Genomic DNA, 144,179 nt, shown 5'->3' with positions numbered 1-144,179 from the left:
GGAGGAAAGCTTAACTTGCCAACCGTTGACATTTCACTCCCAAAAGGAAAAGTTGAGGGTGACCTAAATGTTGAAGTTCCTAACATAAAAGGAGGCAAATTCAAAATGCCAAAATTTGATGTGTCATTGCCAAAAGTGAATCTCCCAGAGGGTGATGTCAAAATAAAAGGCCCAGACATCAAGGGAGGAAAGATTGAAATGCCAGACATTGACATTTCACTTCCCAAAGGAAAAGCAGGAGGAGAAATTGAAATTGAAGGACATGCTGGCAAAGGAGGCAAGTTCCATATGCCCTCGCTTGATATCTCTCTTCCTAAAATGAAAGCTAAGGGACCAGAGATAAATATTGATGGCCCTGAAGTTAAAGGTGGAAAGCTAAACATGCCATCACTTGATGTTTCTCTACCCAAAATAAAATCTCCTGATGTAGATATCAGCCTTGAGGGTCCTGATGTTAAAGGAGGAAAGGTCAACATCCCGACTGTTGACGTTTCACTTCCCAAAGGAAAAGTCGAGGGTGACATAAACGTTGAAGGAGGGAAATTCAAAATGCCAACATTTAATGTTTCTTTACCAAAAGTGAGTCTCCCTAAGGTTGATGCCAATGTGGAAGGACCAGATATGAAAGGAAAAATAGAAATGCCAACTGTTGATATTTCACTTCCAAAAGGAAAGGCAGACATGGATATTGACATTGATGGGCATGGTGGAAAAGGAGGCAGGTTTCACATGCCCTCACTTGATATCTCTCTTCCTAAAATCAAAGCAAAGGGAGTTGATGTAGATATTGAAGGACCTGAAGGTGATATGTCGCTCCCTAACATTAAGTCTCCAGAGGTAGATGTCACTCTCAAGGGTCCTGAAGTCCAAGGGGGAAAGTTTAACTTGCCAGCTGTTGACATTTCACTCCCAAAAGGAAAGGTTGACGCTGACCTCAGTGTTGAGGGTCCTGAGGTAAAAGGAGGCAAATTCAAAATGCCCAAATTTGATGTTTCACTTCCAAAGATAAATCTGCCAGAGGGCAATGTGGAAATGCCAACAGTTGATTTATCGCTTCCAAAAGGAAAGGTAACGGGCGATGTTGACATTGAGGGACATGTAGGTAAAGGAGGCAAGTTTCACATGCCATCGGTTGATATCTCTCTTCCTAAAATAAAAGCAAAAGGAGTTGATGTTGATATTGAAGGACCTGAACTTAAAGGCGACATTTTGCTTCCAGAAGGAAAAGTTGAGGGTGACCTTAATGTTGAAGGCCCTGGCATAAAAGGAGGCAAATTCAAAATGCCAAAATTGGATGTGTCATTGCCAAAAGTGAATCTCCCAGAGGGCAATGTCAAAATAAAAGGCCCAGACACCAAGGGAGGAAAGATTGAAATGCCAGACATTGATATTTCACTTCCCAAAGGAAAAGCAGGAGGAGAAATTGAAATTGAAGGACATGCTGGCAAAGGCAACAAGTTCCATATGCCCTCGCTTGATATCTCTCTTCCTAAAATTAAAGCTAAAGAACCAGAGATAAATATTGATGGCCCTGAAGTTAAGGGCGGAAAGCTAAACATGCCATCACTTGATGTTTCTCTGCCCAAAATAAAATCTCCCGACATAGATATCAACCTTGTGGGTCCTGATGTTAAAGGAGGAAAGGTCAACATCCCAACCTTTGACATTTCACTTCCCAAAGGAAAAGTCGAGGGTGATATAAATGTAGAAGGCCCTGAGAGGAAAGGAGGGAAATTCAAAATGCCGACATTTGATGTTTCTTTACCAAAAGTGAGTCTCCCTATGGTGGATGCCAATGTGGAAGGACCAGATATGAAAGGAAAAATAGAAATGCCAACTGTTGATATTTCACTTCCAAAGGGAAAGGCAGACATGGATATTGACATAGATGGGCATGGTGGTAAAGGAGGCAGGTTTCACATGCCCTCCCTTGATATCTCTCTTCCTAAAATCAAAGCAAAGGGAGTTGATGTAGATATTGAAGGACCTGAAGTCAAAGGTGACATGTCACTCCCTAAAATTAAGTCTCCAGAGGTAGATGTCAGCCTCAAGGGTCCTGAAGTTAAAGGGGGAAAGTTTAACTTGCCAGCTGTTAACATTTCACTCCCCAAAGGAAAAGCTGATGCTGACCTCAGTATTGAGGGTCCTGAGGTAAAAGGAGGCAAATTCAAAATGCCCAAATTTGATGTTTCACTTCCAAAGATGAACCTGCCAGAGGGAAATGTGGAAATGTCAACAGTTGATATTTCACTCCCAAGAGGAAAGACAGACGTGGATATTGACATTGATGGGCATGGTGATAAAGGAGGCAAGTTTCACATGCCCTCACTTGATATCTCTCTTCCTAAAATCAAAGGACCTGAAGTCAAAGGTGACATGTCATTCCCCAAAATTAAATCTCCAGAGGTAGATATCAGCCTTGAGGGTCCTGATGTTAAAGGAGGAAAGTTTAACTTGCCAACTGTTAACATTTCACTCCCCAAAGGAAGGGTAGAGGGTGACCTTGATGTCAAGGGCTCTGAGATGAAGGGAGGTAAATTTAAAATGCCAAAATTTGATGTGTCTTTACCGAAAGTGAGTCCCCCACAGGGTGATGTCAAAATAAAAGGCCCGGAAATCAAGGGAGGGAACATTGAGATGCCAGACGTTGACATTTCACTTCCCAAAGGAAAGGCAGGAGGAGAAATGGAAATTGAAGGACATGTTGGAAAAGGAAGCAAGTTCCATATGCCCTCGCTTGATATCTCTCTTCCTAAGATTAAAGCAAAGGGACCACAGGTCAACATAGAAGGTCCTAAACTTAAAGGCAGAAAAATCAACATGCCAAGTGCTGATATTTCACTACCTGAAGAAAAGGCTGAAGCTGACCTCAATATTGAGGGTCCTGAGGTAAAAGGAGGCAATTTCAGAATGCCCAAAATGGACGTTTCACTTCCAAAGATGAACCTGCCAGAGGGCAATGTCAAAGTGGAAGGACCAGAAATGAAGGGAAGAAAGATCGCAATGCCAGCTTTTGACATTTCAGTTCCGGTGGGAAAAGTGGAGGGAGATATCAACATTGAAGGACCATCTGGAGAGGGAAAGTTTGAAGTACCAAAAGTTGACCTATCTGGTAAAAAAGGTGGTGGACTCCACATGCCAACTCTTGACATAAATCTCCCCAAATTTGATCTTGACCTCAGCCTTCCATCTGGTCTGAAAGACAAAAGCCTCAAAGTGGACACCAGTGGTCCTGACGCACCTGGAGATTTGGAGATGTCTGGTCTCAAAGGAGATATTAATCCAGCCAAGTTGAAAGTTAAGGGTGCGAACATCGAGACAGGTAGTGTAGAAGGTCCAGGTGCTTCCCTCAAACTTCCCACTGTCAAGCTACCGACAGTTGACATCTCAGCTCCAAAAGTGGATCTAGACTTTGGCCTCACCAAACCTAAAGGTGACGATGTGGAAGTGGAGCTTCTGAAAGCAGAAGGAGGCAGGCCTTCTTCAGGGGGCAGCTTTGATCTACCTGATGTCTCCCTCAAAGTCCCCAGTTTCTCTCTTCCCAGGTTTGGTGGAAAGTCCAAGAGTGGTGATTTGCATATATCAGGAAAGGGCCCCAAAGGGGACATTTCTCTCAGCCCACCACATGTGGAAGGGGAGATTAGGGCACCATCAGTAGAGTTTGATGGGGATGGAAAAGTCAAGGTGAAAAAACCTAAAATCAAAATGCCCTCATTTGGGATATCCAAAAAGGATGCAGACATATCCGTGTCTTGTCCTGATGTGGATGTTAAAGGAAAAAAGGGGAAAATTGACATTTCTAAACCAGAAATCAACATTGAAAGCCCAGATGATAAATCAAAATACAAAGTGAAATTCCCCAAGTTTAAAATATCATCACCAAAAGGTCATCTCCCAGAGGGAGAAGTTAATGCTAAACTCGAAGCAGATATGGAAGGGAAAGGTGGCTTCCATGCACCTGACGTGACTTTCAAGCTACCAAAGTTCTCCATGCCAGGATTTGGCTCTAAAGAAAAAGATTTAGGTAAGCCAAGTGGTTACCTTGACGCAAAGGCCAAGGTCAAGGTGCCTTCTGTCGAGCTGTCACTACCAGCAGCTAAAACACCAGAGACTGAGGTTCTTCTCCCCAAAGCAGAAGTTGACGTCTCAGAGGCTGACATCAGAGGTTATGAGGGAAGCCTAAAAATTCCCAAAATGCCAATGATTGACGTTTCTATCCCCAATATAGACCTGGATGTGTCCCTGCCAAAAGTAAAACATGATGCAAAGATTGATGGAGAAGGACGCAAATTCAGGATTCCAAACATCAAGATGCCTGATATTGACTTGTCCCTCCCAAAAGGAAAAACAGGCATTGAAGGAAGTCACATTGGAGTTGATGCAGAGGTAGGGAAATTCAAAATGCCTCACATCAGTATGCCTGACGTGGATATATCCCTGCCAAAAGGAAAGTCCCCAAAGATTGAAGGACCATCAATAGATGTGTCCCTTCCCAAAGGGAAATCTGTGGATCTTGATGCACCAGACATTGAAATAGGTGGTGATGGAGTCGGCAAATTTAAGTTGCCTCATGTCAAAATGCCTAATGTTGACATTACCTTGCCAAAAGCAAAAATTGGAAAAATTGATACTCCAGACATTGATGTAGAAGGAGAGGGGGGAAAATTCAGAATGCCGGGTATCAGAATGCCAAACATTGACATATCTCTCCCCAAAGGAAAGACCGGTAAATTAGAGGGATCAGATGTTGAAATCGAGGGAGGAGGAAAGTTGAAGATGCCACATGTCAAAATGCCACATGTTGACATTAACCTGCCAAAAAGGAAAACTGCAGAGATTGATACACCAGATGTGGAGGCAAAGGTTGAGGGAGGAGGAGCGAAATTCACTATGCCCCATTTTAATATTCCTTCAATTGATATTTCACTGCCAAAAGCAAAGATTGAAGGCCCAGAAGTTGAAATGGAGGGAGGTACAGAGGGAAAGTTCAAAATGCCTCACACGAAAATGCCCAACATTGACATCTCTCTTCCTAAAGGAAAACTCAAGGGCATTGAGACCCCTGTTTTAGAAATGGAGGGACAAGGAGGAGGAAAATTCAAAATGCCTCACATGAAAATGCCAGATTTTAATATCTCTCTGCCCCAACGAAAGATTGGTGATCCAGACGTTGAAATAGAGGGAGATACCGGAGGAAAGTTCAAAATGCCTCATGTGAAAATGCCAGATGTTGACATTTCACTGCCCAAAGGAAAGATTGAAGGTCCAGAGGTGGAGCTCAAAGGGGAAGGTGGAAAATTCAAGATGCCACATCTCAGCATGCCTTCTGTTGATATCTCACAGCCCAAAGGAAAGATAGAGGGTCCAGAAGTTGAAATAGAGGGCGGTACAGGAGGAAAGTTCAAATTGCCTCACATGAAAATGCCCAATGTTGACATCTCTCTTCCGAAAGGAAAACTCAAAGGCACTGAGACACCTGGAATAGAAATGGAAGGACAAGGAGGAGGAAAATTCAAAATGCCTCACATGAAAATGCCAGATGTTGACATCTCTCTATCCAAAGGAAAGATTGAAGGTCCAGATGTTGAAAGAGAGGGAGACACCAGAGGAAAGTTCAAAATGCCTCACATGAAAATGCCAGATGTTGACATCTCTCTGCCCAAAGGAAAGATTGAAGGTCCAGAGGTGGCGCTCGAAGGGGAAGGTGGAAAATTCAAGATACCACATCTTAGCATGCCTTCTGTTGATATTTCACTGCCCAAAGGAAAGATCGAGGGTCCAGAAGTTGAAATAGAGGGAGGTACCGGAGGAAAGTTCAAATTGCCTCACATGAAAATGCCCAACATTGACATCTCTCTTCCTAAAGGAAAGATTGAAGGTCCAGAGATGGAGCTCAAAGGGGAAGGTGGAAAATACAAAATGCCACATCTCGGCATGCCCTCTGTTGATTTTTCACTGCCCAAAGGAAAGACCAAGGGTCCGGAAGTTGAAATAGAGGGAGATGGAGGAGGGAAGTTCAAAACACCTCAAGTGAAAATGCCAGATGTTGATATTTCACTGCCCAAAGGAAAGATCGAAGGTCCAGAAGTTGAAATAGAGGGAGGTACCGGAGGAAAGTTCAAATTGCCTCACATGAAAATGCCCAACATTGACATCTCTCTTCCTAAAGGAAAGATTGAAGGTCCAGAGATGGAGCTCAAAGGGGAAGGTGGAAAATACAAAATGCCACATCTCGGCATGCCCTCTGTTGATTTTTCACTGCCCAAAGGAAAGACCAAGGGTCCGGAAGTTGAAATAGAGGGAGATGGAGGAGGGAAGTTCAAAACACCTCAAGTGAAAATGCCAGATGTTGATATTTCACTGCCCAAAGGAAAGATCGAAGGTCCAGAAGTTGAAATAGAGGGAGGTACCGGAGGAGGAAAGTTCAAATTGCCTCACATGAAAATGCCCAACATCGACATCTCTCTTCCTAAAGGAAAGATTGAAGGTCCAGAGATGGAGCTCAAAGGGGAAGGCAGAAAATACAAGATGCCACATCTCAGCATGCCCTCTGTTGATATTTCACTGCCCAAAAGAAACACAGAGGGTCCGGAAGTTGAAACAGAGGGAGATAGAGGAGGGAAGTTCAAAGCACCTCAAGTGAAAATGCCAGATGTTGGCATCTCTCTGCCCAAAGGGAAGATTGGTGGTCCAGATGTTGAAATAGGGGGAGGTTCAGGAGGACAGTTCAAAATGCCTCACACGACAATGCCCTCAGTAGACATTTCACTACCAAAAGGAAAAACTGAAGGTCCCAAAGTTGAAATTAAGGGTGAGGGAGGAAGGTTTAAGATGCCAAAAGTTGACATATCTCTTCCTAAAGGAAAACCTTCAATCGAAGGTGCAGACATAGAGATTAAGGGAGATGGGGGACAGTTCAAGATGCCTGATGTGGACATAAATATCCCTAAAGGAAAAGAAAATATTGACACACCAGAGGTGAAAGTGGAAGCAGAGGGAGGAACCATCAAGCTGCCTCATATCAAGATGCCAAAAGTTGATATTTCACTCTCTAAAGGTAAAAGTAAAGATATTGAAGCACCTGCTATAGAGATGGAAGTCACAGGAGGAAAGTTCAAAGGTCCAGAAGTTAAACTTCCAAAGGGGGGCATATCAGTGCCAAAAGATAAATTTGGTGAAGTGGAGATCAATATACCAACCGTTGAGGCTGGAGGGAAAATTAAATTGCCACAAGTCACATCACCAGATCTGGACATCGATGTAACATGTAGTAAACCTGAACAAGACAGAGAGGCTCAGGGGGGAGCTGATTTGCATGTTGAGGGAGAGCACAAAGGTCTGAAACTCAAGATGCCAACAATAGATATCAAGGGTCCAAAAGGAGACCTGGAGCTTGATATAGGACTTCATAGAGGAGAGGGCAAGAAGGACAGGAAAAAAGTTGAACTCCCTGACTTGGATCTCAACACAGCAGGAACCAGCAGCAAAGTAAAGGGGGCTAAAGTAAAAGGAACAAAATTCAAGATTGGAATGCCAAAAAAGAAAACTAGCAAAAATTTAACAGCAGAATTGAAAACGTGTAAAAACTGTGGCAATGAGGAGTTCGATGGTCAAGTCAAACACAGATGCAAGGTTAAAGAAAGGTTTGAGTATGAAGTTGAAGTTGAAACCCACAACGGACATAAAGAGGACAAAGATCATATTAACATCCCAGTGCCAGAGGTTACATTACCAAGTGTACAAGGATCAGCCAACTTAGGAACAGGGGGAGAGGGTGGACTCTTATCATCCAGAGCAGAAATCAAAGTCCCCAGGATTCCAGACATAGAGTTTGATATTGGGACGTCACAGGATGAAGATGATGACAAAACAGAAAAAGGCAAGAAAATCAAAATCCCTAAGTTTGGTGTCCCATTACCATCCATCTCCTCTCCTGAGGGAAGAATGAATATGTATGGGCCAGAAATTCGGTATGAAGGCCCTAAAATGCCCAAAGTAAAGAAAGCTGTTTTTGTCTTGGTAAATCCTCCTCAAACAGATGTGCCCGCTGCATGCACAGGCCTCCTAGAGGGGGAGACAACATCTGAGGCTGAAACAGAGGATGTCAAAGTGAAGATGCCCAAAATTAAAATGAAGCCAAGCTTTGGGAAGTCCAAAGACAAATCAGCCGCTGTGAGCACAGATATAGAGTGGGAGGGAGAGGAAAATTCAAAGGGCGGGAAGATCAAAATGCCTAAAGGGTCATTTTCTCCTGTCAAATCAGGGTTGTTTGATGTCACTCTTAAGGACAAAGGTTCAAGTTCAAGTCTCAATGGTGAACAAGATGCAAGTTCTCACAAGGACTCCAAGGACGATAAAGGGACATTCACTGGTAAAATCAAACTTCCGAAGGTGGAGTTCACCTCTCCATATGGCAAGATGGCTGCAGGGGAGGAGGACACAGAAATGAGTGTGAAACTGGGAAAGGATTCATCACCAGTAGAAGTAGGAGGAGACACTAAAGGGCTTCAAGTAAAATCAGGCAAGCTGGCCTTCGCAGGTTTTAGTGAGGAGTTCTCGAAGGATGTGGTGTCATCTCATGCCAGAACAGATATGCTGGACAGGGACAGCTCAGAGTCCCCCACTGGTTTTACCATGGAGTTCGGCTCAACAAAGGTCCAGGCTTGGAGTGAGGTTGAGAGCAAAAGCAGGGAGTCTGAGGAAAGAGAGTCTTCCCCCTGGTTCAAGGTGCCTAAATTCACCCTGAAGCCACACTCCACAGGTAAGGATTAAGGAAACTGCAAACTGAGATAACAATTTTTATCAATTTTAATGATTTTTGAAAAAGAGGAGTAAATTACTTGATTCCTTGTTCATATTTGTGTACAGTTATATTGAGTTATACTGTATTTGTTATAGTTATATTGAACTCTCATTATTTCCAGAATTGGTATACAGTATAGACTATCCTTTGTATATGGTTTACTCAGGAACTCTGGACTAAAAGACAGTGAATAATTGCACAAATCTTCCAAAATGTTCATATTATGTATAAGCTTTGTATGTGTTTTATATTTTATACCTGCATTCTATCATTATTTAATTATACACATAGAATACAACATTAATACAACAATTTATTACCATATGCACTACATTTTACATAACTTATCCTTGCTTTTACCTTTGATGTGTTTTGTTTTTATTCTATAAATTATTAACATCATCTCTTGTTTTGTCTCTGCTACATAAGACTAAGTTTCTTTTCCCTCTTCATTTCTTCACCTATCCTCCTCTCCTGTCCTTGTTTCCTTTCCTCTACTTGCCTCTGCACGTTTCCTCTCCTCCTCCCCCAGGCTTTCTCCAGATAACCCCAGAGGGTTCTCCTCAGGCCCAGCGGAAGGGGGAGGTGGGAGGTGATGCTGATGTCTCGGGGTCTTTCTGCCTCCACACCTCAGGGCTCGACTTCACCACCCAGGAATTATCCGAAGAGCACCAAGTCTCCTCCGCCGAGGAGGGAACTGTCACCATGGTGACCAAGACCACCAGAATAACCCGGCAAATGGTTGCCACTGAAACCCGAACAGGTGAATGTTCGACAACCTTGACAACAACTCACCAGATGTCGGACCTCAACTACTGAGGATGCTGTAATGATATCTTAAATGTCTTTTAATTTTTTTGTTTTTCTTTGGTGAGGTTGCAGTGTTCTTGTAAGCTAAGCCTGCAACGTGGCAAACCTCGATTAAGTAAAAGTCTTTATATTATAATAGGGTATGAGGTATGAATGTGATGAAAAGCAATGACATTTCATCAGTCAGCATTATTGTCATTATTACAGCAACAGAGTAATATATGCTTCTTTATTTTCATTTTAAATGTGACTATTTTTTGTTACTTTCCTTCGAGTTTTGTTAGTTTAGTCGAAATTATTTATCAGATTTTGTTTGGTTTTAAAGGTTTCACTCTGAATGTAAACATGTCAGATTGCTTCATTATTTATTGTTGTTTGTGTGTTCACAATGGGCTGTAATGAGTTATTTACTGACATCAGCATCAAGGATTTAACCATGATTTGACAATTAGTTCAAAATAATACATTTTGAACCACTACAGTACAAGCCAGAGTAATATTTATGTAAATACAACTATATAATCGCTTTTTTGAAGCAGTATCCCTTCAATACGAAATGTAATTGTTTTCATATTCACCAGAATCAGGAGTAGAAATGATATTTTTTGAACTGATAATCTATTTTGTTTGTCTTGAATGAAAAGTGTGAGCTTTTTGAAATTATAGGCTATTCTCATTTTCTGCCACAGTTTTATATTTTAAGCATTTAACTGGTGCTGTTACCCAGAGATAGTCACAGTGAGTGAGCAGGACACTCTGGACTCTTTTTCTGCTGTGGGGATCAAATCTGTGACCTTCTGGTTACAGCTTGCTCTCGAACATTTAGGCCACCCTGCTGCTAATGTATTTTATATTTATGTTTTTACTGTACACTGCCAGAAAAAGACACTGCTGTATATTTTGTGATTGAGGCTTTAGCTTTGAGATGCACATCCTTTGAAACTCAGCTGTGAACTGTATTGAGTTTCAAGGAATTTGGGGGATAAAGGGGCTCTTTAACAAAATCAGTGAGATGAGATTTAAAGGTAAAACTGTAAACCTTTTTCTCTTGACACTTACAAAAATTGCCCTCTAAAAATGATGTTAGTATAAGGCTGCTACAATGACAAACTGGCTGAGGAGTGGCAAGCCTTGATCTTGTACAAAAGCCATCACGTAACAAAGTATGTCCTCTAAAGACAGAAGAGAGGGGATCAAGAACAAGGCACGTTTGTTTTTTTAATATCTTTAATAATCTGACATTATTCTGTTTATTGCATTAATTTTTTTTTATATATTACAGAATAACTTTGGATTTTAAAATGATTAATGTCAGATTAATAAAAGTATTTTTATTAAGTGCCTTTACCCCATATTTTTCAGTGTGTCCTCCTTTTAAAGTGAAGAGAAAAGCCTTGTGTTGTCTTTAAAATATTTATTTTATTGTCTCTTCATTGGGACAAATTAAGTTTAATTCCCAAATGCAGAGCCTTCCATTTGAGAAAAAACAACTACTGTATTGTTTCTGGCATTAAAGGAAAACCTACTTTTGAAAACTACTGATTTTACAAACTACTCATAGCCATTTACCTACAAGATAACAGTTTTACAGGATACAACCATTTGATTTTTCAAAATAATGAGCTATTTTTCAAGTGGATGTAAAGCATTTAAGGATGAATACTTTTTACTTTACTTAGTTTGCTTTACTTGTTTGGTAGATGGAATGAAATCGTGTGATAAAATGCATGAGGAAATCCTGACAAATCCACTCCCACATTCTTTTCATTAACAAATTTTAACACTGAGCCTGTTTTACAGGTGAGAAATAGATTTTTAAAAAGCTGGGATGAGAGTAGTGACACGTCAAGGTAACACGCACTGAGTAGTATTTATGTGTATAGAGATTTTTACCTTTCTGGTTTAATCAAGTCCTCGAATTTCTTTTAGATTATAAGGGTTTCAGTGCCAAGCTGCAATGGAGAGGATGTTGGATAAGATGTTACATCAATAAAATAATATTCACACAAAAAATGATTTAAATTATTCCTGATGTCTTGACCTTCACAATGGCTGACTTAGTTCTAAAAGTTGTGTACATATTGGGCAAGAGGCAAAGTATACCCCCTGACAAATTCAAATTCCTTTGGTAGAAGCTATGGAAGCTCCTTAACTGCAGGAAAAGAAGAAAATGTGTGATTTAATAGAAATACTCATGGTCAACTCAAAGGAGATGAGTCAGAATTTGGACTCACTATCATTATTTTGATGTAGTATCTCAAAATTTGTTTTTTTTTTTACTTATATCTCATTACTTCAACTTACTATCTTGTAATTTTGACTATCTCACAATATTTAAATTATATGTCGTAATTTCGACTTGGTGACTCAAACGTTTGACTTAGTAAATAAAAGTTTTAACTGACTTGCTAGCGCTTCATTTTGACTTTTTACTTAGTATCTCATTATTTTAACTTACTATCTAATAGTTTTTAACCTATGTCATAATTATAACTTTGTAAATAAAATGTTTGACTTTGAAATGGGCTTCCATACAGTGACGCCACTGGATGGGGCCCATGTTAAAGGCCTGCTTCTATACGTTTTATCGTCTTCTTTGAGCAGACAACATCCTCATGTCCACTGTGCAAATCAAACATTTATTTTATCATTAGATGTAACTTCAGTGGGTAGAGAGAGACACATTTCCCGAGAGAAATTTAACGAAATTAAAGAAAACAAATTTCTGGCCAAAGATTACACAAATCATGAGAACTGCTTTTTGTCATTAACTGATTATCTTAAAAGGTCAACAGGCATGTTATGGCTTAAATAGAGCTTTATGTTAGCTTGAAACAAATCAGGGTCATATTAGTTTAATTACTTTACACGTACACAATGCAACAAAAAAAAAGGCTTTAAGTGTGTGTAGCATTTTAAGATTTGTGATGTTGGTGCCCCCCAGTGGTGGTATCAAAAAAGGCACAGAGATGGACAGCAACACCAAGAGTCATTGTTATTCTCATGTTCAGAGCAGCTTTAACATCTCAGTTACTGGAATACAATGCTGGGTCTAGTCAGTATTGTACATTGCGCAGATAAAGAATAGCAGATACAGGAGCACATGGATGTTCATCACATAGAACATACTGCAGGACTATTCACTGTTATGTCAAATTATTCCTTTGATTAAAGCACAGGCACAGCACAGCAAAAAATATTTTGAGGAACATATTATTCTCACCTTTAAAATAAGCTTAAATCAGTCACCAAAAAAAGGAGAGAGAGAAAACAGTTTTCTGTGTGGATTAGAGACACCAAAGCACATGGATTAGTTTTATAGAAAAATTGAGGAAAAATGGAGGAGAAAGTGATCAACTATGCACACCGGTGCATGACGTCTGTGTGTGTGTGTGTGTGTGTGTGTGTGTGTGTGTGTGTTCTCAATCTACTTATCTACTGCTGTGATGATGCTGTGCGACGTAAGCTACAAGGGTGAGTGTATGTGAGGGGACATTAATGCTGTATGAGGAGCGAATAATGCCACAGAGAGGAGTGAAATGAGCAGCAAGCGACTGCAGCATCATCAGCTACACGTTTACTGTTTTCAGTTGATTTAACAGACAAAGAACATTATATCTCACTATTGATGGAGCAGACTTTCCTTACAGAGAGCATAAGATGAGACATTTTTAAGCAGCAGTGTCTTATTTCATCATTTTCATCATCTCATATCCCTTAAGTTAAAATATTAGTGTACACACTATGTCACTGTTTAGGGCAGCACGCACCTGCATGTCAAAACACCCACAGCCATTGTTTAGTATTTAAGCCCACACATAGATGCGCATCACCTCGTCAGCATACGTCCATGTCCTGTTTCCCAGCATTGATGGTTGTTTTTTATCACATTTACTCCCCAGATCAACACACCTCAGCCACCTAGACTCTACTTCTGTCTGCATGACCTGTATGGTGTGTGCTAAGGGTGTCAAATGACACACATCAAATGACAACAAGAAGCTCCACAATGTGGCCAGTGTTGTTAGTGTCCCATGTCTCCCTACTTCCCATGGCTATGGCAACATAGGTGTAATTTCTTTTGTTTTAATTATCGTGAGCAGAGCAAGCTTTCCAGATGGTTTCCTATAATGTTTTGAATAGTTTCTATAATATTATGTCTGCACTGATCTGTTGCAACAGGAGGGTTTGGACTGGATTCAGAGAGCATGATAATCAACAGCAGCGCTTAGAAAGTGTGGTGATGTCATAAGTGACATGAGTGTTTTCGTGCTAACTAAAGTACATGTCTTCACTATACCATTATCATATTGTAATATTGTTTGGCTGATATAACATCACTTGGTGCTATTGGTATTAAATTAAGTTGTTCTTTCACTCTCCTTCTGGATTTAAACACAAGCCAGTATCAATTCCAGTATCAAGTGGTTGGCTAACCATCTTCTAGCCTACAATAATGTCATCCATCTTCAGTTAGTTGTTTGGTCCTCAGGTAGATGTAGTTGCTGCTGATTGGCTTTTAATATCTTTAACATTATTCTAGTGGTGCACTGAGTGATGTCCCAGAGGTCTCTGGTGTTAATAAAATAAAATAGATAAAGGTTTTACTGCAAAGTGCTTTAGGTTTGACAGTCACTACATCGCATTTTCTGCTTCTATCTTCTACACAGAGATTATCATTGTCTGATTATACCAAATGAAACAATAACATAATAAGCACATTGCATATCCTCTCAGACTCACTGGGGGGTAATATGTCTTTAATATCTCAATAGTTGGCTAACTTACTAACATGGCAGATGCAGCAGCTAACAAAATACATTGTCCTAGTGTAGTTGACCTAACAATAAAACATAATGCTTTAGGTTGACAATGCTACACAGCCTTTTCTGCTTCCACCTTGTATGCAGAGATTATCATTGTCTGATTAATCCATGGGAGACGTCCCTGTGACTATCTCCTCACGTTTCCTGTCAGCCTAGCAACACTGACACCTGCTGGCAATTTACTGGTACTGCTATCTAACAATAACACTGGCAATGAATCAAATTGTTCCCTAGAACGTTAACAGTAAATGAACTCTTTCCATAAACATATAGAAAACTCTCCGGACTTACATTACATTCATGAAACCACTGAGCAAATATGCTATATTATCATGTGCTTTTCATATGTGACCTTGGGGAGCATAAGTGTATCTGATGCCCAGTCAGATGGGTCAAAAATCTTTTTAATTGTGCAGCAGACAGAATATTTTCACCCAGATGAAAATTTTGAACATTGCCAGGTAATTATTTTTCACCACTGTGAGAAGCACAAACTGGGGCTATGCATTATGGCTGGAGTATTTTATTCTGTGTTTTGTTGCTTTCTGTGACGATGCCTTTTTTCACTTTTCTTTTTTTGCCCCCCCCCCCCCCCCACTGTGGCATCAACAACCCCGCATACACTTCCGCTCGCCTCACCTCCTCCTGCCTCTGCGTGGCACGAATCACCCCTCCTATCGGTGAGTGGGCTGCAAGTCAAATTAGCTCTCCGTCATCCTGCTCGCTGAGCGCACCCGAGGCTACTGCGGTAAGATGCGGCGACGCACGATGCCGAGCCGCGGTGGATGAGGTGATGCGCAATGGCCGAACGAGTCTGGACAGAGACAGAAAAAAAAGATTGACTGTGATGTTCGGCTCTAATTTAGACGATGGGACACAAGTGACTGCATGTTTGATTTGTAGCGCTGTACCTCCAGTGGTACAGGCCGACTGGAATGATGTGGTTGCGCTGATCCCACTAAAGGATGCTCCAGAGCCCGAGGAGGGTTGAATAAACAACAAGGAAGCAGAGAGACATTAAGTGAAGGACACTTCATTTTAAAGCGTGGACCGGAGACACTGAGGCATCGAATGAGGTGAGAAACAATAAAACCTTTCTTTGGGCATCCCTTTCAGGACGTGTTGGCTGGGGATACTGGTTTTGCTGGTACAGTGTGTGTTTGACGTGGTTCATCTTCATCATAGTGGTACACAGCCTGCTAGTATGAGTAAGGTAAGTGTGAAATGTGTGGCCCAAATCTATTTTTGCCGCTTATGTGGTGCTTTATTGACTCTCTTTGGGTAAATCCTTTAAGCTGTGTAGGCATGGGGAGTGAATTTATGGGTTTATGGCCACCTGTGTTTCATTTTTTCATTTTTTAGTCCATTTCATGATTCTGTGTGGCTGATGCAACAACTAATCTAATTGGCACCACAATGGACATGGTGTGAATGCACATTTCTATATAAAAATAAGGCCTGTTTTGTGTAGGAGTAGTATGAAAAGAAGCCACTTGGATTCAAATGTATGACCTTTGACAGACTCACACCCCCACAAACAGGATAGCTGTAATCCAGTGAGCCTAACCAAAGTGAAACACAATATAAATATTGGAAATGAAACATTTCTCATTTATGTTGTAATTTACATTTTCATTGGCTTTGCCTTGCATCGGCTTTAATTGCTTTTTTACTAATCAGACAAACAAAATAAAGGATTGAACTGTCTCTCCTCCTGGCTTGATTCTTACTATTTTAATATCAAACAACTACCTGTTTCTTCATCACATTTTTTCAACCATGAGTCTTTAATTTCCTTGTTTTGTCCCACTCCCCTGCAGGTTGTTTTGTGACAGCTGAGTCAGTCCTCACTGACAAGAGAGCAGCCAACAGGGAGGGCGGTGAAGCTCTGACGACGGCATCGCTGAGCATCAGTCTGGAGGAAAACAAACTTCTCATTATCTTCTCTATCATCAGCTCTGACAGCTGGACGTCTGACCTGGGCGTTTGTTTTCTTCGTCAGGAGAGCAATAGAGGGAAACAGAAGTACAACTCCAGCTCGCTTTCAGGAAAACAACTGATTCTGTTTTTTGTCCAAAAACTCAGATGCTGTCAGAATGAACTCTTAACACATGAGATTAGCAAGAGAGTCAGCTCTCTCTTGCAGGATCCTCTGTCAGGATGAATCAGTAAGAAATTCTTGAGATTGTTTCAGCTATTTCATAATGCTTTTAGTATTTTTTCCAAACTATGACCTTTTCACCTTTGAGCTGTCATGTTCTGAATCAAGAATAGACTCTTGATAGTGACAGGCTGCATTTTAATAAAGGATAAGCAAGGACAAACCAATAAAACATAGATGAGGCCAACAACAAGCACCATGCTCCAGCAGAATAACAACAACAACTACCCCTGCCTGAACGTGTCAGGCTCCACCCGGGAGATGCTCCAGAAGTGCTCCAGAGCCTCTCTGCCCTTCCCCAGCCGACTGGAGCTTGGCCTGGGTGACCTGCCGCTGATACGGGGTCTCCGCGCCTGGGCCCTGTGCTCCAAGAACCGCCGGAAGGCAGGTGGTCTGCTTGGAGGAGGACAATCCCCCACAGCTCCTCCCACAGGCCGTGGGGGTCCGACTTCCTGCCCCAGGCCTGCAGATGTGTACTTGAGCGGGGAGTGGGGTCGCATGGGATACGGGCTTCCCTTGGGGCTGGATGCCGGGCAGGCTGGGATCGGAGCTTTGGTCACGGTTGCCACTCTGAAGACCTCAGAGGGCAGCGGGAAGACACAGACTCAATGCCTTTTTCTCCGGACTGAGAAAGGGAGCTGTTTGTACTCAACAGCTAAGCCTGGTTCTGGCGTGACTACCAGTGCAGCCTCCAGTGTGGTTGGGGGATGGCTGAGGGGGAAGACAGGAGGAGGAGGAAGCAGAGACACCCCAGCTGGGAGGAGGGACCATGGGCCAATTCCGCCAGCACAGACCGGAGCAAACCGGGTTAGAGTACGATCAGGCCGGAGGTGGAGGAAGTCCTGTAATGCAGCCAGCCGGGAGAAAACAGGCGTGAGCAGAGAGAGGCAGCAGAGTAGCAGGGAGGATCCTGCTGGAGAAATTACGCTGGAAGAAAGGCAGGAAGAGCAAGACAAAGGAGGCCTGGACAGTAAACAATTTCTCAGCCCTCAGCAGGATACCAGGAGAGCCAGACAGGAGAAAGAGGGAGCATTCAGAAGTCCCAGATGCTGCCACAATGCTTCTCCCAAAACCTGTACTCAGTGTGGAAGAAGAGCACAGAGGAGGGAAAGCCAGGATGAACACGAGGGAGGTGAAAGTCCAAGAAGAGGTGTCCCAAACAGGCTGAACAGTGAGGTGAAGGGAATGAGGAGGGAAAGGCAAAAGAATGAGGAGGAGGAGAAGGGAGGCGTCAGCAGGTTAGAGCTGTCTAACTCTGTTTTGGATGTACCAAACTCTGACCTAGAATCCAACCACTTTCACCCAGAATCCCACAGCGTCGAAGCCGAGAACAACAAGGAGCTGAAGACACAAACCTCTCACAGCAAGGACTGTTCAGAGAAAGAGGAGGATACAAACTCTGAAGTTGTGAAAATACACACTGGAAACAATGAATTCACTCATGGCCATTCTGGTCAAGTGAGTGATGACTTTACATCAAGACAAAACAGAGATTTTGATGACAGAAAACCGAGTGAAAACCCCTGTGGAGAAATAGCAGCTAATGTAAATGGATTTAATGATCAGGTGGAGACACATCAAGAATCAGAGAAAGAGAAAACAGAGTGTGTGGATGTCAAAGAGGAGGAAGGGAGCGTCAACCAGACTTCTGCTGAATTCTCAGCTGTATCTAACTGCTTTGAGGATGTCTCTGTATCTTCTTGCTCTGCCTCCATCAGCACTGCAGTCTCACCTGAGCCCTCCTCTCCTGTAGAGGGCAGCACCTGTAATGCTGACCATGAAACTTGTAACTTGAAACTTGGTGTTTGGGGAGAGCAAGAGAACAGCAAAGAAGATCACCTCAAGGGGTATCAACAAGGGGAAGAAGACAGTGGGATCATTGGTAAAGAAGAACTGGATGTTAGCAGATTTGAGCAGCAAGACCTGAACTGTGTGGCTGAGCACGTGAAGGAGGAGTTAAACAAAAACAGAAAAACTCAGTTGTTCTTTAAAAATGTGGATAACACCAGCCAGCTGGAGGAGAGAGAAGCTTCATCTTCTCCTCTCAGACACGGCGACCCAGACATCTTTGAGACAGACAGGACGATCGTAACAGAAAACAGTTGCAACTCAAGTACAACTGAGATTGACAGAGCAGAGTGGGGAGATGAGCTGGTGTGGGAAAATCAAGAAGAGGAGTCACAGGAAGAAAATGTAGAGGAGAGAGTAAATCCTGAGGAAGGGGGTGAAGCTGGGGAGATTTTAAGGAGGGAGCCTATCTGCAACAAGCTGGGCCACGACAATGGTAAAGGTGATGACGACAAAGAGCGACACACTGAAGATGACATAAATGACAGCACCATACAGGTGGATGACAATAAAGAAGTAACGAGGAACTGTGCACTAAAAGACAACTGGAGGTTACAGGAATCTGCAGACAGACGCAGGGGAAGCCAGAAAGAGGTTGGAGACACCTGTGGACAAACAAGCATCACCCGTGTTGAAGCAACTGCTGAGTCCAGCACTAACGTCACTAATGTTGCCTGTGCCGATCCCTCCACCTCTCTCACACTTTCCCTGGCTAATCCTGCCCCCTCTTTGCCCCCCCTGGGATCCATGGCAACTGGCCTGCCCTGTCTGGAGGTGGAGGAGGAGGAGGAGGAGGAGGAGAAGGAAGGGTTCAGAGTGATGCTAGGAGACGGAGAAGGAGGTGAGGAAGGCAAGAGGAGGCACGGGGGAGAGCTGGAGGAGCAGGGTGAGGAGGAGAGGGGCTCCACTGTGGCCACTGAGGAGGGGAGGAAAGAGGAGGAGGAGGAAGATGAGTTTGGAGTATTCATGCAGGCGGAGGGAGAGCCGGCCTGGAGTGAGGGATCCACCATGTGTGCCTCAGTGCCTTGTAGGAGCAGAGAGAGTGTTGGTGAGTCTCATGGCTGTGCTGGCTGGCCTTCCCATCCTTCTCTGTCTTTCTCTCTCTTTCTCTTTTAGTTTCTCTCTCGTACCTTTAGGAGCTTTGTAAGTTTTCTGTTTGCCATAGACATGGGACAAAGGGTCTTTTGGTTTTAAGTTGGTATGGCTGACATTAAAAGGCTTCAGAAGTAGAGCAGAGTCTTTTAAAGATGCCAGAAATGTACAGATTTAGACACATAAAAATAACAGCACTTTCTGTGTCGTTGCTGGAGAGTATTAGTGCAGTTTTAACCTTTTGTACAGTTTCAGGAATGCATATACACACACACTCTGGTTTAAAGGGCCATACCAGTGATTTTCAGTGTTTTAGCCCATTTGCTACAAATCACATTGACTCTATGTCACAGTTAATCATCTCATCATCATAATATCATCTCACAATCATAATCTGCAAACCCTGCTGTGTTAGACATTTTAATGTATTTTTCTTGTTGTTATAGTTTGAATTAGCTGCTACAGTATCATTATGAGGTAATCAATCTACACGTAAACTGCTTTACATGCAATTATGATGTAACACTGACAAACAATACTGCAGATATGATGTGATGGATTACACATCCCGAGCAAGTTTCAAGAGCCTGTGGAGAAGTTAACTATGACTCCCAAGGTGCATTTCAGCGAGCTAATGGCGGGTGAAGGCTAAAGATCACGATGTTGAGAAAACTGAAACAATCTGCAGTTTACAGAAATTCACTTTTGCATTCTGGGTCAATTTGTATTGGATCACAAATTCGAAAGACAAAGCGTTTTGAATTTGCTCTGATTCGCACCTCTGACTGGCTTCTTTTTATTTTAAGAAAAATTCATCCAAAAATCTAAAACTGCTGTAAAGCAGATGGTCAGGAAAGTAAAGTGTACATGATTTGTTGTGACTGAGCTAAAACTCACAAACACACTGGTATGGTCCTTTAAAGCAAAAAATACTAAATAGAAAATATAGTGATAAATAATGATGTCAGACTCAATGACTAAAATAATAATCTGACAAAATAAAACCGCTCTTATGTAGTCAACATACTCATGACACATCTTTGAGTTTTTGTGCCTTTTTGTTTTTCTCTAACAGTCAGTGTTAATATGTCCTTATGTTCCCTCATTATGCTCCCTTTAGCTAATCACCTAAGCCCAGTTTCCACTGCAGGGCCAAACAAGGCTAAGCTGGGGTTTACTCATTTATTTCTTCTCACTTCATCCACCTAAACACATTTCTGCCATTATTTTAACATGTTGCTGAAGAATTACTTAGCAGAAGGTGCCCTTTGTGAGAGGGTTAAAGGAGCATTCCAGTGTTTTTGCAAGTTTTAACTCTTAAACTCCTAAAGGGTGGCTTCAACCAAATAACAAAAATATATTTTCGTACCTTTAGTGGCCATGCAGATGGTTTTGGTTTCATTTGCTCGGGTTTTCAGATATGCTGATCACTCTGGATACACAGAACACAATATGAAACGCTTTCATAGGGACTATTTCTTAGGTTGAAAGTAGCTCCAATGAAAACTGTCAGGCACATGTCAAACAAAATGTTATCTCCACTGTATTGAGGTGGAGGCACAAATATGTTTTTGTAATTCAGGTGAACCAACCCTTTATACTAACACTAATTTAACACTAATGTAACTTAATGCAGACTTGATATTCACTGTGATGGTTTACACGTTTAAGCAAGTTTGAAGCATCTGCTAAATAATTTTCATACCATACAGATATGAAGAGAAATGGACACAAAACATAATAGCGTAGTTTGCAAAATGTTTAGCTGAGAATATATATATCAAGTATATGTGATTTGCATTAAGCTGTCTGAGACATGTAAAACTACAGGTATGGTCCATAAAAAGTTGTGTCTCTAAGTAAGGTACTGAGCCATGAGCACTTACTGACTGTGGAACTGAAGAACATAATTTAATTGCATGAAACATAAATGAGTTGACCAATAACAGTTTTAATCTTGTGATAAACACGGAGAGACGTTTCTTGCCCTGGTAAGCACCACTTGGCCCTGAAGTGGAAATGAGACTCTAGTCTGTCCTGACCTGAATTCCTAACCAATCTCTCTTTTTCGCTACATTATTAATCATTCAGAGTTGGGTTAAGGGAGGGAGGAGGAGGAGGAGGCAAACGGGGCCTGGGACTCTAAGCTCCTTTTAGCCTCAGGTTATGGGGCAACGGGTGAAAGAGAAAGTCACACAAAGACGACTGAAGTGTCTTTATAGACACATCATGCAACGTCTGAGCAATGGAAGGTAACGTATGAAAGCGTGACGGCAGCAGGCATCACCAAAGTGAGACAAATATTCAGTGTGATTAAGTCAAACACAGACTTCTGATACAGCAGGAAACATTCACAGCAACAGACGACACATTGAGACACAAATAATCACTTACTTTCATTGCAAGGTGATTAACGTAATAATTAAGGCAACTCATCATACACTGCTGCCGGAAAAGAAAGCCCAGGTTTTAGGGACGCTATGAAACTTTTTCTCTTCAAATACCAAATCGGTTTTGGCCGATACAGATCCAATACCAGTTTAAAACCTGTGTTCCTGTGTGGAACTGATCTCTCAGGTGTAGGATAACATCAGACTGTAGCTAACCAGCACTTCTGAAGTGTTGGTGGAGGTGTTCATATTCCATTCGTCTTGGGCAAATTGTAATTATATTCTTCTAAAAGGTTTATCAAAGTATGCTATTAATATGAAATAACATTGCAGCTGGGATGTTGCTGGGTCGGGGTGGCATATATCCCGGGGGTGAGTGTCATTTGGGTAAATTGACCATTTATGTGGTAATCCTAATAATTAATCTCATCTTCTTTGGCATGGACACAGTTAATTGTGTGTGATAATAAATGCCAGATGTTGCTCGTTGTTAGCCATCTGTTTTTCTAGCTATTACACAAATCTACCCCTTCAATGCAACGTAGGTTTGGTTGGTTGTCCATCCAGGTCATTTGAATTAGGGCAAAGTCGGCTGGAAACATGACAGCTTCACTGCACACAGCACAACACCACAGGAACATCTACAACAGAAACTGTACGCTGTACTTTTAACCGTGTGTGTGTGTGTGTGTGTGTGTGTGTCTGAAAACAGCACTTGAAAACCACGCCATCGCCGGGGAGTCGTCCCACTGGATACCAGGCTGGACGGACAGCTCGTTCCACCAATCAGACGACACCTGGACAGCTTTTCCTCAGGATTCATCAGATGAGCATCAAGACGTTATGGAACAGTGGTGGCCGACAGGCGCTGCGGAGGAGAGCAGACACAGACTCTTGACCAATCAGAATCTGGTATAGTTGTACTTCTGTGCTCAAAAAAAATATTGATGCAGCAGAACCTGAGATGTTGTCTTTTTATGCCTCCCCGCCGGTGATGTCAACTTTTTGGGCCGTTATTCATCACCATACCTCAGGAACAGAAGGGGAGATTGTGACCGTATTTCACAGTTGGTCAGACACAAAATAGGTTTTTAGCCATAATTTAAGAATGAATTGGGCAATTCCAGATTTCAATTCTAGTTTAAAATCCTAGTGCTTGCCCAGATCTGTGTCAGCCTTTGGTTCAAACATGATCTGACATACCGATATCAACCTTTTTTTTTTTTGGTAGCAAATGGCTCATAATTTTGGGCTTTAGCTGGCCATCTGTTCAGAAAAAGCCTCCCCCCTCAAGCTCAGTTTGAATCAGACTGATATTTAGAGTCAGACAGAAAATCGAAGATCCCAAAGTGCCACTGCAGATCCCCAGGGCAGCTAATGTTGGAGGCAGATTGCTCCTAAACCTAGTCAAAGTGAAAAGTGCTGAAAGATATTGCTTTAATAAAACAGGTATGCCTCAGACGCAGCAGTGGTGCCAGTCCACTGTATTTAATATGGTCACGTCCACACCCACGAACAACAACTGTTTTTTCCCACCAGGTCAATTTAAATCTTAAACCCTTACAGTCATGGTACTGTAAGAATATTTGAATTGAAGCATCCACTAAGAGGTATTTGAGGTTGATTTACTGCGGTCGCTTTAAAATCTTTGTGCCACTAATTTGGGCTCCTGTGACAACACTGTCCTCTCCTCACTTAACTTCCAGCTGAGGGCTGAATGTGTTGACAGGCTGGCTGCTGGCTGCAAAGCCCCTGACGCTTCCAAAGTAAATCAATAACAGCAATATACATAAAGTATATGGAATATTTTTCTGTTTATGAATCTAGGCCACATTCATCAAGGCAGTTGTAACCCAAAGGACCACTATGTATTATCCTAGATGTGTCTAAAATAAACTGGTCATAAATAATTTCAGTTGATAATTATTTAGTCAGATGCACCATTTAATCTGTGTGTCCACTTGAAGCCTCTTCGTTTTATTAGTGTTAAACAAAGCCACACAGAAAGCAAAAGTCGTCCTGCTGGTGAAAATAGATTTTGCTAAACCATTAATTGTCCTAAGCTCTATACAGAGACTCACTGTAAGACTTTAGAAAGACATCTAAAGATCCATTTATTTATTTCTCTTATTTCTCTAGGGGAGGTGATTTCAATATTACCTGCCTTGGTGAGTTATTTTGATCCGTCTAGACTGCATATGCCAGTGATTTTTCTCCCCTCTCCCATCCCAGTAATAATTACAACCCCAATTACCTCCCTTAATTTAAGTCCAGTCTGGAGTGAAACTGCAGTGTATCTTAGTTTTTATACACAGAGCTGGTAGAGAAAGTATTTTGCTGTCCTGAAAGATCACTTGTTAACATCAGTCGGCTCATACGATGAAGGAAAGATGAAGACCCAACAACTTTGCTTGTATAGCTGGTTGGTCCACCACTTTAGTCCAGATTAAATATCTCCACATCTATCAGACGGATTGGCACAAAATACTGTGCAGACATTCGTGGTTTTCAGATGATGTATCCTGACTTTTCCTCTGGCACCACCAAGTGGTTACCATTGTGGTTTTGATCAAAATGCCCATCAGCTTCAGCTGTACTTTTAATCAATCAATTAAATCAAAAATTTGATTAAATCAACTTTTGTTTTTTGGCTCATGGTCTAACTTTCTATTAATTATTTAATTTTATATTCAAATCAAATAAGCAAAACCCCAAACTATAACCTCCTTGGTCGACGTAATTATGAGCCATGTTGTACCTTTTTACTTTTCAGTTTCCTGCAGTATTACCATGGAAACACAGCTTGTTCTGACATAACCCTGGGGGTTAGGTGACTACATTTTTATACTTGAAATCAGTGAGTATTTTGTAACTCACATTAAACCTCTAAGCTCTCAGTGCTCTTCTCTTAAAAAATAGAAAAAAGAAGCCGTCACTGCAAGACGAGTCTCCCAGTGGACATTAACTGCAGTGAAAAGATGCAGATGAGAAGTGAGCTCTGCCCAAAGCTGCAGTGAAGCAGAGTGTTGGGAGAAAAAATGTCAAATGAGTTGCTTTATATGCTTACAGTGCCATGAAGAGGGCATTACGAAAATCAAGTATTATATATGTTCATCATATGTGATGAACTGAAGAGGATTTCTGGATTATGGATCATGTCATGAGACTGTTTACTATATATCTATACATATGTATATATAGTCTTCTGTTTAAATGCTCAGGAGGAAAAAACACCAGTCTTGCATTCTTGACTCCCTGATATTGTAGTAACTGATGAGGTCTCTTTGTTTCCTGTAGGCGGCTGTCTTTGCTGAAGCCTTCCCCTCGCTGCCTGGTTCGTCCTCAAGTGACTCCTGTGACCTCGATACTGTTCCCACACTGACCCAGCTCCTCAGGGGCAGAGCCTGCCAGGACCAGGGGTAGGTAAACCGTCTCGACTGAGCCCACTGTATGTCCGTTAACATAACTGAATCATTGTTATTTACTGTATATACATTGATCTGCTGCAGTGTTTACTGGCTGTGTTGACACATTCCTCCGATCTGTAACAGTAACGGCTGTAATCAGCTAACAGAAAAGTCCTACATGACGCATTTGTAATCAGCTGTAGGAAACTGACTGAGCTCATGTTTGCATTTTCTAATGTGTCATATTTTACCTTTATTAATCAAGAACAACCTCTGGTTTCAAGATAACATAAAAGTGAGATGTCACAGTATCTGTCACTCCAATGAACAGGGGACTGTTGTTTACAAGTGGGTATTTTCTCCACTCGCAATAAATTAAAAATGAAATTGAAATGTATTTTGGTCTGTCAATACTTTTTGGACACTTTTTTTAAATTTTGGAACAAAATAAACAGACAACAAAAAAAAACAAATACTACACGTGCATATACACAATCATTTTGGCTTACTCTCATTTTAGTAACTTTTGGTCCCTTTCAGGTATTACTTGGTTTTTGAATTTATATTCATTATTTTTCCAGTTTTAAAGTCTCTGAATTTCATAGCATTTAATTTGATAAACCACAAAATAGATTTTTGTGTAGCGTAATGAGATAATAATCACTTTTGAATGGAGCGTTATTAGAGAGCAGTTGTTTTGCGGTATTGTCAATATGCAACATGTCCCAGTGATTACTACCTACGTAGAGATTACCTGTGTATCTGACTCTCAAGTTTTGTTATATGAGTTTTCTGCGTCTTAGAGATGCCAGTCCTCAGAGTCACACCAAATTAACTATTTTTCATTACTTCATCAAGTATTGAACATTTCTGCATGAGCATCAGCACAGTTTGTTTCTATGTTTCATTTAAGTGTGCAGAGTCGTGCAGTGGAAACAGAAGTTTATGGAAAGAAGAACATTTTAACCAAAGACCTCATTTGATTATCACATGGCAGAGTGTGTGAGCCGTAATGTCTTTGATGCACATTTAAGTTTAACCAATATGGGTTTTTGAAATACTGATATTTGTGTGTTGGAGCAGCCAGTTGCCATTATTCAGTATCATCAGTTTCATAAATAAATTCATTAATAAACATACAGAATTTACGGCATCAAGTGACAAAAAAATCCCTAATAACGTGGACGATGCACTGTGGGTGTTTATCTGATGCTCAAGTTCCATTGAAGAGTTTGTATATAAATTAAGTATTTGAAGTCCTGCACAGTGTCCTCACTCACTGACCATTTAAGTTTCAGTTATCCAGCTTTAAAACATTTGTCTGTAAATTAAGTCAGTCTGTCTTTGACCTTTTTATACACCCGTCACTATGTGAAGTTGAAGTTGAAAATATTGTGGTATGTTTTACGCGAAGTCTATAACTAATATTGAGTTTAAAAGAAAGCAGTCATTTCACACAAACTGACATCTGTCACTCTTCATTGACCCGTTGCTTCCTCTGTGTGTTTGACCCTGCAGGCTTTTGGACAGTTTCCATGACTTGAACAAAATGATTTGCCAGAGATACAAGAGAGCTAATGGCGTGTCTCGTGACCTGCTGCTGAAGACTTTACACCTGGAGCAGCCACATGCTGTGAGTAAAGACTGGTATCATTCACACTGACAAACATGGGCAGCAGTTTTGAGAAAACAAAGTCTGTCTCGATCACTTGATTCCCATCATGCTGACATGTTTCAGCGTTCAGTATTCCGTTAGAAAACACAAATGCTCTTTCTCCACACAGACTCACGATTTCTACACATGATTTCATGCAGAGGAATTAGCACAGAGCGCTTAGTGTTCGGTTTCAACTTGTGAAGCTTTAGTGTTGTTAAATTGAATTTGTCGAGGCAGCCTTAACTGCATGTAAAATGAACTGATACTGCTGTTTGACTGATGGCCTTTAAACTGCAGCTTCATTCCAATGAAGTGACTGCTGTTACATGAAAAACATTCGTCACACTTCACAGTCGTAGATAAATGAACAGACCAGGCTGGCTGCTCTCACATTTCACCTGAAACTACAGAGCACCTGCAATATATGCAAATGTGTGGTTTACTCCTCCACAATCTTTTCTGCAGGGTAGCAGAGCAGGAAATACCATACTGTGTAAAAGGTTCCTTTTTCATTGTTTTATCTGTTAATCTTATCAAATTCTCACACTAATAAATTAACATATGTTAACAAATATATGTTAATGCCCAGTTACAATGACAAGTAATATTAGGGTAAATTATGAGTTAATTAACCTTCTACATGTTGTCATCTACATGTTGGCATCTACTCTAGCAAATCAAGTCACACCTAATAAAACACTCACTCATTTACAATGATGGCAGAAAATATAAAGCATACTAACGTATTAATTGACACAAATGAACTGCTATGCAGCCAGAAAGACAACTTTTATCCCAAACATATTCATCGAACTCTCAGGAGTGAACTAGCAGACAGTAAACGAGCAGAAGGAGCTGATTGGCTCCTGAAAGGCTCCTGTACATGCTGTCCAGTGAACTAAAGGACACTTGAGGGGGAGCTGCTGTGCCTGAAATCTGTTGACTGCAAGCCTTCTTAACAGTAAATAAAAAGTCATTTCAAGGCAATCATTTGCATTAGCAAGTAAAAGGCTGTAACTAACAAATATTTTCATTATTGATTCATCTGTTGATTATTTTTGGATTAATGGATTATTTGATCAATAAATTGTGAGAAATTGATGAAGAGCGAAGAATGCCCATCAAAGTTTCTCAAGGTGACGTCTTTAAATAGTTGTTCAACCAACAGTCCAAAGCACAAAAATCTTCCATTTACAATCATATAGAAAAGAAATCCTCACATGAAACCAGAGGATTTTTTTGCTTGATGAATAATCAATTATCATATTTGTTATTGATACATTTTCGGACATCGATCAATCAACTCATCACTTCAGCATCACTGTTCAGAAGTCTAATATCACATCATTGTGTTTCTGATCTCTGCAGGAAAGCAGACCTGCCCCCCGGACAGCCAATCGCCGTCTCTCCCCTGGCCTCCCCTCGGCCAATCAGCACGCTCAGAACGCTGCCGCTAAGCGGCGGCTGTCATATGACTACAACAGAAACATCATGGAGTAATTTTTGAGGGTTGAACTCTGGTTGGACTGTGATTCATCAACGTTTACCTGAAGAACTGCAGGTTTTAATCCCAGCAGGGCCGAACAGACCATTCTCAAGACCCTGGATTCACAACCTGTGTACTATCTGCTAGTCAAACACTGATTGACCTTTTGACCCTTTGCACAGTCCCTGGTTATTTAAGCCTGAGCCAGTGAGAAGACGTAACCTGAATGAAAACGGTGCGACTCACTTCAGCTGTGTTTCAGAAGTTGTCTCCTCCAGCTCCCGTTGATGTGTACTGGTGGAGTGTTTTCATTACACATGTGCCACCTTGTTCACCACCACCACCCTCCCATTTTAATTTTCCTTTTCGACAGCAGGTTGTCAAAGATTGTTTGGTGGGTGATGACCTGGAGTTACAAGGTACTTGTCACCACATTGGAGTCAAGAATATTATAATTTCCCCACGTCAAATTTTCCTACCTGTTATTTTTATTATCTGAGGAGATTTAAATTATACCTAAATAGAAATATTTCTCTGTGTCACAGCTGCTGTTTTGGCAGAAATTGTCTCGTTGTTTGAATTGATTCTCAATAGGTTAAGCCAAACAAAAACATTGACTTGCAAGGAATTAATTTATTTCTTTTTTAATCACAATTTCTGCTTTAATTCATGACCATTGCCTTCATGAAAGCCAAGCATGCTTGCTAACTGGTACTGATATAGGCAATTATGGCTAATTTGAACAGGCAAAGTCAGCTAGGCTCCTATAACTAGCAAACCTTGGTCATTTTTTGTGGATGCATTTTTCCCCACTTCTCCTTCTCTTATCTTTTGCAAAATATGAGATCCTTATTCAGAATATTGTCGATAATATTATAAAGAGTTGTCTAACTCAACCAGTGTTGAGAAGAAGATTTTTCTTCTTCTAGAGCAGCTCTGCCAGAAAGGTTTATAGAACTAATGTTCATGTCATGTGGAAATGAAGAGAGCAATAAGAGCAACGGATTTCTGTTTACAATCATTCAAATTATCAGACAGATCAAGATGGCAATTGCCAATGTTACTGATGCAGTTCATGATACCCTTTAGGTGTAAAAAAACACACATTCACATTGAATTATTCTCTGTGAAGGAGACATTCATGTTTGCTTTTTAAGCGGTTCTGTATTATTCAGTGAATTGGAGCTTTCAGAAAAACAATGTTTTGATTTCTATTTACAAATACAGTTACATCCATATGATATGAATATGACATAAAGCTTCAGCCTGCCTCCCAGAAACTGTTTTTGTTTTGTCAGAGAAAAGAACAGGCAATGACACCATGCTCCTTTTTTACTGTCACTCCATTAACATGGTGGCTTGACCTTGAAACCATTGGAAATCTTTATCCAAACATGCTGTAACATCTCCCCCCTCTTCAGTTTTCCTCCCTACAACAGAAACATGCAGTGTAAAAGGCCGTATGGACGCCAACGTATCTCTCCAGTCTCTCAGTGTCAGCTGGATTCATGCAAATGTCAAAGCTCATTTCTCTCCCTTTCTTGTTTCTGAACAATAGAAGTAACAGAAAATCATGTGATCACACTGGAGAGCAAAGCTGGGTCCAGATGTGATGAAAGGTTTTCGTTTACATTTTGCAAAGCGATGCATGTGCTTTCATTGTGTATTTGCTACAGAAAAGCCAATGACTGAAGGAATGAATCTTAATAATCTCAATTTTGGTTCCTCAGAAACAAGTTTGTCTTCCAGTTAGTGCCAACAGGAACACCAATGAAAGTGCCAATAATCACAAGGTTATAGAAGTGAAGCAAACACATTCAGGAGGACACGTCGCCTCTTGACACACTGAAGTGGACTCAAACTAAAATGTTGGCATGTGACGTTTCTCTCTTTTTTCTTTGTCTTTCTGTCTGGCTTCCTGTCTGCTTCTCTCTCTTTTGGTACACTCACAGTTGAGTCCACTTCACAGGCAAAACTTGAATCTAGCTGCCAATCAAAACAATATTTTTATGACAATATTGTTCACATTATGACCATGTCAATGATGCATTGTACATTTTTAATTTAGACATACTATTACGTATTATCACCTCAAAAGGTTTATTTCGCTCTACGTTGTATATTTCACTTGTCAACTCAATCGTTTGTGATGATATTCAGAAACAATCATGTGTTTGCGTGTCTGCCGTTTGTGCAAACTACAAATTCGTGAAAAAAAGAAAAAGATGAATATTTTCTGATCTGTTGAAATGGGGAAGAAGGAGTTGTCGCCTTGTTAACTGATGTAATAAAATGATACTGTGTGATGGCTGAGTGCTTCCTCATGACGAAATGAATATCTACTTCCGAAATGGTTCTCGTTTTCTTTTATGAAACAATATAGATATAGAAGGACCTGGCTGGCTCAGCTGAGGTGGTATGGATTCACTTCACAGCCAGATGAGGAATGATTTCAGCGATCAATAACTCTTTCAATGTGCATGAGAGTATTGTATTAAATTTGACTTGTTTTTGTAGACTACAACGTGAACATAGCATTATCCAAAGTTGTTTTTATATTCTAAAATAAAAGTCAGCCAACCTTTTCATGTGCCAAATCTGAAAATGGAGCAGCACATTTATATACATTTGTTGATTTAGATCTTGATTATTTGTTGGCTTTTAAAGTTTTTAATCTGTGTAAATCCTGTCCAGGAGTATTCGGACTCTTTAAAATTCATCATACTGCTGTAGCACCACCTATATGTGAAATGCCATCTTTTACTTTACAGGATTACTCACACTTGATGCTGTTACTACAAAATGCATCTATGAGGCACCTATTGTAGACGATTTGGGGAAACAATCATAAGTAGTATGGGACGTCCAAATACATGCTATGCACCAAATTGCATGGATTTTGGAAGAGGAGTGGCTCGAAAAAATTATTTTGTAGTTCAAAATAGCTGCTGAGCTGGTAGAAACCTGCTGGTCACAAGCCTAAACACCACCATCACCCCCTGACTATCAACATACAGAGACAAACAAACAGATCAAACAGCACATTGTGACATCTTTAACTGGGGCTTGTTTATCAAAACAATATGTATGTAACATGTTAAGATGTGGATTTATTACTTCACACATGTTTGTGCAGACAATGAGAAGGTATATACTGAACATGGCTGAAGTTTAGCTCAGCTAATATGAGTGATATTGACACCAATATGTTTATGATATCTTTCACATCATTGGATAAAGCTGGCTATATATACATACAGTAGCCAAGCTTAGGATTTCTTTAAATAAATAAAAAATGATAATCAATTTCAGGTTAGGCTGTTTGTCTGCAGTATTGCTCAGGAAATTCCACTTTTTCAAAAGCTGAAGACATCGACTGGTTCACATTTTAATAAAAAGCCAACATCTCTCCCCAAGGAGATCTGTGAAGCAGTGCTGTGGTCCAGAGAGAGTTAAGCACTTTATTTGCTGAGTCAGAGCAGCTACCGGCCTGCTGCACCGTGATAACAGAGCTTTGTACTGCGTGGTAGAAAACAGGCCTATGGGCAGCAGACCACCCAGACCTCAACGTTTACACCGCATGAATCAGCCAGCCTGTACATAAACACCACAAACAAGACAGCGATTACTTCCAGGAGAAACTAACAGAGCGTGTTGAGGGTGTGTTATTGTGCTATAGCAACCTCTGTCTGTGACAACAAGTGCATGGTTACAGCCCGATGGCTCAGGGATTCAGATTTGAGCTTCCTATGAACTGGAATTTAAGTTTCATTAAGCTTGACTTAAAGGAGGGAGTCAGATGAGACGATCGATACCACTCTAATGTCTGCCGCTTAGGGTTCGGTCTGGAGTTTCCACTGATTGCCTGGCAAACGTCACATGACAACAAGATTTCATTGAGTTACTGCTCCCAACCTAGAAATAGTCCGGCACATAACCCCCCCGGCACATAACCACAACATGTCACTCTAACACTTCTGTTTTTGTACGGTTTAAACAAATGACATGTAAAGTTTTAATCAGTGAGCTTTAGAGGTGCTGGTAGGTGGATCTTGTTACCTTCGGACAGAGTCAGGCCAGCTGTTTCCCTGTTTCCAGTCTTTGTGCTAGGCTAAGGTAAGCTATCGGAGTTTTCTCATCAAACTCTTGGCAAGAACGCAAATAAGCATGTCTAAAAATTAGCTGTAAGCGATCCTCGTGAAAATACGCTCACTTCACTTGTAGCACATCTAAAATATTCAGGAGCAGTGTGCAGCCACAGCACAGCACCCAGGAACCGACTCCAGCTCTGAGGATAGTGCCTTGCTCAAGATGAATGGCAGGGGTATACGATATCATACATTATACTATATGCTTGATTTTCATATTTGGAGGAAAACCATGCAAAAACACATAACATGCAAATTCCACACTGAAAGGAGCAGGACGGAGATGCAAACTTTCCTCTAACAACCCAAACTGATGCTGCTAAGTGGATAAAATGATGACGCAGTTTCACAGTCGATGTGAAAGCCTGGCCCACACAAGAATATTTATACTGGAGCTGCTCATACTTAATACATTGTACTTAACATCCATAAATTTTGCCATTTTCATACCACATTTTGAACAGCTCTGTGTTTGTGCTATAGACTTTCATTCGTATCAGTGGCATAAAAGGCCATGGAAAGCATTTAGGCCATCGTGGATATCAATGGATCTCTCCACTGAGTTGTTTAAGGTCAATTTGAGGCTCAGTGATAAAACACAGACTCTAGGACTTGACTTACAAAAACATACATACACATGTACCAATCTGCAATTCTGAGAGGTTGAATCCAAACAAAGATGGTAGCCGGAAGGGACACATTCCTTGTTTTGGCCAAGTAAATAAGAGTTTAATTGAAATATGAAATAATGTAAAATAAGAATAACATAGAGATGAATGAGCCTGATAATAAACATTTAATTTTGCTAATGGCTCTTACAAAACAAGCAAGTAGATATGTCACTTCCTGGTTATCTTCACAAAAAAACAAGAACGTCATAATTTGGGGAAATTAGTAAAAAAAAAAAAAAAAAATTCATTTCAGTGGGATAGAAAAGTTTTTGATGAATCTGAATTAAATTTAATTTTGTCAAACAACTTACAACTTTGGGTTTATAATTGAGGAATAGCAGCAACAGTAACTACCAGCGCAATAACCCGAAACTGTAACAAACGATGTGTTCTTGAGTGACAGAAGCCGGTGATAACTGTATACATGCACTGTGGGGCTTTTCCAGGATCCAGGATGCACCTCCAGGACTCTCAACTGAACACACCCTCTTGCTTCTGCTGTGGGAGGAGGATGCGATGACAAGGAGGGGTTCAAGTTCAATTAGGACAGCCCCCCAAAAGAAGTTCCCACACAGAGAGGAAAAGAAAAGAAAGCAGTAGTAACAGAGACATCAGCTCCACTGATGTTAATCCAGGAGTAACACAAGACATGCATTCTGTAGGCAGGTCGTGGCTGCTGCTTACAGGCTTCATACTGTTTTATATCATCTACCTGCTTTTCGGGGCTCTGGTTTTCTCCAGCATCGAGCGGCCGGTGGAGGACAAGCTGCGACATGACATGGAAGCCCTGAAGCAGGAGTTTCTGAACCAGAGCTGCGTCAACGCCGCGTCCCTCGAACTCTTTCTGGTCAAAGTGCTGATAGCCAACAAGTACGGCGTCTCCGTCCTCAGAAACTCCTCCGTGACTTCAAACTGGGACCTGGCATCCTCCATGTTCTTCGCCAACACACTGGTCACCACAGTCGGTGAGCTCAAACAAAACTACAAAAGAAGTTTTTAGCGAGACAAGTCACCTGGTGGCGTTTTTGCGCAGGACGCAAAACTCGCGTCCACTAACAAGACAAAATCACCACCAGTCCAATATAGGGACGTTATTGTTTGACTTTTAAAACACAACAAAAGTCAGATTCTGGTAATCCTTTTATGGCGTTATTTTGCCACGTGTCATGGATGTTACAGACAAGTTGCAGCTGTGCACTTTAAGTAAGATTAAAACACAAACGGCAGCTCAGAAGACCCACAGCTCGCGGAAAAATAGGTTTCCTTAATACTTAGGAATGAACAGATCATTTCCTGTTATTTTTTCTAATAAGTGTGTATACACAGTCAAATATGGAAGACCCTTTAGAATATGACGTATTTCTCTAGACCAGATGGGGGTTCGTGGTACTTTTATTGTGGAATTATAAAGAAAAGATTGTTAATGAGGGCAGAGAAGGAGGATGATTGTAAGTTCACTGATTCAGTTATCTTTTATGTGATTTGGTCTGAACAGCCACTGTACAGTGTTACATGTAGACACCTGACCTGCATGTTACAGGAAGTGAAGGGTGCAGCTGGGTGACATCACAGAGGTTTTTGTGGGACCAGCCAGGTCATCTATAGTTGTCTCAGCAGTAATGTTTGGGTGTCCCTGAACTAGCCACTCACACTTCACCCACATCATCACAGTCAGTGGAGGAAGCCGCTGTTTGTTTGTCATTGAGCTTGTTAGCTGAGCTTTAGATTTGAGAAATAACGACATGCTGCACAAGATCAAATCGAAGCATCAGTCATCTTCAGAGAGTTTAATCAGGTACGGTATTCAAGCGTGGTCCGGTGACCTGTCAGCACATATAAAGTCAGAGCTCATTCGCCTTGTGCAGACTACTATGAAGGTTGTAGAGAGGAAAGAACAGGATTCTCTTCAGTTTATATATGAAAAGTCTGTGCTTAGAGAGGCACAGAAAATAGTGAGTGATCCAACTCGTATCCATCGCTCTGAATTTGAGCTCTTGCATTACATTGGCTTTTTAAAATGTATTTTAATGAATGAATGAATGTAAGGATGCTGCTAAGTGTGCCTGGAGATGAGTGTTCTGTAATGCAGTAATGCAATGTAATGTAATGATGCTGAGCCAAAGAAAAGCATATCTTATCTTCTCTTTCAACATGTAAAACAGAGGAATGACCGCCTCTGATTATAAAGGGGCACTCCACCGATTTTGCTCATGAAGTTCATGTTTCTCTCAAGGCCCCCTACGTTATGAAAGTGCAATACAAAGAGTACCCTTTTAAGTTGCAATGCAGTTGATTTCATTAGTATTGTGCGTAGTACCACAGGCCAGTGTTTAAAAACAAACCCCCCATGGGATCTGTTGTCATTGATATTAGATGTGTTTTCAACGAGACGTGTTCGATTATCTTGACAACTCGGATGGCCAAACCTTACACACATCAATAATGCTGACCTGAGACGATCACTGTCAGCAGACTAAAGGCCTGAGGGTCAGCGGATTGGTCATAAGATGTTATGCTTATTATTTTAGAAAGAACTGTGTGTTTCTGTCTGTTGTCTTTCATCTTCTCTCACATTATAGTGCAAGTTTATTTTTCCAGATATTATCCATACCTAATTGGCAACATAACTCTGATATTTTGTAATCCTAAAACAACACCCTGCTTCACATGTAATTACACACATTAATTTGTTGGAACCACCAAGTGCAACAACAGTGTGACCACAGAGCAGTTGGAGGTTGAGTGGTACTAATTCATATTCTCTTTGCTCCATTTATTCAGTTGATGTTATGACAAAAATTGCATCTAATGCTACATTTCTTATCTTAAAAGTCATAATGAACCGATAATGTTTGAAGGGTGAACTTCTTTCTGGAAGGAAAAGTAGTAGTTTAGAATCCATCTTAGTTCTAACAGTACAGCACTGCTTTGTCAAGCCAGACACAAAGTCACTAAACTTCTGACTCACATTTTAAAGTTTTGCTGGGCGATGCTGGTGTCAGAGCTATCGGGCAAGTTTCTGTGTTATCTAAGCAAACTACTATGAAAACACACAGTCACATTCACAGCCACGCTGCTGCCAACAAGGCACTCACATGGGCACTGAGGAAATGCAAATTCATGCATGAAACAGAACAGAAGTGACCTTTGTGTTCAGGGGAAGTTTGTTTGTTCTATGTTATGCATCAATTTCCTTCACAGTGCTGCATGTGTTTCCTTACATGACGCTTCCTTAAATGTGTTAATATGTTTAGTTGACTCATCAGGTCCAATTTGGACATGTCAGTGGTGTTTTGAACTTGAAGGTTCTCAGTCCAGGCCAACAAGAGAAAGAGCTCACGTAGTCAGATGATCACGCAGAATGTAAACAAGCCAGCAGTTTATTATCTAAACCTTTTATCTGGAGGTAAAGCCAGAAGTTAACACACACAAAATGTCAATTATATGTCATGTTATAATCCCTCATTGCATAGAATAACTGTGCACAACTACAGTTGGTACACTGCACAAGGTACACAAGTGGAACCATAAAGTTGTTCTGCAAAATCAGACTGGGAAGTAGGTTTAGTTTGATTACAACCTGTCTGATCTTTCCACTCTGATTTCTATCCTGTATAGAAATGCATCCTCAGATCTCAGCAATGATGTTTGGGGACTAAAATGCTACTGCTGGCCTAAAGTATGAACGTAAGACCCAGGTTGTAAACACAGAGAATTTTCTTTTTAGAGCAGCTAGTCTTGTTTCTGTAATGTTTGTCGATGTGACTGTTGAGCCCTTTGGACCGGGGCGGCTGACCAGAGATGGGGAGGGTTGAGGGGGTACTTTCAGACTGAAGATCTGTACTGTACAGTTGTTAGAAATGGTTTCTTGTTATTCCACAGCTTGTGATTGATGACACTGGCTGGATTTAATGAAGAAAACTAATGGGTAATTGATGCTGCTGTGTTAAAAGTACAAAGTCTATGTATCAGTTAGTCACCAGATGCTACACAACGTCTCCCATTGCATTCAGTTTCCCTCCACCCCAAACTACTGTCTAACATGGATTGATTACTGAACAGGCCTACGGGCCTCATAATCCGTCCATGCTTTGTAATGGTGGAAAACTGTACAAATATGTTAATTGTGCATTTAAGGTGCCCTGTGGTGTTTTTATTGTATAGGAACACTGTTTTTTTTTAAATTACATTCAGTGTGAAATTTGTGTGTAATTTGGGCCTAACAAAACATGGTTAATTAATTTCCTTCCTCGTGAGAAGCTGATTTAATTTTTCAATACTTACTTTTCAAGCCTGCTTTGTTTACATCCATGGTTGCTAGCTAGCTGTCTGTTTTGTTTTTGCCCTCATGCTCGTGCACATGCATGACATACAATCAAAACGCAGATCTGCTCAAAAACAGTGCTCCATGGTTCTACTAGAGGTCAAAAGCCTTTTAAGGCAGGCCTGTTTGGTTCATTCATTGGGTCATTTTAAAGACAAGTAATAGTTTTTCCACATTTCTGGAACATCTGTCCAGAAAAGTGTCTTAACTACTGAACACAGCAAGAAACATTTACTTTGTGTGTCTAATCTGTATCTGTACAGATTACATTTCTCTAAATTAGCCTCCAGATAGAAACTGTCATTCCACTGATTAGTCTGATTACGGCTCTGGCGAATGAGAGAACTGAACTCATAGCACAGAGCATCATTATGTGGCGTTCCCCTGAATCGCTTGTGTTGGATAGACTTCACAGTAACTTCATTGTATATCAGGTTTAGCTCTGGCTGAGCTGAACTTGTGTTTGTTTTGACAGAGGACTGGCTCTGAATTCTGCAGTGTGTTAAACCCTTGAAAGGACCAGTTTAAAATGTAATTACAGCCTGCTGTTGGAGGGCATCATCATCTCATTCTTTCTGCAATCCAAGTGACGTCATGTATTTGATGCTGGGACAGATATGAAGGCTCTGGCTGAGATATATACCAGTATGTTCTGGAAGTATGATATAATTGCTTCAACCCAGCACAAAAGAATGACTGTGCTATCTCACCAGACTCAAGGTCCACAGCAGCAGTGTGATAGCACTATCAGGTTCATACCACATAAGGCTGTTCAGTCGCTGTCAACAAAAACATTTTGCACAATTCTTCATCCATCCCATCTTTTTGTAGTCAAACACTTTAAACATGTGATTACAGAGTTACATCCAACTAACCATGTATGTGTTTGTCTCTGCTCCTCTACGTTGGTAATCATGGATAACAACCTGCAGGCGGACTTTGACAAAGAAAGCTTTGTGCCGATGGCGTGAAGTCCTTCTCTTCTCTGGCTCGAATGACTGTTTAGCAGCACCACTGAAACACATTATCCAGATCTTGCCAGTCATTACCAGAGCGTCATTATATTGAGGATGCAATTACGTTAGCTCTTTAAAGCTGTTACTCTGTTACTGACGTGTTCCACCTCGAGTAAGGTTATTTATCTGAGTAAACAGTATATCCAGGATAGCTCCATTGAGATCCAATATCTTCTTATTCTGTTAAACAATTGAAAAATGCATTTACATGGTTGCAATGCATACAAATACATGTTGTATACGTGTAACTGGTCATAACTGGTGTCAAAAAGGTGCAGCTCTGTTTTATTTCTGTACAAACTGCAGCTCTTCTGTTATGCACAGTAAAATTAGGAATTTTGTTCAACTGAAGCTGCTTTTGGTTTGTGATGCTATGCAGTAACAGATTGGGTGAAAGCAGCCAGCTCAAAGCAGCCATTTCAGAGGGCTTCAACTCACAAACCAAGTTAACAGGGACTTCTTTAACCCCACTGCAATTAGACAATTTGCACATTAAGTGATATTATATGATCTTCTTGTACAAACACTTATTTTGCACAGATTGCAGGATTGTTTTTGACTGCACTCTGTGGAGCCGTGACTCCCCGGCTGGCCTCATCAGCTGACTCTAGTCAGTACTGGATCAATGTGGCAGTTTTATGTGTCCGAGTTGATTGCGCGTTTTTGTAATGTCTCTTTACTGCGTCTATATTGTTTTCATTATATTTTTATACTGGGTTGTTACCGTAAATCACTTTTACATTATGTGACAGAGGACACGGAGTTGAGCTGTGGCCCAGTCAGAGGCTCATTTCAGTTACAATAGTTTCAGCTGCCTGGTGGAGAATGTCTCCCTGTTGGCGGGTTGGCAGATATTCAGTGAGTAGTTTCTGTTAAGAGCTCTGGTTTTATTTTCTTCCCTCCGGCATTTGCTCCCCGGTACAGACCACAGTTTTTCTGTTTTTAAACTGAAAAGTTTGCTGCGTCCCACCATCAAGAGCCAAACATGTGCTACCATTACCACTTATCTTGTAGGTCTTTACCTGGGACACTACAACTACTGATTCTATAGCCACCTGTACCTGTGATCACGTTGAGTGATTTTTATGATTAAACCATAAATTATGTAAACTTTATGTGTCACCTAAAGTCCTCTTACTGTGCAGTCATCATGATTCAGATGAGGGGAACTCTGAGTTGACGAAAATATAGATACACTCATCAAAGTTGTCTGCAGCTGTCACTGTGTGCTCACAGTATAAAGCTTAAATAACAAAAACGTATATACTCACTTACCTCTTGTGATACCTGTCCCTTTTGATGCCCTCAGTTTTGTCTCTCAGGCTGTACTTCCTCTCAGGTTTCATACAGGCTGTCCGAAACATCTGAAAGTATATTAAAGGTGTTTCACAATTGCTATGTTTATATACAGTTGAATAGAATACAACTTTATTGTCCACCAGAGTGGATTTGTTACCAAGACATAAAGGCATGAAATAAAAATGTATAGAACAAATGTGGTAAAAAGAAACCACTGAGACAGAAAAACTTTAAAACATAACTTAAAATATTGTTCAGCAAGAGTTGAGTTTTTGTGTTCAAAATACTGATTGCACTGATTGAAACGACTTGCCAAAGCCACCCTATAGCACATTTGTGAATATATCACTGTTTTAAGAGTCTTCCTCTTTTCTGTTGTGCCCCCCCTCTTCCTTAATCTCCAGGTTATGGTCACACCACTCCTCTGTCTGACACTGGAAAAGCTTTCTCCATCATCTACGCCCTGATAGGAGTCCCATTCACCATGCTGGTGCTCACCGCCTGCGTCCAGAGGCTCATGTACCCGCTGGTCCTCGCTCCCGTCGGCCTCCTGCAGCGTTCAGGCATGGAGCCTCGGCCGGCCACCATCGTCCACTTCCTGTTGCTGCTGGTTGTGGTGGTGTTGTGCTTCTTCGTGGCGCCGGCGGCCGTGTTCAGCGCAGTGGAGATGTCCTGGTCATTCTTGGACGGCTTCTACTTCAGTTTCATCTCGCTGTGCACCATCGGACTGGGAGATTTTGTTCCAGGGACGCAGCCTGGGCAGAAGTACAGGCCGCTGTATCAGGTCGCCGTCATGGGTGAGTGCAGTTGTTATTACGTCCCTCGTAGATCAGCAGTGCATTTATCCAGTCACCCAACTCTAGTGCAGCTGAACTAATAACTCTTATTAAGTACAGTAACATCAGACTAAAGCCCAGAACATCCACATTGTTAAAGTCATATTTGGCCTCTTAAGGTTTAACAAAACAGTAAACCTTTGATGCTGAATTCCACTGAAACTGGCAGGGTAAGAAATGAAGTGTGTCAGTATCCTCATACTAGCTGAGTCTGTTTACTTGTGTCGAGTGAGTCTTCTTATGTACTTCAAACTTATTTCCAAAAACTGCAGCCAGTTTGTTTCTGATCAAGTGTGATGTGTTTTTAAGGCAAACAATGATTTTCTGCTTCAGGTTCATTCCTTTTTTTCCCTTTGTCTTATCAACTTTGAATGAGTTTTAGTTTTCAGAAGCAAATGTAAGTCTGAATGTTTTTCTACAGTCATAGCGCCAGGCTCACACACTTCCTCCTTTTTAAGGCTTGGTCGTCTGCAGTGTGTGTTTGATCAGAAGGTGTTGTCTCATCATGGTCCGGGACACAGTGACGTTCATATCCGTTCCTGTTTACTGAGCTTGGAGTCAGGTCTAACAAATTAGTTTAAATGCATACCTCTATTTTAGTTAATGGAGATGAGTTAGTTGAGTCTCACTTACACATGAAATTTACCATAGACATGTTGAAAAATGATGACGATGAAGTGCCAATCTTAACATTCTTCACTTTCAGTACCTTCCCAGTTATGATGTACATGTACATTACGTCTCATATCGTATGTGATATACAGAGTAAATAGCTACAGGTAAGAAAAATAAACTAACTACACTATGCCGCTGTTTATGTACCTTCAGTCCTTCCCTCCTCCTCTTTGGTTGGTCTGGTTTCATCCGTCAATCGTCATGGTCATCTGTGCTGATGCATCATTCTGATAATACTGTAAAGTGCATTGTCCACTACAGGTGTTTTTGACGTAGAGGCTCTTTTTATGCGTGGGTTCCCATTTTGTTTGTCTTTTGCACGTGCACACAGGTGATGCCATGCACAGTCCTGCCAATGGTTTCACACTATTCCACTGATGGAAAGGCAGGGAAGGACACTGCAGGCTTGTGAGCATAGATGTAAATAAAGCAAGATTTAAAATACTTTTATGAGGAGGGAATGTAGGGATACACACACAATGAGTTTGTAAACATAACTTTAAGTAGTTTAAATCTTAGCAGCTAAGCAAACTCCCCGGAGCTAACCAGTTTTTTAACCAGACCAGAGCAGTAGCTAGCAGATCTGTAACATCTGGTGCAATAAATAACTTTACCTATTTTTACCTTTTAAAAATGGCGGTGGTTTGCACCTGGCTGAGGTAGAAAAGTTGGCAGCCTCTACTTCATCTTGTAGATATCATAATTAATTTAGATAGTTTATCAGTATAAATTGGATCTCACATCCCTCATTATTATTATCATTATTATTATTATTATTATTATTATTATTATTATGAAGAACATATGTTCCCACACCCACGGTGTCTCTACACTCTGAAACAAACATCTTTTAAAGGCCAGTTTCAACACACACAGGGTCGTTATAATTGATTTTATTAGTTATTTCACTGCAGTGATGACTAAGGTTATAACTACAAACCCACTGCACTTAATCCTACGAGGGTCACACTGAGCTGCTACATGCCTGCAGAGCTGTAGATGAGAGCAGGTCCACCAGAATATCTCTGTCTGACCCGACAGTGTGGTGGCCTGCAGAGGCACAGACGATCACACCAATCTCAGCTGAAGATTCTCATCTCTCTGCTGCAGAAACATTCAAAAGAAAAGAAGACTAGTTTTTTTTGTTGTTATGCAAGGAAAGCAGGGGAGTTGCAATGTCCATAAAAAACAGCTTTTAAAACAAAGAGTTCATATCATGACAGGAAAGACATTGGAGGGGTTATGATTGGTCAGTGCAGATTGTATTCTGCTGATGAATAAACTGTTGTTCATAAAGGCCGCCAGAGGAAGAACTATAGATGTTTTAAAATAAGTTCTTGAGAGAATATAACAGAAACTCATATTTCCAGTGTGATTGTTTGGTCTTCTTGCTCTGCGGGGAGAAGCTGACCTTTGCAGCCGTACACGCAGTCTTCATTCTGATGTGAGAAGTAGCACCTCTCACTGCTTCTCTCGGTAGCAAGTCAGGGCTTGACAGGTCTGTTCCTCCATAAATGAAACTGCTCTCTGAATGTGTCTGTTAGCTGTCTGTAAATTCAAGTACACTTTTCTGTGTCGCTCACTGTAAATGAATCTGACTTTGCAGAGAATTTCATGAAACAGAAATTAAATTATTTTAGAAGCATTAGTGTTTTTGTTTTTTTTAGCTTTTAAACCTGGTCAGTGCGACAGCATCCTGACTGTAATGTCAAGTTCAGTGTGTGTGAATCAGATGATGTCTTGATCTAGAAAGAATACCCCCAGAAGCTTTTCTGTTTATTTGTTTTGTTCTATGGATGATCTGTTAGTTGGTCAGTCCACCACTTTGGTCCAGACTGAAATACTCTCAAAATATCTAAAATCAACTACAGTACGGTTGCAACTAACGATTTTTTTCAATTAGTCGTTTTATCTTTAAAATGTAAAACAAATGTATTTTAAATGTCTTCTTTTGTCCAAAACCCAAATATATTTAGGGTATATAGTTTATATAGTTTAGAATGATCTATGACAAAGAAAAGCAGCAAATCCTGCCATTTCAGAACCTGGAACCAGAGAATATTTAAAATGTAAAACATAAAACCTGTACCTTTGTTCCTGTTCAGACTGAGACATCGCTGTCACATGATGGAGGTTGTTTTCATAGTCGTGCTCTTGTTTTTCACTTTCTGTGCGGGCGATTTCTCTGTAATTGAATCAGGGTTGGAATGACCTTTTTGTCTAAAAGTAGCCATGCTGTTGTTTTGTTCCTCTGTGGTCTCAGTCACAGAGCTCCACAGTGAATATCTGACAAACACTTTTTGAGATGGGCTGCTGTATTGAGGACTGAATAAAATGAGTAAATGCTGCATTTCACATAATTTTTTACTGTAAAAACGGCTGTTGGTAATTAACTTTGGGTTTCTGTGGCAATTTAGGACATGAACATTTAGTTTGACTAAGTATCTTTCTGCTGGAATACACTTTCTTCTCCTGTCTTAAATTAAGAGGATTTTATTTTTTATTTTGAGTTTGAGGTGGACTCACTGGTGGTTGCTGTGTTTTCCTTGGTGTCCTGTCCTCGGCTAATCCCTCTACTTCAGTTTGGAAGGAGGCCCAGCAGGTCACACGGAGCTGCCGTGTTGTTTTCTCGTCCCGCAAGCTGTATTATATAATATTGATTTAGGTCGGGTCGAGCCAGATTAACCCAAACAGTCCCTGCAGGTTTTGAGGAGGATTAGTGACCGACTGCAGGATGTGGCCTGTTGTTCTCACAGCCTGATGATGTGACGTCTCCTGAAACTGGTGTTGTTTCCACAGCTGAAGTGCAGAGTGCTAAAACTGATCATATGTTAATGCGTTCTTGTAAACACACGTTCCCTGCTGTAGTGGTAAATGACAATGAGAGGCATCTTCTCATAATCCATTATCCATCGCAATCAGCAGCCGTATTCTCAGCAAGACGAATATTTCGACATTTTTCTGCCATGGTATTGTTTCGTGAGACAACAGAAGAATTTACCACCTCATGTTACCAATGGCAGCCTGAAATGGTAGATGAAATGTATTTGTTAAACCAGATGGATCTATCTAACAGCATTGTACAGGAAGTTAAGGCTAACCCTGACTCATGATTTTAATATTTTCCCATAATACAATTCACTTATTACCAGCCATGATTTTGTTAGAGGAGGCAATGGAAGTTTTCATTATTGTCCAATAATAGTCTCTACATTATCATCATATAAAATGTACATTGAAGTTGTGCAATGCAAAGGCCCCAAACAGGTTGAAACTCCCTCAGCATATTATTGACCATGCAAAGTTCAAAACTGCTGTTTCAGGGCTTTTCCATGACAGCACAGCATTTCTAGTGTTACTGAAGAGCAAATGTTTTGGCTGTTTGGACAGTCGAAGTCCTTTAACTCTTCAAGCTCTATTTTTGACCATGACGAGTGCTTCACGGGTAAAAGTTTGATTCAGGTAATTCATTTAAGGTGATCTAATGAGTGATTATCTGTATGTGTTGTTTTTAAAATCTAATTCCAGGTAGGTTGCATTAAATTGTCTTAAATTTCACTCCCTGAAACCTGCAGATAGAAAAACATTTAGGCGCAAAGGTAATAGAAGCAGCAGGTGCTGACCTGTGTGCCTTTAGGATTTCCCCTGCACTGCTTACTGTACACGTCCCACAGTAACTGTGAAGTTCTGGAGCCGAGGCCTCTGTAATCCTGCACTGTTTCTCTTGAAGAGTTGGCCTACTTGTGTAGCGAGAGACTGTTGTCCAGGACCTGAACTCTGTGGTTATGTGGGGCACTTTAGAGCATACATGTGACAGAAGAAAACCACGTGGCTTTTCTTTAAAGTAAAAACAAGAATCGGAGCAGAAATTACAAACGTTGTTTTCACCTTTGCCACCCACTTGAGTTTGACCTGATAACATTTCTACTTGTCTGTCTTTTCTCTATGATCATCACAATAAAACATTCATTTTTAGACTATTATTTCACGTTTGATTTTCTTTTTTAATTTCGTTTAAGTCAAATTAAAAGTAACCCGACTTGAAACGACAACTGTGCGGCACATAAACAAAATACCACATGTATTCTCTGCAACCTGCTGCTGTTTGATTATCAGCTGATAGAGATTCAGCGTCGTACCTGCACTCCGTTTAAACATCTTTCCCCGTACTTGCCGCTACGTGACAAGGGGCACACCAGCACGGCCAAAAGAACTTCTACCTGTAACCCACTGGGGATCAGCAAAACCGTGATTTTCAGCTGGGGTTTATAGCCATGCCGGCAGTTCTGTGAGACTGTAATGCTCATAATACACCAGAAAACTAATTTGTTTGACGAACGAAAAGTGGAGAGACAAGTTTGCTATTACTTGTCAAAGCTTGGAAACATTCATCTTTTCTAACTATGTAAGCCGGTTTTGTGAATTCACAGGTCACCAGGATGTAGACATTACCAACTGCATACATACATACACACACACATACACACATACATACACACATACATACATACATACATACATACATACACACATGAGCTACATTTATGGGATGGTGGTCTTTGTCAAAAGTAGATTATCACATTGTTCCGTTGAATAAATGACCTAATGACCTCCTGTGACCCCTGTCTCTCTGCCCCTCCCTTTAGTCTACCTGTTCGTGGGTCTGATGATGATGTACCTCCTGCTGCGCACCTTCCACAAAATGGCTGACCTGCACGGCCTGACCACCTTCCTGCAGCTGCCGCGCTGCGAGGAGTCCGACTTGGACGAAGACAGGGAGCCCATCATGGAGAACGAACGTGAAGATCAGACGCCCCCTTACCTGACAGAAAAGGCGTCCAGCAAGCCCCTGGAGCCGGGATCACAGCCCTCGTACAACACCATCAATAAAGGCTGAGCAGTGGGGAGGCAGAGAAAAGACGAAGAAGCTCTACCTCTGGCGATCCCTTGGTCTTGAACCAGTGATGAAACACCCAGACTGGTGGGCTGAATCTGAATTCTTGTCTTTATTTTTTCATTTTGTCTTCTCCTAGTTGTCTCCATGTTAAAAACATCCAGAGGAGAGGGCATAATAATAATGAGGAATTAAGATGAGTTTTAAGATTCAGTCTTTGTGACTGTTACTGACTGGTTACTGCACTGCTTTCTGCACATATGAAAGGACTACCCTAACTTGACTACGGCAACCCACCAGGGCTAAAAGGCACAGCTCTTCCTTTTCCTCCTCAACACTGGTGTAACTGTGGTGTGTTTACAGCCTCAGGATAGCACATGAAGGGCTCGGTTGGTCACATTTGTCTTACCAACAAATATTGTATATAATTGTGCTGAAACTAAGTCTTTAACTCTATTTGTTTTTATTTGGGTGCATTGTTGAGCTCCCTCTCTTTATATTTCACATATGCACATCAAGGCCAAAACACCTCCAAACTGTTGACAAGACCGTCCAGTCATATTTATACTTACTTGTGCACCACTTTAATGCATCTTCACAAGCATGAATGATCACAACTGCAGTGAATTGAGAAGTGAATCTGTTAAACCTTTAGATCGCTTCTTCAAATAAAGGTCAAATGTGGGCCTACACTGAGCATTTCAAACGCAGGGGATGTTAACTGGAATGTGTTTCCTATTTAATCAGATTTCCTGTGTGAAAGTAGTAACTTTCCTGTGTCTGGGTCAGCCTTGAAGAGTACAGAGAGCACTGTGTCTGCCTCAGGAGATGGGCTGTCCTCCATTATGGTGCTTCCCCCTGGTGTCTACATGTATGTAGCACAACATGTTACTACACCTCCAGAACAGTAATAAAAAGGGTCAAAGGGTTGGAATAGAGGGACAGACGAAAATAAATTAAAATGATGGCAAATAAAAAGTGTTTCATTGTGGCCATTGAGGGTATGATTCATTTCAGTGGAAAACCAAATGTTATTTGTTTAACACGACCTGTTTGGCGGATTTTATCTACCATAATGAACATTTAAAATGCACTTTAATGTTCAGTTATTTTTCTTTTACCATCGAAGTTGTAGTCGAACCAACAGGCTAATTATATCCTGATACTGTAAAATAAATATATGTTGGTGTGTATGTTGTAGTTTAGTGACATCAGTTTAACATGTATTCACATTGGACAACCATAAATAAATAAAAATTTGCCCTGTATTATGTTTGTTCTCAGAAGCATCTCACCCTTGAATTTGCATGTCTTGTGTAGTTCTGTCTAGCATTGTGAAATGTACAAAATACACATAACGGTATGTGAGCTTTACAGATATTAAGAATTAGAAGCTGTCAATACCCAGATAAAAAAAAGATGATTGCTTTCTTATTTATAGTGTGAAGTGGCAGGTCAGAGGTGGAGAAACTGAAACAGTTGGAGACATTCATGATTCTCTAAAATCACCACTGCAGCTTTTCTTCAGTCATGAAAATAGAGTAAAAGCCACAAGTGCAGTTGTACATTTTCCACCATTTCAAAGTCTGTCAAATACCTGCAGTAAAATGTACTTAATGCGTTACAATAGCTTTCTGTAACAGACTATGCTTTAACAATGAAAATACAGCATGATTTCATTTTCACATTTTATTAAAAACATCAGTATAGGTAAACAGACATTTGCTTTCTTTAAAAAGAAATCTAAATACAGTTTATGGGCATTCTGCCCTCAATTTCAAAACATAACGATTAAAATATTTGTAGAGAAAATAAAAGTAAATAAAATAACTGCCATGATGGTATATTAACATACCATTAGTGAATTGTCAAATATGGTATGACATTAATTACTCATCTTGTTAACAGAATATTCCATTTATAAATAGTTTGAGACTGCAGCCCAGCTATTCAGAAAGGACCTTTGCATAGAAAGCAACTTTGATCCACAAACAGGATAAATGTACAAAAACCTGACCAACAGGCATCATGTGCTTCCTCAAACAATTTATCTCAGCGTTTCCCGTCACATATTTCAGCATTGTTGGTTTAAACGCTGGATCAACATGTACAGCTCGTTAAGTTACAGTCAAAACACATTTACTAAGTGGTTTTCTTTCAAACAACATGCATTAACAGCACATTTTATGGGACTCCACTTCATTGGTTCAAGAGGAAGAAATGGGCCAAATCTCACCTGTAACGTTACCACTGCTACTAAGTAGAGTAAAACACAAACCACATGCTCATGACTGAGACTTTGAAATGCATATTATTAACAAAAGTGCAATAACTCAGATGTAAACTAGACAAACACGTGAAGCCCATTAACACAAGCAGAAACTAACCTACTGTTGAGTGAACAACTGTTCACAGGGTGGACAGCACCATCCGGACATCAGCCAATGTGGCTCAAAGCACGATGCTGAACATCCACCAGGACTGATCAATGATATCATCTGTACAACAGAAGCTGTTGTGTAGTGGTTGTGACTTTAGCTAATGTGACACCTAAAGTGGCTTTGTACTGTCACATTAACACCCATGAGGAAGTTTTGTATACAATCACAGTACTGTAAAGGCTCTTTGAATAAAAGCATCTATTAAAAGACATTAAAGACTTTCTGATCTGGACTGTGCATGTAGCCATTACAGAACTACATGTCACTGTGTGTTTCCTGAGCAACAGCTGCACTCAGACAGTCTCTGAGAGGAAACTATGTTAGTTTCACTCTTTTCAGCCTTCAGATGAGACATGGTTTAACAGTCAGCTGGTTGAGGGGCATTAAGAGTTGCGCTTTCTTCCACTGAGTAATATTCAAGGGATAACAGTTTTACTGCTAATACAGAACACATTAATGAAATGTAATCACACTGGCTACTGAAACATAGCTGATGATTTGTAACTGAACAAAATACTGATTCTTATGGATTTCTTCTGGCCAAATATCATAAATATGCAAAGGTTTTTGATGACTAGAAGAAACAGTTGCCTAGTTGAAACTCTGACTTGATCTCTTAGCACCTGGTATCATGCCCCGGTTACAACTCATTGATAAATATGAGGTTAAAGGATTTCTTCACAGACGATTTGACCTATAATAATATTAGTGTTTCAACCACTCTCCTTCCAACACCAGCCAAATCACATTCTCTCAAAACTCACATTAACAATTTACACTTTTGTGGGGATTTATCCCATGTGTCGCCCAACATTCAGTCCACTGCATGAATAAACACCAGTACATGACAGCCTGCTGCTTTTTTCTTACTCCAGATAAATTAAGCTGTGATGCATTTGACAAATTTTAGGGCAACAATGCTGAAGCAATTTGAATAATCCTGTTCTCAAATCAACACTTCCCTTCCTTAGTTCCAAATTGGCTGAGTCATGCTAGAAACTGTGGTGAAAATTCTTCTCAGCAGTTCACTGTGCACTGACTCTCTGCTTAGCCATTAAGAAAAAAAATCTGGCTGACTACCCACATAGTTTTCACTGTGATTTGACCTCCACTTTTGCCAGAAAAACACAAACCCTTCATGATGCACAAAAAGCTGCCAGATGCATCACAGCTACTCATGTAGCTAGCTCACCTAAGGAGCATTTTCTGTCTTAGGCATCAACCATTTCTACATTTCTAGAACATTCTTACTACTTTCTAAAGCCCATAATACACCATTTCTTGAGCAATATATAAAACCAACAACATGAATATTTGATGTGTTTGACAATCCAGTTGTTTGCCTTGAGAATTCAGTTTTTGTCCACTACCTGAACTAAAGGTGTTCAGGTTATTGCCTGTATTTTTTACAGTATGATGACAATGCAGCTATCAGGACTCCACCAGGATCTCCATCAGATGCTCCAGATCAAGTCCTTCTCTAACATGATTCTGACTAGAGAAGGGTGGCAAAGAAAGAGAAGGTGAAGAAGAGCATGAGGAAGACAGCGGGCTGAATGAGGAGAACGAAGGCAGGCACTTCAGATTCTGGTTGAGGGAGAGGGAGAATGGGTGTGAGGAGGAGGAGGAGGGGAAAGGTGGCAGGTACCGTAAAAGGTCATCCCCAGTCGGGTATCCACCTCCACTACCTCTGAGCCCAAGCACTCCCATGTCCCTCTCCAGCAGGGACGTGTCTATATCCTGGAACAGATCCTCCACAGTGAGCTCACTGAGATAACTGGACCTCATCACCTCCATGCTGCTCTCCCGTGCCCTGCACTCTTCCTGCTGCTCCCAGCTTCCCCCATAACCTCTGACTCCCTGTTTCATCCACGCCACACCACCCTCAGAGGGCGCCGACAGGTTCTCCAAGGACTTGAGAGGTGTCCGTTGAGCTGCCTGTGGGCTCCCGTCAATGGTAGAGTCCAGTGCAGTGAGAATCGAGGAGATGGCAGCTGAAAGGGAGAAATCAGGATCCATAGACATCGATCCCCAGTCCTCATCTTCGTCTCTTACAGACAGAGGGACATTTGATACACTTGAGTGGCAGCTTGCTGGAGACTTACTTGCAGCACAATTTGACAAGTAATTTAAAGAAACCAGCGGGCAGCTGGCAAGAGCTGAGTGGCTGTTAGCAAACATCACTGCAGCAAAATCACTCTCCTGGAGTGCAGCTGAAGAGCTACAAGGTGGTTGTGACACCTCCCCTTCTACAGAGGGCGCCCTGTAAGCCTCCAGGCTGACCTCCCGCAGTGTGTTGGCTATCAGAACGGACCTCCGCAGGCTGGGTTCAGGTAGCTCCTGGCCACGCTGATACTTGTTCAGGGAAACTGAAAACACAAACTGGCGCTGGCTCTCCCAGAAGGGGCTGCTCCTGTCTGAAACCTCCACGTCATCTGGTGGGAGTTTACGCTTCTGCCCCTTCATGATCATCTTCGAACTGTGGAGGAAGCCATAGACCGTTAAGTTTACTTGTATTGCGGCTAAAAGTCAGCTATTGTAGATGATCAGTTTTGTCCTCAGTAAATGAATGAGGGATTTTGGAAATTCAATAACTCTCATACTACAGAAGAATTGAGTAATATCAAAACAATGTGATAAACAACACATGTACCACTGAAGAAATCTGTGATGAAACAAGCAGTCACTCAACAGTAAATGAATCCGTGAATATTGAAAATCTAGTACAAATAAACATTAACAGTAACTTAGATATTATGGGGAGCAGTAACATTTTTAAAGGTAAACTGTTTGTGATTGTAATATATGAACACGTTTTAGCTAAACGAACAAGGTACAATTAAGAAAAGGCCTGATCAGACGGTTCATTAGGACCACAGTTCATTTACAGTGTGTTTACAGTTTTTGTGATTATTACAAGACTTGGCAAAAATGTATTAAATTAATAGTGATAGTTTAATTTGGTTTACTGTTGAAAACACAAACAGAATACCTTCCAATTAAGACAACCGTGTTACCCTACAGTGATTATGTTACGCTTTTATCAAAGTTTTCTATGAACACTACCTAATTCATTCAGCTAGCAAAATGTGAGTTGGGGGTTGCAACGTTAGTTTCATCGTGTAGGAGGGAAAGAGAAAAGGCCATTGTGTAACATGCAACGTAAATGAAACCGTCTTGGATTATCCTGATTAACGAGATGAAAACGAGTAACGAAGTTACACCGCTAACATAGATGGTACATTTTGATCACAGTTAAGGCATCTTTAAGCAAACAGACCTGTTGAATCACTTCCCGTCTCTCCTCGGTAAGTTTAGTCGCTACCGTTGCCTTGGTGAATAAGTCGTTGTCCTGCCTCCTCTTCGACCCCAAGAAACGTTTTAGCACCACGCGTTTTACTCAAGTATTTAAGCCGGCGATTAAAAACAATTTAAAACACTTATTTTGGTTTCAAACTGTGAAGGTTACAACTTAGTTTCGCTAACCGACTGACTCGACGTTCTCCCGCCCGTGATTTGAGTTTTGCGTCGCCAAATCGTTTACAGTTGGGGGCTGGCTGTATCGTAGGGCATTGTGGGTAGTGAAGTTTTTGTACGTTACATACCGTTAGAATAATTTTTACGTTACAAAACCGCATCAAACACAATTTAAACTATTTGTATGGCAAATATAATAATAATGTCACAATTCATATAATATGTAAACCTGTAAATTCACTCCTGCCCTGATTAATTACCGCACAGACCAGACTGACAAGCTTGTTATTATGTAATTTGCAGCACTAATTCCTAAATGATTACATCACCGACAGAAGAGTGATCCCCATCCGCATATTGCCTTTGATTGCAAATTACACACAACAGTGTGTAAAACACTAACAATAGCCGAATGGGGTTTCCAGTCAGCATGTCTTATCTCATGTTTGAGTTTAAGTTACTGTAAGAAAATGCCAAACTTCTGAGAGGAGAGGCTACTGAACCGATCAATAAATCAAAACAGTCACAGAGACAATGTAACGTTACACATTTCACTGACGAGCAAAAACATAATTAGTCATATAAAAAGTCTGGTTCCTACACATGTACACGTCCACAGGAAAAGTCATTTTAACTATAATAAAAGCATTTTTTCAGTCTTATTCTATGCAGAGGCAGAATCATTTACCTGAGAGCAACAGTCGCCAGGGAGGATAACGGTCAGTAAACACGACTTCTACTGTCGTAAACCACCAACATGCCAAATTTTACAGTTTCGATAAATTCCACCACTCGACATTTCGCCACATGAAGAACCAGCGAGTCAACTTTGAAAAACAGCTTGGCTCCTCCTCGGCCTGTGTATTGGACGGAAGAGAAAAACATGAATGCTCCAGAACACAAAACAACTTCCTGTCGTCACTTTCAAAATAAAAACTTAACATAGCTCAACTTTTTTTTATGTATAACTAGGAGTTTTTTGTCTTTTGATCTGTAATGATATAAATCTACATATTTCACATTGATTCCTTCGAGTATCTTGATGCAGGTTTTGTTGGTTTGCTCACTCAATTATTTAAAGACACCACCACCTACCTCAACATGTTTTAAGATATAGGCTACATAAATACTTTTAAACTATAGTAAGTCTCTTTCCACAAAAAAAAGTTAAATTACCTCATAAAAAAACTATTTTAATTACATTTACTTCTCCCTGAGACAGAATCTATTAATATGCACATATTTTCATTTCAAAAGTTTAACTATTGAAATTAATGTGTCTGGCTTCAAGTTTCCACATCACACTTGCATATTGGCCCACGATTGGCTTCCAAATTATAATGATGTCAAAAATCATGCCTGTACAGACACAGAGAAACTTCCCCCTTTCAGCAGATGAATGTGAAAACAGTCCTCTAGTGTTAAACTCTGCACATATCATTCTGCACCGTTCAGCTAAAACATCCAAGTGAAGTAGCAATAATCAAAACACATTTAAGTGACGTACTGAGAAGTAACAAAGTGTATTTGTTTAAGTGGTAACAACTTGTAATGGGATGGAGCTAGTCCCGGTTTTATTTTGAAGGAAACAATTACAGGTTCCGGGATTATGCGGCCACCCCTTGGTCCACTTGACACATTTTTTTCAGCTGGAGTTGCACAACAGCTACATATGCCACTCATCTGACTGACTGGTTGCCCTTCTCATAGGACAGACTCTCACGAGGTGAACTGTAGGAGACAGAGAGACACTAGAGTGGTTCCACAAGTATTTTAAGACTAAATATCCCCAAAGACAAAAAGCACCAAGACTATAACAAAGAATAATTAATAACACTGGTCCATCCTAGTTAAATAATTGTACAGTATGTACTGTAACAGTACACGCTGAAATAACTCCTCTTCCTTGATTTGCTGTGAAAATCCACTGTACTACGTTACATGCCTAAATGTAACGGACAGGGGTGAGAGATATGGTCTAGTCCATCAATATGTATTACTGTACATGGTTTGTGTTTATCCATTGCCACATTGTGATCTTGCTTGTTTCTTTTTATGATTTCATTGTTGTTGCTTCATTATTTATTCCACAGCTGGAAACGAACAAAATAAAGTCACTCCCATAGAGCGTTTTTTCCATCAATGTCCCTTTCGTTCATTCTAGAATTTGTTAACTTTCATCACAGGTGATTTCTAAATAATAATAAAAAAAAAACAATGCTCTGACAAAGAAATGATTTTCCCTGCTTTACAGATAATCTCTCATTTGCAGGGATTGGTTGGTAAAGTGCTTCACACTGAAATGCTTCCTGTCAGGATGCCCTTCAACAGTGATCAAATCTACCTGGGTAAGAGCTACTTTTACTTTACACAAGTAGTCTGACATCTTTTAACTGATATTAACAGTGTAGTACTTACATTTGAGATATCTGAGTACATTGTCCACCTCTGATCTACTCCATTACTCATTTTATCTTGTTATGGAAAGTGTAATCTAAATGACTGTACAGAATAGTATTATACAATTTATTATTATTGTTGTTATTTTGTCACTCTAGCAACAAGAAGCCTGCAGCTCTGCTCATTCACATGACACTTGACTCTTTCAGCAGAACCTTTTGTACAATAGTCTTTTATTGTCAACAGCTTTAAAAATGGGCCAACTGCAAATACACACACGACAAAATCTTCAGTGATGAGAAACAAAACATTCAATATGTGTTAGAAGATGTGTTAATGTGAAAAGACAGAACTGATGTAAAGAAATGGAAACAGCTACAGCTAAAGCAACAGTACTGGTCTGGCACATGTTTTAAGATGTATCCTGGTGGCAGCTGATGATAAAATTGAAATTGAAAAATATAACAACGCCAAGCAAAAGCTGCTCAGTCATGATTATGAACACAGGAAAGCATTAGAGGTTTATCACAACACGCTAGTAGTTTGAATCTACACAGACATTATTTCTTCCTTTATCTCGAAGTCTTAGCATTAACAAATATTTTCTCTTCAGTGTGTTTTGGTGGAAATAAAGAATAGCGATCAGTGACAGGAAGAGATTTAAACCCCTTCATTGCATCAGCGGCGTGTTGTTTAGGATTATTTATACTCTCCCCACACTCCGACAGTCTTGCCGTCCCACTCTGAGGTGGACAGACACTTGACGAAAAAATGTCCCAGGTCGTGTTTAGAGATGGCTCTTCCTTTCAGCATGTTCTCTGTCGCCATGTAAGTCTCTGTCAGAGGAAGGTCGTCTGGAGGGAGCGAGAGGAAATTATGTAAAGCTCCCTCTATCGGCACTTAATATAGTCAAAGGTGTGATAGAGAGACAATCCTCACAGTGAAACAAATAATGCAGGAAATAGTAGAAGACCATGTGAAATAATCAATAAAATTTTCAAAAATACCATCAAAACCAAAATGTTCAAATCAATGGCAATGTCGCAATGTCGCAATGTCTCAATGTCTCAATTGTTGGCGCTGACATTCTCTTGTGATAAAGACTGATTAGACTGTTATTTTTGTTTTTGCTTTTTTTGTTAACTTTGATTTGGAGCACATTCACACAAAGTAATGTCTAGAGTCTTACATAGTGTAAAATATAACTGTCAATATTAAAACTTCACAAGGTTTAAATAATGAAACTCTTTGTAGTTAATACAAAAGTGCAATTTATATAATCCATTATTCCCAAATAAATTTGATCAGATTGGCTAACTGCAACAATCATTTTTGAAAGTTTTCTTTCACTTTTGTTTGGAAAAAAGCCCTTTGTTTCTACTTCCTACTGACCAGCAATGTGAGGAGGCATGACGGCCACGTAGTCCAGCCCCGATGTTTTCAGCACTGTGTACATCCTGTCATGGTCCTCTGTCACAGGAACCATACGGGGCGGGACTTTGGAGCGATCCCACAGCAGGAAGGCTAGGGTATAGGGATAGGGAAGGAGAGGAAGAAAATGGAATACGCATGCAGTAATTAATAGGATGAGGGGAGAGGAGGAGGAGAGAAGGATGCAATTAAGGTAGCGGGCACAATGAAAGGAATGGAATAAGAGGATAGTGATGAGATGAAGAGAGAAGAAAAAAAAACTCATGAGATGAGGAAATGAGTGGAGATAAAAAAAAGAAGCAGAGAAAAGTTTGTGTTTGTCCCGTAAATGTGATCTTTATTCACTTCCCTTTTCTTATAGTTTTAATCGGCTTTCATTATCACATTGTATATATCTGAGATTCAAATACATGTCTCTTCATTGTCTTAATGTACTGCTCATCGGAAGCCAACAGGCTTACACAATACTGAAAGCAATATACTTCAAGGTACTTTTTTTACTCAAATCAGCCACATAACACAAACTTTGACAACTTCATTCTCTCTGTTATAATTGTTATAACAGCGAGTTGTACCTGACATGCAGCTGACCACTTTGCTGATCCCACGAGCCTTCATGGATTCAACAATGTTCTTGGTGCCTTCAGACATCATGGTGGTCGGGCCTGAGGAGCACAAATATTCCAAAACTGTATTTAGTGCCACTCTACATTTGCTCCACTGTAATCCAGAGAGCTACTCTATAACAGAGGAAAGTACATATATGAAAACATGAGATTAAACACATAAAATATGTTCATTTTTAGTAAATGGAGTATCTAGAAGACTAACATTGAAAGACTTCTTACAAGTTAAAGCATCAATAATTTAAACCTGAAAGGAAGTGTTCTGTTACTGAAGGGAAATGCAAAGGCATGAAGGACTTCAGGTCACTGAAGCATTTTTCTATTACACTGTTGCTACTTTTGATTTATAAAGTCCTGATATTTTGACCTTTTTGTGAACCCCATCTTGTATCTATGGTGTCTGCATGTTACTTTGTTTGTAGGTTTATCTACAATTTTATTGAATAATGTAATTGTTGGCCTGGAGAAATCCATGCACATTTTCTTTAGTATAATGTCATTTTGTAAATCCTGTCCAACCTTTTATACACAGTGTGTTTCAGATTGTGTCACACTGATACAATGATGTCACATAGATATAGGTTATATGTTGTAGAAGTCTTATGGCGACCTCTAGTGAATGTTTTACATCATTACACAATTAAAAATTACAATCCTCCTTGTGTAAAGTGAGCAGGGTCAGTTATGTAAAGAAGCGTGAACTTGTGAGAGAAATGCTGCAACACATGAAAATATATTAAGAGTGTACAAAAATCAAATAATCCACAAATGCAAAATGGGAATGTGCAAATTAGCCAATAAAAACACATGTACACATGTACATTTAATTAATGCAACACCATTAGTGTATGTCTACTTCTAGGATAAAACTTATTTTAAGACAGACAGAAAAATAGAAAGAATGTGAGTTTTTCTTTGCCTAAACAAGATTTGCATTTAGTTTTCCTCTCATAATGTTTGCTTGGTTGTGTGTCTTTCTCCAAACTGTGGAGCCTTACTGAGGCTGTTCCTGGTGCCCAGGATGATGATAACAGCATCCTGGCCTTCCATGGTCTTCTTCACATCCTCTTTATTAAGTACGTCTCCCACCTCCACTCTGGACGCCTTGTGGTCGGCAGGCAGCTTGGACGGGTCCCGCACCAGCACCGTCACATTGTATCCTGAGGGACACCATCACACCATCATCACCACAACATCTAAACATCAAATAATTGTCCTAAAAACTACAGTTGTGTTGCATCTGTACTGACAATGCAGCCTAATGACATTTCAGGTACACTGTGGTTATATTTCCTAAATTCATAGGATTTCTCTTTCACATCTGGCAGGATCTCATGACATTTGCCACCAAGGTCATGAAAAGGTGGAAGGAGAAGTGGGAGAATGAGAATCACTTTTAGACTTTTAAGATTAGACCATTTCACCTGGTCGGCAAGCTTCATACTGAAACTGTCCCTTTCACCTGCTGGGTATTGTGCGGTAACTGTTGCATGTGTTGTAAACATAGCAAGGTTGATATTAAAATTCAACAGGAAGACATGATTTCAACTTCTTCAGACTGGAGCTCCAGTCTTTTCCAGAAGCTCCAGTGGTAACTTCAACAACTACAAGAAGTTGATCCCACCCTTCCTGTACAGGCGAGATAGCAAACAGCTTCTACTATCAGCTCTCTGTGACTAAGCAGAATGTTGACCTGTAACGTCTAACATGACTCAACAGTTTTTTGCCCCAGGGTGAGGAGGGACACAGGAAATGAAAATGCTACTATAGCAAATTAATCATATGACATACTGTGTTTGTGAAAGTGATTTGTGTGTGTGTGTGTGTGTGTGTGTGTTATGGCCTATAGATTATGTTTTTGAAAATATCCTTAAAGTAGGGCTGGTGGATTTTGACTAAATCAAATATGACCATAGTTTTAACCAAATACCTTGATATGGGTATATGGTAATATAATGTTTTAAGGAGGACCACTGGCGTTTTCCAAAGATATTTACACAAAAGGAACAAAGAAAATATAACAATTTCGCAATAAACACAATCCCATCTAGTCTCACGTCACGTTATTGATATTATATTGATTTATTGCCCAGCTCTAAATCCATGCAGGAAGTAGATGTGGACAACTTGACACTGTTAAGCCCAAACTTTGTTTTTATTTTCTTATGAATACTTTCTGTTATCGTCAATCATCGGATGTAAAGCTATTATTAACCAGTAATGCAGACTCAGCTGAAAAACCACGAGCTCAAGTTTATCCCCCTTTTGGAGCCCTATAGGGAGGCAGATAACTAAGCTGATCCAGGTCATACTATGTATCAGGACTAACAGACACAGACTGGATTGTGAAAACTTTGACCTGAACAGAAACTGGACTTATTTTCTCTGTGCTACAAATTGCTCCAATCAATTACTATAATTTGGGGCCCATCAAGGACCCCTGAGTGTCCCCAGCACACAGTGTGACCAAAAAGCTCCTAAACATGATCTATTCTATTCTGTTGTCTTTCCTCACCTGCAGCCACCGCTTGCGGGAGGGTCGCCAGCCCGGTCATTCCCGTGGCTCCAAATATCGCGACGTTTTTGATGGAGTCCGACATTATTTGTAATAAACGTGGTCCGCGGCACAGCAACAACCTGGCGGTCAAACCGTGTCCGATGCAGAAGACACTTTCACATTTGTCATGTGTAGAAAGTCCTCTTTTAGGTGACAGCGAGAGAGGCGCTTCCGCAGCTCAGACTCCTCCCACATGGAGTTAAAGGAGCCCTGCTGACTCAAATCAGGTCTTATTGAAACGTTGTTTTAATCAAAATAGGAGATTCAAGTCCTGCCCTCGCTTTCTCACAATAAAAGTGTTTGAATTTAGGTCTATATCTAAGGTGAGTGTTCAAGCATAGCTAAAATCAGACTTTAATACTTACGCTTAGTTACTGCAAATAAACTGCAAGCGAGGATTGAAACTGGGAATATTTGTCCAATAGGTCTGAATATCATATGACTGCTAAATGTTAAAGAATATGAGAGGATTCAGGGGCAGAAGAAAAGGTCAAACCAATTCTTTGATATACACAAGTTGTGCTAGTAATGCGGTGAATACACAGAGGAGACTGACCTGCTTTTATGCATCTTTTTAAAAGAAAAAAACCCTCCTCCTCAGGACCTCCAAAACAGACTCACTTTGACAGGCCTCAAGTGCACTTAGCTCTTCCACTCCCCATTTTTCACTGAAAACATTGCCTTTGTGCACTGGAACAGGACTGCTACGTCCCTATTGTTTCTAATAATTTGGTTTTTTTGTTAGATTTTCACCAAAACGCCTAATTTTATTATTTGATCTCACTAAATCTTACTGTTTCTAATGTAGGAAAAAGGATTTATAAAACAGTGTTGGTTCCCAGCCCATAATAGCTGATTTGTATTGAAGCATACATTAACCAACAACAAATTGCAGTAATCATGGATAAACAGAAGTCAAGAAAAATGTTAATCAAAACCCAATAACAAAATGAAAATGAAATAATAAGTAAAATGTTGAAAACCATCAAATTCCCCAGGCCACCCTGTTGGAGCCCAATGCAAGACACTGAACTACAAATCTATTCTGATCTGAGCAGGAAAAAAGGATATTGCTTTGGACTGCGCATTTTCAATCTGATCTTCAGGGGAAGAAAGTTTGGATTAAAACAGGATTTAAAAACATTTCTAAGACAGGCTACAGTTTTCTGTACAATTGCCTATAAGTTTGGGATTCTGCTCATCTGTGTGTGAGATGTTTATATTTTAACCTGTAAAGTGTGCAGAGACTCTCTAGGTGGTAATTGGACTTGGTATATACTACATTACGGTCAACAAAATAAATGAATAAAAGACTCCATTTAGATGTCAATGTTGAGAAAACAGTAATGTTTTAGTTTAAGGATCATTTCCTTGGTCTCATGACCTCAGTGTTTTCAAAACTGCTCTGGCACTGATCACTACATTAATGAGCACACATCAGCATACATCAAACACAACTGTGACCACATTTACCAGCAGACATTATGCCATTAGCTTGTTTTATGTGACTCACTGTTCAACAGTGGTTGAAAACAGCAAAGGTTTAATTATTAGTAATATAGACTATGGTTATCTAAATATTTGGACGGAAACGACTAGTTTTTGATTGGCTTGGCCCGAAGTGATTACCAACACAGTTAATAATGGAAAACTATTCAAACAAAGTACACTTTGTACCATTTTGTGGTTCTATATCTAACAATAGGCTTTGACATTATTGAACTTTTAAACCGTGTCTGCTGCCGTAAACTGACAGTAAAACACGGCCTCTTGTGGCTTCTTGCTAAAATGTATCACTGACAGCCCCCCCCCCCCCCCCCCCCCCTCTCTCTCTCTCTCTCCCCTCTCTCTCCCCTCTCTCTGCCTCCCTCTCTCTCTGCTCGCCGCACTAATGCTGATATTTCTCTCCAGCATCACCAGCGGAGAGGAAGAGGAGGAGGAGGAGGAGGAAGGAGAGGTTGTGTCAGGTGGAAACGGGGACCTCTATGGATATCATCATCACCCTCCACCGGCTCGCATCCTCAGCACCGACAGCATCTCCCGGCCGGCGGTCACCGCTGCAGGCACACAGCGCCCTTTTTATGCGCCAAGGCGTTGTATTTCCACGGTAAAGACTGGGCTGCTTCTGTAATTACCCTGACAAACCGTTTCCTCCTCTAATAAGGACTAATCGAGGGAAGACCCTGCTGGAATAAAAGCGGAGCGTCAGACTCCTCCATTGATAAACCGCTCTCCTCATCGATCCAGCCCAACGACGTATTGGTATAAGAGGAGGACAAAACCAATCCAAAAAACTGACACTGAAGCTGAAGGTAAGGCCGATAGAAGGACGACAGGACGGTTCCTTTCTCCCTGGGATGTCGTTTTATTTTGTCATTCCCTGTGTGAGAGCAAGGAGTCGAGGTGCACGGTGTTTTTCCTCTCTTTTTTTCACAGGGACGCCGGCCTGCATTTGGGTGCAGGGTACCGCAGTGATCCGACGGGGGGACGCGCCGTGTTTCATGTCTTTTTTCACCTACATGTGTTACATGATGCATGCCTGGAAAAGTGTTTGTGATGCCTGCCAGAGCTGATTGTCTCCTTTGAAAGGATAGATGGGTTAGGAAGCAGAATAGCGGCCTAGTGTGTGGGCTATGGGGTATGTTGTTGCATGTTATACCGGATCAGTTTAGGCTTCTTTATAACTTTAAATTGGCTACGTTGGGTTCTGTGGCCTTTTGATAAACTGTGCCCCAATGCAAATAGCAACATAACTTCCCAAGCGATACATCTCTACAGCAATACGATTTATTCCTGCAGGAAGTTAGAGTATGTCTCTGGTCTCACCATGTGACCTCACATTACTTTGGCATTTCTGTCCCTTGAGGTATCCTGAAGGGATTTTGCTGATCTATTGAGGGGTGAATTCATTCAGATTATTCTTATGCTTTAGTGAAGCAAGGTCAACAGCAGCATAGCTTGCTTTAACAACACAAGAATCCGATGCACTGTAGCCTGTCAAGTCTTAGTGTGGTGTGTTTGATCACAGCTGCAGTGAAAAGTGACTACAATCTCAGTTTTGCATTGAGACTGTCATTGGATGTTAAGTATGGTCACTATTTGTGGTAAATATCCAGCGCTACTGTTGGGGACGCATGCAGAGGTGTGCAGGCAGGTGTGAGGTAGTTGGTTAGCTTTAGTTTGTTGGTGCAAGGTGTGTGTGTGTGTGTGTGTGTGTGTGTGTGTGTGTATGGTGATGTTGGAGGGGGGTGAACAGGAAAGAAAAGAGGATGACAGGGAGATGTGTTATTTCTAAAGGCTGTCAAAATAAGCAAAGGCCATAGTCATTTTATTTATTTAATTCAGTGATTTCATAATTGATATTAGCAAACAGCTAACAATACTGCTGGCAAGTTTAGTGACATTTATTGAGCCAGTTTGATCCCCTCACTCTGATATTCCTCTGGGGCTTCATTGTGGCCTGTGGTACATCATAGACTAGTGTTTTCTGACCTTATTATACTTTATGGAAGTTAAAGTCCTGTGGTGTCACTCTTCAACTTCTTTAATACACCTACAGGGGGTTGTAGTGTGTCTGCAGTGCTTAGCAGTTTACTATATAGTGAATTTATTACACTTCATGGTATTATGTCTTGTCTAGTATCACTAATATTTATATAACTAAAAAATTAAATCTATGTTACATTCAACATTTGGTTCACATTAACCCCTTGGCCTCAAAAGAGTTATTACTGTGTCATATGTTGCTACATCTGGTGCTATTTATATCATACTATATACTGTACATACACATATACACACATATATCTGTGTATATATGTATATATACATGCATATGTATGTATGTATGTCTGTATACATATGTATATGTATATTATTGAGGTCAACATTATAAAATACAATGATATAGCGAAATGATTATTGGTATAGCTCACATTACAATATATTACAATATATTGCCCAGCTCTATGACAGGTTAGAGTTCTTTTTGATACCCCTCTTGTTGTTATCCCTGCCTTGTCTGGATGATAGACAGCCTCTCTGGGACACTGAAGCTCTCTGCTGCTGCTCTGTTGTTTACCAGACCACAAGGTGACTGTTTTGATTAAGACTTGTGGTATTGCCGACTCAGAACTGGGCGTCGGCTGCTGCTCTTGCTTGCAGAAGTTGTTTCACTCTGCTAAGGTGAAGTGAGTGGAAGTGACTCAGTGCAGTGTGTAAAGTGCGTACTGCGTGACGTCACGGTGAAGGATCCAGTGAGTGTTTGAAAGAGAGAGAGAGAGCATCCATCCCTGTAAGAACAATCTAGGTTTCAGATATTTTTGCAAAGTGAGATCATTCAGGATAAAGATTCAGATAAATCCTTCGATTAGGTTTGGTCTAAATAATGGTTAAATTTAAGGTTAGCTTAGGTTCTCATAGAGAAGCTCATCCCACCAGACTGAATAAAAGTGTTACAATGTGTTATTCTGTTGGAATTTGAATGGCACCCCTGCAGAGAATTTACTTTTAAGCACCCCAAAGGCATTCAATGTACATTTTAATCTTTGTTTGTGGCTAATGGCTAGTGGCTACATCTAAATGTGTAAATGTTTTGCGGCTTTGTTGTTGACAGATTAGCAGGAAATGGCACATGAGGAGGAACAAACTTCACCACAGCTCTGATAAAAGACAGCAAAGCAGAAAACAGAGTTGGATGAATAGTAACAACAGGAACATAGAAGCACAAGCATATCAATATCACTGCTGCATAGAGTGTAGTAATAGCCAGCCTTAATAAGGACCATTCTATTCACCATAACCATCAGAAAATGGCCGTTTTGGTAAAAGATATCCAGAGAGAAAAATATTTAAGATGTCCCATACAACACCTTGTTTTGCAGATGAGGCTGCACACATTGTGGCCTGCTGTTTGATGGATTTTAGTGATATTGGTGGTGAAACTGCAAAGAGTTCATACTGAGATATGGTAAAAGGACAGCAGGGTCTCATACACAGTGATATGGGGCAGGGGAAGAAGTCTTGTACTATGTTTGACAATACCTTTAAGTCTTTACAGAATATATATTTAACAAGGAAGTATATGTTTAATTTATTTCATGTTATGTTGTAACATGGTTTCATTAACTTTCCTTAGACTCTCCGAAGTGAATATAATAGATTCCTGATCATTAGATCAATCAATAGAAATTCCACAAGCTGAGAATGCTCCTTACAATTGTCAATATAGGCAGTAGACATATCAGCTAGATAGCAGAGGTCATCATAAATGTCCTGCAGACGTTTTGATCTGCGTGTGACGATATTTATGAGGACTGCTGTGTGTGTGTGTGTGTGTGTGTGTGTGTGTATGTGTGTGTGTGTGTGTGTGTGTGTGTGTGTGTGTGTGTGTGTGGCTAAAAAAGGGGGAAGTATGCTGAGGGTCTGGTCCCCATTAAGCCTTAGAGAAACAGAGACACAGAGCTGCTGCCACTGACTGATTAACACTGGCAGCTGTCTCTCTCTTTCCTTCTCTCTCTTTCTTCATCTTTGTGGTGATATGCCCTCCTGTCTCTCTCTTGCACCTTCGATTTCTTTCTTTTTCCCTAATTCTTTCACCTCTCTTCTTCCATGTCAGCTTCTCTGTTTCTCTGTAACATCTCTTCTATAACATCACCCTCTATATTTCTCACTCACTATAGCCTCCTATCTTACCAATCTTATCCAAAAGAGATGGTCAGTCAGACATGAGTGATATACATTAGGCTATTTGTGGATCATTAGTGCAGCAATAACATCATCACTTAAATCGTTATATGTCTGAAGAATTTATCAGTGGGAGGTACATGGGATCTTATTATTGGTGAGATTTTACAATTTTCAGCACATTTTTGGACATAGTCATATCACCCCCCCCCAGCTTTATGGCAGCCGGCTTTTCAATCCACCTTCCAGTGTGGTCGTTCGGGACAACTATACACTTTTGAATCCCACTGTGTTTGGACAACACGTCTTACAAACTAGCTGTAGGGGTTTGCACAAGAGCAGAAACCTACACATATGTAATTCTGGAGGTTATATTTCACTACTCAAATCTCAGTAGTTGCTAAAACCTGAGAAGTGCTTATGGTTTAAATTCTTAGAAAATACAGTTTTTCTTCTAATGTGCATTTATTTGGAAATGCATGACATGACATGATGGGACCTCTGAGACTAAACCTATTCAAATTCTTTAAATATTAACTAAGTAAATTTTCATCCAAAATCCACAGCGTACATTTGCTTCTTTTTTCAGCACCATCCTGGTTCATAGTCACAGTGTTGCTGCTCAGGACCATCAGTCTTTGGCCACTGTGTTGGCGACTGAACGGCTTCACTGCAGCATTTGGGGGTAGAGCGCATGTTTCAAGGGCGCCTGATGTTTGGCATCCCATGTACTGAAAAGTACAAAGAGTATTGTAGTATCGAGGCATCATGCCAAATGCTAATAGCCAAAACACAAACAAGTTGTGGGGGTCCAGACAGAGAGGATTGGAGGTTAGGACAGAGGGAGGAGTGGGAATGGAGGGAGAGGACAGTTCAAAAAGTGTGAAGGATAATAAAAGGAGTGAGCAGGGAGGCGGGGGGCTGACGCTTTCATTACACCATTGGAGTAACAGTGATTTATTGTGGTTACCAACGGCGACAGCATAGCTGGGGAGAGATGGCAATAATAACACTGAGTGGTTTAGAGGAGAGAGAATAACAATGGACAGTTCTGCACACTCACACACACACATATATGTGCATATATACAATAGTGCTGACGCTACTAGGTCATTGATTGAATAGTAAATCAATCGAAAATTAATCAGGAATCATTTTGATGATCTATTAATCGTTATCAAAAGTCATTATCAAGCAAAAATGCCAAATATTCTCTGGTTCCTGCCTCTCAAATGTGACAATTTGCTGCTTTTCTCTTTTTTTATATTATTGTAAATTGAAATGATTTAGGTTTTGGGCTGTTGGTTGAACAAAACAAGCAATTTGAAGACGTCACCTTGGCCTCTGGGAAGTTGTGATGCTTTCTTTCACTATTTTCTGATATATATAGAAGTGAAAATATTGAGAGCTTAATGGATAATGACACTGCATCTGTAAAATCATGCTGTGTGATGAAAACGTTTATGTTTTAAATATTGCTGTAAGACTGGGAACATCTCTCAGAATACACAGTCATTTAAATTAAGACAGACAGGTAAGAGTCTGGATTACGAAACTTCAAAGTAAAGAGAACAACAGCTGAAAGAGCAGTGACAGAGCTGAATAGACTCACACAAACACACTCAAACCACCTGGGGGGAAAACAAAGATGGCCACTCTGAATATAGAACATTTCTTTTTAGATGCTGTCCTATAAACCAAGGTGAGGTTAGGTTTCAGGTCCACCAGGAGAAAAACAGAGATGCCTCAGATGATCTAGATTATGTCCTAAAAGTGAGAGATGAGAAGGCATCTCTGGTGCAAAGTGCTCATTATTGCTGTCCTGTCTTTACTAGAGTGGGACTGTCAATCCAAGAGTGTGGGTGGGACATGATGACTTTTCCCTTGAATGTTCTGTTAAGGGAGTCTGAATCTGTTTTAGGGCTGCAACTAACAATTATTGCTGAATTTTCTCGATTAATTTAATATTCATTTTCTCTATAAAATGTTTACAATATATATATAAAATACATATCAACAAAACAACACAAATATCTCCTATTCTGCATGAAAGACCGACCAGACAGCAGTGTTTAGAATGTATTATATAAGACATTACATTGCTATTATTTTCGTTATTATCATATCCTGTTTAGATAAAACGGCTGGTGTTTGGCTGCAATGTGTGTGTCTGTGTGTGTGTGTGTGTGTGTGTGTGTGTGTGTGTGTGTGTGTGTGTGTGTGTGTGTGCGTGTTTCCCACTGTAGCTACGGTGGTTTAACAATGTATGTGGGATGTTCAAGAGATCACACACACACAAACACACAGAGGTGATTCCTGCTCTTTCTTCCGGCTCCATGGAGAGATCAGAGTGACTGCTGCTGTTTAAATGTTTGATCCTTCAGTGTTGGAACAGTAGACTCTGTATCCTGGACTGACTGAAACATATGAACTCTGGAACCCCGTAGAGTCCAGCAGGACGAACCTCAGAACCAGATTTAGATCCCTTGCCAGTCGGGGAAAGTACAAATAGGCTCTGAGTTCATGCTAGTGTTTCTCCTACCTTTCTGCTGCAGGTTAAGTGTTCGATAAGTGTTATTTAATGCTAAGATTATCTTTTTTCATTTCCTTTAAATGCCACAAAGATTGTCATAGAGATCACATAAGTTACAAAATGTGTAGATTTCAGCAGATTTAACAAACGCAGTGTGAAACAAGGTACTGCACTGTTGTCATTTTAAATGAACAATATTCACAGATCACATTCAGTGAAGAGAACTTTATTGAGTGCATTGTATTTATTAGCAGTATAAACTGACTGAGGTAAATGAAAGCATTAAGCAGCAGATTTACTCACATCACTTGCATTTTAGTGCAGCTTTTTGGTTTTAGGTGTTGATTACTGATCAACTTCCCATACTGGCTGCTGTGCAGCAGCAGCATTACTCAGCACTTTGTTTTTGACACTAGTCAAGACAGATAATACTGGATGTTTCCAGTTTTGTTTGTTTTTTGAAACCTTTTTCGAAGTAATGTTTGCCTACAGTTTATTTGTAGGCAGTCTGATAATGAATCCCCAGTAAGGCTTGTAGTTGATTTCCCCTTAACCTTGCTATAGGTGTTACATTGAAACGTTTTACTAAGATAAGTGTTTAGGATCCACTACTGAGGATTGCTGCATATTCAGAGCTGTTGACTTTAGGTTGCAGCTACTGTTTTCTGTCTGTAGCTCTGTATCATGTATCAACACTATTTTGTCAGCTAGACATATTCTGGATTGTATCTGACTCACTGAAGCACAAAAAAGGTGTATTCCCCGATATATAAATTCTTAAAATATCAAATAAATGATGACAGATGATGATACATTATCCTGTCAGTCCAAATACAGTTTATGGTTTGCTTCTATGGTTGTTGCAGTTTAGACTCACAAATGATGTAGATCAGTGCAGGAACGTTGTCTGATTTTATTGTTTGAACTGTGAAATAATAACATGGAATTCACATTTATTACCTTAAATACGTGATGGTTGTCAGGAGTAATTGGTGACGAATTTGGTAACCCCTTGTAGTTCATTTATGTCAGCTTTACCGTCTGTTGGGCTTGTCCGCCTCTCACGACGAGTGATCCTGTCGAGCTTTGTGATTTGCAACTTCACGTAGACAATTAAAGGGTTAGTAGTTAGGTGTTAGTCGCTTGCTGCGTTTTACCCCGTGGTTGAGCAAGTATATACCTCTCACCTCAGTGTCCTCTTTTATGTTTTTTTCTTATTGAAAACAAAGATACATTATACCAGAAGAAGTATTTGAACCATAACATCTTGTGATAAATACATTACCATTTCTTTTTTAATATTACAATAATATTAGAATAAATTTACTATTGACATTCTCAAGTTGAAACGTGCAGGTTTTACATTCATATTACTCTGAATGCAGATAAAATCAGTCTGATGTGTGGTCTCTTTTTTCTTTTTGTCTCCACATTCTGAGATTTCCTGCAGGCTGTGTTCAGTCTCTGGAGGCAAATCATGAAGCATCTCACTGCTGCTGTTACTTATAGACCAGAAAATGGATAGCCAGGAGTGTGTGTGTGTGTGTGTGTGTGTGTGTGTGTGTGTGTGTGTGTGATTGTCAGCCATAGTGTCGGCTCTCTTGCCTGGGGCTGGCTGATTCCTCAACAGCTGAGTCTGATTATTAGAATAAAGGTGATAACACACGCACACACACACACACACACACACACACACACACACACACACGCACACACACAAATACACATCAGAGCAATTCTGCAAGATGTGAGTTTGATTGATTGAAAGACACCAGGTGGTTGAGGTTAGGCGAGGATCACGGCAAGGAGAACAGAGGACATACACCCACATAAACACACACACACACACACACACACACACACACACACACACATACACACATACACACACACACACACGTAGTGTTTTGACTGACTTGAAAGTGTGGCAGTTTGACTGATGTTGGCCTGCAGTTGTCGTACAGCTATTGTCTCTCCTCTGTAATCCAATAATGGCTTTTTGTAGGTATTTCAGTTTGTTGATATTCTCTTATAATGTCTTACAATGATATCATACATGTCTTATATTGACTATTCTTACACCGTTGTCCTCTACTACCAGCCTCTCTTTCTACCTCATAGCAGTACAGTCATTTTACTGTTTGTTTGACATATTGTGATGAATCACAATATGAATGAATCACTCTAGCTTTCTCAGATCAGCGTCCCTTGTTTTATTCTCCATGTGCTTCCACCTCTCTGTGTCAGGAGTGTGTGTGTGTGTGTGTGTGTGTGTGTGTGTGTGTGTGTGTGTGTGTGAACGTGTATGAACCTTTACTAGCTTCATGGTTTGTAGATATCAGTCAGTTCAGCCTACAGTGAGACTGTGTGCAACCAACCTTGATCTCAGCTCTTACACTCTCAAGGGAAATGCTGGTGATATTTCTACATGGGGGATATGTGTGAAAAATGTACAGGGATTCAGGGAGGTTAAACATGGTGCTAGCTCATTTGCGACATCTGCGGTCACACCATCAGCTGCCACTCATCTGAGGCTTAAAGACAAAATACACCAAATCGTGTTGATATTATCATAACAGCTGCAATAGAGTTTGAAAGCAGACAGTGTTTCAGTGATGTTTAGGAGGAAATGTCAGGTTTTGGTGTCAGTCCCTCATCATCAAAGAAAGAAGAAAAGCCTCTTTTCTAGAGCCGCCAGTTAACATTCAACAATCAGACAGGAAGAAATCAAACGCAGAAGAAGATACCATACCAGTTCTACTGAGACAAACTGTAGCAGACAAACTAATGTAATGATTTTTAAAGACACAACTAGTGATTCCCTTGCAGTTCATGGTGCACTATAATCCACTGCTAGCCAGTTAATTGTTTAGTTACTTAAGCAGCAATACTAAATATAAAAATACTTCATTTCAAGTAAAAGTCCTGCACTCAAAATGTGATTTTATTATATTTAGGATGTTTTGTAAATTAAATTTACAAAAAGTAAAACAGCTCATGAAAAATGGCAAGTTTCAAATTGTGAAATTATTGATGTATTAACCTGCAAGCAAATGTTATGCTGTAGGTGATGAAGATTTTAGCAACTAATGTACAGTTCAGTACTTTAATCTATACAAACAATCAATCAAGTAGCACCATATTTTTCATTTTATCACACATAAACAACTTGTGATAACAGGATTAAAGAAATTTATTGACAACACAGCTGCTTTTTATCTTCTGTAGTTTTGCATTTACTAGTAACTGTCTGCTCTTTTTTTAAGTTTTGTGGACTACCTTGAGCTTCATTTCATGAATGAAAGGTGCTATATAAATAAAGTTTATTATTATTATTACTTGATTAACGTTAACATTTTTCAGCTGAAACGATTAGTTGATTAATCGATTGGTCAATCGACAAGAAATTAATTGGCAATTATTACGATAATTGATTCATTTGAGTCCTTTTTGAAGCAAAATAATCACTGGTTCTTAAAGCCAACAGGACAAAGCCTGTCCTGTTGGTCAGACAAAACAAGACAAAGTGATTCATCGAGAAAATAATTGGCAGATAAATCAGTAATGAAAGTAATCATTAGTTGTAGCTCTAATTACATTATTGTTTTGTCCTTGTAAAAGCGATTTGTTTGCTTCCTTGACTGAATGGCACACTGAGAATATCACCTTTACATAGCTGCAAACAAGCTCTAGTTCTTATTATAGTCATTCAGTTGACCTATAAATTCAGCTGATTTCCTGTAGGTTCTTCTGTTGGGTTCTTGTGCAGTCCTCTATCTGCTTCATCACCAGATAAAAGTACTGTAATGTTGTGCTGTTATTCTCTCCAGGGAGAACAGCTAAGTGCATGTGCACAACTACCCCTCCTCTCTCACGCTGACATTTACTCGATATGGCTACGTTGTTTTCCAGTGGTTTAGGTATAGTGACAACTGTGAGCTTGGACTTTTGTTGCAGTGGAGAGGGAGGGATAGGCCAGAAAAGGGGTGGGATGAAGGGAAGACAGAGATTTACAGCAAAAAAAGGTTGAGGCAGAAAATCCCCTAAAGCCTGCACAGCAGCCTCAATCACGCTTTCACTTTTAATCTTTTACTTGAAATCCTAATTATTCAATCAGTCACATAATCAGAATCATAAAGATCCTTGCAACCTGCAATATAAGCACACAATATCCATAGAAACATGTATTCCCCCATTGTAAACAGCTTTGGAGAAGAGCACCAAATGGCATATTTTATGTCCTGTGGGCACATCTGCTCTTTTCCAGGAGAAACCATTGCATGTTTCTCCATCCATCCATCACGTGTGTAACACAAAGCAAAATGGGGGAGGAACACATTCAAACTAATATGAAGGTGTAGTATTCACCAGGACTCTGATAATAGATATAATAGATAATAATAATAATAGATGCATTCTCTAAATGCATTTACCAAGACTGAAAAACATCATATGTGTCTCTTTTTGAAAGGTGGATGTTAAAATTTTCATCCGTCATAGAGAACAGTGTCTGTGGTCCACTTGAATTCATGTCTGTTACTGATGAGTTTGCACAGTGGGAAAAAAACGCTCTTGCAGCATACTCCAGCTTTTCACTGTCCATCTTTATGTTCAAAACACTAATACTCTTCCCAAAACATGCATTGATGTGGCTGAATACACGGTTTTCAGTATTGCTAAAAAGCATCTATCGCTCTTGTTTTAAAACCATTGTGACCATCTGCAGTTTAAATGACATACACTGACTAGACAAAACAGATATTATAAGTATATGGATTTTTTTAGAGGGGATCAGTGGAATATAGGGAAGGAAGTATAAAATTCTTATACAGACTGATTGTTCCTTTTGGCTACAGTTTGAGAAAATCTGTAAAATATCTGCGTAAGAGTGAGAACGTGTCCTCTGAAAACACAGTTCATATTTGGTAACTGCCAGGTTTTTCTAGCACAAGAGGATAAGGAGTTTAAATTTTCACCCAGTCCGCTGATTTTTATGTCTGCTCTGAATTTTCGGATACCTCAAACAGAAGCGCGCAGTGCTCGAAGCATATTGTTTACACAAGGGGCCGGATTCACAAGTCTCTTGTCTTACCACAACCTAACTAAGAGTTCACTCTTAAGAGCTCAAAGGTACTGAGAGCAACTTTTATTAAGGAACAAAGAGAACCCCTAAGCTAAGAGAAGAAGTCCGTCAGACTGAGGCTGAATCTTCAGTGTTAAAAACTGTATTTTTCCGTTGTCTAAGTAGTGAAGTGCAGATTGTCATCTCTGGTGTTATTGGATTGTGTCAATTTGTTGGTGAGCTGATTGAATCCTCACTAAATAGATAAATAAAGTTCATTATCATTGTATGTTTATAAAACAATGACGTAATGAGGCACATTTTTTACCTGTGTGAAAAAAAACCCTGTGTGGACTATGGGGATCTTTAATATACACATGCCTCTGCTCAGGCATTGCATATGATTAATGCAGCTTACCATGCTTCCCTTAGATTCATCACGAACAGTTAAGCCTTGACTCACCACTGTGAGCTTTACTCCTGGGTAGGATGGCCTGCTCTGGCAACCTGCAAGCTCACACACTTGTATACTTTAATATACAAGGCAATTCTTGGGCTTCTCCCATCCTATCTATGTATTTATACTTCACAGAAGAGTGCAGGACAGTACTCTTTGCGGTCACAGGACTTTATATGTTGTCTGTACCGAATGTTCATACAGAGAGTGGAAAAAGGGCTTTTAGGTATTTCACCCTCAGACTGGAATATATGTTGTTGAATGTTTTAAAACTCCATGATTTGGTTTCTTTGAATGCTTTTAAATGCATTTTGACAGACCTGGAGAATTGTTGGGGTGTCAGTGCTTAAACTGATATTTTGGATACGTGGCTTGTGCTGCATTTTGTTCCTCGGGATGATATGTGTTGTAGTATTGTCTGTTCTTCTGTTTTGTGTTTGTTTACAATCACTTGTTTTATCTTGTGCTGCTGCCTATCTTGGCCAGGACTTCCTTGAAAAAGATATTTTCAAAATCCCTTGTGGGACCCATCCAGGTTAAATAAAGGTTAGCCTATATAAAAAACAAATTACTGACTGTGAGCAACATCTCACAAACAGGAGCTACTTTTAGCGCTAAAATGCTTTGTGAATTACTGTCAGCCCCAAAACGTCCTAAAGGTAGGACGGACACGCCCCTTATTTTTAGGAGTTTCTCCTAACTCCGCCAGTTCGGAGCAACTTTTAGCCTTAGGATGTTTTGTGAATAGGTGAATATCCAGTGCTTTTTGTTAAGATGTCATGGAAATCTGTTATTGATAACAAACAATTCTATCAGCTCTTCAAATGAATGCGACTGAAACTGATGAATATCAGACAATTGAACTGATTCGAACATTGCCATTTCTTACCTCTCGCCCTGTACTGTGTAAGTTTAGAAGTTATTTTTATCCCTGGTTTTCAGCTGTCAATGGGAGAGACAGGAGAGATGAGAGAGCTAAATAATTTTTACTCTCTGTCTCCTACCATCCTTTGAATCATCAGAGAGTTTTTATTTTGAGCTTCTCCTTTGTAAAATGCTCTGAGACCAAGGACAGGTGCTGCATCATTCATGGAAGGAAGGAGCTGTTATTTATGGACTCCAGAGTAGTTTTGTTTGCACTTTGAACACTCCTAATTAAATTGGGAATGTTGCAACGACTGTTACATATTTTCCCCTGTCTGAATTGTGAATCTGATATTGTTTCAGGCGACCTATGTGGCTAAATAGGGGTTAAAAGGTATCAGATGAGTTGTGTGAAGTCAGTCAGAGTTTAATTATGAAGTGTGAACTGCCTTTGGCCTGTGGGGATGCGTTTGATGGTTACATAGGACAAGAACACAAAGGCAGCACTACCTTTCTCACTGTCCTTTGCATATATGAGTGTGTGCGTATGTACAGTGCATGTGTGAATGTCTTTACATACATGTGCATGTGTGTATTATGTCTGTACACACAGTGGGTCAATAAAGATAGATCATTAATTTGTGTGTGTGTTGCAGGGCGTCGGGCGCGATGGCTAATGCCTCCCCAGACCTGGACAACGCGGAAGCCCAGCGCCAGCTCAACAACAACAACCGACCAATCGGCTCTGGGTTCTGGGAGACGGAGGTTACCAGCTCCAAGCTGTTCGAGTGCTCCCGCATCAAGGCCCTGGCAGGTCAGAGGTCACACACAGATCAACACACATGCTCATTCACATCCATACAGACACACACAGTGCAGACACACATGCATCAGTAGGTGTATATATACACCTCAAGCACATGGTGTTGATTCTTTGCTGTTTTGAATTTTAGTATTAAAAATGTTCTTGTCATGTCTAAGGCTTGCTTTTAAGACAAACAAGTACTGATGTAATAAAATATTTTTTATGTTATATATTATTAGTTGGTGGCTTGTCGCTTTTTAGCACTGGTGTTACTATGTTTTGGTGGTAAAGCCGTGCTAAATTGGTAATAAAAAGTCTTATCAGGTAAAGCATCTCACAAGATAAGGCTGTAAGCACAATTTGATTTAATCCTAGCGTTAGCCAATGTTATTTAATGTTATCCTAACTGTCTCATTCAAGAGAAACCGATGTTTTTCCATCAGGAACTAGATTGATCTTCCCTTTGATGTGATTCTTTAATTTCCCTCAGATGAACGAGATGCTGTGCAGAAGAAGACTTTTACTAAGTGGGTTAACTCCCATCTGGCCAGAGTGTCCTGTCGCATATCTGACCTCTACAACGACCTGAAGGATGGATACATGCTCACCAGGTTGCTGGAGGTCCTCAGTGGAGAGCTGCTGGTAGGAACACACACATAATGGCAAATTATAATGGGCTTTGTATCAATTTTGTAGTCTCTATTAATTGATCTGCCATAGGATGTGAAGTGTTGAAAGTGCTGTATGCAGCCTCTCTGAACATCAATAAATGATTGTAAAATTAGCCGTGTTAGCTAGCTACCTCACGAGATAGATTTTTTGTGTTACTTAACCTGCAGCACACTTTGCGTAAAGTGGAGTGGATTTTCTGAGGAAATCATTTCTGTGGAGAACAGTTTATTACAGAAGGAACTGGATGTTCATATACTTACTACCATTACCCTAAACCTGTTTTTACTCTCTTCTTTTTTAATTAAATTTCAAGTGAAATCCAAACTGATGGCTGCATATGTTTTTGGCAAAAGCTATCTTTGTTTATGGCAATTACATTAATGTATGTCAATGCTACATGATGCTGCATGTCGTACTTAAACAATAAGGGCTTTGAAAAGTAGAAATTAATCCCTCTGTTTTCCCCCAGCCAAGGCCTACACGGGGTCGTATGCGGATCCACTGCCTGGAGAACGTTGACAAAGCCCTCCAGTTCCTTAAAGAACAGAGGGTTCACCTGGAAAACGTTGGTTCCCATGACATCGTGGATGGAAACCACCGCCTCACCCTGGGCCTTATCTGGACCATCATCCTACGCTTCCAGGTAAACACAAACACATATCATCTTGATATTGGTAAGATTTTATCACAGCTCAACAATGTAGTGGCTAGGTAAGTGAAGTCCATTTAGGTTTTGTAGATATCTCTTCAACGTCTTTCACACATGCACTGCAACTTTGAACTTATCTAGACATTACCTGGAGGAGCTGTATGTGAGAGCGCAAATGTCCGAATCAATTGGACTGTCTTTACACAGTCTTTACCCTGCCAACATCCTAGTTCAAAGTCCATGTAATGTTCGATTGTGCCCATGTGTGAGTGTGTAGAGCAGGTCATTGTCTGGAGAATTCACAACGAGTGAGTGGGCATGTTGATGACATTTCTATGATGCAACTGGCGCAAAACCGGAAGAATACAAACATCTGAGGGTGAAGAGGAAGGGTCAGTTACGCGAAGATGCCAACGAAAATGTCTGCTAACTGGACTTGGAGTTGGACTTGGAGTTTTACATCTGGTCTTAACCTGATATCTTTTATTTGGTAATGAGCAAAAAATGATTTTGGTTTCTTCTGATTTCTCAAGTGTTATACACGACTCTTGTTATTAAATTTTCAGTATCAACATTGAGGAAATTTTAGCAATTGTTATAATAATAAATGATGCTTGATATTTCAGTCTCGGTTGATTTGACGACACCCATGGTTAGGGTATAGATAGGGTGTAGTATTAAAGTGAGGTTTAATACTACAGCAAACACTCCTTGAGAAGTTCCTTTGTCAGAAATACAAACAAACAACCAAAGTGCAACCCAACAAACTCCCATTGTTGTAGTCATCCTAATATTGCAAGTGCGATCTGATATCATGCTCTACACGGCACGCATAGTTTTTCACACAACAGCAGGACACAGTCAAGTTGTTTACCTTTCTGAGAAGGTGTGCAGCCTGTTGCCTGCAGCTCTTCATTTAACAGCTCACTGTGGCTTGTCATTGTTGTTGTTTTACTCCCTGCAATAATTTAGAGCTGATCCTCTGTCAAAAAAAATGCTGAAACAGACCATTCATTTTTGATGAACGATCACAGTCAGCACTAACCTTTGTTTCTTGTGTCTGCTTTACAATAAAAGCCACCCTGTGTTTTGCCAGTTGAACACTTTTAATGTGAAGCAGCAGCAGAAGGAAATGTTTGATTTGTATTAGCAGTAACTTAATACTGCCCTGATATGACACGAAGACAGTGAAAGCTGGATTACATGCTATATTGTTTCCTGTGAGTCCCTTGTGTGTGTAAGGGTAATTTGAATCCAGTGCTGGAATGGCGGACTCCGCCACTAACAAAAAAACTATAATATAGAGAGGTAATTACAGAATGTAAATAATACATTAAATGCCTAATCTCTATCTAATGAAAGACAAAAAGCTAAATTATTGACTGACATTCAAATATTTGATTCTTCCCATGAAATACCAAGGCTTACATCTGAGCTTCTCTGTTAGTGCACTGAGATGCTGGCATGTTACCATGCTACTTACTGAAGCACAAGGATGCTGTGATCAGCAGTGGCTTCATTTGGGATGAGCTGCCAGGGGTTCTGTTTGGGGGAGGCTGTCACAGCTGCCGCATCATCAGCGTGCGACAGTTTGGTGGATAAAGCCTGAATGTCAGTCAGGGCTCCGCGGCCTAGAGGTAGCAGTCGCCTTCCAGTCTGCTCTTCAACAAGGACACACACACACACACACCCACACTGCACTTGCTCTCTGACATACACACTCTATCAGTCTATCTGTCTAGTCACACACACACACACACACACACACACATTGTATACTCACATCCTGGCATGCACATACTATCACACACATACACAGGTTTCCAGGCCTTAGCAGCAGTGATACAGGATCAGTTCCTGCCATGTAAGTACAGCAGAAGCCCACAGCTGCTCTTTATTTCGCTTCATTGCTACAGTGTGGCTTTGGTTCAAAATGCTTGTTTAGCGTTATTCAGACCCTTCTGTAACATTCACGGTGCACAGTCGCCTAGTAGCTGTCTCCTGGGACTCTTATTGTCATGCAAGGCCTGGCTACCTACCACAGAGCACATTTAACAGCATTGCTAGCAGACTTAGTTTGCAGTGTGTCAAGTGACCCTCTGCAAGCCAGGCTAGTGATGCAAAGAGGAGGAATGTTCTGTGTGTGCACTCATAATTTCAGTGTAAATGTCGCATTGATTAATATGTTCTGTGATGTTCACTGTTGAAACCTAGTTCATGATGGACATCATTGACATGTAAGTGTGCATTTCAGAGTTGTGGAGGGCAGAGCTTGATAGCATGTATAATGGTTAATTCAGTTATGTCAGTTTTGTTTTTTGTTGTGTTTTGAGTCTAGCTAAGCAGCTGTAACTGTACAGTTACACTTTAGGCTACAGTAGTCTTAGCTGACTACTAGCTTTGCCACAATTAGCTGTGAGCTTGGCTGTCGTCCCGCTCGCCTGCTCCCAAGAGCCACCAGTCGATGGCCTCTTCAATTTTGCATGCACTGAGAAAGGAGAGCAGTGCAGGAGACTGGTGTTCAGGAGTGTGTGTGTGAGAGAGAGAGTAATTATGAAAGAAGTGAGGACGGGGGAAAGGATGGTTGGCTGATGGGAAACAACAAGCAGTGATGTTGTGGTAAAAAAGCAATGGGGCCTAACTGTGACCTTCAGTCAGTGTTCACCATCAGTGGTGTGTGCTCAGGCAAGTTTCTGATGATTACCAAAGGTTAAAACAAGGTTAGACTAAAAATCAGGTTTGTTCAGTTTACATACATCTCTTTCCTGCTGTCCTTATCATTTGTCTCTGTTCACAAACTGACTTTTATAATCCTTTAGGCTACTGCCATTCAGCCTTTTCACACACACACACTTTATTTGCCATTGAGTAAATGGTTATTTAGAATGTATACCTGGCAAAAAGCCTTTTGAGAAATGAAAACAAAATCCACACAATATCAAGGCACCGTATAATGATGAAATATTGGCATTTGAACAGAGAAAAGCAAATGACTTATTATAAATGAATGAAATAATGACAAACACCAAGCTGTACAACACACAGAGAAATTCAGATTTATTTTGGTTATGTTTAAAACTAGCAATGGTACCTAGTAAACATATTTGTATATGCAACTAATGTGAAGATAGTATAACAACGGCATGAATTAAACATGAAACTAAAACTACAATGGTTTTGGTTCTGTGTAAATAAGAGTAGCTTACTCGTGTCTCACAGCAAAGAACAGTTCATCGACATTTTAGTTCAATTTTAGACAATGTGCTGGATTCATGTTCTCAGTTTGCACTTTGTGAGACTTTATGAGAGGCTGTTTATGGAACACAGAGTGATCGGTTTTAGGCCAAGAAACAGTAGATTTTGTGGTTTGCTAGTGATCCACGCCTGGGATTTTTGCCATTACATAGTTGTGTTTTTTGGCCATAACTATGATACTAACAGAGTCTGAGGCTGGGTTCCAAACCTGAGGGTATGTTTATAAAGTAAATAACTTACTTTAACCAAACATTTAAGTTCTAAGAACAATGTCAGAAGGATGGAGGGGGTGTGCAGGGTTAGCTGCATGTTGTCTGAGTGGCTTCCACTTATTTTTCCCTCGTGCACTCGTTTCTCCTCATCTCCACCTCTTTTCCCCTTTCCTCCCTTCCTCTGTAGTGGAAGTCAGAGTTTGCTTTGTCCAGTCAGCAGGTAGGGCCAAACCACTGCAGTAACTGCACACAGGCAGAAAGAGGGAGCGAGACAGAAAGAGAGGGAGAGGGAAAGATAGAGGGAGAGAGAGTGGAAAAAGGGGAGAGGATTGACAGGCAAAGGAAGAGGTAATCCTGATGTATTTACAGAACCATACACAAATAATAACAGACTGTTATTATTTGCAGTGACTTTAATTATACTGCTGTATATGGCTGGCTGAGTGTCCTTGTGTTGTGTGCTGTGTGTGCATTTGCTTACCTAACATACTGCCAGCTCACTTGCTGTTTACAATGAGTCTGAATCGAGACACATTGATGTAGCTTTACTGTGTATTTGACAAGATATGTAGATTCAGATTTTTACTGACTGCTCATTATATTACGCTCTTGTGACACGGTTAAGATGTAGATTGTGTATTCAATATTGATGTTCGTAATGTTTTATACATTCCCCGCGGGTTTATCTGGCTATTTGTCTTAAGCTTCACAATGTTGTCTTTTCTAACCCTTTTTTAGTATGTTGAAAGCAAAGAAAGAACAATTGAGTTGCTACAGACACACTTTACATCATGTTGTATTTGTAAGTGTTTTCCTCATGATTTCTCCCACTAGGACAGCGGCCAACTGTTAGATTTTTAATGATTGAGTCATTCATGATTTGTTCGGTTTACTGATTAATCCATCTGTATGTCAAAAATAATGACAAATAGTCATTACTCACAAGTTACCAGTCTATAGGGATGCTGCTCTTCTAATTTGTGAAGCTGTGACTAGTTAATATTTGGTATGTTTAAATGTTAAACAGCTAAAGTAATAAATAATTTATCAGTATTGAATATAGATAACTTTCATTCTTCAGAAATAATTTGTGTTTTTATTTAGTGCAAAAGAATGCACAACTAGCACTTCATCACTGGTTAGGGCATTCATGACTTCTGCATTTTAGTAGTCATCGACTACTCCCAAAAAGTAGTCGGAATATGAGATTAATTGCGGAAGATATATCAAATGTTTTATAACAATGATCAATTCTGTCAAAAAGGTCTCAAATACAACCAGTAAAGGGTTGACTAATGTAGGCGGGACCAACCTGTATACTGTTTGACTGCAGTAACGTGACTGCTTTCTTTCAGGGACGGCGGGAGACAAACCTGTTTATTTAACATGGCATAACAGAAAATTATTGTTCAAACAAATCTATGTTCAACAACAACCAACTTTATGTCCACCTTTGCTTGTTAGAAGGCCATCTCAAATGCTCTGAATAGCCTACTATGATGCACTAATCGACTATTGAAACCCCTATCGCTGGTACATTTCATATTTATGCCCATTTAATAAATGTGCTCAGATGAATTTAGCTTTTTCCATGTTCAGAACTTGATGCATTGTTTATATATCACTTGTGATGTCTCATGTCTCCGCTGCTGAAATAACATGATTTTAGAAATGATTTTAGTGTCTCAATTAGTGATTGTGAGCATTTGTGTTCATCTTTTATGTGTCTGTTCCTGCATAGGCATTGTGTTTGTGTGTGTGTTTTATATGCAAGACTGTCTGTGTGTGTGCGTAATGTTGTGCCTTACGACATGGGTAGCAGCTGATTCCAGGGTGTCATGTCCCCAATTACCTTGGATCATGTCACTGTGATGTGATTGGTTGAATAGCTGTCACTGTCACCTACCATCAGGCGTTGTAATGGCTCTGCACTTCCTTGCACTGAAATCCTCAGCCCTTTTTGCTCTTGTATGTTTTTGCTCTTAGATCTCTCTCACTGTGTGTGTGTGTGTGTGAGGGTTCAGGGATACTGTCAGGGTAATGTGACTCTAACCTTTGCTCTAGACTGGTTCCAGACCTCAGAGTTGCCGCCCAGATCTCTGTAAGGCGTTTGGAGAAACACCTGAGCCAATCAGAGCCTTTGTGGGTAGGACTGAAGGTCACAGGTGGTAACATTGCCAAACAGACAAATCTTAAGCATGGTTACTTTCAACACTTTAATCACAGGTCTCAGGATGGGATCACAACTACAGGTAGCTAATAAGTAAGCTAATAAGTAAGCTAGCTTTGCTACCAAGCTTGCAAATGTTAGCCAGACAGCCTCTGTCACTCAGGCTGTGTCCAAGGTCACTCCTTCATTCACTCATTCACTGCTCCCTATATAATAGACTCTAGGTAACTCTGTCGTCAGAGGAACATTGAGATTCTGGACACTAAAGAATCATCATTTTTTGCGTCATCACTGAAAGGTGTAGTGTTGCACGACTATGAAATGCAACACATGCATCCAGGGATTGTTAGCTGAAAGTAGTGTACAAGGACACTATTCAGCTTCTCTCTGTTTGCTAAACAACATACTAGTAGACACAGTCTTCGTTAAGGGACAGGTAAATACCTAAAATGCGAATATATGTTCCCAAAAAGAAATCACTGCAGTGCATAAAACTTTACATGTGGTTTGTGAGACAGAAGGTGTCGGGTCTGTGCTACAATATCTCTCCCTCAAACGCTAAACTGTTGCTTTGCTGTGTTGTTGTTCAGATCCAGGTGATCAAAATAGAGACAGAGGACAACCGAGAAACTCGCTCTGCCAAGGATGCCCTGCTGCTCTGGTGCCAGATGAAGACCGCAGGGTGAGCAGTGAAATAAAAATACAAGAAACTGTAACTGTGAATTTCATGATCATTTATGTAATGTACCAAGTCGGTATGTCAGCGTCAGTACGTTGGCGCTCCCTGGTTCACATTTAAAGTTACAGAAGATGTCTCCATGCTCCAGGTACTCTGAGGTCAACATCCAGAATTTCACCACCTGCTGGAGAGACGGCCTCGCCTTCAACGCCCTCATACACAGACACAGGTAGGTAGTATTTTTAACACATCTCCATAGCATGCTACTGTGTTTAAACCATGTTTCCTTGCAAATTTCCCCGCTGAGGGATTAATAAAGGATTATTTTATCTTATTTTATCTTAAAATTGGGAAGTTGCAAGTTTTTTATTTACACCAGAAATTGTTATATTTTTCAGATGGAAAGTGGAAATATGTGCAATTTTAGGATTAGAGCCATACAAACATGACACATTATCATCTTGTGCCCTCCAGACCTGACCTGATAGAGTTCCACAAGTTGACGCGGTCCAATGCAACCCACAACCTCCAGCAAGCCTTCAACATCGCTGAGCAGAACCTCGGCCTCACCAAACTCCTGGACCCTGAGGGTGAGACTGTTTATCTGGTTTTGGGTTAATGTCTGTCAAACCACATTACATACAGCAATATCCATAATAGTGCCATAAAAGTGTTTTTTTACTCACTGAGGTAAATAGTTACTGTGCAGCTCTACTTATACAGATGTTAACACCTCTATGTCTCTCCCATCTCCCTCTGGTGCAGATGTGAACACAGAGAACCCAGACGAAAAGTCCATCATCACCTATGTGGTCTCCTATTACCACTACTTCTCCAAGATGAAGGCTCTTATTGTGGAGGGCAAGAGGGTTGGCAAGGTAACAAATACACTGATGTGCAGTTACACACACACAGACTCCATGGAAGTTGAAGGACCAGCAGTGTTAGGAAGCTAAAACACAAGTAACAATTCATCATAATGAAGAAACGTAAAAACGTCATAATTCTGAAACTGTTTCTTTCTCTTTCTCTCATTGTGTATCTCGCTCTAACTCTGTATCCCATTTTTCCTCATCGAATCTGCTCCCATCCTTCTGTCTGTCTGACTCAGGTACTGGACAATTGCATTGAGGCAGAGAAGATCATCAACCGGTATGAGGCTCTGGCGTCAGACCTGTTGGACTGGATAGAAAAGACCATTGCAGTCATCAGCAACCAGAAGTTTGCCAACTCACTGACTGGAGTTCAACAACAGCTACAGGCCTTCACAACCTACTGCACCGTAGAGAAGCCCATCAAGTACGTTTTATGATTTTTCTTGATATTTTATTACATAGCACACACAAACATAACTATGCACATGAATTCATCCATACCCTATACTGAAAAGCATATAGTTCATTTACCCACTGCTTGTAAATACTACTGGCAACATGGTTGATGTGTTCTACTCTGACTGATTGTAGTTCAAGAAGCTGCTGAAACAATTAGTCAATGAATCGAAACGTATTGATCATGCAAAAAACTCCTATATTGTTCTAGATGCAAATTAATTTATTGAAGTATATGCAGCAACTGAGTGGTCTTCAACCATGTTTATTCCGAGAGATCGAATGTATCAGAATCAAAGTAAAACATTTTCAGGAAGATAGAAATACACATACAGCTAAAAACAAGGACAACAAAGCTGAACAAAGATAGGAAAGAATAAACAAAGAAGGTAGGTGACAAAATATAAATGTGTATATAAATATGAACAAAAGCAACAATGAACAACAACATACAGTGTCTGTATACAAGTCAAACTGTTTCTGCTAATTATAAACAAGAATACAATAGTGCAAAGTAAGGAATAAATATTGAATGATTGATGTAATAGGTTACTTTATATAGTAGGTGGTTATGTACAGTATATATATGTATGTATGTCTATATACAGTCTATACAATGTGCTTAGATTTATATTTGACAATGATGATGATATGTGCATGTTAAAAACAGTGTTAGAGGGTTATTGCACAGGAATTGTTTCTGACACAATATGACTGATTTAATCATCTTAATCATCAGAGTGATGTGTCTGGTTGTTTTGGCGTACAGTGTTCTGTTCTATATGTAATTCAGTCGAGACAGTGCAAGTTGTTTGTGTGCCTACTGCTAAGGCTTATATAGAAGTGCATAATCAAGTTGATCTCCGAAAGCAAGAGTTGATCCACAGCCGACCTCTCTTGATTTGTGTTTGCTGGAATCAAACTAGGTCTCATTAGGAGTGAAACGTAGCAAGTGTGGAAGTCGATCATGTGTGTACATGCAACACAGAGTCACTGAGCCTTGAGTCTTTTGTCCAGCATCATCAGGATCAGCGTTACCATCAGCCCCACAGGCACTGGGAGTACACTGGCAGCTATGATGATCCCCCCCCCCCCCCCCCCACACACACACACACATATACATGTGCTCACGCAGACTATGATACAATATGTCTTGTTACACTCTGGCTTAATGTCCAGTTGAGTCAAGTGTTTGTGTCCAATACTAGCAGCCAACAGTTGACTTGTGACTTATTCAACATGCAAACACACTGCAGTCCAACACTCGCATACTTCAGTGTTTAATGAGCCTACAGTCCATTTTTAGATGTGCTGCCAGTAGCATAGTACTGTCGTCTCCAATAAGTCAACTTTTTAGCATTTCCAAAAAAAAAGGCTTGATGACCACGCAGTTTTATTTTATCCAGCAGGATTTTGAAAGGTTTCACATGTCGATCATACAACTTGCTAAACCCCATAGAGAACAGTGTACTTTTTCAACTGAAGCTGAAACGTGAAAATTAAAATGTACTGTATGAGTTTCGCCTGATAATAATGACATTAGAGCTGAAGCAATAAGTTGATAGACTGAAAATTAATCAGCAACAAGAATGCCCGAAATTCTCTGGTTCCAGCCTCTCCAGTGGGAGGATTTGCTGTTTTTCTATGTCATATATGATTCAAACTGTTGGTCATACAAAACAAGACATTGGCAGACATGACCTTGGAATCTAGGAAAGTATAATGTGTATTTTTCACTATTGTCTGACGATGTCTAGACAATTGCCCATTATCAGGAGTCCTCAGACCTCCCTGTCAGCAAGCATTCATGCTGCAAGGGTCCTTGAGCAGAGCACACTGAAACATTGACCACCTTTGTGACTGCAGCTTGAGTGTTTCCATTGACCCCAATATTTTTTGAGTTTTTCTTCTTTAAAGTTGGAAGTACTTTCTGCGTGCCCTACACAGAGGGGACTGTTGAAAGAGAAGAGGCCATATTGGGAAAGAGGATCACTAACTAAAGTTTTCTGTTTCTCGTTCAGGTTTCAGGAGAAGGGGAATCTTGAGGTCCTTCTCTTCACCATCCAAAGCAAACTCAGAGCCAACAACCAGAAACCGTATGTGCCTCATGATGGGAAACTCATCTCCGACATCAACAAGGTCGTACATTCACCAGCTGGGTTGTTTTTATTTTATATACAATGAAGTGGTAACTGATACAAGCGTCACAATCACTTTTTAACAGTTGAGAGAAAACCGCAGTCAAGCTTAGTTTCCAAATTTTTCACCTTACATTGACCCCTGACTCTTTAACCAGTTATATACTTATATTTTTCTGTTACATTACTACTATTAAACAGGTTCTTTCTCATTTTCTGTCCAGGCCTGGGAGAGGCTGGAGAAAGCAGAACATGAGAGGGGCGTTGCCCTGCGCAAGGAGCTGATTCGTCAGGAGAAGCTGGAGTTGCTGGCTCAGTGCTTTGACCACAAAACCACCATGAGACAAGCTTGGCTCAATGAGAACCAGAGACTTGTATCGCAGGTAGGGATCTCGGGGGGGGGCAGGATACTCCACTGTCAAAAACTATGTTTCAGTGTGTGAATGTATTCCCCCTTCTTCAACTCATCTAACTATATGCATTTTTCTTCCAGTGAAGACATAATTACGAATAAACCAAAGGGTACTTCTTTTGACTGCATGGAAGAACAAAACATTAGAAATCCTATGTAATGTTTCATGCAAACTGTTTTTTCCCTTTTGCATGGATGCTAAGTCAAATATTGCTGATGACATAATGATATACGACAGATGAATTTTTGAACTTCATCAATGAAACAATGTGAACTGCATTAGTCTACCTGCGGTGTTTAAGTCCCCCTCCACTCAAAAATGTTTTGCTTATTGTCCCTTCACTTGGATATTTTACCTTCAAACCAATGATGTATGTGCAGAGATTGACATTAGAAGGCTGTTTTTAAATTCATCTGCTGCTCATACAATCATGATTTGGTCCAGTATGCAACTTCCAGTCCGCATACACTGAGCATGGACATTTCAGTCAAGTAGGAGACATTTGATGAATAGCTACGATTTGCTTCATATACATTTTAATGTGACAAAGACAGCACCCACACGTCTGTAAGTCATTTGTGTCATGTCTTGTGCTGCTTAATTGTCCGTGTTTGTCTCATACCTCAGCACCCTGACGAAGGCTTTCATCCGAAACATGTTGATGTCAGCCATGTATAATGATGAAGTCTTTTTATAATACTCAGGACTATCTTTTCCTCTTGATTGAGGTAGCAGACATATTTTGTCCAGGAGTTTAACTTTTGAACTAAAAAGTATTTGCTTATTAATAGGATGGGATCTGGGTGTTGAGATTATAATTAAAAGCTGTAGAGGTATAACTTTTTATGTGAAGTACAGCTTCATATCAGTCTAAATCACAGATCACAAATCACAATAGAGAATGTTGTTTCATTTAGATGAACTGACAGGCAGTAAAATCACCCTGTGTACAAAACCTGTACTATCGTGTGCAAGTTTTATTTTGTTGTCTTAGTTTCGATGGTTACTCTTCATTAGATTAGTCTTCTTTCACTCTCTGTTTTCACCTCTCCCCACTTTGTCTCTGCACTCTCTGTGCCTCGGCTGCACACCTTACGTCTTTTTCTTTTGATTTTTCTCCTCTCCGCCTACAGGACAATTTTGGTTATGACCTACCAGCTGTCGAGGCAGCAATGAAGAAACACGAGGCCATCGAGGCAGACATAGCCTCGTACGAAGAGCGAATTGGCGTGGTGGTGGAACTTGCTTCAGAGATGGAGGCAGAAGGATACTACGACATCCGGCGTATCTCTGCACGAAAGGAGAACATCCTGGGCCAGTGGAGTCTGCTGAAGGAGCTGGTGGCTGGGAGGAGGACCCGGCTGGAGAAAAACCTGGCCCTGCAGAAGACTTTTCAGGACATGGTCTACATGATCGACTGGATGGAGGATACACAGGTACTGGAGGCTGTAAGAGAGAGAGAGAGAACGAGAAAGACACTCCACTTGTATATAAAGACAAAGGAAAGAAGCAGTGGAGATGGAGGAAGAGGGTAGTCTACATAGTTTGAAGAGTGAAAAATGGAAAGGGAAAAAAGTAGCACTTAAACTAGTAAAATAGATGACATCCTGATGTATAATAACATCACATGCGTTCGCTGTTCCCTCTCGTCTTCCCCTCCTCCCTCCATCTCCTGCTCTCTCTCTCAGGTCCAGCTGCTGTCGAAGGACTTTGGGAAACATCTTCTGGAGGTGGACGACCTGCTGCAGAAACACAGCCTTCAGGAAGCCGACATTGCAGTACAGGCTGAGAGGGTCGAGACACTCAACACCGCTGCACTCAAATTCACCACTATAGAGGGTATGCACACATGTATCTTGTGTATTGTGTAAAGCACTGGTGAAGCATTTCATTTGATCTGTTTTAGTTTTATATGATAGTTTTAACACATTTTTTTCACTTTGTATTACCTGTAATGAAGGCTGGCATGAGAAGAAAGCTTGAAATGCAGTTTTTAATTGATCTAGTCAGAAAAAACTAAACAATTGGACTGCAGGGTGCAGAATACTAATGAACTTGAAAAAGCCTTGTTTTGGTTTGCATTATATTGTACGGTACATATTAGTAATATAAGAGTCATTTTCTTTGTAATGAAAAGGCAACAATTGTTTCTGAACTTCCCCCCAGTGCTTGTTATCTGTCATAAATGGACTAAATGAAACAAAGAGGAAAAAATGATCCACCATTGAGTTCATTTGGTCAAGTGAAGATGTATTTGACCTTGAGACAACCGGAAAATTGATTTTTGGAACTTGATATCAGTAAGATGATCGGCTCAGTACACTCTGTACATGTTTCATTTTCTTTGAGGAAGTCCAGCTCAGAGTACACTACTGTAGTGAATGAATGAAGTTCTGTATCTAGCGTGTTTCTTCATGGTCATTAACCTCATTTTGTTGTCTCCCAGGTTACCAACCGTGTGACCCACAGGTGATCTGTAACCGTGTCAACCATGTCTCTTCCTGTCTGGAGGAGCTGAAACAACTGGCAGCTAAAAGACACGCTGAGCTTGAGGAGTCGAGACAGCTGTGGGCCTTCTTTCAGGTAGGATGCAAAAGGTGGGGGGATCATGTCCTGTTAAATATTCCTAGCAAGTTAAGGGGCCAGTATACTCCGTCTGAAGTGCTTGTTGGAGGCTTCAAACAGCTGCATAAACCTGCTCCCTCCACACCTTTCTGATATCGGAAAATGGGGGGGGCTGTGTCCAATTTCTGTAACTTTCCGAAAACAACAATCTGATATTCACACCCACTTCACACAGTGATTGGTTGTGGAGGTGAGAAATTACTTCTGTAACTTTTTATGTGTACAACTGAGTACAACTCTGAGTACAATGAATGCCTTCCAGGAGAGAAAAATGTGTGTCGCTATGTGATATTTAAATGATTATTGCATCTCCCCTCTCTATATGACAGCAGGCATTTAACTCTGCCTTTGAGTGTGGCCATTAGGAACAACTACAGAAATTTGAGGGAGCGTCAGTCCTTCTGTTTGATATCCAAAGAATTTAATCTTTATCATCTCAAACCTGCCTCCAGCATCTTTAAAGATGTACAGACTAAAGGATTAGAATTTTGTTAATTAAGGACCTCAATCTGTTACACAAACATGACAGGCCCGTGTTTAAATATGCTTTAATTAATCTATTATACTTTTATCAATCTCTATTTCTAGCCAAGGCATTGCAGCAATATTGTAATGTCTTAAGCAGAGTTTAGGTTTACCATATTCTCATACAGTTGAGTAAGCTAGCTATTTAGAGGAGAGATCTAACAGAAATGTCTACTGAAGAGGTAATAAATCACACAGCAAAATACTGTAGTAATAATAACAACACTTTTTTCTTTGCTGAATAAAATGTTTTTTCAGTGCTGGTTGCTCCACACTTGAACAGATTGTTTTGTGTTTTACAATATTACAATATTACGCTATTTTTGAATAATAGGTACTCTCATACAAAAAGAAATGCTGTTCAATTTAAGCTAAAGTCCTTTCGTGAACCTTTTGAAGAACGACAGGCACAATTACAATTGCGGCACAATACAGAATTTTTTCATTTAGCACGTGTCTTTCTTTGGTGCTTTGTTGTAAGCATAATTCTGTCTCATTCGGCAGTACACATCCGTGTGTCAGACTTGGTAAAACACTTTGATAACACAGGTGATGAACGAGTTATTAATGTTAGTGAATAAGCTTTTAGAATGAACTATGAAAGTAATGAGTGTATAATGAGAATAGCAGCTTTCTTTGTCCAATGAGTCATTGGTTCACACTGTTGAATCACTAATTATATCACATTACTGATTAATTTGGTTAATTCTCCTTCTGCTTTTTTGGAGGCTCTCAGAAACAGACTGGGATCAGTGTTAGATGGACTTTAATGATTACAGTAGAGGACTGTTCTATATCTCTGAATTTATATCCTTAATATAGTTTTTTTAAATCTCTTTTCTTTCAATGATCTTTTATCTTTGATGTGCTGTTTCTTTTTTCACTTAATCACTTCACTTATTTTTGTGCTCTCTTTGCATTACTTTTACTTTTTCATTGGTTCTATTCTTCTATTCTTCTTTTATAGAATTAGGATAGGGTTATAAAACCTATAGGTTTTCTTTTATATATATATATTTTTTGTTTGTTTGTTTGTTTTTTGTTTAAATGTACAACTGTTGATCTTGTTTGTCTGTTTGTTCTCCTGTTAGGAGCTGGAGGAGTCAGAGGCCTGGATCAGGGAGAAGAGCTCCATTTTGGGAGCTCAGGGTTATGGGAAGGACCTGAGCAGTGTGTTGAAGTTACTACAAAAACACAAGACTCTGGCTGGAGAACTGCTGGCTCACCGTTCGTTGCTGCAGGTGTGTATGCATGTGTGTTTATCTGTGTGTGTTAGAGAATCAGCACCTGGAATACCTGCAGTACCTGGAGTTTCTATTCTGAACTTCAGTGAATTTATGCATTAGCATTTATAAATTACTTTTTGAGCTCACCTACAAAAAAAACCTTGACTTTACTTACTTTGTGTGGGTTTTTTTCAATAGAAAAATATATCAACCTGCCTCTTTTCAATATAGTTTCATTTGCAGAATCTGTTTTATTTAAAACTTGTTGCTCATGTTCATATTTGATTTATTGGCATTGGTCTCATGTTTTTCTTGTTTGTGAACTCGTACACTACACCACATGGAAGTTTTAATATCATAACAATTGCTGGTCAGTTGACTCTCCATTGAGAAACAGGAGCATAACATGAAGCCAGTCAGGATCATGTTCGATACAGAGAGTAGAGGCCCAAGTAAAACGTAAAGTCTGACAACAGTCAAAGATCAATATAACCAAAGCATCCAAATGTCTAAGATCACTGTTCCTGCATTTGGTGCTTTTTATTTCAGAGATAATTGAAAAGCACTTTGATTATTATCTCCCTGAAAATACATTCCGGTATTTTTGGTTTGTGTAACTAGTGACAGCTTTAAAAAAAATATGAATGTGCCAATTTTAGAGTGGTGTATAGCTAAGCTATCATTGGCAAGGCTACATGTTTATTACACATTAATTAAAGGCTTTACATCAGTGTTACATGGGATTATGTACATGTGCCAAGGGCCAGTTTTTGGTGATATTGTGAAAGAGGTTTGGTCAGATGTTTGAGGTACAGTACATCCTAAAATATGTCATTAGTCATTGAACTCCTTGTGTTGATGTGTATGTTCTCTTGTTCTTCTCATCCCTTTTCTGCTGTGTTTCTCAGTTTGCTTAAAAAATGTTTTGGTCCATCCTCGAGATCATGACAAGATATTACACATTACAGTGTATCAGCAAATTTGAAGACAATGCTGAAGAATATGTTTATTAGAAGACTTAAAAAGCCTCACAGTGGCAAATTATCTGTAGAGGTTGAAGTCAGTTTGTCAATTTTTTTAAATAACTCTCCATTTAATGTTTTGGTTTTAAACCCTCTGCATCAAAACGTTTTGGTGGCCATGTTATTGACAGCACCTGTCATTACAAAACATCCTGCAAATAAAATAAACAAGACACTTCTACTTTAAAATAGACATTAAAGTTAAAATGTTGGCTAGTGTTCCACTTTACTGCATAGTGTGAAATAAGTAACACTGCTATCTGTTCATCCTGGCCCGTTCCCCCAGAACACCATGAAACGAGGAAAGCAGATCCTGAGTGAGAAGAGCTTTGGCACTGCCGGGATCCAGGAGCGCATCATGGAGGTGAAGAGCGAGTGGAAGAGGCTGGAAGACCAGGCTGCGCAGCGTCTTGGCCACCTGCAGGAGGCGCTAAACTTTTTTCAGTTCTCCACGGAGACGGATGACCTGGTCGCCTGGCTGCAGGACGCTTACCGCCTGGTCTCTAGCGAAGACTTTGGACATGATGAGTACTCCACCCAGTCCCTGCTGAAGAAACACAGAGGGGTCAGCGAGGCCATCGACAAACATCGTGTGCATGTAGTGGCACTGCGCAAACACATGGTGGCGCTGCCTCTGCAGTACCGTGAACAGGAGGTGGGTAGAAGGAACAGGGAATAGTATAAAGTATTTTGTTTGTTCCTCTACATCTTTTATTTTACCCCTCTTGCTTTTCCTCTTTCCTCTTCTCCTGTCTTTCTGCTTCTTCTCATGTCCTCTCCCCTCTTATCTCTGCAGGAGGTGCAGATGCGTATGGGAGAGGTGGAGCAGCTGTATACCGAGGTGGTCGAGGTAGCGGTGCTCAGACAGCAGTGGCTTCATGACGCCCTCGCCGTCTACCGCATGTTCAGTGAGGTCAATGCCTGCGAGCTGTGGATTGATGAGAAAGAGCAGTGGCTGGACAAGATGGAGATCCCAGAGAGACTGGAGGACGTGGAGGTGGTGGCACACAGGTGAGGAAAAGGGAGAGGAAGAAGAGGAGGTGGCCAATGTTGTGGTACCAAATGGAAGCTCAGCTGGGTTTCTGTCGTTTTGTTTAAATCAAAGGGCTCAAAGTTTTTGGTCAATGCAAAAATCTCTTAACCCACTGACTGTCCCATCATATCCCACAATATCATTTTGTGGTAGGTTTGAGAGCCTGGACCAGGAGATGAACAGCCTGATGGGAAGGATCCTGGACGTTAACCAGATAGTTCAGCAGCTCCTGGATGGAGGTCATCCATCTTCTACAGAGGTCCGAGGTTGTCAGGATCACCTCAACTCCAGGTAGTGAAACAAAATTGAATTCCCAACAACAGCAACATCTTCAGCCTCTGCTCCTAGTACTGCCACCACTATCACAATTACCACTTGAACTACTACTGACATTAACAATTACAAACAACTTAACAAGACACACCAGGGTATTCCCAGGATTATTTTTAGACTAAGCTGCAAAGGCTGGAGAACGTGCACGGCACACTTTTAAGAGCTGTGCGCTTAAGTGAAAAAAATCCTGATTTGACCGATGAAAGTGTCGGTCAAATCAATAGGGATTACAAAGATGTAACAAAAACATGAAAAACAAAGGTGTTTACTTCTATGACTGGTTATCATTTGAAATTTATCGCCAGGGTTTATTACATTTTGGATTAGTTAAACAGATGACACAAGAATTTCTGCTTAAAGCTAAAAGTACCGGCACTCAAAAAGTAGGCTACTGAAGTTTGATATCCAGTCCTATTCACTTCTGTAACTTAAGCTACCCTAACTTTCATTATAAACACACATTTGTTTGCATCACGAAAAACAGCAGTGCATCGCTTACCTCGCTTACTTGCAGAAATTGTGAATGTATCATTCCCACGTTGCCTCCACACTCGAGTGCCATGCGCAGTTGCTGATAAAAGGGCACATGATTTGGTGTTGGAACTTTCAACAGCAGTGGCGGCCAATAATACAAATACAAATTCAGTTCGATAGGCAGGGAAAGCCCTGCACACTCATGCTTAGCTGATACATCAGAATCAGAAATACTTTATTGATCCCCGGGAGGAAATTATACAAGTTACAGGTGCTCCCATTCAAGAATAGAAAAGTAGCATAGAGTTGGAAATGACAAGTCTGTAAAAATATAAGATATTAAAAAAAGGTAAAAAATGAAAATATATATATACAACATGGCATTACAATACACTCTAATGCTAAATCATAACAACATAATATGCATTACCACACTAATACTAAACACAATGTTAAAGTGACATTGGTATTGCTTGGAACTACAAAGCAGAGAGTTTGGCCATCAGATCAAGACAAACAGAAATCTTTCAGTCATGAGGCAGTAACTGGTGATCGCTGCTGCCAAAGTGTTGATAAGCAAGGCTCTGAAACACTTGAAGAGTAGGGAGGATATGTTGAAGGACGAGTTTCAGTAAATCTTTTGTCTTTCACACTCATTTCCAGAAATGAATGTATGTGGAGAGCAACGCGTGAACTGATCGCCCCATCTCTTGAATAGCGCTTTAGTTTATTGGATGTCTGTCCTATTTACTCTCGGAAAGGGGGAGGAGGTCTGACACGCAGAGAGAGAAGAGAGATGACGAAGAAGAGAAATTTGGTGGGGTTGTGTAATTATTCTGGGAAATTCATGCTCATACAATATTTTGTATTGTCTTTTGACAAGCGCCTTGTGTCCCGTGAGTCATTGTCTTAATAAGAGGCTGAACTCCTACCTGCTTGTATGAGCTCACTGCCTGAGATGTAAATGTAAAATAGCAACATGTATCTCTTCTAAGTGTCTTCTGCACCAGTGTTTCTCTCTTTCTCCGTTTGGCCAACAAGTTCATTTACGCTAACATCCGGCCAGGCCCTGTGACGGGATTGGCTTTTTTATCCGTCTCAGTCATATTCACTGACCACTGTTTCGTCTGGCAGTGGAGACCATGGCAGCCGGGTGTCCATGAGTCTTGTGACCTTGGCACATGGTGTCGGTCTCAGGGCGACCATCTGTGCTGGCTGCCTCAGTTAAGACAAGGCCAGCCGAAAGCAAAAATAAGAACAAACATACAAAATAAACACTTTGCCTTCTCTGGTATTAGTTATTAAAATTCTCCTTCAGTTTCAGAACCTTAACTGCATGATATCTTTGCTGTCCTTAGATATGGACACTGCATACAGTGTTGGGGTCATTATCTGTAAATTCTCTTTAACTTTGTTTATTAAATACAATGAAACACCAGTTATCTATTTTAAATGGAAAATTCTCATATTTCCCAGTAGTTAAATGTTTAGGGTTAGGGTTAGCACATCCGTGAATCAGAATCAGAATCAGAAATACTTTATTGATCCCGGGGGGAAATTACACAAGTTACAGGTGCTCCCATTCAAGAGTAGAAAAGTAGCATAGATTTAGAAATGAGAAGTATGTACAAATATAAGATATAAACAAATAAAAATATATACATTTACAATATATAAGTGAAAAAAAAAATATATATATATATTAATGTATAATAACAATGTATATGTATGTATATATATGTATTGCACTGGTGAATTATTGCACAGATTATTGTCATTTTAGGTCAGTAACAGAAGGCACATAGTTATTTAATTTATGGTACTTTTATTCGTATTTATACTACTCAGTCAGTTTTATCCTTCGTCTTTACATTTTCTACCTTTTAAATTGATTTCTGATACAGTATTTGTTGTTACTTAATTAAAGTTATTAAACACTCACACGAGAGTTAACAAGACTACTAATAACAACATTTAAGTACAATAGTTAAAAAGTTATAAAGTGGCAACACTTTTTCTAATGTTGAGATGAAACGTTTCTTATTACAGTATTACATTTATTCTTGTAGTAAGTATTTTGACTTAAAATCTTCAATATTTATATTAGCATACACTTATGGTTATCTTTTATTTCATATATAAATACATTCAACTAGTCATTCAGTCTGTAAACTGAGTCTGGGTAAGCTTTTTGCTTCCCTGTATACATACATACACATGTTTATGTTTAATTTATGTGAAGCAGCGACCCCATCACGCACACATATCCCAGCCAAACAATCACCACCACGTTGCACCTACAAGACTTTTGCAGCTCTGAGGTCAGTGTCACCGAGCTGTTTTCCTGCCTGCCCGCTGAGCGCTCAGTTTGCCTCTCAACGACTCTGCCATTACCTCATTACAGTCACAAGGATCTGTGTGTGTGTGCATGTGTGTGAGTGTGTGTTTCTTGGATGTATTGTGTATTGAGACCTGCTGGTCTGGAGCAGAATCAGGAGAACATATTGTATGACGATATGGCAGACGAGGCCTGGGATGAAACCACAGCAGAGCAGAATCAACTGTCTCACATGAATCATAACAAGTCATATCAGGTCATCATAATATGTCTTTTAATAATAATGCAGCTCGGCAAGATTAGCGTTGAGAGTTACAAAAATAAGAGAACTGGATTCATGTTTTAAGCTTTTACATCTCAGTTGACTGAGCAGACAGAAACAAAAACATTTCTTCAACAAGAGCTTTCATAATCAGTACCAGATCTATATTAAAAGACATTATGACTTGTGGTTTAAATCCCATCAGATGATATATTTTTCAGTTGATACATATACATACATACAATTTCATTTCTGCTGTATTTTTGCAATGGAGGGTTGGAATTAAAGCCTGCTAGTCTTAGAGTTATACCTTCTCAAACCTTATCAAACCTTATCACTGTATGAAGGAAGAAAATTGAATGAGAACTTAAATGAGCCAAACTGACTCTGTGTTCGTAAAAAGTAAAAATACATGAAAACAAATATTTTTTGAAACGAGAGTTAATGATAGGTGTAAAAATCTCCCAATAAATCTTGACTATCCTCTCTATTGCACATTTCTCCTTCACAGTACCACATTCCCCTCTCTTCATCCTTTTCAAACTACACTTTCCGTATCTCTCTATCGTGTCTTTCACATTGTACCAGGTGGAACAGCATCGTGGAGCTGGTTGAGCAGAAGAAAGATCAGCTGGACTCGATGTTACGCCTGCAGAACTACCTGCTGGAGTGTGCCGAGATCAAGTCCCAGATCCAGGACAAGAGAAAAGCCATCGACGCCACTCAGTACATGGGCAGCGACCTGGGAGGAGTCATGTCTCTGCAGAGACGCCTCTCCACCATGGAAGGAGCCCTGTCTGTCCTGGAACCCAAACTACTGCATCTACAGGTAGGGAATTGTGCAAAAATACTGTGACTATACAACGTTAAAGGAAGAAAATATTATTATTGAATTATGCAGCATGAAAAGCTACAATCACCTGCTGTCTCTGTTTGGTGATGAAGGAAGAGGCGGAGCATCTGGCCACCGGCCACCCAGGTCGGGCCATGGATGTTCTTGTGCCATTTGATGGCATCAGTGTGGAGTGGGAGGAGCTGAAACGCACCTTGCAGGGCTGTGAGGACTCGCTGATGGTGGCTAGCAGGCTACAGAGCTTCATACAGGTACGCTAGGATAGAACATACATCAGGAAGAAATCAATCACTCTGATTGACTCCTGCTGATAATCAATAGAGATGTATTCCGCATCTTAGTGATACTGGTCTGTAACTGGCATAACCAATTAAGTACCATTTACAAAATGAGTGAGCTCAACAATGAAAACTTTAAACTGTAAACTTCAGGTATAAGGTATCTGTAGTTAGTTAGTAACAGTTAGATTTTTTGAGAGATTCATGTAAATTGTCTCTACCTCTTTAAATGTTGAGAAAGATTAAACTTCCCAGAACAGGAGTAAGAGTCAATCAAAATTCAGCCAACAAATCACGATGAATGTGAGGGTTTCTAGTCTCCATTGAGAAATTTGTGGTTGAGAATTTGGTTGTTTTAGGGAAAACCTATATCTGCTTGACACAACTGGTAATCTAGAAACAAACTGCATGATCTGCCTTTGATTTCACCGACCAAAAAGGAAAGTACACAAAAACAAACCCTACATATGGTGATGATGTGTTAGCGGCATATTTCAGCAGATTTGTCAGTCTGCACAAACTTCTGTAGTGTAGACTAACAATGGAGTTGGTTCAATGTAAATCATGTTCCTCGCTCATTCCTGTCAGGACCTGGATTCATTCCTCACCTGGTTGGTCCAGACGCAGACGTCCGCTGCCTCAGACCAGCTGCCCAACGACCTGGAGGAGGCTGAGAAACTCATCAACAAACATGCTGCCCTAAAGGAGGAGATTGGACGGTGGGTTACTGAAGGACAACAAAATGCTTGTTCTTATATTTAACATATCTTCCTAAGAGGTCTTAAAAATCAGGTGAAAAATGTAATGGGTCGCTGTTGTTCTCTATGCAGGTATGAAGAGGACTATGAACGCCTCCAGGCCATGAACGAGCTGCTGGAGTCTGAGGAGGCTCCCCTCCCTCAGGCCGCCCTGCAGCAGTGGCTCCAGAAACTTGATGTCGGCTGGAACAAACTGCTGGAGATGTGGGAGAGTAGGAGAGAGGTTCTAGTCCAGGCTCACATTTTCCATCTGTTCCTGCGAGATGTCAAACAGGCCGAGTCCTTCCTCAACAACCAGGTGAGACAAACAAAGACTGAGCAGGTGCTCTGAGTTTACAAGGAGCGTCTCTGGACAGCCCTTTCAGCTGTCTTAGCAGCAGTACTTTAGGATGGCAATGTCAGTTGATCGGTCAGTCCAAAACTTTGGTTCAAAATGAAATATCTCGATAACTTTTGGATGGATTGCCCTGTCATTTGGTACAGAGATCCATGGTCCCTAGAAGAATAATCTTAATGACTGATTATGTACTGTAACTGGCTTTCTATGTAATGGTGTACTCCTATAATTTACGTACACATTAGCAAAGCCTTTTATTTGCTCCAACCCCACTGCATCACGGAAATGTGCTTAACTTAAACAACTGTTAGATTATGCTTGACGGCCAGATGGAAACAGCTGCTGTATGCAACATGTATGATGTGCATTTATGTTGCACCTTTTAGGTGCTGTTTCTCTGAGCTTGTCTGGCTCCAACTGAGGCAGAGACAAATCTCCATTGCTGTGCTCATTTTTTCCTTTTTTATCTTATCTTTTCTCTTGATGGTGGCAGACCAGAAGGAGCAATACACTGCACACAAAACCAGTAGAGAAAAATAATATACAGCTCAAATAGCCATGGCAATTAGATGGCAGTTTTTATATATATATATATATATATATATATATATATATACAAAAAATATACATACATATGTAATAGTGAAGCAGAGGGGCAGAAAAAGAAACATGGCTACAGAGTGGAACAGTAGTAGTACACACTATATATTGACCTTCCTGAAAGCCCTTGAAATATGTTAAAATGCAATGTGAGGTCAACAACTGACAACATAATGATGGTGAGAACATCATTGGTTAAGTCATCTCACATGAACACCTCTGAACAGGCCAAATGTTGGCTTCTGACTGCAGTAGAGCATCAACTGGACTGGGTGTGGTCGGCTTAGCCCTGCCAAAGTCAGCTCTGAGATGGAGAGAGTGTGAGACAGAGAGAAAAGAAGAGAGGGTGTGTGTGTGTGTGTGTGTGTGTGTGTGTGTGTGTGTGTGTGTGTGTGTGTGTGTGTGTGTGTGTGTGTGTGTGTGTGAGTGAGTGAGTGAGCGTCAGCAGGTGTCTTTTTGCAGAGCGTCCCTGTGTTATGTGATATTAGAGCAGGAGCTGTCGAGGCAGCAGCCTCCAGTAACTCTAGATCTACATTGTGGCTTCATGATGAAGTGTAGGAGGAGGGACTGTTGGCAGCCTCGTGATGCTTAAGTTTTGTGTGTGTCCGTGTGTTAACACTACAATATACAGTATACAGTATTTATAGGCTTGTGTTAATTAAACTTGGTTCGTATTGGCTGAATTCTGTCCATGATTTGTAAGTTACTGTACATGTATTTGGTTTGCAAAGATCATACTTTGGATCTTAACTGGATTTAAACAATGCAGCAGTGTCATGAATGAAGTGGGATTGTATTATATATGATGTATATTACATATAGAATATGGTGTTGCAAGTATTTTGACATTTTAGTGCCATGAATAATTAGCATTATAATTCAAGTGCAGTTTTTAAAGTAATATCTAACCCTGACGCTCATTTTCAAGTTTAAGCAGTGATCGGCACACAGAAATTATAGAAAAGCAAGAATTTTATGGAAACCAGTCTTTAGCACCATTTAAAGTAGATTTAGACATTGTCAATAGTTTTATCTTAGCTGAATGGTTATTATCCCTTTTCTTTTATTTCGTGTCAAAGTATTTTTAAATTCCTTATCCCTTTAAAGCAGTCTTTGGAATATAATTATCAACGTCTTTCATTTTGCCATATAATACATATGATTGCGGCAGACGTCCAGCTCTACAGGCAAAGTACAAACCAACAGTCAGAGCTGGGTCTTACAGTATGCATGGCTGTATTTAATCTCAGTATCAGACGCACAGAGGTTTGTTTTTCTGAAACAATCTGAATCATCTTAAATGTCACAGGCAGCTGCCCTTGACTCCTGTGTGTGTGTGTGTGTGTACATGTAAGCCTGTGTACTGGCCAGAACGTCTCTTTTGGTTTGATAATAGATCTTTACCAGGGAGCAGCTCTTTATTAGCCCGGGGGAGGGGGGAGCAGCATTTCTTCTTCAATAAGTATCAAAGACGTTCCGGGCCATAGATCTCTGTCTGCATCTCCCTGTTGTTTCTCCCTCAATTGAATTTATTTTCTCTCTATCCAGAGGCCATATACATTTGTAATGATATGGTTTGTTTGAGTAGTTTTGTTCCAAAATGCCATCATTTGACATTTTCTGATCTTAATTCAGAAAACAGCTTTAGTTTAGTTAAGATATTCCGTTTACTATCACATAAGACAAAGAAGAGCAGCACATCATCACATTTAAGAGGCTGAAGCTAAGAAACTCAGGCATTTCAGCTTGAGAAATGGCTTACCTGTAATTATGGATTATCAAAATAGTATTTTTTAAATGTTATTTTTCTTTTGATCAACTAATCTACTAACAATGTTGGTTGGTTTGACAATCAAAACTTAAAGTGTTAAAGAGTAAAATTTGTTGTTGCCCATTTGAGTCTTTGTTGAATGTTCAGTTGATATGTAATTTTTATAAATAAGCCAATATCACACCAACATTTCAAGAATTGCTGTTATCTATTCTGTGCTCTTCTGATATCTTTCTTTGAGCTCTTTACTTTTTTTCTTTTTTAATCTCCTGATTTATCTTAATCAGTTCCTGAACCAAGAAACCTGTTCCCATCTGCATTTTGTAGGAGTCGGCCCTCGCTCACGTGGAGCTGCCCACCACGGTGGAAACAGTCGAAGCCGCCATAAAGAAACACAAGGACTTCACCACCACCATGGAGTTGAACCTGCACAGGATCAAAGCTGTGATCGAGGCTGGAGAGAGTCTGATCAGCCAGAGTAACATCTACTCTGAACGCATCAGGGAACGCATCGACACCCTCGCCAACAGGTAGCACATACAAACACATGAGGCCAAAGCGGGACACTCACTGAGTGTAAGCATATGGCATGTAGACATTATGCTTTCTATATATGATAATAATATAAATGAAAGGAATTAAGGAAAGTATAATGGAAAGTTAAAGCACAATTAAATTACAAACAAATATACAGTCTTACTGTATACAGTCATACCTATACAGCGTGTATACAGTGATGGATCATCTTGCTCTGTGGAACTTGTTTTGATGCTGTATTGAAAGGAGCAGTTGGGATAGTTTTGTCTGTAGGATCAATACGTCCAACTCTTTAAAGTTAAAATGGAGAGGAGAAAGAAGATAACTGGAAGATTCTGGGATAAATGTAAAAAAAAAAAAGAAAACACAGAGAGACTCTTTACATAGTTGCTAGCCTGTAAACACCCTCAGTAGCTTTATTTTCCTCTATTAATTGTTGAATGTCTCCATTTAAGATGGAAAGTTTCAGGTTTCTTCAGTCAACAGTTCATGCTAGTTTTGGCTCTGTTCAATCTGCAGCACCACGCACTGTCCCAAGCTGTACGTTGAGCTGATTTTAAAGCACAAAGATCTAAGCAGCTGCCCAAACACTATACAGCATAAAAAGAATAATAGCAGCTAAAGAATTCGGAGCAGAGGGACACGCAAGTATAAATGAAACAAAACACAAAACAGAGCTCGGTCTGTTCAGTCCAGGACTGACACCTGACCATGAAATCTGTGTGAAAGCTGGGGAGGGTTGGGGTTTTGTGTGTGTCCAACAATAGCAATGTGAAGAACCATATGTTTTTTAGATTTAATTTACATGAATTAACTCATTGGACATTAAATATTCTACCATGGGGACAAACAGATGAGCACAGTGCAACATAATTATTTTAATGTATTACATACTGTATATTTTGGTTCTATAATAAATCATTTCACATTTATTACATTAGTTAAGGTACTTTGTGATAGGTACAAATGATAATTGGTCTTGTTTTCTGTTATCTACAAATATCATTATCAGTCCTCCATCACTAAGCTTTTAAAATGGAATATGGTCAGAAAATGAGTTTTGATGTTCAGAAATCTCAGCACCTGGTAAAAAAAAAACAGATGAACAAAGATAGATACGCAGGCACCTAGATATGTTATAATTTTGTTACTTTTTAGTCATTGTAATTTAAAACTAAATTTCCTGTCCGTCTCTGTCACTCTTTCAGGGGAAACCAGAACCGAGAGCTGGCCCAGCAGTGGCTGGAAAAACTCAACGACCAGTGGGGACTTCAGAGGTTTCTTCAGGACTGTCATGAGGTAGGAGGCCAGCAGACTTGTTGAACTCTTAGGGACTTAAGAAAGTCTGATGTGTAGGGGAATTCAATCTGTTAAAGAGCATTTTCAATCAATCTCTTTGTTCTTTTTTGTTACCATAACTAACTTCACATTTTGGCACTCTCTAGTGGCAGCGCAAGATAACTTCATCGTAGCTGCATCACTTAAGCGTGACCTCCTTTTCACTCATTTGACCTCTTTGTTGCTGATGAGAGAAAAAAAAACGGAACGGTCAGGTTCAGCCATTGTGCAGTTGTGTCTTGAGCAGCTGCTGTTTAAATGCTCTGAAATTTTCACTTTTGTGTTTGTGTTTAAGACTTCCTGGTGATGACTATACTCAAAACATTAAATGAATGTGGGAAAATTAGCTAAATATATGGGGTTTAAATTAGCAGTCCCAAGTCACCATCATTTTTAATTTCAATGGAAATGTGGTTAATAATATTTAGCCATCATCATTTATTGCCAGTTTCATAATGACATGTTGACAAAAGTTCCAACTAGCTTGAATGTAGTTTGCGATGGAATCACTCGATTGAAGTATTAGAGCCAGTTCATCATAAGATTACATCTCTAAATCTGACAGTAAATACATATTAACGAGTATTTATACCGGTACCTTACATACTGCTTTGTTGACATGATGGCATGATCTCTGAGAAGTACAAAAACATGTCAGCAATGACCACAGATAACAAAAGATGTACAGTATTTTGACCAGTTCAATCCAAATTTTTTATGTGGGAAGCTATCATTGGCATGGTCCACACCTCATTCGTGTCCAGCTGTGTTGCACACGGCTCACCTCTGCTCGTTCCTGCAGTTTTTGCTCTCTCACCCTGCGGAGTCACAGGCTTCTTTCTGGGCCAAAACCTTGTTTAGTTTCAGCAACTTTCTCTCTTTGGCTCTACTGAATAATTCAGCAGCACAGCTCCTCATCACTAATTCAAAGGAGGAAGAGTGTATCTCACTGTGTACATGAGTGTCTGCGTGTGTGTGTATGTCAGCCATATATCTAGCTGTCTGCTCATATGTTGCATGCGTGTCTATAGAAATATAGTATGCATGAGGAGTCTTCCCGACTGTGCGTGTGCGTGTAGCCTACAGTGGGTGAGTGACAGCTGCCAGGGTGTGTTCTTCTGTTCGGTCCAGGCTGCATCCTCATGTTTCCCGCCCCTCACTGCTGCTTTCCATCCACTTGCATTTGCACACATTTACACTGAGCTTTATACAGTCAGATATTTTTGTGGTACACAAAATGATCAAATCTACAGTTTATATCCTTTGGTCTGGTCTTCATGGCTAGATTTATGACACTATTTAGTTCAGAGGAACTTACACTGCTGCTGCCATATCAAGACAAATCGTCATCAATCAACTGCAGGTAGACATGTGGCAAAAATCTAACTGTCCCCGTGATGATAAGCTGACCATGATGTGCAAGAGGTGCTACAGGAAGTCATCAGTGTTCATGTTGGACTAACAAGGTTCACTTTATTTTGTGGTACAGACATGTTTAAAGGTACACCAGTTACAGCTGTAGTTGTAATACACTCAATAGAGGGAGCTGCTCTTTTAGAAATGCTTCCCTTACTCTACAAAAATACAAGACAAAATGTAGAGCACCATTACTGTTAGAGTAGACTCACGTTACAACAGAGCAGATCAGTGCTATTTATTACCGTATACAAAACAAAACATATTTATATATTCAAAAGGTTTGTAGCATTTTATTTTTGTATTTGGTTCAGTTATTTGCAGATTACGTCAGCAGTACCCTGAGACTGTGAACAATACCAGAGTCTAAAAATACAGTATTTTCTTTATATTTCCTCTTATATAATCTTAAAAGTCCCTCGTCTCCCCCGTCTCTTTCTCTTTATCTACAGTACAACTTCAGGACTAAAGGGTATTGAAGAGGTGAACTCAGAGATCATACTGTAGCTTTTTACCCAGATTCACCTCCGGGTCTGTTTCAGGAAAAGAGCAGGTGCATGCCCAAAGGCTGCATTGCTAAACACAGTGTTTCTCTATGTAATTGATGTAACACATGCAAGTCACTCTGTACGAGTTATTGTGTTTATTGAGGATAAACACTGTTAAGATCTGTGTTTTTTAAGGACTTAAGAATCCTTTTTTAAAGATTTGTATGCTCAAAATCTCCATGATAAAGTGGTCTGTAAGCTGTTCTAGAAAAACACCAAACTAAATGCCTTGCAGGAATACCTTGAAAAAGCCTGAAGCGTTAACATATTTCTGTCAACATGAAGAGCACACGGGAAAAATGTTTTAGTCTTAATCCAAACCTTCCCCTGAGGTCCAATGTTTTAATCCATGTCTGTATGTTATACAGTATATATGAAAATTAGTAATCAGTGCGTCTTGAAACCCTGTCTGTGTCACACGCATGACATAAAAAAATGATTTTCTACTTTATTGAAAAGTAGTAGGAGAGGGAGGTTAGTAGTAAGTAATTATTATTTTTAATCAATTATTTTTAATTTACTGATCAAAGGTTTAGTCGATAAAATGTCAAATGCCAAAGTAACGTTTACTAAATGATTTTGTCTGACGGAAAACCCAAATAGATTCAATTTACAATGATACAAAAACAGAGAAAAAGAAAGTTATTTAATTTCTTGACTAATCAATTAATGCATTAGTTGTTTTTAGTTCCACACATTCTCACCAACTTTGTTGAAGCTGCAATGCGTTGTGGCAGAACATTTTCACACATCCAGGGAGTTGTGCACTTTGGTTGATGTCTGTTATTGGACTAAATCTGAGACCAGCAGTTTAAATTCATGAAGATGGTGAAGTCTGATGACGTGATGATGAGGCTATGAATCCTCCTCAGTCCCTCCTCTTCCCTCTTTCATTGTTCCCTCTCCCTCTTCTTTTCTGTCCCTTTCTTCTCGTTTTACGTCAGACAGACTCCTCCATCTCCTCCTCCCCCTCCCTCATTCATTCTCATTCACCCCCCCCACACACACAGTCCCTCTCTCTCCTCCTCCTCTTCCCTCATTCAATTCATTTACAGTCTCAAGGGGGGCATCAAGCTGTGACCCTCCATGACCTCTGCAGTCATGAGACCTGTAGATGTGTGTGTGTGTGTGTGTATTTGTACAATCCTTATAAGTGTCAGTGTGCACACACTCTTGTTTGTTTACCTCTGCATGTTTGTGTAAGACGTGTTTATTCATGTTAGCCGGCATGTCCTTACCCGTGTGTGATTGTGTGTGATAGCTCCAGGAAGAGGTGACAAAGTGACACACAACCCCTGTCCTTTATCAAACTACTTCATTCCGGATAAATCACTGCTCCTCTACTACCTGTCTCTCTCTTCCCACTATCACCCCTCCTCTTTTCTTTCTCTTTTCCTCTGTCCAAACCTCTACTGTTTCTCTCTCTCTCTTTTCCCTCTGCTTTACCACTGCAGCAGCGTCAGGCAAGCTGGAGACAGAGAGTACAGCTGCCTCGGACTGCTGCAGAGAGGAAAAGAGGGATGGTAGAGGGGGGTGGTGTGTGTAGTGCGGGAAGGGAAGGATAAAACAAAAGCAGCAGTAGAGGAGTCATGAGCTTGGCTGTTAGCGGAGACCGGCGTGCTTCAATCCAAAAAAAACTCCTGTATTTCAGTCTTTCTTTCCCTTCATACTCATCCATCCTCCTGCTTTGACACCATTTAAAGCCCACCTCCCCCCTCCACCTCCTCCAGCTCAGCATCATTAGCCGTGACCGGTGAGCCTGGAGGCACTGCCTGCATCCCTGCCCCCCCCCCCATCCCAATCCCAGGCTTTTGCTCCTCCCTCTCCTCCTCTCCTCCAACCAGCCAGGAAGCCTGCTTGCTCACTCGCTCACCCACTCGCTGAAGGTGTGAGGCAGGGGAGGGGCGCCCATGCACCGGCTCGGCTGCCTGCCATTTTATTGTTTTGGGAGAGATTTTTTTTCTTCTTCTTCTCTCAGTCATCCTCATTCTTGCCCTCTAGCTCGTCACTGATCCGCCCCCGCCCATCCTCTCCCTCCTGGTTGAGCGTACAGCGAATCCACAGAAAGGAGAGAGAGAGTGAGGGAGGGAGAGAGGGGAGCGCAGCCTCAGTTTGAAGTCTCCAGTCTGTCTCCTCAGCCAGTATTGTTGTTGTTGTTATTTACCCTCCTGCTTGGCATTTTCCTCTCAGCCCACCTTTTGTGTGGCTGTCTCGTGTTCGGCTCTCCTCTTTCTATCTAGCTCTCCCTTTCCTTCTCTTCTCTTCTCTCCTCATTCTCTGTCTCCATCTGGCTCTGCGGTGAAGAGCGTCTTTGCATGTGTTTGACGGCAGACCAGCGAGGATGCGGATACCAGCGGCTGCCTGTAGCTGCCACAATCCCGCGGGCTGTTCCCGTTAAACACCGCCGGTAAACTGGTTATTTGCTTTAGAGTTGGGTTAGGAGAGAGGGACGGAGGTGCAGGTGGAAATCTTGCATGCAGGTGTGAGGATGTTGATGACGGAGAGACAAGGGTGCTGATGCTGACCTGAATATGTTGGTGATGCTGTCAGCGCAGGCGTGAGATGTTTTCACTGTGTGTTTGCCTTACACAGAAACTGTCTGTGCAAAATGTGCCGATTTTACTCTTTGATGGAGAGTGGAGGTGTATGTGTGTGTGTGTGTGTTGATGCTGTGGAGACTGTTGTCTGTTGTGTTGTACCGTATGTACATGTGAATTCTTACAGCCATGCTTGTTGGTACACGTGTGTCTGCCTACATGTGCCTGCTGTGCGTCATTAAATATTTATGTCTGTGTGTTTGACCTTGTATTTCCCACTATATGTGTTTACCTACAGTACACTCTATCCTGTCTTTATTTAGCCTTTTCACATAACAGAAGCTATGTGGGAATTATGGTAATGCAGTTTAAATCTTTTTAAAATGAGGAATCTGTTTATGCACACCAACAATTATTTACAGTATGTATGCTCATCCAGTATCTAGACACCTCTCTCTAACTCTCTCTCTCTCTCTCTCATGCTCTCTCTCCCTCTCGCGCCCAGCTGGGGGACTGGGTGTGTGAGAAGATGCTGATGGCGAGGGACAGCAGCCGAGACGAGACCCAAAAGCTTCATAAGAAATGGCTGAAGCACCAAGCCTTCATGGCCGAGTTGGCCCAGAACAAGGAATGGCTGGACAAAATTGAAAAGGTGAGTCCCGCCAGTCCTCCAGATACAGCTTTAGTGCTTTTTTTCTCTTGCTTGAAAGTTTACAGGGTCATTCTGGTATTGAGTGAGTTTTATGAAACAGGATAAAACACCACTGTGGAATGTGGAATAATGTTTTCATGTATTTTATTATGTAGTATTTGTAGTAAGCTGTGGAGGATGTCAGGATAGAAACAGGGAGAAGGAATGGCATGACATATTGGTTTGGAAGTGGAGACAAACAAGTCATTTGTACAGTATGGTCTTGGGCCCAATGAGCAAATCATCATTTATGTAATGACCTTGTAGACAGTTCATTGAAAAAGTTAAACATTTTAATCAAGGTAATACCACCATTACAAACAAATGGGTCATATTATGTTGACTGTCACTCTGTAGTATTTGTCAGTTCTGTGTATACTGTGTTCATCTTACTGTGTGTCTTTGCCTTTTCTTGACCAATGCTCCTGCAATTCATGCACAGATAATCTGGCATCTTTGAAGCTTTGTTTGTTGTCATATGTTGCTTTGTCACATATCAGAGTGCCGAATACCAGGCCCCTTTTTGACACACCGTTATAGCAGACTTCAGAGAAAATCTATACTCATCAAGTGTTTACATTATTTTGTCTACCCCCTATAGGTAAGAAGGGCATGTAGACATTAGCCATATTCCACCAAGTCTACAGTTTAAAAAGCACCTAACATCAAGAGATGAATAGAAAGTAGAGGAACAAATGGAACGGTACATAACTTTATATTGAATCATGCTGATGTATACTATAGATGCCATCTAGTCTACTTTGCTTATGGTTAGCAAGAGAAAACAATGTTGATTTTAGAGCTATAATGTAGGGTTATACTAGCTGTGTTTGGAAAGATTAATAGCATTTGTCAAAAAAATATGTTTGATCACTGAAGGTTTATTTATTTATTTCATTTTAAAGAGAAAACTGACTTTTGTCTGTTTCCCTTCAGACTGGCATCACTGATGTAAAGAAAGCTCGGACAATAAACATTGCACAGCCTTTCATTACCAAATGTCAAATTTATCTTAAACTGTTTTATACAATAGTCCTTGTATTAAACACTAAACCGTTAAACTCATTTAATGAAAGCATAATAAAGCCAGTGGCAAGGGCAGAAAGTATTACAGAGGTTTTAAATAGAGAGGGGAGTGCTGTAACCTTCACTACTGCTCTGTGTCCCGATAGGATCTGCTTCATATTAAGGAGATTTATACAGCACATCAGCCTCTTGTCTAAAGCTGCAGTCGACACAGACGTAATTGGGTTAGCCAGTGTTTCCCCTGCTGCACGTCCAGGTTTCGCTGGGTTGACTTTGGGCTGTTGTGTTCACACGTCTGAGTGGCTGCAGTGACGTGAATCTGGATGTGTAAAATCAGTGCTACTCAGTAGAACTGTAGCTCAGTGCCACGTAACCCCAGGCCGCCTGTAACTCATCACTGATTTGTGATCCTATTTTAGGCAAAGTCACACATAGTGTTGTGTGTGTGTGTGTGTGTGTGTGGCCTCTCAGAAGAAGTGAATGCGATAATTGAATGACATTTGCTCATATAATACTACAGATGGCCTGAGATGTTATGTTGCTATCTATGTTGTCAATAGATTTCTGCATCTCTCCAGTGTAATTGTTGGCCTTTGTCAGAGGCCTTTTGCACCCTACTCAATTCCCACATATTCAGTCTTTGTCCAGGTTTTACTTGTGTAATGGTACAACCCGGTTATGATCTACATGACCTGCTAGGTTTTCAGTTTGTGTTGAAATTCTGCGAAAGTAAAGCTAAAGAGGCTAAGCTCAGTTTGTCTTCAATTCACTTCCATGTCCTTGTCCTTCTGACCTGCTGATGCTGTGTCAAATTGTTGTCATTTGTTTTATGATTATGTTGACAGTTGGGGGCTAGCATTCAGCAGTCTCACTGTGCCTGTTATCAGTAGAAAAGTGGATATTGTATGTGATGATATTCAGAGAGAATAACAGTTTTGACAGGACACATGGACGCTGATGATGCCCATGTGGGCTGTCGTAGAAAATCAAACCTGTGAATGTGAAGTTAGCAGGTTGTAGTTTTATCTGTGTAGAGTGAATAAACAAATCCTGGCAGTATGTCTGTTCTGAGGAAAGCTAACTAACTAATAACTAATGTATTTCTAGTGAGGAAACAATACATGTATTATCGTGAAGCTTAGCATTTATGCTACTATCTGAAACATTAAATATTGCTATGCTGAGTGTATTACAGTCATAAAAACTCTCATCATACTTAGCTATGATGATGCATACAGCTGACTGTGGCATACTTCCTCAATCCTTTGTAGCCTCATCCTGGGCAGGAAACTGAACTCCCCTGGTGGGAGCAGAGTGATGGAGCCAAGGCACCACTGTGCAATGTGTTATCTGTGCCTACTGTCAACCTTTGAATCAGTTGAGACTAGAGCAGAAATGATTAGTCAAGTAATCGATCAGTTGAAAGGCAGAAAATTAGCAGCTATTTTGATAATCAGTAATAATAATAATCAGTAATAAATTTATGTAACAAAAATGCCAATGATTTGATGGTTGTAGCTTCTTAAATGTGAGAATTAGCTGCTTTTCCTTGTCTTACATTATAGTAATCTGAATTTCTTTGGGTTTTGGACTGTTGGTCAGACAAAAAAAAGCTATTCGAATACATCACTCTTGGCTTTAGAAAACAGTGTTGGGTAATTCTTCAATATTTCTTGATGTTTTAATAGAACAAACAATTGATCAATGAATCAAATAAATAATCTGCTGATTAATCGTAATGAAAATAATTGTTAGTTGCAGCCCTAGTTGAGACAGACGTACAGGTACCTGGTATGACATAATTACAAAGAAGGTTAAGTAATAGTCCATTATTCAGCTTAAATGAAGGTATAAGGCATTTCAGCTTGCAAAGGTCAGTGCATAGAAGTAGCATTAAATGTACGCATGTCAAGTGAATGTGTTCAGTGAAGATCACCAATGTGTTCAGTGAAGATCACCAAACAACATCCAGCCTAAGATGATGTGGTGGAATAAATGTGGACAATCATTGTTTGCACAACTTCAAAGGTCATTCTTCAAAACAAAACCTTTTTCGTACAGTCAGAAAAGAAAAGTATCAGATAAAACAGTGAAGTTTAGGTATTACATCATCTCTCTGTCGTGTGTTGTTGGCTATACAGGTAGGCAGCTTCACCCACTACTCGCCTATAAGCTGCTCATTATGTCTAATTACTGTATACCTGTTTTCTGAGAACTACTTCTATAGTGGGCATTGTGAAGTTGGTGTGTGAGAATATGTGTGTGTGTAGCCTTGTGCATGTTAGCATGTGTGTGCATGTCTATAACGTGGGCATATGATGTGGGGAAATTGGCTGACTGATGTGTAATGATATACAGTGATATAATGTAGAGAGAGCAGCACTGCGAGGCCTGAGAGTGCCGAGCTGTTTCCATTATAGATTCATAGGTCATGTGCTTATCTGAAGGCAGAGTTCAGTTACTGGAAAATGCTTACAGAGGAGAGAGAGAGAGAGAGAGAGAATGACAGAGACAGAGGAGAGAGAGAGAGAGAATGACAGAGACAGAGGAGAGGAGGAGGAAACTGTTTCTTGTTGCATATGTTTTCTGCAAATGATAATATAAATACAAAAGAGTTAAATGTATGGTAAACTGACAAAGATGATAAGTTCCTAATTTGCAAAAAAAAAAAATATTTGCATAAAACAAATGATTTATTGACATTGATGTTAATTGACATGATTACTTTGGACAATCTGCTGTTGCTCTGATGTATAAATAAGTCCATTGTGTTTTTTACACCCACAAGCTGAAGTATCAGAATACTGCTAACTGCATTTCTTTGTTTGCATCTTCAGATGAAAGTATGTAATTTGGCTGACAGTAAAAAACAAGAACAACCCACTCAACACTTGCCATATCTTACACTACTCAAACAACACTAAAATGTGTATGTATATATACAGTAGAGCTGTTTAAAGATCAAGACTTGGAGGGTTAAGGATAAAATTAGGTTAAGGTTAGCGGTAGATGTTAGATAGGGAATATATTGTCCCAGCTCATGCTCTTCAGTAGCAGGATGTGGTCACACCAGGCCGTCTAGCGGTTGGCAGATCGACAGGGTTTAGCTTCTGAAGTCGTACGTGGCAGCCATGTTCACCCCATAAGCCTGCTCCATGGCCGTTGCTTAGCAACTTAAATTTTTTTGCAAGATAACATTCATAGGATTTGGCAACTTATCATGGCAATACTGATAAGGATTTGTACACATTGCTGATTAGTGTCAGAAACACTGTTCTGTCCCTTTGCACTGTGCTGTAGCTGAGGTCCTGATATGACTTATATTTGTACGTCATTTGTGTTTTACCATCAAAACAAGTAGATTAGATTATAGGTTAAAAAGAGCAAAGAAGACGACACACAAAACATCATTGGGTTGGAGTATGAATTCTGATTGTATTAGTTAGGGTCTATTATTTTAGAGCTGATTGTAGTTCTTTCTGCCCAAAAACTCTGCATCTTGTGTCCTGGTTGTGTCTCTCTGCTGGTGTCCTCTGAGAGTCTCCAGTCTATTTGTGTAATCGGGTAAGAACCCTTCTCTGCCGTGAAGGACTCTGTGAAGCACATTGCCTGTTTTTAGGGTAGCGTCAGCAATCTGTAAGTGTATGTGGATCTGTATTTCAGCACGCACAGTACGTGTAACCAGGGAACTGAATAACATCCCAAACAGTTTCTGTTCTGTTCAACTTAAAAGTCCCAGAGAGTCTTTGATAGCCATCCCTACCTCCTCTTTACATCAAGGTCTCTAAAAAGTGTCTCTTTTGCACATCAGCAGCCTCCTTTAAGCACAGAAACAGATTCCTAACATCAGGATCAAAGCATAACATGACACTTCTGACATTGGTGATGTCTTGGAAAGGGTACATTCACCTGTTTACCTAAACCTTGAAATATCTCCATCCTCTTCATAGAGAACTGTCTTTTTACAAAGACTAAGAACTTAAACCAGTCTAACTACAAGACACAGCCGATGTCCATCATTATCAAATCAGATTTGTTTTGATCCATCCTGCCACCCAAATTTCTACCCCTACCCCAGCCCCAGTTACGAAAACTCTTGCTTCATGTCAATATATGTGCCCTGGTTGATTAATTAGGAATTAGGTGTACGAAGTATTTAAAGGAACTAAACACAAAAATTAAGCAAAGTAAATATTTTGTACTGTGCCTTGGAGCTTAATACAAAAACTATATTGCATCCTCACAGACCAAGTTCAACATCTTGCAGAGCAAGGTCATTATCTCACTGCTTCACACTGCTCGTCCACTGGGATTCTGGCATTGATGAAAAGTGGAAATTTTGACTGAAAAGTTCTGTAACTCTACGCTCAAGCCCCGCAGAATATATGAGAGAGGACTGAGTGTACAAGGTTACAAAATGAATATTGTGATGTTTACATCCCTATTTAGTCCATAGCATCCTAGTTAGCTGTTTTGTGCTGCTCTTCATTCTGAACACTACTTTGCGCCAACTATTCATTCTTGCAGGTTTGGTCTGAAATCACTGTCATAATCCCGGTATCCTATAGGCTGAAAAAGTTTTAGTTGCATATAGTCCAATTTCCAGTTTCACCATTGCCATTCAGGTGATGTTGCCTGTATGGAAGCTCAGTATAATTTCTTTGAATAATGTCCCAAGGTCACTGGCTTCCAGGAGAGGCTGGGAAAATCCAGTATGGGTAAAACTCACAGTGCACCCTTGAGCATCTGTCAAGCAGCAGTCCACCGGCAGTGGCTGGAGCAGATTCTCTCCTCTTCCTGTGCTTGCGGTGGTTGCCAGGCAACAACTGTCCAATCCCCTCTCCCGTCTCCTTGTCTTCCCTCCTCTTCGTACAGCTCATGTGTGAAGGTCATTCCTCCTTCCCTCCCCTTCTCTCTCTCTCTGTCTCTCAATCCTCTCTCTCCCCTTTAAGCAGCGGACAGGAAACATGTCGAGATTTAACAGGAAGTGATGTAAGACACAGACCAAGAGAGCACAGAAAACTGCTTTGAAATGTTGAGATTCAGCCTACAACAGAAGGTGTTACTGTAGTGTAGTATAGAGGGCCAAATCTAATAAGCTGAGGTTTGCAGTGTTCTGAATGTGTAATGCATTGTTTAATCAATAACTCTGCTGTTCTGTCGCTGCAGGATGACTGGGCTTCCTTAACGGGCCAGATAAACAAATCTGAATACACGTGGATCATATCTCTAATGTGAAACTATGACAAAGTTTATACGGAAACTCAAAGAAGAGAGATTCATGCCTAGATGCAAGGCCACTTCAGGTTTCTGGTTTCTAACTGAAAATAGAACCTTTAGTTTTTCTATTTACAGAGCTAGGAATCAATGTAACAGAGGCCTGCACACCTTTAGAAGACGTGCTGGTTGTAAAGACATGCCTAGTCATTCTGTAATGTCGGTAATGTAACTCTGCAGTGATTTAGACCAAATGGAAGCTGCTGGCTGTTACGGGGGTGATTTGCTTCAGTTGCAGCAGATTGTGTTTGTTTGTGTATGTGAATGTGTGGGGGAGTGTGTGAGTGCACAGTGAAAATGTCTTCTTACCCATGCAGTTGCTAGCCTAAATCCAGTAGGCTTTTGATTCCTGTCCCCTTCTCTCCCATTATGCTTGATAATTAATTGGCCTCATTAACTCATTAAGAATAACAATCTCTGCTGCCCTGATCCCACGCTCACTCACTCTTTCTGTGTTGCATCACACATCGTGTAGATTGAGTAGTTGCCCCTCTCCTTATATATGATTCCTTATGGTGCTTGCACAGTCAGTATATCTGCAGAAAACAGGGTTTGTTTTGTCTACTGAACACTAGTGGCCCTTGAATAGATGACAGAGAGACAACTTTGCTGATTAACATCCTTACTAATAGTGGACAAAAGTTTGGCCTACAGGCGACACAATGTGTTTTCCTAAATCCTTTATCCTCTGTACAGTGGGCATTTTTGGATATCTTAGCTTCAGCTGGATTCAGCTCTGCTTTGTCAGACTTTCATCAGCTAAAGCTGGACTTACGCTCGGCCATGCTTTAAGCTGACATGTTAACGTTCCCGTAAGATATTTACTTTATGTTAGTGTTAGCATGTTAACATGTCTACATTTAGCATGTTGACATGTATGTTAACTTTTGGATGTTGTAACATTTATTACGTAATGTTAAGCATCTGAGCTCTCTAACATTTTAAACGTTACATACTAAACCTTACCATGCATAGTAATATGGTAAAATTTAGCATGTTAGCCCGCTAATGTTAGCATGTTTCCATATTCCAGTAGCATTTGTCTGAATTTATAGTTGATGGGAGGTGTCATGAACTGGAACTGGCATGGTTGTTGAGATATTTCCCTTTGGAGCGATGTTAGAATTGCTGATATTGCCATCACTAGAGCTAAGTTAATAATCATTTAAAAGAATGAATTACATATAACATCTTTTGCAAAATAAATTATGTATGCACATTAGTGAGTGCACCTATCTCCTTTCTATACTACACTACATATGCAGCTGCCTCACTCACAAAGCCCTGTGTGCATTAAGCTTTGACCTGTAGTTTTGTGCTGTCTCTGCAGTATAGGAGATAGTGTGTGCGTAAATGAGGGAGTGTGTGTAGGTGTGCATGTAGGCGGGTGTGGAGGTATGTGTGGTGAGAACATCAATGGAGCAGTGACGATACAAGCTCTCACTGACAGCAAACTGAGACAGAGATCTGCGGTTATATTTTTATTCTCTCGCAATCAATTCCAGTTTTATTTAGATGCTTTGGCAAAACTGTTGCTGTATTCATGCCAGTAAAGCATATAGAACTGAGACAGTGACGCTGGGGAAAACAGAGAAGGCTGAAAGTCAGGTAGCGTTCATCTGATCTAGAACTTCAGGACTGTAGTAGCCCTCTTAAAATCTGTCTGTGTGCTCCGCTAAAAGCTATCCAGATGCTGCTGTATGATTTAATAGAATACAGTGAAGGTAGCTACATTTTCACATTAAAATTCAAGGTATTTGAGATGTTTTTGTAGTAACTGATTAGTAGTTATTGAGTAGTATTTCCTATAATTTATCACATTATATTTGGCTATTGTATTCATATCCACATTTAAATGGGTATCTGCTGCTTCACTTACTGCTAAAACTAGCCCATGCAGTATTTAAGACACTGCAACAATTATTTTCTAGCATTCAACAATTAAAGGTGTTGCAAGAGTGTTTCCTTAAAAACAAACAAACAAACAAAAACTATTTCATCCTCACCCGGTCATCATCTAGTTTTTGATTCTGACCTCAATATGTCTCACAGTGATACCATACAGGAGCTTCCTCTGCCTGCACTGCAACCTTGCTGTTAAGACTCTTATCCTTCAAAGAGAGCTCCACCTTGACTGGCCTTTATGCACACCAGAAGACTAAATCTAAATATGTTTCAAATTTTTACTATTTTGTGTTCAGAAGACTTCTGGCACAATGTCTTTACTTCTTTCTCTACTTACATAAAGTTCACATCACATAGGAAAGTGCAGTGAAATTAAATGAATCCCAAAAGAGTGTTTTCTCCTTTACCTCCCAAATCCTGGAGCACTCTGAGCTTTCTGATGGTCTCAGTACGAACACACACACACACTCACACACTCAGGGGGTTGAGAAAGACAAAAGTAAAGTAAAAGGTTCAGTGCTCCTTTTCCTCCAGTCAAAGTGATGCTTTTACACCAGCACAGAGTAGGAGAGGAGGGCACTTTTTAGGTAGATGGGACAACAGCGCTTTTCTCCGCCTCTAGCTGGGCACCTTCTGGAAAATATGTCATCTCCAGGTGTGTGTGTGTGTGTGTACAGTAAGTGCATATCTCTCTAGCCTCTACTTTGTTAGCCAGAGCAGACTGCTTTTATGTATGTGTGGGAGACATCTCTTGATTGCCTTTTTTGTATCTCTGTGCTGCAGTAACAACATGAGTAGTGAACCAGGCAATAACGAATTCAAAAAATATCATTGGTACACAGCGTGTATGACATACGAAACATGTTCGTAATCTTACAGTGTGTATGTGTTTGGTAAAAAATTTACTCTGTTAAATCTGTAAACCTGTAGGCTTAAAAACCTGACATGCTAACGTTAGTTTTCCTTCCGTTTGTTTGGCCTCTAGCATTTTGCCGACAAGTGGAAATCATGCCCTCAGTTGCTTCTCAAATGATGTAGCAAATAGTTGCCATTAAGAGCAAATAATACATCAAATAAATAACAAATAATAACATCAAATAACAATAATAGCCTACATAATATTATAAGAAAAACATGAGGTTAATTTCCAGCAGGTGAAAAATTATTTTGTGAATTGCATTTTGGGAGAATAGTATGCATCAACAGCACACTCCAGCCATATTTTGTATTTACTCTGTCTGCTTCTCCAGTGTAAACAAACTAAGTACTAAAAACCTGGTTTGATTTTTGATTATATGTAGTATGAATGGCTCCTGCTGCTGCCATTGCATGCATCAATTGTCTACCAGAGGATTTTCCTCATGAAAGAGTTATGTACCACTGATTATTCATTTAAAAGGGCTATAACCTGGAACATACCAGTTGTTGCTGTTTGGTCATACAAGCAGATTTTTTCACTCGTGGAGTAAATATTGACACAATAGCTGCAGTGGCCTGAGTGTGACAGACACACTGACCAGCAGAGAGTCAGCAGTGACGCTCAGGAGCAGATGTCTTCTGTAATATACAGACCAGACAGCAGAATGAGGACGGTCCATCTGTTACTGTCAGGAGTCCTCTCTCCCTGTCCTTCAGGACTATTGTTTTTCACTTTGCCTGTTTCTTCTGCTTGATTTTGTTCTCACTCCATTTCGTTTGGGTTCATATATTTTCTTAGTATTTGAATCATCTTCAATCACAGTAGCATAGCCCTTTCCTATCATTATAATTACTTGGACAGTTGATAGTGTAGAGGCAGACAGGAAATGAGTGGCTATCAGGGCGCCCAGGAATACTTTCTGATTTATATTTTCTGCTTTAAATAGTATTCAAGCAAAAGCCTATTTCAGTATTTTAATAAAAGTAATTTAGTTCTTTGAACAGGTCAAGTTGAGCCGCATCTTAAGAAAGTAACTAATAAATAGAAATAGAAAATGACACAACAGTACTAACTACATTTTACAGGCGATCTCATTGCACAAACTCCATAGCCACAAGTACGAGTACCACTCTTACCATTTAAAAGGGTACCCCACTGATTTTGTATTACCTTCCATAAAGTTGGGCCACTTACAGGCGACAGATTAAAAGAAAAAATGGTCAAAATCAATACAATAGAGGCAGAGATACCCTGACTTGTAGTCCCTTGTATTGGTCAAGCTCCAAAAACACTGGTAAACACCAATGTCTTTCAAACTCCACGCTCCCAGTTTGTTTCTGTTAAAGATGTCTATGTCTCCAACCAACAGAAGATATTATGCATATATGTGTAAAGTCAGTTGAATGCCACTTAAACTTAATGTGTTTAAATGTGTTGGATTTTCCTACCCGTTGTTTCGGATCAGGTTGCTGTGGGAACTCTGCAGATACTGTTTGTATGAGCAGTGCAATATCATGATCCTCTTTGAACTGCAGACTGGAGTAGCAGCTCTGAGCCTGTGGGTGAAGCTACTCGAGCCCACGCAGCTTTCCCACTTACAGCAGAGGACGGCATGCATCAGCAGGGAAATGCTACACCAGAATGAAAGCTGATTTAACGCTCTGGACAAAGAGTGGTGTAGTGTAGCCTGCTGTGCGGCTTTTAATTCCTCTCTATTTTCTGTGTGTGTTAATGTACGCACACAAATTTACACCCGAGAAAAAATAAATGTGTTCTTTTACTCAGTTGTCTTCTTCACTTGTACGCATCTGGCTCAGGAGTTTAAGCCATGAGTGTTTGTAATTTTTTTTATAACCTTCATTTGATGTAGGAAAAAAGTCATTGTCATTTATTCAATAGAAATATATTTTCCACATATTGAGATCTGATGATTTACCATACATTTAGTAATATATTTGCAAGATATTGTGGAATGTATTAAATGTGGTATTCTCAAAATATAAGATTATAGTAGGGCTGTACCCGACTCAGAATTTTGTCAGTCAAATCGGATTTGGATGTTCAATAAGAATATTTGACTATTCGTTCCTTTTTTTTCATATAGACTATCAAGCAAAGCTTTATTGAACTGCCAGACGTTAAACAAGCCAAGTTAGCCCTCTGAGCTAATGCGTGCTAACTACACTAACAACTATGTCGTATTAAGTTGCTGTGAGCTGTAAATTCACCACCAGAGATTTCCTCAACCATTCTCACACAGCCGGTCCGGGGCTTTGGACTGGAAACCTTTTTATGACCTCAGTGACATCCAGTTTCCAGTCACCCGGCAGCTCTGTGTATCTGTAGTTTTCAGGCGGGATGTTGTCCTCTGTGGACAGTTATTTCACCATCTGAGTGAAATGTCTTGTGTGTGAGTGTGAAGTTACCACCTGCCAAGCACCAAATGCTGGGAAATGTAGTCTTTAGTCTACACAAGAAAAAATGATATAATAACCAGTTATCAAACAGGCCAATAACTTATTTATTCTTGAAGTTTCGAAGTTCTCCATGTTTATTTGACAGATATACACTGAAAATGTACGTTTGGTATATTTGTCAATTAGTATAACTTACTATTGGTTTAAATTATACTATTTATTTACAAATCTTTAGAGGTGAACCAAACATTAATTGTTGCAAAGAGTACATTGTTGTGATAACAAGTAATTTACAATCATTTGTAAGATGTCAGTCTGTTGGTTGGTCAGTTGGTCGGTCGGTCGGTCGGTCCATCACTTTTGTCCAGACTGAAATAACTCATCAACTACTGGATGGATTGCTGTGAAACATCCATAATCCCCAGAAGATGAATCCTAATTACTTTGGTGATCTTCTGACTTTTCATCTGGCGCTATCATTGGGTCAAAATTTCAGTTTGTCCAGTACTTTAGTTCATGATCAAATACCTGCAAATGAGATTCCCATCAGCCTCAGTAGTACTTGCGCTAATTGGCAAATGTTACCTGCTTAATATGAGCATATTAGCATGCCGAAGATAGTATTTAGTTCAAAGCACCGCTGTGCTTATGTACAGCCTCACAGACTCACACACTTTTATAGCCGCAATATAATTACATTTATTTAATGTTTGACATAGGGAAATAAGACACCAAGTTTTTTTCTGTCTCCCTTTGTTTTGTTTTTTTTATCAGATCTTTTTTCTTTGTTTGTTTCCTTCATTTATTCTGTAACTCTCTGTCTCTCTCTAACACTCACACACACATATGAACACACATACAAACACAGGACCTGCAAATGAAGAATTTCAATTGGATGGGGGAAGGATTTCACTGTGGGGGAGGCTAAATGGAGAAAAAAGGAAGGTAGCAGGTGTACATAAGGATCAGTGGTGTGTGTGTGTCTAAAAGGGGGTTCAGAACAGGATGAGGTACAAAAGGGGGCAAATATGTAAAAGAAAGGACATGGAGAGAGAGAAGGGGGAAGGGGAGTGTGAGGTAATTTATGAGGCATTTTAATACGACAAGGTTTAATCCCTTCACACACACACACACACACACACACACACCACGCTAACCCAGTTCCACAGTGTCTGCACGTAATTATCCCAACATAAGATCCAGTGAATATTTGTGGATTTGATGAAACAGAGAAAAGGGACCCAGATTCTGGATTTATGACTTCTTTAAGTATATGATTATATTTAGATGTTACTTTTCAGTAGGGCTGAGACTAATGTTTATTTTACTGAAACCAGTGATATTTTGACATTTTTGCTCAAAAATTAGTTTTCTGGTGATTGACTAATGAATTAATCAACTAATCATTGCAGCTCTACATTTCAGAGTCTGGTTTTCAGGATATCAGGTTAACTGATTACTTTATTGAAATTGTAAAATCGTCTTTACAATAATGACTTCTTTTTTTACATGTAAACACATCAGATGTTGCAGCAATGTGGTTACAGCTTGTTGATCAGACAGTGTGAACCAATTTTATTAACGAAACAGATGATAAATAGAAAAATCATCACTACATTAATTGATAATGAAATTGATAAATAGCTGATTTCATCCTGTTTTTGCAACAGATGGTGTTATTGTTCCCTCTCTGTCTTTAACTACTCCATTTTACACCGTCTATTGTAGTTTATTTTATATTTATTCTTTTGTTCTTTGATTGAAGCTTATTGGAATTTACACGTTTCATTTTCACTTCATTCTTGTGGACACCACATCTGAAGAAAAACACATATTATATGCTTCATTTTTGAGCTCGAGTTATAGAGCAGATGATCTGATTATATTTTGGGGTATCTATTGGCATAAATTTGCATTGTGATGAGAAATAAGTGATTTACATGAAACCAATATATGCTTTCAGATTATGAGTTTATGTTAATACTTCCCAGGTGCTGTGTAGAGACAGATTGACTGATTGAGGTGGTAGTTATCTTACTTCATGACCTTATTATCATAACAGGTTGAGTTTAGTATAGCATGTTGATTATGGTGTGAAATTTGGTAGCTTAAGTGCGTTTTGTTTTCAGTATTTACCTGAAGTGTTGTATTTGGACATGCCTATGACTCTGCTCTACATGTTCACAAATGGTACATGGTCTGTATGTCATTATCGCCTTTAATGATCCCTTCTTATTAAAACACGAATAGTCTCACCACTGCCTCTGTGTTCCTTCTTCCTCACGTCCATCCAGGAGGGCCAGCAGCTGATCCAGGAGAAGCCGGAGCTCAGCCCAGTGGTCCGGAAGAAGTTGGAGCAGATCAGGGAGTGCTGGCAGGATCTGGAGAGCACCACCCAGGCCAAAGCTCGCCAGCTCTTTGAGGCCAACAAGGCTGACCTCCTGGTGCAGAGCTACGAAAGCCTGGACCAGAGACTGGGCCAGCTGGAGGGTCAACTGGTTTACGTGGACCAGGGACAGGACCTCACCACTGTCAACAAGCAGCTGAAAAAACTACAGGTACATAGGATTAAAAAATATTAAGTGGTCTTCACTCGATTCTCGCAGCCATTTGACCCAGAAACACTTGCCGTCTCTAACCTCTAGCTTACTCATTCTCATTCAGAGTTGTGATCTGAAGGATGCATAAGCAGAGTGTTCAGTTCAACCACATCATGATTTGACCTTTTCCTTTTTTTTTTATTTGATTTATTATCAGAGGAAGCCTAGAAACTTAGAACTAGTCAGTATTTGATAAGAAAATAACAAAATAGGACTAAAACGTTTTTATAATCGTATAACAGAAATTTACTTTTCTGTAGCTAGTCAGCTCTAGGCTACAGATGTCATTACAAAGACATTTTCTCCAAGGTAAACTTTAATATTTAAACGTACAGGAAAGAGCATGTTCGGTGATACCAATTGAAGTTCACCCTTGCTTCTTTTTCCAGTTTTGAAGGTGAACATGAATGTATTTTTGGGGAGGATTCAGCATGTCAATTAAAAGGCATTGCTGCTCTGTTTCTGCTCTTGGTAGATTTTTGGTTGTTGGTTTTTTTGTCAGTCTAGCAAGCAGCCAAAGAGATAACAGATGTCTCTATTTCCTTTATGAATTACTGAAGCATTATTCTGGCGCTTATTGAGTCTGTTGTACATATGTATAATGATCACATTTCTAAGCATAATTTGCCAGATATTTCTGCAATATTGGCCAAAAAACACCATGAATAGTAGTTATAATTATACATTTTCTAGGGTACTGTGAACCATTTCTTGAGTTTGACCTAATTCTGTAGCTCTCCTTCTTTACATGTTGAACTGTCTCAGAATGACTCACTGTTTACATTGTTATCGCCACACAGTTATGGCCTCATCTCATTAATATTTGAACAAAACATCATGTTTAGAAATGACTAACAACAACATTTCTCACTGTGTGCCTGCAATGCTTTCCGTATAGCGTTTCATCTCATTTCAGCGTCTTCAGGCTCTTTCACTTTCACGCCAACATTCATTTTTAATTTGTATTTAGGGTTTTTTGAAACACCATAAGCCATCAGCATTCATGCCAACCCAGGGAGTTTTCATAAAAGTTTCATTACAAGATCATTTTATAAATACTGATGATTGGAAATTATTGATTATTATATTTTTGCAACTACTGTGTTTTAATCAAGAAAAATAAGGAATTCATTCATTTTAGCTTGGAAGCTAGTACTGATGCAAGATGGCAGCTCCGCCACCAGTAGTTTGTGAGTGTGTGTGCGTGGATGGATGTGAGGCACTGTAAAGCACTTTGTGCTGTTGAAAAGTTAAAAAGTGCTATATAAGTGCAATTCATTTAACATTTACGTTAAGAGTTTCCAATTGACCACAACTGTTAGTATCATGCCCCCCTCCCAGGTTTAATGTCATGGTAGTTGTCATGTTGTAACATGTTCTGTACATCTGATGTTGGGATGTAACTCTTCACTTGACCTCCGACAGAGCTGGTTCGGAGGAGTTTGATTCTTTACACAGCAAACAGCAGGCAGATGTGACCTGGGTTGACGTACAGATTCATCCTTTCATTACTTCATCATTTCACCAGACATGTCTCACTCTCCTCTCCCACAGCATTCCGCTTACAGCTTCCTTTAACAGGCCGCCATTAGCACTGCTTTACCACATCATCCTAACTCCAAACCAAACTCCACTATCCAGCATCCATCCTGGCAAGGGGTACAGTAAACTTCACTACACTTCATGTCTATCCATTATTCTTTGGCTGTACTGGGTTATTTTCAGTCTCATCTTTGCTTTCATGTCCATCTTTTATTAAATGATGACATTTCAATGATATTTCAATGTATATTAGGAAATTTTAAAAAGTTACGGATTGATACAGAGATTACTCTAATGCTTTCATTTCAGGCATTACGAGCAGCCAATTATGAATAAATTCTTATTGTGATTGTGTCATCGTCTTGTTGGATAGGTCACAAACTGCAACAGCACTTATTGCAGTGTTTTTCCCATATAATTTTGGGAAAAAATGTTATACTTATACTTTGTTAACCTGTACTGTACAAGAATATTCTTATAATATGTTAAAAATCTGAAAGGATAAGCATTTTTTGCAATTTTTGGTTTCTAACTTTAAATTAGAAGTTATCTTAAAATGTCAGAAATAAAACCAATTTAGAATAATATTAATACAATTAATATTATCAAAATAATAGAATTCACTGTCACCTGAAAGTCAAAACAACAACAAACTACACATTTTTGCATTTCTGTCACATTCCGCACGTCCCACTCATACCATCTTTCTCTTGTCTCCCATGACAACATGTTTCTTATATACCTCCACCCAATTTATTCTCTCTTCCTCCTACATCCATCCTTCTCTCCTAATCAACACATACTCTTTTCCTCCGTCTGTTTTGATAACTTCCACTCTCCTCCCCTTCTCCTCCACCGTCCTGCTCCTCCTCGTCCTCCTCCTTCTCCCACTCAGACCATGGAGACCCAGATGGAGGAGTGGTATAAGGAGGTGGGGCAGCTCCAGGTGCAGGTGGCCTCCATCCCACCGCAGACGCAGATCAAAGAGACGGTTGCTGGGCGTCAGGCGGTTGTGGAGGCCAGGATGGTGCGTCTGATCGAGCCACTGAAGGAGAGACGACGCATCCTGCTGGCGTCCAAGGAAGTCCACCAAGTCGGACGAGACCTGGAGGATGAGATCGTGAGTTTGACGTCATCGGCCAACACACACACACAAATGTCTTTCCATTACTTAAATAGACTTTTCAATGACTTGCATTAATTCCCTGGAGACTTTCCCTTATCCTAACCATAACCACTGCATGCCACTTACCCATACCTTATACTTAAACAAACAATCCTAAAATGTAATGATTTACATTGTGGTGACATGTATTTTGTCCCCAAATGGAAGATAAGTCCCCACAATGTGACTATGCAAACAGATTTATGAATAGTTTACATATATACACTCACTCAGAGTATTAAACTGACTGCCTTCATGTTACAGCCTGGACGCTTAATGGATTACACAACAAGATGTGATGTTCCTGATCATTTTTTTTATTTGCAGACTTTGCAAATGCATTTGAAAAATTAAAACTTTCCCTCATTGTTCAGCCCTGTTGTAGTCCAAATTCTTTTAAAAATGTTTAGATACCTCTACAACTTAATTAGATGCCATTATTAATGAGATTCAGCAGGATATTTCTATACATTTACAAATTCTAGAAAACATTTTCACTTCCCTTTCTTGTAGATTATTAACATCCATTTTGAATTCAGGCTAAATATGTCATGTGGGACTTGACAGGTTTTTATTGAATCTATTACATTTAAGATGCACACACACATACAGAAACATCCGCATACAAAACATGAGGTCTACAAATGCACACCCAGAAACTCATAGATGTACAAATATTCACCGCTGTGTGTCATATTATTGTGGTTGTAGTTGTGGATCCAAGAGCGCCTCCCGATGGCCATGTCTCAGGAGCACGGCTCCACTCTGCAGGCAGTCCAGCAGCTCATGAAGAAGAACCAGGTAAGAAAATCAGAATAGCTAGTGACTCTAACCACAGCTGTCACCTAATACAGAACTGAAGTCTGGCTCCCCCTGTTGACTGTGACCACCCTAATTTCAACTCAACTCATCATGGTCAAGTCACAGAAAGATGGACAAATCATATGTGATACATAAACATGATATGCAAACTTTATCTGCCTTAATACCTACTCAGCTACCTTACCTTGTGCTGTGCTTATTCTACTCCTGCAATCCACTAATGATTTCTCTGTTTGAAACAACATAGAAAAGATGTAACAGCCACCTCCTCTTTCCTGTTGTTGCACTCCGCCTCTCCTCCAGACACTTCAGAGGGAGCTGCAGGGCCACAGGAGTAGGATCGAGGACGTCCTGGAGAGGGCGGGGATCATCGCTTCCATACGCAGCCCAGAGGCCGACTACGCCAGGGCGGGCCACGACCAGCTGGCCCAGCTGTGGGCTCTTCTCTGGGCCGAGACCGAGAGGAGGCAGCTGGTCCTGGATGCCATGTACCAGGCCCAGCAGTACTACTTTGACACGGCCGAGGTGGAAGCCTGGCTGAGCGAGCAGGAGCTGCACATGATGAACGAGGAGAAGGGGAAGGTTAGTTTCAGTAAAAAAACAACTAATACATTGCGCATTATCAGTTTCAAAATCACTGCATGTTGTCTGTTATCATCAAGGAGTCATTTCCCCATAAAATTCCAGTCATCATAATTATCCTGATTGTACAAGTCTCTGCGAAAGCTGCCAAACATCTGCCAGTTTCACCCAGGTGTAGACACAAGAACTTATTGTTAAAGTGAAACTATTCCTTATGTGTGTCGTTTCCTCCTTCCGCCAGGACGAGCCGAGCACACTGCAGCTGCTGAAGAAACACTTGGTCCTGGAACAGACCATTGAGGACTACGCCGAAACCATCGGCCTGCTGTCACAGCAATGTCGACAGCTGCTGGAAATGGGGCATCCAGACTGGTGAGCATGTAAACACACACACACACATATACACACACACACACACACACACACTAACTAACTAACTAACTAATCTAACAGAGATTTTCTGTCACCAAAAAAATAAATTACAGGGATGCTCTTAATTTTGGGCATTATGACCACAAAAGAAAGTCTTTGATTTCATTTTTTTCCTTGTCTTTCTCTTGCAATGTGCTAGCGACACCCAGTCCGCCACATTTGAGAATGAAAGATGATGGCCAACAGTTACTTACTCAAAAAACCTTGTCAATGCATTTGCCTGCAAAGACATAACCGTTTCCTCCTTTGCATCTTACATTCTAGCCACAGAAAGTTTCTTCTTGATCATTCACAATGTGTTAATGTATATACACTCAGTGGCCACTTTATTATGTACTGCACACCTGCTTGTCAACACAAACATCGAATCAGCCAATCATGTGGCAGCAACTCACTGCATAAAAGCATGCAGACGTGCAGTCAAGAGGTTCAGTGTGATCTAAGTGACTTTGATTGTTGGTGCCAGATGGTTTGATAATATAAGGAGTGGGTGATCTTCTGGGATTTTTACACACAACTGTTTCTCGAGTTTACAAAGAATGGTGTGAGGCCAGTGAGCTGCAGTTCTGTGGACAAACACGCCTTGTTAATGGGGGAGGTCAGAGAAGAATAATCAGACTGGTTCAAGCTGACAGGAAGGCTATGCACACAAGCATCTCTGAAGGCACAGCACAGATGGGGGGTCCTACCCCGTATTAGAAAGGTGCAAGGTGTGTAAAGTGGCCACTGAGTGTAGATTGTATGTCATGATTTTAAAAGTGTCAATGCTCGACTGAAGGTAAATGCTACAGTACTCCCTGATTTTTTGTACTTGCCTCTCTTTTTCACAGCGAGCAGATCAGCAAACGTCAGTCGCAGATCGACCGTCTGTACGTGTCTCTGAAGGACCTGGTGGAGGAGAGGAAGAGTCGTCTGGAGCAGCAGTACTGGCTCTATCAGCTCAACAGGGAGGTGGACGAGCTGGAGCAGTGGATCGCTCAGAGGGAGGTGGTCGCCAGCTCCCCCGAACTGGGTCAAGACTTTGAGCATGTCACAGTAAGTATGTCGACAGATGGTAACTGTGGATGAATAATAGATTTAAGAAACATTTTTTATTAGTCACATGTTGAAATCAGAAAACAACACTGGTCTCGTCTGATGTTACTACAAGTTAATAATAACTGTTGATTGGACAGTGACATGATTGTGTGTGAAAATGTTACATGTACCAACTATAAAAAATAGTTTAATAAGTTTTATTCATTCATTTTTTCAGCTAATAAATCTGCTTCTATGTGCTCTGTGTAACTTACCTCAAAGCATGGAGAATAATTGATGTTCATATACTAGCAATATAAAATAACTTCCTTTCCCTTCTTACCTCTGGCCCTGCCACACCTCCAGGTCCTGCAGGAGAAGTTTACAGAGTTTGCGTCGGAGACGGGCAGTGTGGGTCAGGAGCGAGTGACGGCCGTCAACCAGATGGTGGACGAGCTCATCGACTATGGCCACTCAGAGGCTGCCACCATCGCTGAATGGAAGGATGGGGTGAATGAGGCTTGGGCCGACCTGCTGGAGCTCATGGAGACCCGGGCACAGATGCTCGCCGCCTCACACCAGCTGCACAAGTTCTTCTCTGACTGCAGAGAGGTAAGATACGTGAGGAACACAGCTGAGACACAAGACAATACACAGATAGTGTTTTATGCCGTATAGTACAATACTATATGGTGCAATGATACTGCTTTATTGATCTCTGAGAGGAAATTCAATGCAACACAATCCACAATACAATACATAAGGCTCACTATTTTCTGGTTTTTACAGATTTTCACTGAAAATTTAAAAAATGTTTTAAAAGGACTGATTTCACCCACATTTAATGTCTTCATGCATCCAAAGTTTTAGTGTTTTCTGGAGGAAGAAGACACTCTTCACCACAGTTTACTGTAACCAAGGCTCTCATTGTGGAGATAATTGAAAAAAGGGGAGAAAATGTAAATGAGCTGCTGATTATGCACCAGCATCCTTCAAAGTCAGCAAACTATTCAGTGTTTCTGCCCTGCAGAAGGTATTTTTAATGTAAGCAGAATTTTAGCATCATTATTTTTTTTTGTCCAACTTTTACGATGATGATACAATACATATATGACATGAAACTGTTGTTGTAGAGGACAAATATTGTAGCTACAAAATGTTTCCTGGAGTTTATTTTCATGGTTTTGAAAATATTTTATAAATCCAAGATGTCTTATCCCACAGAGGAGAGTATAATTGTTCATTGGCAGTTCAACTTAAAAATTATTACTTATTCTTATTCTTTCTTATTCTTTCTTTTTCTACACAATTCTCACAGACCACACATTTAAAATACAGCCATTTCATACTTTGTCTCACACACAGTATACATGAAACACTTCTGACCTGCCTTATGATGTTTTTTTCAGGTTTTGGCCCAGATTGAGGACAAACATCGAAGGCTGCCGGAAGTTCGTGCTCGGCAGTGCAGCACTGCCAACACCAGCACCCTGCAGAGACTCCTGCACAGCTTCGAACAGGACATACAGCTGCTGGTCACGCAAGTAAAGCAACAAGCACATGAACAGACGGCATGCAAAATTACCTGCTTCACTATTCACTGACCTCAAGACTCATGCAGGGACAATTCACAAAGACCTCTCTCAGTGTGATGATCACTCTGTAAAGGTCCACAGGACTTTTTCTGATACTAATTTAGCTATTTTTCACATGTGATTACCCTGTGGATGTTTGTTTAGCTAAATGCCGTACCTCACATTCATACAGACTAGAGATGGAGGTGATCATTTTGAATTAGTAAAATAGTATTAACAATTACTATGGTATTATTGTTTTCATGTCTCTTCATACACTCCAAAATCCCCAATTGCATACATACATGGACTAAATTGCATGTCCCAGTATACTGATATTCTACTCTATTTTGTTCTACTTTACAGTTTATTGTTACAGGTATAGTTGGAGCTTTGACGTTATCAGTATTTTAAAACGGTAAATTGAATTAATTTTAAAAAGTTGAATTGAATATGGATTGATGGTAAAAATCTTTGGTTATTTGTGAGTCTGAGTCTGAATCTTCATGGCAAAACTACCGTCTTACTCTGCATTTAATTTTGCTTCATCTAGTCTCTGTCATGCACCTGGGGAACAGAAAGAGTGGTACATTTTACTGAAGAACGATGCAAAATCACAGCTGCTCTGTGTCAACTCAAGTGACAGAGCCCGTACCATTTGGCCCTGACTAAACACAGCTGTCAGAGCAGCTGCGTTTTGTGCGTCATTTGGAAAACAAACTCGCTCTCTTTCCTTTTAATTTCTGTTTCTTCCTTGTTCAGCTTTCGTTTTCCTAAAATCTGCTCTCCCACTCTGCCAGGTGCGTCAGCTGCAGGAGAGTGCGGCCCAGCTGAGGACAGTGTACGCCGGCGAGAAGGCCGAAGCCATCGCATGCCGCGAGCACGAAGTGATGCAGTACTGGAAAGAGCTGCTGACGTCCTGCGAGGAGTGTCGAGTACAGATTACCACCGAGACGGACAAGCTGAGGTTCTTTGGCATGGTCCGAGATCAGATCATGTGGATGGAGTCGATCATCTGTCAGATAGGGACAGGAGAGAAGCCCAGGTATCTAAAGGAGCCGGAACACAAAATCTGTTAACCTTTTTTAATCAAGGTGGTATGGTATAAAAGTATATACAGCTTTCACAGGATAATACAAAAACTATAATGACCAGAGGGAGTCAAGTTGTCTTTACAGCATACTATTTGTTTTATACCAAATCAGTTTGCATCAGACTCTGGATCAAATTTAAAACCGCTCACAACATCAACAGCAATATTTACCAATTTTACTCATCCCACACCTTCATAGAACAGAACAGGTAATTGATGCTGTGATATCTTTCTCAAAAAACTCAAATTATTTCTAAAGATCTGATTAAAGGATTCCCTGAGCAACATACCAGTCCCAATATCTTTACCAGACATTTGTTTTGTATTTCTGTTAACATTGTCTGTATATGACGATGTCATAGATTATGTTAGGATGATTCATTTATTTATTCTATGTGCTCTGTGTTTCCTGCAGGGACGTGTCCTCAGTGGAGGTGCTGATGAATTATCACCAGAGTCTGAAGAGTGAAGTGGAGGCTCGTAGCCGGAGCACTCTGGAGTGTATCGAGATGGGAAAAACCCTGCTGGCTGCTAGAAACCCAGCAGCTGAAGAGGTGAGATCAGGAGAGCTGATAATTATTATAAACTTCAGTTAAACTTTAATAACCTACGAGGGAAACTGGAGCAGTGCAGCAGCAATATTATTGTACATTTAAAAAAAAAAAAGTCCTTGTTATTGTTGTTGCTATTAACTCCAAAAGTCCTTGTGTTGATTATTGCCCTGGTTTTGAAAGTCCTTGAATGTCTGTGAATTTGAGAAAGCTAAAATAGAAACTTGAATTGCCTTGAAAGTACTTGCATCACAGATTTCACATCCTGACAAAAACCAACGAATCGGGAATGTTTTGAATCCTTGAATTTCACTATAAAGTTCTTTAAATTTATGGGAAAATGTTTACAGACAGACAGACAGATAGATAGATAGACAGATAGATAGGTTGGTTCTATGGTTCTGATTTAACCTGAAGAAGAGCACCAATGTTCTGATTTTGATTCTCAGATCAAGGAGAAGCTGGACAAGGTGGTTGCTAAGCAACATGAGTTGTCTGAGAAGTGGGACAAGCACTGGGAATTCCTACAGCAATGTAAGTACACACACACACACACACACACACACACAGAGGCCTACAATCTTGTACAAACACACACAGACACACATACGAAGTATAAATACACATTTAATGTTCAAGGAGGAGGAATTTTTTATTTGCTTTTGAATGTTGTTTTTGTTTCTCCTCTCCTTCCCTCAGTGTTGGAGGTTCACCAGTTTGCCCAGGAGGCGGTGGTGGCAGAGGCGTGGCTGACCGCTCAGGAGCCGTTCATCAGCAGCAAGGAGCTGGGCGGGAGTGTAGACGAGGTGGAGCAGCTGATTCGTCGACATGAAGCCTTCCGCAAAGCAGCTGCCACCTGGGAAGAGCGATTCAGCTCACTGCGACGACTCACCACGGTAATATCATCATCATCATCATCATCATCATCATTGTGTAAAAAGAGAATTTTCTAAATGACTCTAAACAAAAGTTCCACAACACGATAATTGTTTGCTAAAAGCTGAGGATTTTCATAATGGAGAAATATGTTTCCATAAAATGATTTTAAAGCTGGTTCTCTTTTCTTTCCGCAGGTAGAAAAGTTGAAAGCAGAGCAAAGCAAACTACCCCCAACCCCTCTGCTAGGTCGTAAAGTCTTCCTGGACCCCCAAGATGCCTCACCCAGTCCATCCATCCTCCCCCGCCTCCCGATCTCCCCCATGACGAGACAGACAATTTATGAACAGAACGAAGCCAGCTCTCCTCCCTCGCCCTCCCCTGCCACACCTACTCCCTCTCCCTCATCTGTGTCTCGTCGGCTGGGGTCGACAGTCGCTAACTACACCCCTGTGATGAACGGCTCCAGCTACCGCCAAACCCTGGAGGCACGACGTGGCGGCGTAGTGGGTGTGGCTGCAGGACTGGGTCAGCCCGCACCTTCCTCGATCGCCTCAGTTGCCACAGCGGCCATGTTAGTCTCAGCTAACCAGGTACGAGAGAGTGCCAGTGCAGCAAAAGACCAGTCAACAAAGGCAATGAGTCACCTCCAGCCAGTACAGGCAGCGAAGGCACTTGAGGTGAAATCGTCCCCGTATCTACGGCAACCAAAAATCAAACACTTGGATGATGCGGTGACGCCGCTGCTCGTGGCCAGTCGGCTGGAGAAAGCGAGGGAGAGGGGGAGGGAGAGAGAGATGATGATGGGAGAGATAGGGACGGAGCGAGCAGAGGTGGCTGTGATGGCTGAGGTGGTGCTCCAGGAGCCGAGCCGGGAGCGTCTGCACAGTGAGCCCACCAGAGGGCCTCGGGGGTCCAGGACTGACCCGTTAGGCCACGCTGAGCCCCAGGTCCAGACCCAAACCTACCACAGGGACCACAGGATAGAACGGCAGCTGTCCAGCGAGCAGCTGATCCAGGCACGCAGGGACGAGCTGCCTCAGGAGGTGTGGAGGGAACATGCTGAGAGGCGGGAGAAACGGACACTGGAGAGGCAAACGTCCAGCGAGCAGGAGGGCCACGGGGGCCACGAGGGCCGGCGGAGAGAGAGGGACCGACACCGGCTGGAGAGACAGGAATCCAGTGAGCACGACACCGGGAAGGAGCACTCAGACAGACGCTCGGGAGGAGGGTAAGACTTTGAGGGTACTGAGGTGTCTTTTAGGTTGTGTTGTCTGTCTTGTCTAATGTCTTATGTAGCACGTGTAGTCATTGTCTGAATTTAATATGTGGACAACAGGAGCAGGATGTTTAGTTAGATAGATTTTTTTTACAGATTTTTTTCAAAGTTGAAATTTAGTCTATATTTCTGCTGAGCCCTATAAAAATGTCTGTCATGAATATTGGGTATTACAGTTGGATCGTTTTTCAGGAAAGCAGTGCAAAAGAAATCCAGATTGATATTTTTACCTAAAGCTCTTCATATGATTCTCTAATTTGCATTTTTTTCTACAGAGAAAAGAGATCGACCCTGGCAGAAATTGTAGAGCAGCTGCAAGAAAGAGAAGCAGCACAGGTCTGGAGATTTATAGTTGTTTATTGTGTTGTGCATTTCATCCAAATACAGTGTTTGCAAATACTCAGTGTTTATTTGTGTTATATATTCCAGCTCAATAAAAAAAAAAAAAAACTTCCTGTCCTACCACTATCTGTCAGTTTCCTGTCCTCTCCTACAATGGCTTAAGAACAGCTCACACCTACATATGTTGTCTTTACTTTACTTACTACTTTTAAACCATAAACCAAATTCTTACTGACTCCATCACCCCACCCTCAGGCCCGTGGTGAGGTGCCCCGCCTGCCTAACGGGGTACCAGAGAAGCCTTCCCGTCCCGACCGACCTCGAGCTCGGGACAGACCCAAACCACGGCGTCGACCGCGACCCAAAGAAGCAGGAGAGACGACACGGCGGTCCAGGTCTGCTCCGGCCCAGAGCAGCCCGACAGTCCCCCAGCCACCAACACACACAGCACACCATGAGGGCTTCCTTTTCCGCAAGCTGGACATTGAGAGCTTGAAGAAGAGCACTAATAGGTGGGTGTTCAGGGTCATAATGATGAGCATAACATCTGGACAATCAGATGATAGAAGTTGGAGGGAAGGAGGAGTGACAGTGGTGTCATGAATACCAGACTTTAAGAATTATGATTAATTAATTAGAAAATGTGCATTGCAGTACTTGGAAGTAATGCTTACGCTTTAATTTGGTGCTCCAGGAAGTGTATTTCTAACCTTCTTGGCGTACCAGATGGGTGAGATTTACCACAAAAAGGCAATTCATATTGTTGCTTAGCAACCACCTTGTCCATTGTTGTTATGTTATTTTTGACTAAAATGATACCAACATGACTTTTACATTCCACCTGTTGTTGCTAAATCTAAAGTTTCTGGCCTTTACTGTCGATTGTTTCAAACCCCATCTTTCAAGGACTGAAGTTCGTTTTAAACAAACTGCTAACAAGTATTTCCAAATACTATTTGACACATGTGGACTGCAGCACACTCCTGTCTGTTTCTCATGACATCACTGCCCCCTCCATTTATTGATTCAACAATGATGACAGAGGCATGACTCTAGCATGCTAAGCTAACAAGCTCACACACTGCGCTGACACTGCGACTGATATGTTGAACAGATGCATGACTGTCACCAGTGCAGATGACACATGATGCCTCATTGGTTGCCCCAGCGTGTGGGTCAACATGATATAGACAATACTTAGCTAAGATTTGGATTTTCTCAGCAGACGGATGATGACATGATGACATTTTCATTTTCACTTATTTTGTTTATTAGATAACACATCAGAAAAAAAGTGCAGCAAAGTGTAAATAAGGGGTATTTTGTCAGTCTCTGTGACTGTTAACATTTTTTGGAAGCAGATATATTTGTGACACATCTTACTGTTTCCTGTAATTGACAGAAATATACAGATTGGGTATACAATTGAAAGGTTTAGCAGTGGAGAAGTAAAATTTCACTATTTGTTGTGTTGCTTGTTGCTCCGTCTCAGCACTGTCTTTGATCTCTAATCGGTTAAAAATATGAAGTGTTGTTTGCCTCCAAAACATAGTAAGAGCTGTTTAAAATCAGACATTGCAGTGCCTGACAGTTGATCATTTAAGAATAATCCTATCAATCCATTGTAATCCATTATGATCTTTTTTGTTTGTTGCTACTGTTAGCTCATCAAGTTGCACTGCTAGTTAAGCAATTGTCTAATAAAGGAAAATACCCATGCAGAAATCCAAACATTTGAGTATCCCACTGATAGTGGCACCAGGAGACACTACGTTTCATAACAGGCTGTAGCTTCTAAATATTTGATGTATGTCATCCCTGATCAGTAGGATCAGAATATGAAGACAACAGTTACATGAATTAAAACAGCAGCCCATAGAAATCTTACCTGCATGTGAAAGACTTCATGCATGATGCTTACGATGCCTCCTGATCTAACATGAGCCCACAAAATAAAGCACAGCAGAAATGGTTGGCTGGCTGGTGAATGCTGTAGGAGTGGTTGATGGAGCCGTTGAAGGTGTACACTGCCTTATGTCCAGTCACTTAGCACACACACACACACACACACACACACACACACACACACACAAACTACCTAGCATCCGCAGATGGCCACCCTGCTTCCTCCCAAGAGATAACAACGGCAAAGTCTCTCTCTGCACTGCCCTCTAGTGGCTGGGCTGACCGCGCACAGCTAAAAGCTCATCCCCTTCCAGCTATGGATGAGTCCCACTCACGTGGCCACTCAAGGCAATGGATGAATGTCTCGTATGTACATGCCCTGATATGTACATGGCAAGGTAAAGCATAATCCTGAATGGCTTAAATCTGGACATGTGTGAATCTCCAAACAGCTCCTCATTTGGCTTATTGTAAGCTCTCTTTTTGCTTTATATTCAACTTTGATTGGAGGGGAAGATCTGTGGGGCGGGCCCTCCAGTCAATACTGAGAAAGAGAGGATACAGTTAGTCTGTGAGGAAGGATTGAGATTCAACCTGTCTCTGTTACATAGCTACATGACAAGGCACCGAGTATGTTTATGTGCACATTAATATTCTGGTATTATTCAGGATAACCAAGTGTTCCTTGTAATAGGATAGGATAGGATATCACCCTGATTAAATCAATTACAAACTGACTGCACATCGCGGTATAACAATCAGTCAGTCACTAGTTTCACATTAAAGTTTCATATCACTTTTGGCTTCAAGCTGTCAGATATTTGATGCAGCCTGTCTTTGGTCACCTTGGAACTTATGTCACGGTGCCATCTCAGACAACCTTTTTTTATTGACTTATTTATTAACCAAAGATTTCCCCACATTTCTGTAACGATTGTCAACTTTTGTCTGGGACAGCCATAAACCTAACAGGGTAAAAGGTTCTTTAGACAGCACTGCTTGTTGTGGAATACCTGGAAAATAATGGTTGACAAAAAACAAATGTTGACTCTTGGTCAACTTCCTAGATTTTTTCAGAGCATTCCATCATAAGATGAGGTTGAAAGCAAAAGCTTTATAGTTGAGTCTTTTGGGGTCAAACTTCTGTTGCCAAAGTCAAGAACGACATTTGTTTTATCTTTATTAACATTTGTTCTTGCTGTCTGATAAGAAAATTATCAAATTATCAAAACAAGACACTGTCCCAAAAAAAACAGTGTCTTGTTATTATTGTTTTTTCATTTACATCCTCTTTTTTCCATGGCCAAGACCTAATTTTTCCTCAAGGTCAAAACGTGTTACTATACTATAAATGTTACTATAATAGATGCTAATACATGCTAGTGCTAATATTAGTACAACATTAGACACCTTATCACATGCACCATTGTTCTTCTCCAGTCTAAGATCTGTTTGCTCGAGAGGTATTTGAAATCGGGATATTAAGCTGCACACAGACGGCTTGGTCTGAATAATACCTATATTTGGATGTAAGCTATTAATTGGAATGCTGTGTGCATGTAAACACGCTCACAGAGGGAAAGAAGCATGACTATGAGTTTGTCATATAAGTTGTGTTGTTGCCAAAATGCCATTTAACCAAACTTTCCCTCTTTTTCTTTTCTCTTCCTCGGTGCTACTGGCTGCTCCTCTCGTCTCCTCCAAGGTAAGTCATATATAAGCCCCACACACACAGACACACAAACTGTACGTAGCCTCCCTCCCCATACCTCCATCCCCATCTCCTCCGTCTGTCCGTCTGTCTGTCCGTCCGTTCGTCTGTGTTTGTTCAGCAGTGTGTTTCCTACTCCCTTCTTGGCGCCGGTCCATCACGCCTACCTACCTGTCTGCTCTGGTCAGGTGAGTGAGGTGTTAGCTTAGCGAGAGCAACTCTGCAGCTCTTCCTGACTCCTCCCATCTCCCTCCCCTCAACCACCACTTCCCTACCTTCTCCGTACTCCTCCCTTCCACCTTCCCCTCCTCCACCACTCTCCCTCCCCTCACACCTCCCGCCTTCCCACACCACAGCAGGTCATGGGTCAACCTGTACTGCGTGCTGAACAAAGGGGAGATGGGTTTCTACAAGGACGCCAAGAACACTACCACGCCCTACAACAACGAGCCACTGCTCAACCTCTCCCACTGCCACTGCGACGTCACCAATGGCTACAAGAAGAAGAAGAACGTCTTCACGCTCAAGTGAGGAGTTGTTTTCACACACGTGTTACTGTTTTGTTGTTTTTCTTTTTAGAGACAAGTGTGATGTTTTGGCAGACCTGGGTTAAATACTAAACTCCGGCCTTCCTCTTAGCATCAGTTTTCATTCTTTACAATCCGTTCACTCCAACATTTGAGACGTCATAATTTGGCACAAGATTCAATTAATGTTATCAGTGGATTTACTCGCTACAACAAATCCATGTGGAGCATTCACACCTAGTTGACCAACAGCAACTAGTCTGAACTGAGTTGGCCTTTGAAAGGGTTGTCACAAAGTAGAGTCGACTATGAAAGTAGCTATCGTTTTAGCTAATGCTGTTTCCTACGGTTCTGAAAAAGCTGTGTGTTGTAGTTTGCAGTCAGTCATGATGCATGATTGAGTAGATGTTGTTCCCAAATGAGTTTGCTCTCTAGTGCATTAGCTACTAACGTAGTTCGAGATCTAGCCAGCTTCTGGAATGAACTACACAAGGACAGTTAACAGTGTGCAGTGTGTTTTCAGTCACAGGATAGTTTGGACGGTTTGTATACTTTAATACACTTTTGTTACCAGTAACACTTTTCTGGTTCGTAGTTTGATATTGTTCAGTGCAAATCCTGTCCAACAAAACACTTCAACTGGGTTTAAAGGGGCACCCCACTGACTTTACACATGATGTTCAGTTTACTAGTCATGAGGAGTACTTCTCCAACTTCATGGAAGTGACATAATAAGTTGCTGGAGTATCCCTTTAATTGCAAATGCCATTTGAGCCAGGTTTTATTGTGTAGAAGAAATGTTTTCTTTTTTAAGTTATCCACCAAACATGTTTTGCGCCACACAGTTTGTAAGTTCAACTCCTCTCTTCTCACTGCAGAACGAAGGACGGTAGCGAGTTTTTGTTTCATGCAAAAGATGAGGTGAGACATTCCCGTGTTTCTAATTACAGATAGATGAAGTAGTTGTAACAGTGTCTTTGTTTTAAAGGTCACATAATGTAAAATTTCAAATCACTGAAACACCTAATGTTATGTGACACCCATCTCGGTAACATACAGGAACATTAACAGTAAGTCTATGCTCTCTCTCTCCCCTCGCAGGAGGACCTCAAAGTGTGGGTGACCAACATCACCGCCAGTATTACGGAGCACGAGGAGATTGCCAAATGGGGTCAACCCCAACCAACTACCTCATCCACCGACGAGGGCACGCGCCGCGACGGCAGCAAGGCGGACAACAGGTCAGAGCGAGGCGGCGAGCGCTCGGACCGGGCCGAGCGGATCGAGCGGGCAGACAAAGAAAGGGAGAAAGAGAAGGAGAGAGAGAAGGAGAAGGAGAGGGAGAGAGGCGAACGGTCGGAGAGGTCAGATCGGGGCGGGAAGTCGGAAGCGAAGCGCTCGGAAAAGTCCGGCAAGAAAAAGTGAGCCGGGTGACGGATTGGATTGAAGCGTATGAACTCCGGATAGGAGGCGGGGCCGTAGACTGGTAGTGAACGCCCCCCTCCGTCTCTCCGCCTCCAACACTGTCAACAAAGCGGTTGTGTTTGGATGGAAAGTGACACACAGGACAGAAGGATTGACCCAGGCTCACTCATAGGATGGACAGGACGGATTTGGAGCAGGAGACATCTTTCTCTCTCTCCCTCTCTCTCTCTTCTGTGTCTCTGTGAGAATACACAGAGTCACTGATGCCTCGCCCAACGCCCCCTGGTGGCTGTTTCAGAGAACTGCAGAGAGAGTTTCGTGCTGCTGAACCCCGGGCAGCGTTAACGCGAGAGAGAGACGGGACACGCATCATGTTAACTCAAAGGCTGTCACTGATGGCTGGTAGTGCGATAAAACGTAGCTCATTCTGTTCCATGTTTGTTTTTTCTATGAGATGAGCTGTATCTGTATGTATTTCTCGTCTGTCTGTCCTATCTACTGTATCTATCTGTCTGTCTGTAAGTTGAGACATCCTACACTATGTCTTATTACTCCTCGGAAATCGAAAGAGAATGAAATTATGCCAAAATGTTTTACAGACATACAAACTTAGTGAAACTTTTTTGTTAACTGTTTTCTCCACTTTGTCCGATCAGTCTCGAGGTCTGGCCATGAAAAAAAGGTGGAATTGAAACTGGTTTTACTGTGATACCAAACAGCACTGAAACCACATTCATCCAAATGCACCATGGATGAATCAACTCTGATAAAACAGCTACAGTACTGTGCTGAATCTGGGAAGGTGGAAAAATGATGATTTAAGACAAGAGAAGAGTAGATGGCCAACCAGTGTGATGAACTTCAAAACAATCAGGAACACAAACAAAACAAGAGGAAAGCAGACATTTTTAATCATTGCTCAGAAAGAAAGGCTTGAAATCTTGACCTTACGTAAGATCACCCCCCGAAATTTTCATACTTTTAATGTTGAAATCGTCCCACAAAGAGCAAACAGAGCAGCTTCCCGTTGTTTATATGTGATTTATTTAGGATGAAAGATTTTCTTGTGAAAATTTCTGTAAGACCGATGGGTGACAGGGTGTTTAACCTGTGACATAAAGACTTCAGGACAGTGTAGTCACTGCAGCCACTTGGACTCCCAAGTCTAATATAAAAAAGATATGTGTACAGTTCTTGGATCAGTGATCAGAAAATGATAAAAAAGATTGAATTTGGTTGTATCTGGATGATTCTGATTCCCAGGGGCCTCGTTCATTAAAATGTAGTTTAATTTTACTTTAAACAGATAGAACAGCAAAAAATTATACCATTCATATTTTGGGTAACTGTAGAGGTTTAAGATTTATGTTTTGACATCTCAAAGGAAGAAATTCTTTGTAACCTGCTGCTTTTAGCATCAGGATCAGTTTTCCATAAATCACGTTTGGCTGTGGTCATAAGCACAAAATCTGCACCTGGCATGTTTTTAATGAATGAGGCCCGCGGGCTGAAAACAGGCCTCGTCTACTCTTTTATTCTCTTACAACATCAAACTACTCCTTGGATATTCTCTTTGATTTATTCACACAAATCTCTTGCATCTTTTTTTATACAGAATTCAAAATATTTTGTTTTTGTGTGTATGTGTGTGCGTGCATATGTGTGTGTGTGTGTGTGTGTGCGTGTGCGTGTGCGTGTGCTGCTGCTCGCCGCTCCCAGGGTCTCCATAGCTCTCAGGTTATTTATGTTAGTGTGTGCTTACCGTGTGCTTCACGTGTTGATATGTTCGTCCCCTCAGACACCACCTCAGTCTTCCAGACACGTCCGATCCACCACACACACACACACACGCACACACACACACACAGAGGATTATAACTCGGCAGATTTGAAATGTCAATGGTTATAAACGTGTTCCAGAGTGTAAAAGGTCATCAGACTGTCCAGATCAACATCCCATCAGTGTAGAATTAGACAGGAATGAATGAATGAATAAATGAATGAATAAGTGAATGAGGTGACACACCGTTTAGAGCCAGGATATCAGACTGACCAAATATTTAGAAAAAGTGGGTTAAACTGTCTGAAAGTTGTGAGATTGCATGTTTTGCTTGGAGAGAAATCACTCGTCAAAAGAAGCTTGTCTTTGCAGCCCGCTGACACGGCATCCACACGTCCGTTTATGTTAAATTTCCTATAAACTCACCACAAAGCCATAAACGACAGGGAAACAAGGACAAAAAAAAGGAAGGCGAGAATCGTCAAAGTCTAATATACCTGTAAATGCAGCTTGGGAGTTTTGGGAAGGAAAGTTACGTTCCTGCCCTGGTAGGAGCATCTTGGTCAGATAGCATTTAAAATCCTTTTTAAAATCCTTTTTTAAATCCTTTACAAATAGGAATGCTGTTTTAATATCACTGCTACTGTATGAAAACCTTGTTCATATCAGTTCTGGTGTTTTGATTCTTTCAGTTAAAGTCCAACTGAAGTTGCTGCTACATCAACATATGTGCTCTGTAAATCATGTGCTGTCTGAAGCCAAAAGGGAGAAAATATTTTCTGGTTTCATGATGGCGCCCTCTATTTTTGCATTAATTCGTCAGAATACTGTTAGTTCTCCGTCTATGTAGATGGAGAACTTGTTGAAACAAATTGCTTCAACCATATTTGGTTAAAGCAGTAACGTCAGCGTGGTATCATCAGCAGACGGTCACACTGACCAACAGCCAGACAGCAGCCTGCTACACAACACAAGAGCCACAGACTCTGAACACCAGCCTAACCCCATTCAAGACTGTCTCATCCACTGCATGGCAAACAGTCCTAGAGGGTCCCAGAGAAAAGCTCGGAGAGGCGGCTGTGTGCTGCTGGATGTTAAGCAGACATACATTTGCCAAACCAGCCAGTGAGTAATCATCCTTGAAGTCTTTTGTCTTGTAAAACCGAAAAATACTGTTTGAAAACACCTCCATTAAAGCACATATCTCACCTTTGGTGATGATGGTGATGGTTGGTGAGAACCGCCAACCGCAGGTGAAGATGGTGTTTATTCCCCAGGAGACACAAAGGGGCAACAATGAGCCCATTCCACACTTCCAAAAACAAACTTTGTGAAGCGTGAAGTGTTTTCAAACTGTTTTTCGGTTTTACAAGAGAAAAGACTTCAAGGATGATGATTAACTGATTTGGTCTGGTTAACTTCCCCACCGCCGCTAAAGAGCAGCTTACAGCCGCTTCCCTGAGCTTTTCTCTGGGGCCTCCCAGGACTGTCTCCCATGCAGTGGATGAGACAGTCCAGAGGCTGTTGTGGTTCGTACTATACATACTAAAATACCACTGCTAAAAATACAAAATACTGTCTGCACATGGCTTATGACATGGCCAGCAGCTGTCAATCAAACCCAGACACGCCCCTCCAGCTGCTGAGACAAAAAGGAGCATTTCTGACATTTCCCCAAAGATAATAATAAATAACTATTGACAATAAATAATAATCATGCAAAAAAGGGATGAATAAATGTGATTTCAGTTGGACTTTAAACGTAAAAGTTTACATCTTCCTCTTTGAGCTGGTCATTTCCATGGCTGTAGAGGCCGAGAATCCCACTCAGAATTTGTTTTATATTTTTAGATGTCTATATTTGCCAGGTTAATCATTTTCTCTGTTTCTTAAAGTGTAATATTGAGGTTATTATTATATCTGGCTGTTCCTGGGTTTTTTAGGTTGTACCATACTCACTTCGGGATTTTAAATTCTGTCCTGACCTGTTGGTCTGGTTTGTGTTTATCATAAAACATGTCTTGAGAACTGTAACTTTCTTTAATCTTGTTTTATTTCAACACACTTTATGCATCTAAATTAGGTGTGAATGCCAGATCAATGCAATCATTTACATGCATGTTGGACACAACAAACAAAGTCAGAGTTAAAAGAGGTGAATTTTGAATGAGCAAATCTTCCACGTGTAAAGTGACACAGTACAGTCCTCTGCTGTCGGATTATCAATCTAACAGCATAATAAACTGACACACTTTGTTGCTGTAGATGCACACAGGACAAAACATGCAGGGTACAGCTAACTCGCTAACAGATAACATTACAAAGTGTAATGTTACTCTAACCATTTTACACTGTTGATAGCAGAAACAACCAGATATGTGAAAGTCGGTATTTAACATCATGACAGACTGACTGAAGTACAAACATCTGAGCATTAATGGTTTGGATGAGCTCGTAGGTACCCTGCCTGTCTGTGTGTGTCTGTGCTGTTCTATTCACATCAACCTCAGTCTGTCGGCCGAGATGAAATGACGAATAAAATACCTTTTGGTTTATCATTAATGTATTTATAGTCGGTGTTTTCTTTGGTGTTAAAAAATGTGTCAGTTTGGATGCAGATCAGTGTTTTCTTCAGGTCTCTCTCTCTGGAAAATATTGTTTTTACAACAGCATGTAGATCATAAGATCATAAAAATCCACATTTAACCAGAAATAAGAAAGTCCAGTTAGTCGTTGGCAGTTAGACAAAAGGTGAAATATTGATGATGATGATGATGATGTTCATGATAGCAATGAACTGCGACTTTATGCAACTTTTTCTTTGCACTAGGGACGCTGGCCTGTTGCAGAGTTGAGGCCTGATGGTCAGTGGTGCTGGGGGTCCAGCAGAGGAACGTCAGATCCGGAAAATTTAACAGTTATCACGTTAGGTAGAAGAAAGTTTGATTGAAGGCCGTTTAAGGATCAGTTGTTTGTGAATTGATTTTAACTTTAACTGAACCCACATGGATTAACAAGACCAGGTAAATTCATGCCAGAGCTGAAACAATTAGTCAACAACAATCAGTTGATTCAGTCAGTTAATTGTCACCTTTTTAATCAAAAACTCCAAACATCTCCCTGGTTCCAGCTTCTCAAAATATTTGCTTTTTTTCTCTGTTTTATAACATTATAAACTGAATGTCTTTGTGTTGTGTACTGTTGGTCGGACAAAACGTGACAACAGAAGACGTCACCTTGAGCTCCATGAAATTGTGATGTTTTATAGACCAAAATTTGACCACTGATGTGTTACTAACCCTAACCCTTATGGTTAGTTTTTTTGTTGTTAATTTTTGAGTCCATGACTTTAACAATCGAGCCACAAAAGATGGATACTTTTATAATAAAGTAAATTCTACAAAACTGTTAGTATACTTCTTGAAAACTAAGACAACATTTGAGTATATAAATGCCCAGGCTTATGCTTGTATCTGCAATGCCAACATAAGTAGACTGGATGCATAAAAAGTTACTGAGTGAAGCTGTTTTTCAATAAGGGTGAGGGAGTGTAAGGAGATGTAAATTTAAGAATTTTTAAACGAGGTAATTGAACTTTATTTTGCGAAAACGGTTGCAGACACAAATTATTATTCAAAGCAGAGTATTTTTGTTTATAGGTTTTAAACATGTCTGGTGGGGATCTTGAAACATGCAGCAAGTTTAGATAA

General features: G+C 40.5%; 5 protein-coding genes across 6 annotated transcripts in view; 3 read left to right on the top strand and 2 right to left on the bottom strand.

Annotated features, from left to right (window-relative positions):
- prx (periaxin) overlaps window positions 1–9,622 on the top strand; it is a 17,023-nt gene extending 7,401 nt beyond the window's left edge. The window contains exons 6-12 of the mRNA XM_070906235.1: window positions 1–4,978; window positions 5,198–5,526; window positions 5,830–6,487; window positions 6,677–7,128; window positions 7,186–8,076; window positions 8,314–8,761; window positions 9,336–9,622. The exon at window positions 1–4,978 is cut by the window's left edge and continues 2,015 nt beyond it. Of these exons, the coding sequence (XP_070762336.1) occupies window positions 1–4,978; window positions 5,198–5,526; window positions 5,830–6,487; window positions 6,677–7,128; window positions 7,186–8,076; window positions 8,314–8,761; window positions 9,336–9,622 (8,043 nt within the window). The remainder of the gene's footprint in view (window positions 4,979–5,197; window positions 5,527–5,829; window positions 6,488–6,676; window positions 7,129–7,185; window positions 8,077–8,313; window positions 8,762–9,335) is intronic.
- Window positions 9,623–33,948: 24,326 nt separating this feature from the next.
- kcnk6 (potassium channel, subfamily K, member 6) lies at window positions 33,949–46,457 on the top strand. Its single transcript, XM_070906307.1, has 3 exons — window positions 33,949–34,264; window positions 40,343–40,735; window positions 46,096–46,457. Exons 1-3 carry the CDS (start codon window positions 33,949–33,951, stop codon window positions 46,344–46,346), a joined length of 960 nt encoding a protein of 319 aa, XP_070762408.1. The 3' UTR covers window positions 46,347–46,457.
- Window positions 46,458–50,215: 3,758 nt separating this feature from the next.
- Window positions 50,216–51,256, bottom strand: sertad3 (SERTA domain containing 3). The gene has a single exon (XM_070906583.1). The coding sequence runs from the start codon at window positions 51,254–51,256 to the stop codon at window positions 50,216–50,218; it is 1,041 nt and encodes a 346-aa protein (XP_070762684.1).
- A 3,618-nt stretch (window positions 51,257–54,874) lies between these two features.
- Window positions 54,875–59,416, bottom strand: blvrb (biliverdin reductase B). The gene is made up of 5 exons (XM_070905682.1): window positions 59,234–59,416; window positions 57,717–57,878; window positions 56,668–56,757; window positions 56,054–56,185; window positions 54,875–55,515 (listed from the first exon to the last, which is right to left on the bottom strand). The coding sequence occupies exons 1-5, from the start codon at window positions 59,316–59,318 to the stop codon at window positions 55,361–55,363; spliced, it is 624 nt and encodes a 207-aa protein (XP_070761783.1). The 5' UTR covers window positions 59,319–59,416; the 3' UTR covers window positions 54,875–55,360.
- A 15,129-nt stretch (window positions 59,417–74,545) lies between these two features.
- LOC139285698 (spectrin beta chain, non-erythrocytic 4) lies at window positions 74,546–138,689 on the top strand. 2 transcript variants are annotated; one of them, XM_070906321.1, is made up of 42 exons: window positions 74,546–74,690; window positions 75,172–75,323; window positions 75,823–75,996; window positions 82,230–82,321; window positions 82,467–82,547; window positions 82,793–82,908; window positions 83,084–83,196; window positions 83,430–83,617; window positions 85,671–85,788; window positions 86,012–86,170; window positions 87,334–87,636; window positions 87,889–88,039; window positions 88,647–88,783; window positions 90,442–90,591; window positions 91,885–92,253; window positions 92,395–92,609; window positions 92,785–92,922; window positions 96,627–96,867; window positions 96,984–97,142; window positions 97,758–97,888; window positions 98,000–98,225; window positions 100,963–101,165; window positions 102,381–102,471; window positions 107,517–107,663; window positions 121,541–121,804; window positions 124,284–124,508; window positions 125,265–125,354; window positions 125,679–125,957; window positions 126,199–126,329; window positions 127,220–127,424; window positions 127,773–128,018; window positions 128,816–128,950; window positions 129,781–130,025; window positions 130,489–130,627; window positions 131,074–131,158; window positions 131,324–131,520; window positions 131,698–132,731; window positions 133,055–133,115; window positions 133,377–133,633; window positions 137,097–137,264; window positions 138,143–138,185; window positions 138,366–138,689. In XM_070906321.1, the coding sequence occupies exons 1-42, from the start codon at window positions 74,546–74,548 to the stop codon at window positions 138,687–138,689; spliced, it is 8,127 nt and encodes a 2,708-aa protein (XP_070762422.1). The 2 variants fall into 2 exon arrangements, with proteins under 2 accessions (XP_070762422.1, XP_070762421.1); XM_070906320.1 differs by having other exon boundaries at window positions 137,094–137,264.
- The last annotated feature ends 5,490 nt before the right edge of the window (window positions 138,690–144,179 follow it).

Source organism: Enoplosus armatus, chromosome 5, assembly GCF_043641665.1.
Source record: "Enoplosus armatus isolate fEnoArm2 chromosome 5, fEnoArm2.hap1, whole genome shotgun sequence".
In the NCBI taxonomy this organism is placed as follows: Eukaryota; Metazoa; Chordata; class Actinopteri; order Centrarchiformes; family Enoplosidae; genus Enoplosus; species Enoplosus armatus.
This window is presented reverse-complemented; position numbering and strand designations above follow the sequence as displayed.

Excerpts from the sequence above, each read along its gene's own strand:
- kcnk6 (XM_070906307.1), top strand. The coding sequence starts at position 33,949 with ATGCATTCTGTAGGCAGGTCGTGGCTGCTGCTTACAGGCTTCATACTG. Across the intron at positions 34,265-40,342 it reads CACACTGGTCACCACAGTCG|GTTATGGTCACACCACTCCT; the intron begins GTGAGCTCAAAC and ends CTTAATCTCCAG. Across the intron at positions 40,736-46,095 it reads GTATCAGGTCGCCGTCATGG|TCTACCTGTTCGTGGGTCTG; the intron begins GTGAGTGCAGTT and ends CCCTCCCTTTAG.
- sertad3 (XM_070906583.1), bottom strand. The coding sequence starts at position 51,256 with ATGATCATGAAGGGGCAGAAGCGTAAACTCCCACCAGATGACGTGGAG.
- blvrb (XM_070905682.1), bottom strand. The coding sequence starts at position 59,318 with ATGTCGGACTCCATCAAAAACGTCGCGATATTTGGAGCCACGGGAATG. Across the intron at positions 57,879-59,233 it reads CCCGCAAGCGGTGGCTGCAG|GATACAATGTGACGGTGCTG; the intron begins GTGAGGAAAGAC and ends GGTGTCCCTCAG. Across the intron at positions 56,758-57,716 it reads GGGCACCAGGAACAGCCTCA|GCCCGACCACCATGATGTCT; the intron begins GTAAGGCTCCAC and ends TGTGCTCCTCAG.
- LOC139285698 (XM_070906320.1), top strand. The coding sequence starts at position 74,546 with ATGGCTAATGCCTCCCCAGACCTGGACAACGCGGAAGCCCAGCGCCAG. Across the intron at positions 82,548-82,792 it reads GCCCTCATACACAGACACAG|ACCTGACCTGATAGAGTTCC; the intron begins GTAGGTAGTATT and ends TGTGCCCTCCAG. Across the intron at positions 137,265-138,142 it reads AAGAACGTCTTCACGCTCAA|AACGAAGGACGGTAGCGAGT; the intron begins GTGAGGAGTTGT and ends TTCTCACTGCAG.